This window comes from Ochotona princeps, chromosome 21 (genome assembly GCF_030435755.1).
Source record: "Ochotona princeps isolate mOchPri1 chromosome 21, mOchPri1.hap1, whole genome shotgun sequence".
In the NCBI taxonomy this organism is placed as follows: domain Eukaryota; kingdom Metazoa; phylum Chordata; class Mammalia; order Lagomorpha; family Ochotonidae; genus Ochotona; species Ochotona princeps.
In genome coordinates, this window is record NC_080852.1 from 30,431,707 (window position 1) to 30,573,671 (window position 141,965).

Sequence of the window (141,965 nt, forward strand, 5' to 3'; positions counted from 1 at the left end):
GAGAAGGGAGGGAAGGTGCGGGCCAGAGCTTCTGTGATGGTGCTGGAGGGAATTGAAGAGGGAAGGGTCCACAGGCCGAGGAGTGACCAGTCCCTAGGACATATACCTTGTTCCTGGGCTTGGGGCGGTTAGGGTGAGTGAGTAGTGACCTCAGGCAGAGGAGGTGGCTGAGGGAGTGGACTCTGGTTTGGCTAGCTTTGGGAGGGCAGTCTGCAACACCAGCAAGACCACCCCCCCCCACCCTGCCCAATGTCAAAGTATCAGAAATATGGAGGAGAAGGACCTGACTGTATCATTTCTCCCCATGCAAAGGCCTGGGGTTGACAGGTGTCTCTCTCAGGCAAGGCAGGGTGTCTTCTGCCTTCTCCCACCCTTGTCCTTGCTGCTTGCAAACTGCTGCCTCAGACCCCACCAGGGTTAAGTGGATAGAGGAAGGATGCCAGGTATAGATAGACTTGGAGAAGCGCCCTAAGTGGGCCCTGTGATCCTGGGCTGACCCTTACCTTTCCAGCTGTCTCCTTGCATAGGGCTTAACACCACCCGCATCTGGCCTGCAGGACACACACACCCTTGCTTCCCTGGGTGAGTGTGGAACTCTGGGCCATTGTATTTCCCAACTCAGAGAACCCAAGAAGTTCCCTGCTCACTCCCCTTGAAACTCCTCTCTTTAAGTCTGAAGCATTGGATGGAACACACCATCCTTCCTCTTCAGGCCCCAGCACAGCGTTCTTCATAGCACACCGTCTTTTTCTGCACTGGGAACCCAGTTTACATCCTTAATCCAGCAGAGGGTCCTCATTTCCTTGCTAACTCTGAGCAAGGAGGCTCTGCGACTCCAGCTGACTTGATTATCCAATAGTAACCATGGTGAAGTATCATCATTTAGCACCCTGCTAACTAGGCATCAGGAGCTGGCAGCTGCTCAGGGGTTTCTGTTTTTCTACTGCCCAGCCTTGTTGGGGGGCTGCATTCTGAGAGCATGTCAGAGTTCCAAGCTTGTCAGATGCTGTTTGAGTGATGTTACTCTCAGGTCCTGAGGACACTGCTGCTTTCTTCAGTGCTGTCCAGAAGGGGTGGGGTCACAGTTGCTCCCCTGACCTCTCCCCCATCCCAGCGTGTTCACCAAAAGTACTTTGTAAGTTTAGGGAAAGTCCCAGAGGACTGGATTCAGTCAGCGTGACGGGAGGTGAACAGGTTGAAGAGTTGTCTGGGATCCCACATCTGGGTTAGGACTGAAGATTTGATCTGTTTATTCCTCAAGAGTCACAAGATGCTTTCAGTCCAGGTTGGAAGCCTCTATGTAAATGCACAAAAGCAGATCTTCCTCTGCCTTTGTCGCATACCCAGGGGTACGGAGGGAAAATGAGCTAAAATAGATGTTTCAGTAACTTGTAGGCACCGATGAGATGTATTCCCAGATCAGTCTCCACACTTTCAAAGGTTCCATGAGTTTTCTTAAACAAACACACACGTGCACACGCTCATATACACTCCCTGGCATTTGATGTTTCTGAAACTCAGCTCCAGGCAGAACCTTAAATGCATCTCAAATTGTGATTAGAGAGGCAATCAACTCCCACTGGGCTGAGGTTCATAATAAATTTATCAAAGCCATACCAGCCAACTCCTGATAAATAATTCTGGCATCCTGCATTACTCATTATTTGCCAACAGCCCACAGGGGCAATTAGTTTGCACAGGGAAAAAAAATGCTCCTTATTTACACAGTTGCATTCCCAGCACTTATTTCAATAAACACTAGTTTTCTTCATCTCCAGGTTAAGTGTTGCAATGCTGGAGACTTCTTATTTACAAAAACCTGTTTAACAACTGTACTGCAATGGAGTCTAAGGATTTGCCATCTTTTTTTTTTCTCCCCACAGGGGGATCTTCTCTTACTAAATTGGGCCCCCACTGTTTCCTGGGATAGAATTAGGATAAGGATGTGAGGCCCCTGCAGACAGGTCTCCAAGCTGAAGAAATTCACAGAGGCAAAAGAAAAAAAAAAAGGCTGTCACAGAGGCTGTGAAAAGCAGGCAAAGATTAATGGGAGTGTTTGGGCCTTTTTTTTTTCTTTCCATAATTGAATTCCTGAGACGCAGTGACTTATTAAGAATAGAGATTGCTTAAGTCAGCAAAGTCCCGTGGGTGACTGTATATAGCTAAGTGTCACCCAATATTTCCCATATATTTCCTATGTGATTTCTTTTTTTTTTTAAAGATTTATTTTATTTTTATTACAAAGTCAGATATACTGAGAGGAGGAGAGACAGAGAGGAAGTGGAGCTGCTGGGATTAGAACCAGCAGCCATGTGGGATCAAGGCAAGGACCTTAGCCACTAGGCCACGCTGCTGAGCCCTCCTATGTGGTTTCTAACCTCAACCCCAATGTGGTCAACAAGGTCCCACACTATTCATTCCCCCAGTTAAGGGATAGACAACACAAAGCAGATGAGATAGACTCTTAGTTTTGGTGTATTCCAGAAGCCAAACTGATGGCAGGAAATAGGAAGAATTTGGATGTGAGTCAGTTGAAGGATTATGTAACGAGGAAAAGTAAAAATTCCAGTGTTCTGCTCCGTACTACCTTGCCCCTGCACCAGGAATGGGTCACTGAGTAGAATATGAACAGAGATGGAGAGGGAGAGTGGGCCAGGGAGGATGTTGCTGGGGAAGGACAACAGTAGCCTAAAACAGTAATCATTTTATTCTGTCTTACCAGCTTGTGATCTGGGAACCCAGACCGGGCTCTGCCCGACAGCTCTTCTGTTCCAGCTGCTGATAACTGGGGTTTGCTCAGTAGAAGCTAGCAGGTGGGTGGCTGACCCAGGAAATTCAAGGTAGTTTCCCTCACTACACAGTGTGGCTGGCAAGGGTGGGCTCAGCCGGGGCTGATGACATGCCACTACGCTTGGCTCCTACATTAGGGCTCCTCAGGCTGGTTGGCTTCGTATGTGGTGGTTTAGGGCTTCCAGAGAGACTGTCACAGGAGTCAGGAAACTGCTAGATTCTCAAGACTTAGCTATACGCAGTAGGGCCACAGTATTACTTCTGCTCTATTACATTGTCCAGAGCAGTTAGAAAACCAACCACGTTCAAGAGGAGGGGACATAACTGTTAACCTGTTAAGAAAAAGCCTGTGAGGTTTTAGTTGCTATAATCTGCTGGAAGGGGATGCTGGGTCTCACCCTCTCCTCAGAGCCAAGCTCAGTAGGACCTAGAAATCTCTAAAAAGGTTTGTATCATCTCATTTTAGATCAGTGTTCCTTCTGGGGTTGAGCCCATGAAGAGACAGCTATGTATTAAACACAGAAAGACAGGGCTTTGGTGGCTGAGGTGGACCTTCGAGGTTGACTGGAATTAAGGAGAAGGGACTGAATGTCCTTGCCATGATGGCCTTGGTTGTAGCTGTCAGTATGGGAACAGTACCTTGGATGAGGAGATCCCCTTCTGCCAGGCCCAGGGAGTTACCTACCAGAAGGACTCCCAGCAGCCAAGAAAACAGCTCCTTTATCCCTGGGGAGAAATCCAGAGGGTGTATTCCAGCGTCTACCAGAGAACTCGAAACGAAGGACGTTGTGTGACTTGCCACCTGAATGTGTGCATGGTGATTCCTGCTGGCAACACGTGCATTCTTTGATTTAAAGAGCCAAGACCATATGAGCAGTTGCTCTGACATGAAAAGTCTGTCTTTTAGAAAGAGGGGAGTCTCTCATCTCTGCTCCCCCAAGACAGGAACATGGAAGTAGGACCGCCAGTCTAGGTCTAGGACCATCAATGTAGGAAGTAGGAACTCAGTCCAGGTCTCCCATGTGACAGAAGGGACCCAATGACTGGAGTCATCATGCTGCCTTCCAGGGTCTGCACTAACAGCTGGAATTAGGAACCAGAGTCTACTCTAACGGGGGATGTTGGTGTCTTGGCTGGCATCTTAACTGCTAGGCTAAACACACGCTAATAGAGACCCTTTTATAAAGCACTAGCCCCATTCACAAGGACTCAGCTCTCATGATCTCATTACCCCTAAAGCCCCACATCCTGGTACTATATCACCCTGGAGCTTAGGATTCAGGGCATGATTGAGTATAAATCGGGGGACAAAACCACTGAGTCTGCAGCAAGGTGTCATTGTCTTTTCAGTGGGGCTTGTGAGAGCTCTCTGTGTTGATAAAAATGCGCTGTTCTACTTCGCCCATTGTGTGGGTCATCAGGCACTTGACACGTGGCTGTGTTTAACTTGGCTGGTCCGCTGCCTGAGTCAGCTAGGTCTGCAGTCTCACCCTGTAGGGATAGCTGTGGGGAGCAGCAAGACTGGTTTTTACCTTGGAGCCTGAGAAAAATGAAACTATGTGGCCTAAAGGTCACAGGTAATTGCAGTATAGTGGGCAAGAGTTTGGTTAAGGCTTGGCAGTGGTTACATTGCTGCTTACAATTTCTGTATCCCAGATCTGAGTCCCTGGGTTCAAGTCTCAGGTCTCCTTCCATACTCCTGGCTGAGAATCTGTCATTTTTGGCAAGATTTCCCAGAGATTTTTATCTCTAATGGAAAGATGATGTGTTAGGACCACCCCCTGCCCACCAGAGCATTCCCCTCTCGCACCTCAAGGTTCAGCATGGAGGAAGGTGAACAGAGGGGTGGAGTAAAAGGGCAAGGTCAGTCCTAGGTTCAGAATGAATGAGCCAGGCTAGACACAGATGGCATTTCTCCAGCAGGTGTGGGGAGGAGGGATGAGAGCAGCCGCCCGAGCAGGGTTTGCTGGCCAGCCCCGAGCATCGCCAGGAATCCACTGTGAGCACCAACCTGCTTGCTTTGTGGGGTGTTGTGGGTTCCCGTAAGAACCTTCCTGGAGGATCCCCTTTCTCCTCCCCCTCCACCAGACCTTTTCAGTGGCTGGGGACAGGCTGGAGATCTACCCCAACCTTGCCCTTGATTTTGCCGAATTCAAAATCCTCTCAACTGAAGGGTAGATATGTTTTTGTGCTTTTCTTTCGGATCAAACATTTCATTTTTCTCTCATGTCTCAGATGGCTTTTTCCCCCCTTTCGTCTCTTCCCCTACCCTGCCTTCTTCCTGCTTCAGTTCCAGCTGTCAAGGATGGTAGCTGGGCTGCTTTCTGCTCGCTTTAATTGCTGCATCAACTTCCCAGACAGCTGGGGTTTACTGTGGTTTCAGTCCTCCCTCCCCGACTCCCCGACTTGGGTTTGAGGTCTGTCTTTTGAAATGAGCTTCTCTCGCTTCTGTTTTCTTCCCCTGGAGCTTTGTGGTGGGTTCTGTCTCCATGCGGTGGTTGTTTCTGCTCTCCCTACGCTCTTGTTGTTTGTCTGTGAGAGCTAGTCAGTCCCAGGGAATAGCATTTGCTCGCTGCAGAGGAAATGCTCCCTGTCGCACACGCCTGGTGTTCTAAGGTTGCCATCTGTGTTTTGCAGAGAAGCACACGAATGTATCTTGTTCCTCCAGGATCTCTCGATCAGCAGTATGCTAGACTTTTTGCTGCCCATGCTGGGAAGGAGGTTTGGGAGAAGTTTCTGGTGGCACCAGCTGAGTGTCGCAAAGCTGCAGGTGAAATGTTAAACTCCATCCCATCTGTTTAATGCTTGTCAGTATGAACTCCACATTTATTCCACATGCAACTTGTGGGCTCCTCCAGGGCTGAACTATGTAGCTGTTCCCGCCCACCCCACTCCCGAGCTCACAGGTAATTACAGTAAAGGGAACAAGAGTTTGGTTAAGGTTTGGCTGCTTAGAATGTCTGCCTCCCAGATCAGAGTCCCTGGGTTCGAGTCACTGTGTTCAAGTCATGGTTCTTTTTCTAATCCAACCTGGAAGGCACAACCTGGAAGGCTCAAGTACAGGGTCACACATGTGGGAAACTCAAATTGAGTTTCTGACTCTTAGCTCCTGGCTTTGGCCTCATCCAGCCCTGGGTGTTAAGGGTGTTTGGGGAGCGAATCAGTACATGAGAATACTCTCTCTGTCTCTCTCTCTGACTCCTCGTCAATTGAAGACTTTCTGTGACTTCGTCTGTTTCACCCTCCGGAGCAGCGATCACACCACATCACCGCTGAGTTCCCCTGGCTGGTGTGGATGCACGTGTCAGAGGCAGGAAAGAAGGGAGAGAAGGAAAGAGCAGCAGCCGACCCTGCAGCCCAACCTGTTCAGCTCGCTGAGTCCTCGGCGACTTTGCTTCTGTTACACCCAGCCTGTTCTGAGTTACCAAGGGTCGATCGGGTGTCCTCTCTCCTTCCCCATACCTGTTACTAGCTTGTGTGGATCCCGTCAGTGGTTTCCAAACGCTGAATCTAGGATGACTGAGTCAGAATCATCAGTGAGGACGGGTTGTTGAAATAATACAGATGACCCTGCCTACTTCAGGGGTTCTGCATCAGCAGCAGGGGACAGGGTGTGCGTGTCCATTTATGTATATACTTATTTTTTTAAATTTAAATTAGTGGTTTGATAGAGGTTTGAGCTAATTCCAGCTCAGTGGCCTCCTGGCCTTTCTTTTGGGCCTGTACCGTGTTCTTCCATCAGAAGACACACGCTGTCTGGTGCCCTCGGTGTCTGGAACAGTCGCTACACTCAATGCCAACATCCGCCAGTTCATTGGGGTTTCATTCCAATCATGACTCTTCACTTCTTATCCAAAATCCTTCTAGAAAGGGAAACTCCCCCTCAAACTTGAGTTGCCCTGAGATACAGCCATGTGTACAGGGACAGCACAATACATGTTTAATTCTTTATTTGTTTCCAAAGCAGTAAGTTCATACCCTCTTGCCTTGGGCGTAATGTTTATGGACGAAAAAGAGCAAAGTCTGGCTTCTTCAGGGGTGGCGGAGTTCCTAAGGGGAAGACCTGGGGTTTTCATTCAGCCCTCCTGGCCACAGAGACGCAGTGCTGCTGCCTGGCACAGCCCCTTCTCTAGGACTAACAGCAATTCACCTCCTCCTGGGATGTGGCTTGCTAGCAATCAAAACCTGTATATTCCAGAGACTGGGCATGTGTAGTCTTGAGAACCAAGAATATCCTGAAGGAGAGCTACATTTTCATTACATGTGATCGTTTGAGTTCAGAATCTTTGTGTGCTGTTAAGTGGTTTTAGGCCAAGGTTGCTTTAATCAAATTTACATGCTTCACTTACTGCAATGTGGTATGGTGGGCTGTCATGGTTTGCAGTTCTGTGGTATGAGATAAACATTACTGGCACATGCAAGTAAAGGGACTAGGTAGTGAAAGGGATGTGTCTGTAGAGGGGTGTGGGAGAGGCTGAGGATTAGCCATAGAAACGAAGAGATTAAGTAAAGCAGGCAGGACGGCATGAGGTCATAAAGAACTTTGTAGAGTGACATCATTTGTTTAATTGGCAGTTGCAGGAAGAACCATCAGAACTTCCCAAGGATAAATGAAGATTATTTACCAAGGTGCTCATTCAAACCTGGGTGTCGCTCAAACTGGTTTGAACAAGGAGCTCACAGGGTTTTATTTGCTAAACTGTTGAGGGTTGTATCTGCTTGGCTGCAAAGATCAAATGTGGAATTTGGGACCTGGCTCCTGTCTTGTTTTCTGGGTTCTGTTTACTAAATACTGAATCTGTTAGACTCACCTCTGTGGTCCTAAGATGGCAGCTGCCATGGCCTGCCTAGTTGATGTCAACAAGTAAGAGTCAAGGTCCTTGCTTTAACTTATACCGAGTTTCACGGGTTGCGAGTGGTGGGTCATGCGCCTGTCCTGAATCCAGCACGGTAGAGGAAGGGGAAGGAGATACACTGATTGGATCAGCCCAAGTCTCATGTTCCAGGCTTGAGCATGGGGCTGAAAGTGGGTAGATGCTAAAGGGAAAAAAAGGTGGTATCAAGAAGAATCTGAATGAATGCTAGCAAGCAAACGGAACAGAATTCCATTTAATTTTATTTTTTTTAAAGATTTATTTATTTTTATTGCAAAGTCAGATTTACAGAGTAAAGGAGAAGCAGAGAGGAAGATCTTCGTCCACTGGTTCACTCCCCAAGTAGTCGCAACAGTCTGTGCTGAGCCAATCTGAAACCAGGAGCAAGGAGCCTCTTTTGGGTCTCCCTGCACGTGGGTGCAGGGTCCCAAGGTTTTGGACCATCCTCGACTGCTTTCGTAGGCCACAAGCAGGGAGCTATATGGGAAGAAGTGGGGCTACTGGGATTAGAACCGGTGATCCTGGTGCATGCAAGGCTACGACTTTAACTGCTAGGCTACTGCACCGGGCCTGTGATTAGATTTTCAAAGGGGTCCATTTCCTCAGTCAGCTTTTCTGAGATAATGTTGATATTGAACCAAACTGAATTCGGTTTTTCAACAACTGAGACTTTGTAATTGTGCTTTGTTTTTAAAAAATTTTTTTTTTTAATTTTAGTTTTGTTTGAAAGTCTCACACACACACACACACATACCCCTCCCATCTACTGATTCAGTCCCTAAATACTTGTAATAGCCAGGGCGGGGCCAGTCTGAAACCAGCAGCTGGGCATTCAATCCAGGTCTCGTTCATAGATAGCAAGGATCCAGCTAACTTGAACCATCACCTGCTGCCTCCCAGAATCTGCATTAGCAGGAAGCCAGAGTGGGGAGCAGAGCTGGGATTCAGACCTGGGCCTCTGACAGTCAAGGTGAGGATTTTAACCACTAGGCTACTGTACAGGGCTCCCTTCCAGTATCATTTGCTTTTTCTACCCACAGAGGGCAGACTTGTGCCCTGAGCTGGCTGCCACCTGCTCCCCTCAGAGCCTGTTGCAGCAGCCCCTGTCCATCTGGGAATAGAGATCTATTCCATTTGGGTGAGGAGAGGCTCTCTTTGGGAATGATTGCCTTGTAACGATTCCAGAGCCTCACACATGTTGATATTTTTCTGCTGCTAATCTAAGGCGTGCACCTTATTGATAGCAGATAATGTTAGTCTTTGCACTGATATGGTGTCTGGTTGAGCAAACATTGGACGGCTGGCAGAACCCCTGACTTCCTGACCCTCCACAATCATAGCCACATTTTAAGTTTTAAAGTTTAAACACACAGAGCCCTGCCACTCCTGCCCTCTGTGTTTGCCAGGAGATGAGGCTGTCTAGGAGTGAGTGTTGTAAAAGCCACACCTCAATTCCCCCTCCAACCTGCACTTCAGCTTCCAAGCCTGCCTGGCATTTTGCTCATTTTCTTTGTCTGAATTATTCAAACACTAAGTTTAGGGATGCTTAGACTTTGAGTATGCCTGCACAGCACCGGGGGGTCATGTTAAAATGCAGATTCCAATCCAGAAGATTCAGGGTGGAGCCTAAGATTCTGCATGTGTAACGTATCCCAGGTGGCGTTGATGCTGGGCAGAGGGCTAGGCCAACAGCGTTCCATTCTGCGTGCACACCAGAGCTGCCGGAGAAGTTGTAAACACACCGATGGCAGGGGCCGCTCCTCCTGGATGTTCAGATTTACCTGATTGGCAGGTGATTCTGATGAGTGGCCAGGTAGGAAGCCAGAGCGGCTGGGCTGTCCCTCCTGACCTCCCCACCTGGCCTGATCATGTCACCTCTGAGCTGTACTCTTGGATTTCATCTCCCCAGTCCTTGGCTGCCCCCTCAGGTCAGCTTTCCTCCTTGCCCCATTCTGCACATAGGTACACTGAGGCTTGGGGAGTGAATGTTCTCGTCCTATTAAGAAGCAGTCAGGATTCACAAAGCTCTTCTGTCCCTGCCAGCACCCTTCCAGCAAAGCGTAAGTGTAAGAGCATGAACTCAGGAGTCAGACAGATGTAGGCCCCTCCACTTATTAGCTGTGGGGCCTTGGGCAGGTTATCTTTGCCCTGCAAACATCAGATTTCTCCTGTGAAATGGGGGTGGGGCTGGTGAGAAGGCCAGCTTCTTACAGCTGTTGGGAGAATGAAGTGGAGTGACGCACACAAGCCATGCCCTGGAGCCTGGACCACAGGGAAGCTTACCGCCATTTCAATGCCATGTGGCACTATCTTGACACTTCCCACTGACTCTTTGCTGGCGCTAAGCTCGAACTTCTGCATTGAGACTTGTTTTTTTTTATGAGCACATCAGCACTTTAAATGGAAACCTACTGCTTCAGAGAAGAGACGTACAAGAGGAATAGTTTGTGTGTGATTTTTTTAAAAAAAGAAAATTCTGTATATTTGGAAGGCAGAGACAGAGAAGGAGAGGCAGAGGGAAAGGGAGAGAAAGAAAGAGGAAGAAGGTGAGGGGAGGAGAGTGGATGGCAGAGATCCAACTGTCCGTGCCGTCACCCGCTGCCTCCCAGGGTGTACATCAGTAGGGAGTCGGACCTGGGAGTTTTCAATCCAGCCACTCTTATATTGGGAAGCAGGTGTCCCAAATGGAATCTCTGGTCTGTCTTTCTGCCCTTCATATAAACAAACCAAAACCAAAACCAAAACCAAACATCCAGATAAGCAGGAACACAGGTGGCAGGCGATGTCTTTTGTTTCAGCAAACCTGTTCCCTCCCTGCCTTTCAGCCTTCCCAGCTCGTGGAGGGTTTCTTTGGGAGTGGGGTGTTTCCTCCTGGCTTTCTCATCCACTTTGTGATTGACTCTCAAAAGCCTCCTGGGCCTGTGAATGGCATTTCTCCCACCTTCGCAGACTCGCAGGTCGTAATGGTCGTTCCCTGATTCCCCTCCGCGCCCTACCCCACCTGCTCTCCATATCCCCTTGCCTCCCCAGGCACAGCCTGAAGTCTTTCTCCATCCATTGTGGTGCGTGGTGGGCAGCCAAGGGAGGTTTTGTGTGGCCTGGGTAGCGAGTGGAGTGTTCAGAAAAGACAACACCTCCACCTACCTCCCCCATAACTGGCTTTCCCCAGGCTGCCAGCATTTGGCCTCTTATAGACACTTAATGAGCACACACAAGCAGGGCTGTTTGCTTTCTGATGCCAGTGGAGTATTTTTAAACGAGGCAAGCAACACCACAGCTATAAATGCTCAGATTTGATGAGAAATGTGTGGCAGATTTGCACAATCCCTTCAGATCAGCTGGGGGTGCTTTCAGAGACAGGGAGCAGTATGTGAGCCAAGGAGGCTCAGCAACAGGACCTCTTCTTTCTCACACACAAGACCCGGAGCTACGTGACTGTTGACATTGATGTAGGGGTCACCGATGTCAGGTGCCAGTGTCATCTGCCCAGCCCCCTCACGTTGAAAATGGCAGCAGCAACTACAGACATCACACCTCTGCAGCTGAAGTCAAGGAGGAAACATGGTGGCCTAGGATGGGGACCCTCCCCCCACTCTCCTGTCTCTGACAAAGGTGGGACACATTATCAGAGTCCTCTCTTCCTAGCTAGCCCCGCCCCCCCATGCCCCAGCCCATCCCGTTTTGTCCTGCTGGCTAGAACTGGGTTAGAGTTCTACATCAGGGGCAGGTTCCACTTTCTTAGACAATGCTGGGGTTTGGGTTCTTGAAGAGAGGGATGACTTTGACTGCAGGACCCAAATGTCAAGATTCCCATCTCTTTCTGTGGGACTGAGAATCCCTGAGTGTTGATCCTGAGCCCATTACCATCTCGCTGTTAGGTAAATAGCATGCTGTTCTGGATACCTCAACTCGAGCTCCTCTTCTCACCTCCTTGGGACACATGGAAGGGATGCACAGGAGGTGAGCAAGTGAGAGTTCCACGTGGGGATTCTTAGTACCAGTGGCTTTACAGCATAAGGCAGCTTTGCCAACAGGGGATCTTCCAGCTTGGGTGTGCTGAGTGTCCACAGGATTGGCTAGCCAGCATCTTCTCTGATATCAGGCATGTGTCACAGATATAGATGCAGATATTGACAGAATATAAATGCAGTTATGGGCTACATATCCAGGGAAGTCTGCAGAGCAGATGGGGACTCCTCTGTTGAGGAGGGCTCCTGAGACATTCGCCCCAGACCATGGGGGACCTGAGCCTTGAGTGAGCAAATGAGACTTAGAGGTGTCTAGGCAGTTCCATCTCAATCAGAAGTGGTTGAGCTGGGGGCCAGTGTTGTGATACAGGTGGCATCCTACATCAGAGCACTCATTGGAGTCCTTGATGTTTCACTTCTGATTAGACTGTCTGCTAATGCACCTGGGAAAGCAACAGAAGGTGGCCGAAGGTCTTGAGCTCCTGCTACCCACGTGGGAGGCCTGGGTGGAGTTTTGAGCTTTTGGCTTTGGACTGAATCAGCCCCAGTTGTTGCAGCCAATGGATGGGAGATTTTTCTCTGTGTCTCTACCTTTCTCTGTCTGTCACTTTGCCTTTCCTATCAATCAGTCCATCAATCCAAAAGGTTCAGAGGTCCTGGCTTCTGTCAGGGATTTAGGACTTGAACCAGTCAATTTTACCCCACTGCTGAGTGATGACTGTCAAAGGAACCTCAGAAAACTGAAGTTGTAGTGGAATAGCAGGCAGGATCCCACATTAGCCCTGCATGTACGTCTGCTTTTTGGTGCCAAAGACAACTCTCTCATGTATTCATGCGCTCTCCACTGGTGGGAGCAGGAGTCTCCCAAGCTTTGCAGGTGCCCTTGAGGACAAGGAGGTTGATATTTGAGGGCTCTGTCTGGCGAATGAATAACAGGCTCTGGTATTTCCCAGGGGAGCTTAGAGTTAGGATGTCTCCCTGGCGAAAATGGAGCGGCATTTGCTTAGGACATTGTCAAATGCTCTATCTATTAGTCAACTTAACAGAAGGGCTCTGAGACAAAATTTTGACTCTCCTGCCTTAGGGAATCAGTACATCTGTGCTGGTGATGGCCTCCCCCTCTTTTCTCTTCCCAGTCAAATTGTGCCAGATTAATTGCTGCAACGGAAAACCACTGGGAAAAGGGGAGAGAGAAGCAACTCTTCCTCTTCTCCTTGCCCCCCCTGTTCTTTTTCTCTTTTTTCTCCTCCTCCTTCTGTCCTTCCCCATCTTCTCCTTCTTATTTTAAAATTTGTGATTTATTGGGCACCTGTTATATGCCAGGTATAGTGTTCAGCATTTAGCTTATACACTTACCCAACTTCTCCAACAAGCCTATGAGGTCGATTCCACTGGTGTTCTCATTCTTTGAAATGTTGACTCAGAAGACAAATCACAGGCACACAGTTAGAAAGTGGCAGAACAAGGATCATCTGCCTTAGGGGACACAGGTTGTTTTCAGTGTCTTAAAAATTCACGAGGTGGGCTTGGCCTGTCCCCCAACACCAGGGCAGAGCCTTCACACTCTGCCAATGACATCGCCACAGGCTATTTTAGCCTGCAAAATGGCTTTCACTGGCTGGCTAGCGTGGACATTCTCAATAGACAATCCTAGGCAGCAACTTGAACACCTGAATTTCAAAATTAAGGGTGTTTTAATTGCCTAGACTTCAGGAAAACAGGTTGGAGAAAAGAACAGTGCAACCAAAATTTCTGTTTTTGGAAACGATAGCTCTCTGTTGAAGGGAAGTAGTGATCTGAACTTGGTGGGGACAGCAGAGTATCTCAGAAGGGGAACAATAGATTAATTTGTTTTGCAAAGGTAAATTGGGACACAATAGGGTCAATATTCACAATTACCTAAGGAAAGCAACCTGTTTGCAGGAATTTAAGACCATGGAGGATAGAGCGAAGTTGGGTAGTACCTGATGACTTCTCAGAAATACTCAGATACTTCAAACCATATTGTGATGAACAAAAGCTAACTGTTGGGTTTGCGATCACCTGTAGTGTCTGTTCAATTCAGCAGATAAATAATATTTGTTTGTGAGTCCCAGAAACTAGCCTTGGGAAAGCCAGCTACAATTGCCAAGTGACCTGTCCCTCCCTAGTCAGATGACCGGAGGTTCAAATTTAAGAGAACGTAAAGGAGTATGGCTAGCTGAGGATACTGTACACATAGGCTGTAGGCTGAATGGGCTTCATCCTGATTAAGGAAACATTGACATCGCTTAACACAACACTTCACCTCTTTCACATCATAGCGGAAGAAGCTGCTTGGTTTAGCAGAACACCCTGCTGTACCCTGCTCCTAATAAAGTCTGGCCATCAAACAAGTCTCTCCGGGAACATATGTTGATTGAGCAGATACCCTGTTATCAGGCCCACAGCTAGCGTCAGCAGCTGGCTCTCTACTCCTGACTTACCATTGGTTACTTAGTGGTCTTGAGACCTCTGGTCTGCTACCATCCTTGTGCTTTGGTAGATTAGCTGTTTTCTTTATCCTCAAACCTTGGCTTTGTTGTTTTGATTTAGAGCACCATGGACAGGGCCAGGCTTCCACTAACAATATTACAAAAAAACTGCCTTGAATTTCAATTTTTTTTTCACCAAAGCAAAGCTGTTTTAAAATTCTGCTCTGTGAGAACTTGTAGAAGTACCCTGGCAATGTCTAATGCCTGTTTCTGGTGGCAGTAGCACAGCCACATGGCTGAAACAGAGACAAAAACTCAGGAGCCTTGAGAAAAGAGATGATCCTGGGCCATCCATGTGAGCCCATATTGTCACAGGAGACCTGAAAAATGGAAGAGAAGGTGGGAAAGGGATCCAGTGTGGGAAGAAGAGGTGGGCAGGTTCCCACTGTTGACCTGCCTTGGCTGACTTTGAAGATGGCAGAAGGGAGACACTAGCTAAGAAGAGCAGGCAGCCCTCCTCTCAGAGCCAGCAGAAAAACAAGGGCTGGCAGGGTCAAGCAGCTTTGCTTCCTGAGCAAAGGGAATGGATGTTCCTTCAGAGTCCCCAGAAAGGAGCAACGCCCTGCTGACCCCCTCCCTCACTTTAGGCTGGGAGACCCATATTTGACTTCTGGTGGGTAGTAGACCTGTGAGATGAGCAATCTGTACTCTTTTAAGCTTCCATGTTTTTAATAACATGTTAACGCGGTATAAGAAAACTAGTAACGAACGGGATGGTAACACATTCCTCCTTTTTCCAGAGAATTCTGCTGCCTAGCAACTGATGTCATAAAAAAAGAAAAAAGATTCTAGAAGAGTAGGTCGTGGAGAAGGCCTTACAGCTTAGAAGCTCTTAGGTGAAAGCAAACGGTTGATGAAGGAAGTGGTTTCTGGAAAGCCCCGGAAACTGTGTTCTGTAGAGCAACAACCTTCCTGCCCCAGAGAAGCTTCATCTGAGCTACTGTTCCTCTCCCTGCAGGAGAACCCCAAGGGCCTCCAGAAGGACAAGTGTGCGAGTATGTGGGTGTAGGGTGGGCAGAACTTGGAACAGATGTAACCATACGTAACTGTGGGGGCACTCAGCCCCCACAACCTGTGTGGCAGGTTGTGTTCCAAGGTCCTGGGAATAAAACAGAGAACAAAGCAGACTAGGTTTCTGCTCCCACTGGTGTGGGAGAGAGACAGTAAGCAAGTGAGCAGCTGAATGAACAAGGTCATGGTGGATGCTGACCTATGAAGAAAATAACCGTTTCCTGTGATGGGGGCAGTAATCGAGGGGTCCTCCTTGAGTCCAGTTGAGCTGAGAGTATGACAAGAAAGAGCCTGCTTTTTTGGGGTGATTGGTAACTCCAGTTCCAGATAGGAGGGAGAGATTCACAAGGACCTTCTGGGGGAGGGAGAATCGTAGATGTGTTCAAGTGAGAGTGCCCTGGGACAGGTGAAGGTGCACAAGGAGCGAGTGGTGCGGAATCAGACTGGAGCAGTACTCTGGGGCTGGATCAGGAAAGATGTTGTCGACCAAGTTGAGGAGGTGGGATCCCATTTGTAGCAGACAGTCCACCGTGAATGACATGAGGAGACACATGCTTTTTTTTTTTTCTTTGAAGGTTTTTCTAGCTACTATGTGGAGAATGGGTTTAGGACACAAGCAGGGATAGGTAGTGAGGGGAACATGGTTAGGAAACTTCTGTATTGTTCGAGGATGGTGCTGTGGCCTTGGATGGTAGCAGGAGAGCATGCCAGCATGAAGTGGGCTTGCGAAGAAGAGCAGACAGGGCTGCCTGATGGATGGGCTGCTGGAGGCCCCAGTGTGTGTTTTGTTTGATGGAGCCCAGGAAGAAGACATGACTTGAGAGGCGTATTGGCTTTTTTGGAGATGTAAACATGGAGTTTTCTCGCACGATTGAAATGTAGCAATTAAGGGCACGGGTACAGACAGAGCTCAGAAAAACTGCCCATGGGAGAATCTTGTGCTTTATGTACTCAATTCATTTTGTTCTTCAAATAAAATTAGGCAAGTTCTATTTATATGCTCCATCTTCTAGTTCGTTCCCTCAGCTGTTGCTAACAGCTGAGATTGGGCTAGGCTGAAGTCAGCACTCAACCCAGGTCTCCCAGGTGGGTGGCAGGGCTCAAGTCATAATCTGCTGCTTCCTGGGGTGTATATTAACAGGCAGATGGGTTGGAAGCTGCGCTGGGACTCAAACCCAGAGACTCAGAGTTGGGACACAGGCATCCCAAACAGGGGCTTCGCTGTGGTACCTACCAAGTGTCTGCCCTGACATGTGTTTTAAGAAAGAGAAAGCAGAAGGACCGTGAGGCCAAGGGACTCATTTGCTGTGGCTCAAGGGGAAGACCAGGGCTGGATCTGATCTTGGCTGCTGACGTGGACAGCAAGGAAGAATTCATTGGGGGTCAGTTTGCAGAAAATCAGGGGACATGACTGTGTTAAGAGTAAAGAGCCCAGTTAGGGATATATTCCAGGGTCAGCAGCAGTGGCAAGGGGACTCATTCAGTCTGACCACTGTAACTGGGCTCCCCTGGAGGGACCTAGATGAATATCTTCCTCCTCCTCATTGTTTTCTCCAATGTATTTACACTGAGTACATTCTACTTTCCACAATAAAGGGGGAAGAAAGGGCTTATGTCTCTGTATCTATTGTCTGTGAGAAAGGAGGGAGATACAGATCAAGAAGACAGTGGATTTTGCTAGAAGGAAAAGCAGTTGGCTGAGGGCACCTTCAAGTGAGCAGTTCCCTTAGAAAGTGGCAAGTGGGGATGGGGAGGAAAGGAGGGGTCTCAGGTACTGCTCGGACGTTGTTGTGACTTGAAGCCGAGCTATGGGATGGGAAGAAGAATCAGGGTTAAGCCAGGTGACATTGCCATTGCTTGTGACACACTGAGTTGCTCACCTCCAGTCATACCAGGTGCTTTCCTTCCCACAGAGCCCCTAGTCGCTGTGATTTTGGAAGGAGTCCTCAGTGGTTCTGCCCACTCACTGGCCACTCTTGCCCTGAGTCAGCACAAACCTGTGGACCATGAAGATGTCTCTGGTGCTCTATTTTCTTGGCTTCCTGGTGGCGCCAAGTGCCGCTTACGTTTTGGGCCGTTGCACGGTGGCAAAGAAGCTCCGGGAGGGAGGCCTGAATTATTTTGAGGGCTACAGCCTTGAAAACTGTGAGTAGCAGCCCACCTCTCCTGCAGCTCCCCCTCCCCCTGCCACCCTCTCCTCCCCTCCTCTCCCAGTCAGCTCCAACTCCAGCTCTCCTCGGAGTCACACAACTTCCCACTTCATCTTAGGGGTGTGCCTGGCTTACTTTGAGAGCAAATTCAATCCCACGGCTGTCTATGAGAATTCACCTGGTGGCTACACAGGCTTTGGCCTCTTTCAGATTCGCAACGATGCCTGGTGTGACCACGGCAAGAACCTCTGTCACATGTCATGCTCTGGTAGGTCCCTTCCTTCTGAGCCATGTTGGGGCACTGGCACCTGGTGGCCACAGGTATACATGTTTGGAGGGAGAGGAGGAGGGCCTGGCAGGGGCTGGGCTGAGCTGTATTTAACGTGTGGTTCTGGGGAGCGGGCACTGGTCGTGAGGACTGGCACATCTTCCCCATGGCAGGAAGGGTGGGGAACAGAACAGCACATGCTCTGAGGGCACACAGAGTCTTGGTTCTACCTCCTTGCAAGTTGTTTGATTTGAACCTCAACTTTTTTTCTTTAAGTATTTTATTTATTTGAAAGGCAGAGAGAGAGAAAGGAGAGAAAGAAAGAGAGATTTTCCATCTGCTGGTTCATTCTCCGGATGGATGCAGTGGCCAGGGCTGTTCCAGGCCAAAGCCAGCAGCCAGGAATTTCTTCCAGGTCTTCCATGTGGATGCAGGGCCCAAGTCCTTGGGCCATCCTCCACTACCTTTCCACCAGGCATATTAGTAGGGAACTAGATCTGAAATGAAGCAACCAGAACCCAAACTGGTGACCATATGGGATGCTGGCATTTTGGCCAGCAGCTTTATCCACAATGCCACAATGCCAACCCCTTGAGCCTCAGTTTTCTTATTTGCAAAATGGAGATAATTATAGTGCCCACATGTCCCAGGCTTCATTACAGGGTATGTAATGTGCTGAGCAGTGTCTGGTGTTCTGCTTGGTGCTTGAGAAATAACACTAGCCTTGGTTTAAAGCATTCTCAGAAGAGATAGGGTGTGTGTTTGGATCCATTTGTATATAACTCTGTTAGCTTTCCACCACTATAATGAAATACCAGAGGAAACTATGTGTAAACAGGAAAAATATCTTTGAATCATATTTTGAAAGCTGAAAGCCCAAGATTTCATGGCCCTACAGAATGGCCTCTGATGAGGGCAGATGATAATGGCAGGAGCTTCGGTGGGCACAATGGGTTACATTGGCAGTGGGTAGCACAGAGAGACAGGCAGAGGCTGGGGACCCACAGTTCCCTTCAAGGGCCTGGCCCCAGAGACCCAAGGCTCCAGCTCTGAGTGGCTGTGTCATATCTCAATACCACCATCTTGCAGAAAGACCTCTATCACACATGACATCCACAGCAGTAACAAATAAGTAGTGGATCACTTTATTCAGAGTAGGGGAGCTAGTGTCTTGGATGAAGTGGTCAGTGGAAGATTCAGGTTGAGAGAGGGGCAAGGGCAAGGTTCAGAAAGAGGAGCTGCTTGTGCTCCCTCAGCAGCGGGTTTCACAAGTGGGGCAGACATCAGCTCTGTCCCCTACATGGTAGAGTCCTGCCAAAAGGCAGTGGGAAGTAAGGTTACAGGAGTGGGAAGACATATTGGGACATGACTGGCTTTTAGCCAAAGTTGTGGAATTCTGTTTTGCAGGAACTCTAAAGGTCCTTGAAAATAGTGATTTAAGGAAAAACAATGTGACTAGATGAGGGGAAGGGGAGATCCTTGTGTGGGCAGGAAGGGGTGGAGGATGCCATAGGAAACCCACCTGGGAGGTCTTGGTTTCCACATTTCAGGGAAGGAATGGAAAGTCACATGTGTAGTGTAGATGTTTTGGTTCCTCATTTGTACTGCTGTGCTGTTCCCCATGCTGCTCCCCTCCCTGTGTCTGGCTCAGTTTTCCTCAGTTGCCTGCTTCCTCACATCTCACTTGGTCCAGTACCCTTTCAAGTCTGGAGTAGGTGCTCCCATCAAGTGCTCCCTCGCAGAGTTGCATTCCCCCATCCTTGCAGGTGTCCATTGTTGCGAGTGCCCACACAGCAGTGCTGCCTTCCAGACTGCAGGGTCTCAACTCTGCCATTAGATCCTCTGCTGCATCTTAACATTGCCCAGCACAGAATAGTCAACACACACACACACACACACACACACACACACACAATTAATGGGATGATTTTGATAAGAATTCTACACACAAAAAGAGATAACTACACCTTGTTGCTAGTTAGTGTTGTCTGAGAAAAATCTAGGCACAGATCCTTATGGAATCCTGCTAGTCATGAAGACTCAGACCCCCCACCCCCATCCCTACCCTGCCACCAGCATCTCTCTGACTCAGCCCAGTGGTGTGGTTGATGATTTTGTTTTATTTTCTCCACAGAGGCCCTGAATCCGAATTTAAAGAAGACAATTGAATGTGTCAAGATAATTGTCAAAGGAAAGGAAGGGATGGGAGCATGGTAAGTGATCATCTTCACATTGCTTGTGTTCATGACCCTTTGGCTTCGGCCTTAATCTTGGTCTCTGTGTCTACAGTCGCTGACTCACAGGCTCCGACTGCCAAGGTCAGGATGCACAGCGCCACTGAGTTCTGCATTCTCTAGGCTGCAAAGCAAAGGAGGCTGCTTGAGCGTGATACCTTTTTTCATTTCACGGTCTTATAACCTGTTAGGATGAACATCCTTGCGACAAATCTCTGTATATATCTCTGAATATTTGAAGTATTTTGAATACTTCTTAGGTTATTGATGCATATTGTGGAATGATTCTCTTGCAAGTTGGTGCTGATATCTATTTCTGTAAAGTCAGCAAAATGCCTGTTCACTAACCCGTCACCAATCACAAAACCATTACCATTTGGAAAGGAGTTCTGGTCTTCTTTTGCCTTTTATGATCAATCCCATGTTTGGCATATATTGATATTCTTTTCTGATTTTTTTCTCCTGTGTCTCTGTCCTTTGCCTATTTTTCTGTTTAAGTCATCACACTGGTTTGAAAGAACCCATTGGTAAATATTGATTGTTACCTGTTTGTTGCAAAAAATAACTGCAACTCTGATACCCTCTTTAACCAGATCTCTGCTTAAAAAGCCCTCGGTTTGCAAGTTACTGGGCTTGTTTGTGTTGATGTGTATAACAGTGATCCAGTCTTTCTCACTCTTGGACGTATCCCACATTATCCCATTTTATGTATTCATTCCTCTGTTGGTGGGCATCTGGGTAATTTCTGTGTTTTTGGTACTGTCATAGCCTCTGCTTACCTTTGGTGATTATATAAACAGATTTCCTTTGGTAATGCCAAGAAATAACACTGATGGACAGCAAATGTTTATTTCAGATAATTGTTACAGTGTGCTAAACGGCTCCTAAGGAGATGTTCCAAGCCAGTTTCTCTTTCCACTAGAAGTTACTGGTTTCAGTTAATTCCCTGTTCTTACCAGTGCATTCTGGGTTCTAGTTTACAACTGTGTAGTGGTATTATGGTTTTACCTGGCACTTCTCTGATAAATAATGAGACTGAACACTTTTTCAAATACTCGTAGGCCATTTGGACAGCTTCTTCCATGAAGCGATGTGAAATTTTGGAGGTCTTCCTCTTGTGTTATTGGGTTGTTGCGTTTTTAGTTTCTTTGCAATTTGTTAGCGTATCCACCTTCATTTGAAAGTTCAAACTTGGATCATCTGTTTCCAGCCGTTCTGGCTGGTGGCTGAGGGTGTCAGTTTTATGACATAATTTCTGAGTCTGCAATATGCTACTTTCAGAAGACTCCGTGCCTTATTCTTGGAAGATTTCTTCCTGGTTACCACGTTAGCGTCATCCTCTTTTCCCTCCCTTCCCCAGGTTCTGTAATTTCCAAATAGATTTTTTTTATGTGTTCTCTGTTACTTAGGTGATGGACTTCTTTTCTTCAAATGTTAATCTGGAGTTAGATTGGTGTGAACATCTCTTGTCTCGATTTCCAATCTAGAGATTCTGCTGGTCCCAGCATCTGAGCCAACAGAACACGTGATAACCCAACCTTTCTTAGCTTGTGCGATTGCCACCCCCTTGAACACATCCATCATGGCAGTATATGATATGCAGTGGGCACTGTGCCACCACCAACTGCCACCTTCCCCTGACTTTTTCTTCCTATTCCATATCTCATCATCACCAGCCTGGTAGCTTCTGGATAGTGTCACCTCCTGTTGCCTCTAGAAACACTGTATTTCCTCCCTTTCTCATGTTTTCATATCCCTAAAAACAGAGTTTATCTTGCAATTCATGTATCCTCATCCTGAAGTTAATACATCATGGATGCATCTAACAACAAATTATCTTGTAGAGGGAATCTTCTAATAGTAGCTGCAGTGCCTTGGCTGTCTTAGTGTGTAGTGTTTGTATGTTTCCATCTTTAGTGTCTAATCCTCAGAAATCCCTCTGCAGTCCTTTACGGAATGTCCTTATAAAACGAGGAAGCTGAAACAGAAAGATTGACTGGCCTGTGGACACAGTGGTAGGCTCACTCCCTGAGCTATGCTTTTCTAAGCCTCGGCTTTCCTTGGGGTCCTCAAGAAAATTAACGTCAGTGGGTACTGGAGGCCAGTCCTGTGGTCAGGTAGAGGACAGCCAGAGGACAGCTGCTCAGACACCCTTGGGTCTAGACTTAGTGTTTCTAAGAAGGGTCAGACATGCGCATGGACTCATTTCCGTAGGGGAAGCTGCCACACTGTCCCTCACCCTGAGGCCTGGGTGCTGTAGGCAGGGACGACTTTTGCCAGACTCTGGCCCTGGAGGGTGTTTGTCTCAGAAGACAGGCCTCATCATTGCTACTTTTGAAAGGTGTTTCGTCCCCCTGTATTGTCAAGGTATTTTGGAAGTAATTTCAGTCGAAAGATTTGATTTGTTCTCCTTGCTTTTGTAGTTCTGGGCTTGGTGCCTGCGAAGTATTGAAAACCTTAGGCTTCATTTGGGGGGGGGCACTGCCCGGAGGCTACTTACCACATTTTGTTTGTGAAAGTATTGATTGTTGTTATTAAAATGAAAATTAACTTTGAATGTCTTACACATTTGTTCTCTAACCCTAACCCTAATCCTTCTTCTGCGTGTCTTCATAAATATCATAAAGAACCCTGACATGCCCCTTACTTTTTCATGTGTGCTAACAGAATGGGAGGGTCTTGGCTTGGCACCACCTGAGGGTCACTGCCACGGCTGGTGTGTCTGGACAGCTCCTCAGTGCCTGCTGGATGCAGGTGACCTGCTGACAAGCATTTGGGCTGTTCCCATTAATTTCGCCTTTGCCGCTCTGTTTCAGAAAATTGTACCCTAAGCATCTTTGGAGCATTTGCATTCTTTCAAGTGTATCTTTCTGTTTGTCACATTTTAAAGTTGAAGTCACTGCTGAGTTACCACTCAGATAAAGGCCCTTAGCTCATTTTTCTCTTGGGATGATAATGCTTTATTCTCATTGATTTTCTATGTTCTTGGTTTGTCAGGCCTTTGTCCACCCCATCTGTGCTGCTGATATTTTGACTTTGCCTAAGTGTCTCTATCCTGCAAAAGTTTTTCAGTTTCACAAATCAAATCCTCTCAATCTTTTGTTCTGTGGCTTCTGGATTTATATGGAATATTCTTTGTAGAGCATTTTTCGATACTCCAAGATTGTAAATAATTGGGCCATGTTTTCCTCTGTATTAAAACAGTGCTGGTACAAAATAAACCTTGCACTTCATCTCTGTTAAATACATTTAAAACTGGGTATTTATGAAATCATGTTTTTATGCTTAATGTTGGTTTTTGCTTGCGATTTGTTCCAATATAAAAAGTAAGGTAGGAGACTGAGTTTTAGATTTCCCAGACGACCAGTTGTGGATCTCAACTGCCACTTCACTGACCTGTTCGTAATGATCCATTTTCTGATCTAATAGACTTCATGCAAGAGTACAAGCCCTTTTATTAATGTGAACTGTCTTCTGAGTGCTTGAAATACCTTTCACACATGACTTCAGCTTTCCAATTAATTTGGAACCTTGCCTGACCCTCCAAGATAAATGCTAATGAGTCAGAATCATCTCCATTGGACACCACTCCATGGAGGTGCTGGGATGGGCTGGTCAACGCCCTCTTCATTGCTCAGGTTCTCAGAGTCTGAGAAGTGACCTTTCATTCAGCAAATAGGCAGCCCTATCAAATCCATGCTCAGACCAGGGGCTCTGAAGGCCTGGGACAGTCAGAAAGGGAGTAAGCCAAGACCCTATCTGCACCCAGGAACCTTTCTGCACCTAGGAGCCTTTCTGCCAAGTGTGTCCAAGGGCTACAGAGGGCTTTGGGCTTTCTGTGTGGGCTGCTGGAAACAACCCCTTCTATTGCTTTGGGTTCTCTGTGTGGGAGACCCAGCGAGGCCTGCTCAGCTGATGGATCAAACCAGTTTAGAAAGATTTCCAATGGCCTGCAGCTGGGTTCCTGACACCTGGACCCCCCGGGCTGTAGATGGAGCCAGAAGGGCTGGGGGAGCGGGTTCCTGCACAGGCCCCAGGGACTGTGCTGTCACTTCTAGGGGCACCAGGAGAAAAAGCAGAGAAGCTTAGTCTACCCCGGACCTCTGTGGGTGCTCAAGGGGTCTCCAGGAATCTGGGGAGGGAAGGAGTGTCACAGATGCATGCCAAGGTGAAAGGGCCCAGGGCGCTGGTTTCAGGTTGAGAGCCCGCCAAGGGCTCTCTGTGTGGCTCTGGACAATGTCACAGAACTTCTAGGAGCCCCTCACCCCCTTTCACAGAAGCTAATGGTATTGTCCTTCTCGTGTTGAGGGAGATGTTCATGGTTCATGATCCTCTGAGCAGGACACGGTAGTATGTGAGGCAAGGGGTAATGTGGGCACAAAGCAGAGGGTGTAGTGGAGATAGTTGCACCAAAGTGTGCAAGAGCTTTGAGGAGTGTGGGTTCCCTGAGCTCTGACTTCCAGCAGTCCTCTCTCATCCATCCTCTCTCCTCGGCCTTCCTCCCGGCAGGCCTAACTGGTCCCGGAACTGCCAGCTCTCTGACACTCTGGGACGCTGGCTGGACGGTTGCAAGATGTAGCCCCCAGTGGTCCCACAACGCTCACCAGTAGCTTCCTGGGCATGGAGATGCTGTTCCGTTTGCTGCCTCACCAATTCCTGTTGATGATCTTACCTCCTGACAACTCCAGATGGGGAAGGACCAAAGTTTGCTTCATCCAGGGATACAGGACGCAGAATAAACCAAGCTGTTATGCAACCTGGGCCAAAGGTCCCCACCTGTGTCATTGTTATGAGTGTCACTATGACCACAGTTACTTACCATTATCTGGCTTTATTATGGCTTAATCTCCAATGGAGGATTTGAAGAAAGGAGATGATCTGGAAAATGAGATGTGTCTGTGAATGTTAAATAAGGGAGACGAAGAAAAGATAGAGTGGAGGCTGGGAGCAGTCAAGAAGAGGGAGGGAGGGAGGAGAAGATCCCAGCACCCACAGATTCTCCTGGGCTCAGGTGTGCCTGGGCTGGGAAGGTCAGGTGGAAGTAAGGATACTGCGGAATCTCTTTGCATTCCCCAAATTACTCTTGATCTTTTTACCAAAAGTTAAGTTTCTAAAGATTAAAATAACACACAGGAAGGGACTTCAAATGTCCATGGAAAATGGAATTACAAGAGAAGTTCTTGTCACTACAAAGCATTGAAATCCATACATTATTATTTCATAGTACAAATTTTCTATGCCTGCTTTGAAGATCCCTTATACCCCTCCTAGAGAAAAATGTTAAAGCTTTTTGAATTTTAAGATTTGATAGTTTTTAATATTTCCATCTTCACTTCATATGTGCATGCTGAATACATACATATATACTGGGTTTTCTTGAATAAAGGGTTATTAAAATCACAGAATGTGTGGTACATGACAATCATGTAGTGAGGGAAGAAAAATATGCTGTCAGGTGTATTGTAAAATTCAGTTAAGATTTTAACTATATATAAGAATTGTTTGACATCCATATAATTTTTATACTGCATATATATGTACACACATATACATATGTTTGTATTTCCATATGTAAGGGAAAACATGAATATTTGTTTTTCTGGGTCTGCTTTATTTCATTTAGCATAATATCTAATTTTGCTGAAAATTTCAGCAGTTTGTTCTTTATTATGGTTAAATAATCTTGTATCAGATATATATGTTTATGACTTGCATATGATATATGTCCGTGTGTGTGTATATATATATTTTTCAAGCCGAAACAAATTTATTTTAGCTTAGTGGCTTTCAGTTTTCTTGCATGGAATGGAATGGCAGGTGTCAGATGAGTTTCTTGGACATACCTGAGAGCTCATAGCAGCCTCTGAGCAGTCTGTCTGAAGCCAGGCCACCTGTGGGACCCAGGCCATGATGGGGTTTGGAAAATGTGTCTCCTTAAGCTGTCAGCCCTTGTACAAGAAGGAACAACCTGAAGTGACATCCAGAGAGCCTCATCATGGTGTTACACATTCCTAAAATGAAAGTGTGGTTCTGGTTAATACTGCAGTATGTGGATCTACCATATTTTATTCAACTCTCCTCTTACAGTTAGACTGTGTGTATTTTTTCACTTTGTAAACCATTCCAAAGTGAGCTATAGTGTCTTTTTTTGCTCCCTTTCATTTTTACATTTTAAAAATTCATAATGTATATTTAATGAAGAAAATATAGATAATAATAAAGAGAGAATTAAAATTTTCCATCATCTTTCCCCTGGGAACAGATGTCTTTATCCTTATTAGGCAGCTGAAGTTGAGAAACTTTGGCTTTGAGATAAGTAGTAAACTTTCTGTGTGTAATCCCTACTACGTTAGCGTGTGTGTGTATTGGAGGGGGGAAGGCACACACATGTTTCCCTGCCTTTACAAACACCAAGTACTGCTAAATATACAGTTTGGTAGTCCAACATTTCCAGATTTATAGGAATTCCATTTTTACCAGTTGCCCGGTATCCCCTTAGACAGGCTATAATGTCTATAGCCTTTTGTTGTTACACTTATTCATCCAGAGAAAAAATCTACAGGTGAACTGTGGTCACCTTAAAGGCAAGCAGACCTAAAACAAGTCAGCCCCTGCTTTTGGTCGGAAGCCTGGCCTTGTGTAGAAAGAGGAAGTAAGAAGTCAGAATTTCTTGGGCAACACTTCAAGATTAGGAACGATGGATGAGCTTGAGCAAATGATTTTGTATCGCTTTCTCTCCCTCTCTCTTGGAGACAAGGACCTTTCACTCTTTCCCAACCACGTGGCATGAATCATACAATAAAATTGCTGCTGTCAGTGGCATTTGCTGTCGGGATCCATGAGAAGCATCAGAGATTTTGAGCGCTCCTTCTTGATTGAGCAGGGGCCCTCCCCACCTGTTTCCCAGGGTGGACCCAAGGGTGATAATGCGTGAGACCTCTACCCACCCTTAACCCAGACATTAGCGACAACCTGTAATTGATTAAAACACTATCTCTTCAAGCGCCCAGCCCAGTGGGCTGCCGCCTCCTTCCAGCCCATTACTTCTCCTGGGGCTCATCGTCCTCTAATGGCCACTTATGTCAACATGGGCTGGAGGCTGGAGGACAAAGCAGATGTTAGGGTATTGATTGGAATGGCCTCTCTAGGGCTTCCCAGCATCAGCTCTTGGCTTGATGCCCTCAAACCCAATGGACACTCATTCTGGGTCTTTTTTTAAAAAGATTTATTTTTATTGGAAAGGAAGATTTTACAGAGAGAAGGAGATATATAGAGAAACAATTTCCATCCTCTGCTTTACTCCCCAACTGGCTGCAATGGCCAGAACTGAACCAATCTGAAGCCAGGATCAGGAGCCTTTTTTGGGTCTTCCATGCAGATACAGAGTCCAAAGGGCTTGGGCCATCTTCCTCTTCTTTCCCAGGTCACGAGCAGGGAGCTGAAAGGGAAGTGGAGCATCCTGGACAAGAACTGGTGCCCATATAGGATCCTGGCGCTTGAAGAGGGAGAATTAGCCAATTGAGTCAATTGTACCCATCCGCCTGATTTACATAACGATCAAAGCTAGATTAGGAAATCTCAATAACAACAAATCCTGTTATTACTTCTATGAACAGCAGTTACCCTATTAATTCAGTTTTATAAATATTACAAATAGATATTTATAAATGATATATAACCTTGCAAAATGTTACAAATTAAGTAAGAATTATGATTATACAAGGGCATATCAACAAACTCCTGGAAAATGAAATTAAAGGATACTTTGTCTTTTCCACCAATTTTTCAAGATTCCTTTATAGTATAGTGTTTGATAAGACATTGGTAGTAACTTTTCTGTCCCATCCATTAGCTGTACAATGGAGTCTATAGCTTATTTTAAGAATAAAAATGTGTTTACTCACTTTACAGGAAGAGTGACTGAAAGAGAGAAAGGAAGAGGCGGAGAAATAGAGAGAGGGATCCTCTGTCTGCTGTTTTACTCCTGAAATGGCTGCAACAGCTGGGGATGGTCCAGGCTGAAGCAGGAAACTGGAAGTTGACTTGCATCTCCCACATGGGTTTCAGGGGCCTAGGTACTTGGCCCATCCTCCATGGCCTTCTCAGGGACTTTTAGCAGGAAGCTGGATTAGAAGTGGAGTGTTGAAGGACAGCCCACCAAAAACCAGATCACGATGCCTGAGGACTCTCAGCAGACTGAGGATGCCCCAGAAAGCACACTTCCTGCTGGGATTGAGGATAAGTCTTGCTGGCTACCATGCTTGGAGAGGTGTGAGGCATCTTCATCATCTCCCTCTTCCTTTAGTGATTGTGGCTTGAACATATCTGAGTACAAACAAAATTCTGTTAGATCCCGTTTTTAGTTAGATCTATTTGCTGGTGTTGATTCCTGTGACCCATGTTTACTTATCTGGCAGCTCAGAGACTGGTGATTGTTCCCCTAATCCCTTGTAGAAGCAGTTTGTGTGGGCTATTGTTAACTTGTAACTTTTCCCAACCTGCTTCCTTTGCAAAAAAACTGGCATAAATCCCCCAGAAAAAATTCAGTAGGGTGTGCATTGGTTCATCTTACCTTTGCATCCCCCATATCCCAAAGTTCTCAGTGTGGACGTCACACCTGGAGTCCCAGTCCCCGCTAGAGGGACCCCCAAGAGTGAAGCAGTTGTTACTCGACCTGGCACTCTAATATGGGATGCAGATTTTTTTTATTAAGATGTTGCCCTGAAAAAGTGTTAGGCAATAGCTGCTGGACAGTGGGTCATTGTCATGGTGCCCAGTCTAAAGGCTGGGAAACTGAGGGAACTTTCTTAACTGTGTAGAAGAAGTCAACAGAGACAGGTATTCATCTAGCAATCACGATGCTCGTTAATACGGGTGTGAACTAGGGAATGGGAGCTCTCTTTGCTTTCCTCAGTCTCTTTGCCTTTCAGATAAAAATAATTGCATGGAGGTGTCTGTGGTGATCTTCTGCAGATGGCTGCCATGGTAGAAATCACCTGGGGCTCCCAGACCATGCCCAAGATCTACAAAATCTAACCCCTCTAGGAAATCTGGGTTTTTAAAATGACTCCAGATAAGTCTGATCTCTGGCAGCCTGGAGAGAAACTGGTTGGGAAAAATAGGCCAGGATTGGGAAGACTCAGACTGGCTCTGCCAATAAGTATTGACCTACTTTAACTCTTTGAACCTCATTGTTACTATCTGTGGACTGAAAAGAATAGCTTGATCTGGGCCAGCCACACAGTGGTGGTGTTGACAGGTGGCAGTGAAGGAGGCCTTCCTGATTCCAAATCCCTCTACCTGCTGCCCTGCACTAGGAAACTTTATGATTCAGAAAAACTAGGAGGCTCCAGGAAAGTGTGTGTGTGTGTGTGTGTGTGTGTTGGAGGGTGGCATGCATGTCTTACAGCATAGTCTGGAAAAATAGTTACTGGAGCAAAAAGACTGTTTCTCACTCCCAGGGCACTTTTTTTTTTTAACCCCAGAATTGCCCTTAAGAAGTGGCTGGGTTTCTGTTTGAATCTCAAGTGCTATATACTTAGAGAGCAAGCAGTGAGCCAGGCAGTCCCTGCTTTCCTTTGCTGCTTCCTCCTAACCCCCTGAAGCCCCCTAGCTCCTTGGAAGCAAGACAGCCTCCCTCGTTTTCCTCCTGTGCCTGTCCCTCATCCACTGAAGACTTTGGCTCCTGATTCATTGTTCTCCCATCACTACTGGGGTTGTCATTCTTGGTGGCTCCAAACCACCAGCACTCAGACACCTTGAAGCCATGTCCTGCTATAGTCTTATCCTGCACTTCATTTCAGCCATCATTCCAATGGCCACACCTTAGCCTTGTCATCGCCAATATCTCCACCATCTTCAAATTCTGAATTACTTTTTAAAAAATTGTTTATTTAAAATCAGAGTTAGAGAGGGAGAGACAGAGATCTTCCCTCACTGGTTCACTCCCCAGATGACTGCAACAGACATGGCTGAACTAGGCAGAAGCTGGGAGCCAGGAGCTTCATCCGGGTTTCCGTGTGGATGGTAGGGCCCCAGGCACTTGAGCCATTTTCTGACGCTTTTCCCAGGTAATGACTTGATCAGAAGTAGAGAAGCTGGGGCATGAACTAGTGCCCATATGGGATGCTAGCATGACAGGTGCTGACCTTACCAGCCCCACGTTCTTAATTGTATCCTTTGATTCCCACCTTGAGTCTTTAATCTGTGTCCCTTGACTAGCTCTGTAACTCGAATTCTTCGATCCTTCTGGGATCTTTGTAAGGTTTGACCGTCACCCTTGCACTTGCTTTCTCCTTCCTCATGACCTCATGTCTCTCCTGCCCTGTGATAGATTCACCAACTTCCATTATAGTGGTGTCAGGCGTGTGCCCTCCTTGCTCTGCTCTGCCTCTCCTCTCCTCTGACACAGTCTCCAGGCCACCCAGGCCACTGTGTTCCTCCTTGAAACACAGTCTCTATCTGTGTTACAGTTGCACCGACTAGCTGTGAAGATTTGGAGGAGAAAATAAATCCACCAAACCATGCTGATTGGTGTCAGTAAGTTCTCAACAGCCGTTATCAAATGGTCCTTTATGTTGCTGACATCTTAGAGAACTGCTTCATGGCTACATCCCCAACACCACCTCTCTCCGCCTCCCTCCCTGCTCAGGCCACTGCTGCCTGTGTCCCTGAGGGAATAGACGGCATCCAAAAAGAGCATCCACAGACTGCTGTCACCATTTCTGTACCCACACATCCTACCTCCTCCTCCTGTTAGCAATGAAGGAATTTTCTAAACACACATTCAGCAAATGGCAGGGGACGGGGAGTTTCTAGTTTTCTACCCACTGCTTCATTACTGAAGTGCCTGCAACAGCCAGGACTTAGCCATTCACAAGCCAGTAGCCCAGAACTCCAATTCTTCTGTGTAATGGCCAGGGACTCAAGAATTTTAGCCATTGCTTGATGCCTCCCAGGGGTCTGGTTCCTAAGTAGAGATCTAGGATTTAAACCAGGCATTCCGATAGGAGATGCAGGCGTCTCAAGCAGTGACTGAACTGCTTTGCCAGACACCTGCCCCCAGGATGAACTGTTGTTTCTCACTGGGTCACGCTGAACCCGCCTTGTGTCCGAGTGTTTCTGTCGGTGGGGACACATCTCTGAACCAGAGAGCTCAGTCATAACGTGGGCTTGTTCCAATGAGCTGATTGTGTAGGCATGCCCTAGCTGTGTGACCAACCTGAATCATAGAAATCCCCTCTCCCAGGCCCCACCAGAGACAGGTGCAAACTGTGAAATCCTTTTACTAAAGAGTACGCAGGGGCTGATTCATCCTGCTACAAAAGCAGCTCACTGACTCACTGTTCTTTTAGTGAATACTTTCCAGTGGGTCTCCGGGGCCCCATGCTATGATTCTAGATCTTTCTAGAAGTCCCATGGAATTCAGTGCTAGAAAAAAATGGGTGAAAGATCTCAAGGAGCAAAAGTTGGTCCTTTCTAGGGTCTATCATGAAAGCCGTGGTGCAAGGAGCCAGGAGGTTGCTTCTGCATCTGGGATGCCTGGAACTTGCAGATAACTGCTGGCAGCTTCCAGAACTGGGCAGCCTTGAGTGGAATGATGTGCATGGGGAAGCTGCAGTCTGCAGCAGAGACCCTGGCTGCGAGGTCTAGGCCTGCACTTTTTTGAAGAAGTACGCCGGTGATCACCCTTCTGCTGCCTCAGTCTTTCCCACCGATCTCACTGGTGACGTTTAGACTTCTGGACTCCCTTTGGTATGGTACCCAGTCCTCACAACCCACAGTAATACTCCCTTAGTGAGGTATTTGTTTACTTACAAAGACTCAGAAAAGACTGTGCAAACTCTAAGGGAGGTCTGACTTCATTAGATTGATTTGTTAAGTTCTGAGTATAGTGGAAAACACTTAAGTTAAAGCAGTCTAATTATTTCTTTTAATTATTAATTTTCCATTAAGTTATGTAAGTCCATACCATCAAGAGCAAAAATAGGTTTTGCTATGAAGATCAACACTCCTCCACCTTCCCCTCTCTCACCTCATTCGCCAGAAAGACACATGTTCAATTCTTCCAAAAGCTGATGCTTTCGGCATTTATTTCTAATTCTCTGAAGAATGTGCTCTGATTCATCTAGATTTGTGTGCAATTGGGGGTTGTCTTACAGCAGGAAGATGGAGATTTAATTGTCTTTTGTCCTTAGCCACTTCACACAGGTGTACCCCATCCTTTCAATATGGTCCAGTTGTAGGTTGAGTTCTGTCAGTGTTTGGCCATGAAGATGGTTTCATTTTTAAAGATTTATTTTATTTATTTGGAATTCAGAGTGACACAGAGAGAAAGAGAAGCAGAGCAAGAGAGAGAGAGAGAAGGAGAGAGAGAAAGATCTAGCATCCATTAGTTACTCCACAGATAGTTACAATAGCTGGGGTCAGGCCAGACCAAGTGAAGCCAACAGCAAGAGGCTGTTGGGGCTACATCCAGCTCTTCCACATGGGTGGCAGAGACCCAGGAACATGGGCCATCTCCTGCTGCTTTCCCTGATACATTAGCCAGAGCTGGTCAGAGGTGGAGCAGCTGGGATTTGAACTGTTATCTTGTGTGGAATGTGAGTGTCACAGCTGGTGGGTTAACCCTGTGTGCCACAACACCGGACCCTGTAAGGATATTCTGCGCAGCTGCACCACAGAGGATTAATCTGTTGCTTTCCTCAACAGTGGGTTTGTCTCTTGCATGAATCATAGTCTGTTTTTGCTTGTTTGCTTGACCAGTTTCCTGCACGTTCATTACTCATTCAACCCTAGACTTCCTTGCAGTTGTCCAGGTCTCCCGTCAAGATGGCCTCATTCATTCAGTTCTCTTTCAGTTCATCTTGGGGGGAAAAGCTCCTCCCTGGTGCCCTGTTGACCGTTTCAGTCCTTACGGGTGACTTCACTGTGTGCACACACTACCTGTCATTCTGGACTCTTGCTTTACCACCACCATCACTTTGCCTCCTCCCTGAGTTAACACAGCCCACACCTACCTCGTCCTTTGGTTCCTTGTATGATTGGAGCAAATTTTCCACAAGCTTTCTTGCATAAGGCTGTTCTCAAACTTCTTGAGAATTTTTATGTTTCACATGTCTTTATCCTGCACTCGATTGATACTCAGAATGTGAATTTCTAGATAAAAATATAGTTTTCTTTTAGAACACTGATTGTATTGCTTTTGATGAGTCTGAAGCTATCCTGATTCTGGTTCTTTGTATGAGAAGTATTTTCTTTCTGGCTTTAATATGGGGTCTGTTTGCTCTGATATAACGAGATTTTTCAGCCTGGAAAACTATTTAGTTCTGTTCTGGTGAATTGTCTTAGATTATTTTGTAGATCACTTCTTTAGTTCTGATTTCTCTATTGTGTCTTTCTGGCATTCCAGATTTCTTGGGTGCTGTGCATCTTCTGTTTGGCATTGATTTATTTAACAGTTTCCATATTCTGTCTCCTAGGTTTTCCTCTCTACTTTCTGGAGCATTCCACCCATTTCTTTCAAACCTTTCATAGATTCCCCCCCCCCCCCACACACACACACTTCTAGTTTTGTGTGTGTGTTTTAAAATCTCCTGAGGGCTTTGTTCTCAGAATGTTTCTTTCCTTTGTGTCCCAGCACTTGGTGCTTGTTTTGATGTACTTTTTTTTTTTTTTTGGTGATAGCTTTTTGCTGTTTCTTCCTGCAGCAGAGTCCTTTTCAAGTTTGTTTCTTTCAAGTTATTTCTTTTATTTATGGTCTTTTCCTAGGTGTCTGTTGATCCCTGCTTGTTGGTTTGTATTTAAGAGTGAATTTCTAAGAAGCTGCTTGCAAGCTCCAAGGCCACTAGTGGATTGTTCTTGGAGATGGTGGGTTGACTGCAAGGCCATCCGTCCAGTTTCCTTGTGGGCAACACTGGCGTCATTAGGTATGTTCTCTAAAGCTGGTCATGTCTGCTAGGAAAGTCTTCTGCAGCCTCCTGTCTAGAGTCTGTACAGCTGGCAGCCCCATTCTTGGTGCCAGCTTGGCAAGATAGTTGAGAAGTGGGCCTAGCCCACTTGGCTTTAAAATTTATAGTTTTTATTTAAACCCTTGTCCTAAGCTATGCCACACATCCCCACTTCAGAGACCCCTGCCACTGACATATTCAACAAATACTAAGACAGTTTTCTGGAAGAACAGTGAGAGACAGGTGCCTGGCTACACAGGCTGGGGGAGGAACTGGTTCTTACCCACATGCTCAGACAGTTTGCTCCTGAGCCTATGTGAGCTCCAAGGGTTAATTAAGGCTGCACTTGACCTGCTGGTGGCCAGAGAATCAGCTTTCTGGGGATGGGGGGTCATCTGAGTTGGCTTATGGATTTTCAGAAACTCTTCCCAGCTATAATAGAGGCAATTGAGAAAAGTGGTTTAGAAGAGGAACCCAAAGCTTCAGAGCATCGAGGTTCTAATTTGAGGCACGCGCTCCACTCTTGGTGGATAGGGGTTTGTTCACTTGGGGTGAAACCAAATAATTGGCTTCAAGCAAGAATTGTTTTATTTGCCTGTGACATGTGACAGAGGCAGAGGGCTAGGTCCCTGGGGAAACTGCTTTGCTAAGAAGCAATCGGCAAGGGTTTTTTACAGCAGTAGTAGGGGGATTCTGCTATGTAGAAAAGGAGGAGAAGGAGCTCCAGCAACCTATGTCTTCACAACGCAGCTTCGCTGGAATGGTGTGGAAGGCATCACGGCCCCTGTTCCTGGGTCCTCCCTCCCACTTGCCTGACAACTGCTGGTGGTGGGAATCCATGGAAAGCTGATTATTTCGGTTTTTTTTGAGCTGCAAAAACTGGACAGATGATTAATAAGAATATTGGGAAATGAATAGAATGGTTGGAATTATAGAAGGGTTAAATGAGATGCACCCAATGTGTAGTAGACATTAAATGATCAAATGTTACCTAGAGGATCTCAGTAGGAATATTAATTTTTCTTGATGGTTAAATATCAGTATGACATATAATCACAAAGGGAATGAGAGCCTGGCAAATGACAGCCTTTCCAAGATACTGTCTTCACTGGAATGATGACTGTTTAGCAAGGCTACACCCATGCTTCCACCCCCGTGGTTTTGGACTGTCTGGTTGTGGGCTAATTTAGTACATCCTGTGATTAAGGAACCCGTTTCTAAGACATTGTTGAGCAGAGGAAGAGGGAAGTGGATCAGCTGTGGGGACACAGCACAGCCTGATCCACAGAGATATGCTTTCCACAGTGACTTCTCTCAGTGAAAAACTTCCTGCACGTGATGTGGAGCAGAGTCTCATGGTGCAGTGGGGACTCCACATGTGTCCTCTGAGCTTACATCTATTTTCTTACTCTGCTTCACAAATTGGCCTGTTGTGCTTTGCCACAGTTGATGCTTTAAAAGTTTGAAGTGCTTGTAGGAATACACTGTGACCCCCCAAGGATGTTCCTTGTCAGTCACGGAACACTGTGGCTTTTGGCTGTGGGTAGTTGGAACAAAGACAAGCAAAGTGGAACCCGCTTGGATTCTAATCAAAGTCAGGGACCAGGTCTCACTCTTTAGGAGGTTTCTCCTGCTGAGTGTTTCAAAGAATGAATGTAAATAAGAGTCCCTGTGATGGCTTCTTTGGGCAAAGGCATATTTACCTCTGTAGATTTTTTTTTGTTTTCAAGATTTAAGGCCAGAAAGAGGGAGGGAAGGAGAGACAGGAAATTATCTCCCATGTACTGGTTCACTCCGTAGATGGCTACAATGGCCAGCACTGGGCCAGGCCGAAAAGAGGAGCCAGGAGTTTCATCCAGGACTGTCACAAGCATTTAGGGGGGCCCATCTGTAGCCATGTTGGATAATTCCAGCTAGAACTGACTGGTTTCTGCTACTCAGAAAAGGATGGTGCTTGTTGGTACATGGGGTATGGGCCTGCATGGTGCACAGAAAAGGAGGCCTGGCTATGCACAGGACGTGTGGGGAGCCTGCATGGAGCACTGAATGGACCAATCATGCCTCAGGGCCGGTCTCTCATATGGGCTGATGGCAACTTTCTCATCACTGGTCTATTGAGGCTGTCAAAATGTGAATTGCCTGGAGCTGTCAATCAGGGACCACAGTAATTTGGGTTGATGATGCCAACTCCGGTCCTGTGCCTTGGTACAGTTAGGCCAGGAGTTGCCCAGCAGCAGTTCTGCTGGAGCCGTTCGTTGTTCACCCATGCTGTCTTTATGGGTCAGCAAGGAACTGTGAAACCTAAGTTCCTCCCTTAGCTGCCCACATTCCCATAAGACTATCAGAATGACTGCTGGCCCCTAAGTCCTGTGCCTCTGTAAACAGCTCATAAATTTGCTGTGGATGAACCAGGTTGAGGTTCGTCTACACCACATATTCCCCCATCCTTGAGAGACCCGAAGGAGAAGCCCATCTTGGCCATGTTCACCACATTTTCTATTCTTGAACCAAGAGATGTGGTCTTTGGGGAGCTGGGGCACAGTCTTGCCAGCACACCACAAAGGCAGCCAAGAACCTCTGCTGCTCCATTTGCAACCCTGCCATCAGTTTCCGTGTTTGTCTCCAGTTTTAGGTTTCACTCTGTGGGGTGCAACAGTATGCACCTAATAGATGTCGTCTTTGGCTTCAGCTGGTAGAATGAGCCACCCAAATAAACCCAGGACAACAGAGATTTTTTAGAAATCTAGCAAATGATCAAGCCCATGGGCAAACAGTGAGGGTTCATGTGGGTGACTGGCCAAAGTTAGAAAGGCCTGGATAGGACACATGTCCTCCGAAGGCTCTCAACTTCTTTCCATGCATTCAGGAGATACACTTATCACTGCAGGAGTCCTGAATGCTTTGGAACATCGTCCTGCTGATTCCAGATCCTGCAGCTCTCTGCCCATCTCATTTCCATGACTGATGCAGTTTGGGGGTGCGTTAGCGAGGCTGAAATTCTGAAAGATTTATTTGACTCCCTAGTCCTAGATATTGGGGATCATTTTTTTTATGAGTCCTCACTGATGCTCTGAGCAATTTAATATGCCATTGTCTAGGCAACTGGATTTTCCTCAATTAGATTTTAAGACTCATGCAAGAAGGGATGTTTCCAGCTGCCGTTCCAACAGTGTCACTTCAGGCCATAAGTCCTGATTAAGAACAAAATAAGTGGTGTCTCATAAGGGACTTCAAACTGGATTCTGTTTTGCATTCACTTTCTGCCTCAGGCCTGGCATCTTGTTGGGGCAGTTGAGACTGCGTGTGGCAAGAGCTCATGGCCAAAGTGGTATCCAGACAGTGTTGTACAGAGAATGCCAGGCTCTGCCCCTTAGCCACTTAAGATAGAAAAATTCCATCTTTCAAGTCCCCAAAGGCATGGAGTACTTGAAAAAACAACCAGCAAAAGATCTGAAAACAAGCCAGGAAGAAATGTTTGTAATTTCAAGCAGGTTGGAGCTTTGCATCAGCCAGCTGAGCACACTGGCTCCCTGGAGGTGTTGCTGCTCTGCAGCCTTGGCATCCCACGGCGGCTTGGTGGAGGTGAACCAGGCAGGCAGGGCTCTTGCTGCCTAATGCTGTGTTGCTGGCTCCCGGATTCCCCTGGGGTGAAGTGGAGCTGGGCTGGCTTCAGCCACGTACAGCCCTTGCCTCTGCATCTTGAGGCTTCCCTGGCTGGCCCACTTGCACAGATCATTCCACCTGTATGGGGATTGCTTCTGCAGCAGACCCAGGGTTGGTGCTGGGATACCAGCACCACTGTGAAGCTGAGCTGCCTCTGGTGGCCCGCCTGTCAGGGCACTCTTCCCTCTTTCCTTCCTTGTCACAAATTCTTGGGGGACCTCTTTGAGTCACTTTGTGTGGATAAAGTCCTGATTCTGAGGAGTGCTTGAGGAGTGGAGGGAGGAGGGAGACGTGTTAGGTAACACAGATGGGAGACTCAGGTGACAGGATGGGAGCCATTTTCGTGAATACCGTCATCATCATCATCACTGCGTATGGAGAGCCATGCTACAATACACCTCACAGTCATTAGCTGTTTTTATCTTTCCTGATGTCCCATGAGGAAGTCCTGGTCTGTTTCCCAGTTGGCCAGGCAGCAAATGCAACTTCCTATTTTGTTTTTAATTGATCGTTTTTCATTTGGTCTTTGTAAAGACCCATGTTCTTTGTAAAGGCTTTTAAAAAACCCAATATTCAAGGTCCTTCATTCCGTTTGCTGATGCTTCATCTCTCTGGAGATGAGGAGGAAGAAGACAGACAGACAGAAGGAAGTAAATGTATTGTTTAATAAGGAGGGATTCGGGCCCGGCGTCATGGCTCAATAGCTAAATCCTTACCTTGCAAATGCCAAGATTCTATGTGGACACTGGTTCATGTTCCAGCTGCTTCTTGCTTGTGGCCTGGGAAAACAGCAGAGGATGACCCAAAGCCTTGGGACCCTGCACCCACATGGCAGACCCAGAAAAAGCTGCTGGCTTCTGGCTTTGGATCGGCACAGCTCTAGCCGTTACAGCCATTTGGGGAGTGGTGCAGCAGATGGAAGATCATTCTCTCTGTCTCTCCTTCTCTCTTGCTTTCCAATAAAGACATGTGTGTCTTTTTTTTAAAATAAGATTCTATGAGCACATTCTTAGCCCATGTTCTTGTGCTCATGAGGATAACATATGAGTAAGAATGTTCCTATTAAAGAATGTACTTTCATGCATGTGTTGTTCCTGTGCCCTGCCCTGCTCTCTGCCTACCTCTCTGTGTAGTCTTCTATGACTTCCCTGTCTTGTCTCTCCTTTCAGCTTCACCCCCCCCCACACCAGTTCTCCAGCTGCAGCAGCAGGAATCAAGGGCAGACACAGGCAGAATCATCCCTGTACCTAGGGAGGCAGCATGAAAGCTGGCCAAGCAAAGCACAACACTTGACAGACTGGCTCTCCAGGCTGGGGGCAGATCAGCTGTTTGGTCAAGTGACCTGGACTCATTTTGCAGATGGGAAAGCTGAGGCTGGGAAAACCACGGTCTCCATAACAAGTGTCCACGGCACAGTGGTTGGAACTTTCTGTCTGAAGTCTTGCTGCTGTCTTTGTGCTATCCACAGGAGGTGAGCACAGCCAAGAGGACAAGCTGAAACTCCAAAGGGCTCCTGGTGTTTCTCAGGCAGAATTCCTAGGAGCACAGTCTTCAGCCATGGAGGGTGGATATTGGGGTGGGAGGATTAGGGAGGGAGGAGGAATTGATTCCCAAGTACCTAAATCCCAAATAGCTACAGAGGGCAAGAAGGAAAGGAGATAACCCAAGAGTAAAGGAATTAGCAAAGTACAGTTTACTCTAGAAAAACACACAGTGCCAGGTGTTGCTGTGTAACTCCTGTCCCTCCAGGGGCACAATAGGAACAGGTGGGGACTGTAGTGAACGCAAAGGGAAGGTGTTACCAGTGGCGCTCATCCTGCAGTTTTTGAAAAACAGCTGGCAACCCTGATGCTGATATCTGACCTCCCAAGCTGTAAGCATAACTTCAAAATAATTGTATCCTGAATCTGGTCTATACTTTTGCAGCTCATGGTTGGCATGGAGTTGAGTGTTAGGGGCTCTGTTGACAGTGAAAAAGTAAATGAAAAAGTAGAAGAAATAGCCTCCATGCCTGCGGGAGCCATTTTAACGTAAAAAGGAAATCATTTTCAAATATATCACCTGGCACCTGGGTTGACTAAAGAGCAGTGTTTGAAAGGTGAGCAATGTGGGGCTGTGTCCAACCTTTACAACTTGTCTGCTATGAAACCCTGAGCAAAGCAAAGAGCTTCTCACATGTGAATTTTTGAGTAGTTTCAATGCAATATGGTTTAAAAAAATGCAAGCTCTCCAGCAGATGGGAAGCTCTCAAGAACCGGTGCTCTCTAAAAGGGCGATAATGAGAATGTTCATTAAATCATAACGATAATGATTATTATCAGTTCACACATTTATAAATTCCAGGCAGGCACTAATGGGAGCACAGCTTCTAAAAGTTATTTTCCTGGGTGATTTTTTCCCCCCTCCGGAGGATGTTGAAACACTTTAGTGTGAATTCCTTAATTTTATTAGACCCACGTTTTGGAAATCACAAAGCCTAGCTTTTCTCTTTTCTTTTTTCTTCCTCCTTTGGTTGTTCAATTGACAACACAGAGAACTCAAGTAAACCACTCACATCCAAACCTGGGGGAATTTCCAGCGCTTGATTTATGCAGCTGACGTCATCTCTAGTGTTTCTGTGCTCTGGCCCTTGCAGGGGGCTAAGTCTCTGAGGCTTCCTCGGGGAATTCAGCTTCTTTCTCACACACAGGGCCCCTTCATTTCTGTCCTCCACCCCCTGCAGGTTGCCCATATTTTACTGTGTTAGCGTGGATATCAAGAAAAACCTTTGCCCTGACTCCTGTCCCAAGACCTGCACACAGACAGGCACACCCTCCCCAACACCCATGCCAAGTAAATCTGAAGAGCTTATTCCAAATGCTAGATAAAGCTTTCTGTGTGCTATGAGTACCTTTGTGTTTTTAAAAGAGTGAGAACAGCTCGTCAGTTGTCCCAAGTTGTCTAACAGAGAGGAAGCTAACTTGCCAGCACTCAGAAACACAGGGTGACTGCTGGTTAGTGTTCAGGACCCACACCTCTTTCCAGACCCACTCTCCACCCCTCAGTCCCCCACAGGGCTGCCTCGTGATTTTGAGGGTGGTTTTGTGACCTAATTCTAGCACTCCCTCAGACCTAGAAAGACAAATATGATTTCCGCTGATGAGCTGGGGGACCTTTGTACCAGATGCTGTGGATGGTCCACGCTAACCATTACCATGCACGAGAACCCCATGACACCCATCTTCCAGGAGCTGTGACTTGCCACCCTAAGAAGGCTTTCTCTGGGCTGCTGCCACCCAGCATGCTGGTGCAAGGAGAAAACCATTCCTGCATGCAGCGTCCTTCCTGGATCATGAATGTGAGTTGGACATGAGCAAATAACCCAGCGTACTCGCTTTTCACTTGGGGATAACTCTGTGATTGACTGTACCCTGTCTCGCAGAGGTGCCCAGTGGGACTGAATCCCAGCCACTCTCAGAGGTAACCCACACATTTGAGCACCCTCTGTCGCTGCCTTCATTCCCTGGCTCATCTCACTCTCACACTAGTGTTCTTCAGAGTCACCTCCCAAATCAATTTGTCTCAGCGTCTGCTGCGGGGCAGGGGGAGAGCCCACCTAAGAAAGACATAGCTCTCACCAACCACCTGTATGTGTTAGACACAGTGTGAGCCTCACACCAACACTCAAAGTTGAGTGCTGTTCTCACTCCCATTTTAGAGATGAAAAAATAGAGGCCAGCGAATGGTTGAACCATGATTTGAACTCCAATCTTTCAGGCCCCAAAAGTCTTGTGTATCCTGTCCCATGATACTTGCCTGGTTTCTTCTACTCTGAGGTCCCTCTCCCCTGCCTAATCAAGCCTTAGGTACCAGGTAGAAGAGGATTCAGGTGACCAGTGAGTGTGACACCAATTGTCTCCATAAGCAAAGATCAGGGAATTATAATTCAGGCACTGACAGCACTGAAACAGCTGGCTCCAGTCCTCAGAGGCAGGTAGTGCTGTTATTTTAAGAATCCTCCTGGGCATCACCTCGCAGCCTTTGTGGCTATGGAGGTTGGCACAAAAAATGGTGATGCCCTTTCCACTAACGAGCTGTGGAGAACAACCCAGGGGGAAAAATCCAGTTTGCAGGGTCTCTAATCTACTTTGTCTTTGTAAGGGATAGAAAATTAACAATCTGGAGGTCTGACTTTTCTTTTTTTTTTTGTTTCTTTTGAGAGAAAAATTTTCATCTGATAATACACTCCCTTAAATGCCTGCAACATTCAGGGCTAGGTGAGTCCAATGGTAAAAACCCGATTTCCCACATGGGTGGTTGGGATCCAGATGCTTAAGCCTCTCGGGGTGTATATTAGCAGGAAGTTAGATCAGAAGCAGAGGCAGCAGGACTCAAACCAAGCATTCTGATCCGGGATGCAGGCATCCCAAGCAGTGTCTTCATCAGGCACCAAATGCCTCTCTGACTTGTAGTTCTCACCTTTCTCTTTGTGATGTACTTGGGCCTCACGTTCATGGGTTATGTGGACTGAATCTGTGAGGGAAGCCAACAGGTCCCATCAACCATAGCAGGCAGCACTGAGTGAATTTTCAAAGTGTTGGTTGCTTCTTTTGGTTATTTGCCAATAAAGTTTGGTTGATGATTAATCCTAAATCTAACTTCAGCCTTGTTCCCCGTTTCAGCTGGGAGGGAACGCAGGATTGGCTCATCATATATTTCTATTATGTATTTTGGCCCAAAGTTCTAGAAGGTCATTTGTTTATTCATATAAGCAACACTGCAGATCACACTTCTGTTCCAGGCCCTGAGTTTGGTACTGTAGATACCAAAGTAGGCAACACGAGGCCCTTGAGCCCAAGTGACAGGAAATGCCCTTTGTAAGCAAACAGGGATGAGTCTAATCCAGAAAGACTTGAGTCTTATCTGCTTCCTGTGAGGGATGGATTCTAATTCCCCTCTCATAAGGGAATTAAGCACAACAGTTCTGGAGAGGAGGATGAGCACTTGGAATATTCCATTTGCAAGGCGAATTCTCTAAGAGAAAGAGAAGGAAAAACCAAGAGGGCCACAAGGACTCTGTGTGTGTGTGTGTGTGTGTGTGTGTGTGTGTGTGTGTGTGTGTGTGTGTGTGTTGAGATGGGCATGGTTTCTAGGCAAGAGGCTGTCACTTCACGGCAGGAGCAGCTCTGCCAGTGGGACACTGAGGTTTGGGGGCAGCCAGCCACAGCCCAGCCCTCTCAGATGCTCGGGGACTCCAGCTTCTCCCCACTTGTGCTCGCTGGTCTGCTCCTGATGGGTGGATATACAGCCCCTGCAGGCATTCATGACCTACCCAGCCCCTGGGGTTGACCTACCCAGCCCCATGGTTTCCCACGCTTCATCTTGGTTCCAGGTGAGCAAGCTGGACACCTAGGGAGCGAGCTATCTGAGTAAAGCCTTGAATCTCGTGTCTTCCCAGTCAGAAACACTAGGGACACAAGAGACCTAAGAATTCAAGAGTTGATGAATAGGAGAGTTAGAACAGCCCTTTTGGATCCAAGTTGAAAGCGTGTAGCTTCCCTGTCAAGGCTGTGCTTAAAGCTGTTTCCTTACTTGGTTCTGCATCTGAGCCTCTGGGAGCCTGGAATCCCTCTGGGAGGAGGGCCTTAGCCACCACAGCTCATTAGGTGCTGTATGCTCGGCTGCTCTCTAGTTCAAAGATATAACTTTGGATTCCCACTGGTGATTTTCTTCTCTTGGCTGGGCCAGGGGCTGAGGTTTCCATAAGCACAGCCCTGGTTGCTAGGTGACATCCTCACTTCTGATTTTCGGAGGCAGCTGAGGGAGAAAAGAACCACTGAGATCTGAAGCTTCCACTTTATAGAGACGAAACAGGAAACCTAAAAGAGGAAGTAAGCCCCCGGATTAATCGGGGAGTTATATAACGGGCTGACAGCATTCTAACACCCCACCGAGACCAGTGAAATACATGGAAATGCATTTTTCAAAATAGGATAAAAGTAGGAACTTGAAATGGCAAATATAGTTGGCTCTTTTGATTGGGAGAGGAAATTTCTAATTACATAGCTTTTCTGAGCTCCATCAATCAGATGGGTACTTTCATTAGCCTCTGCGTCATTAGTGGAACTTATTAAAACAATTAGATCTGAAGAGAACTGCAACCATCAGCGCATTTGACAGCTGCTTCGGGGATTTAAACTTTTCATTAAAATTTGGAAGGAGGCTGTGCAAATCAATAAGAAATAGATGAACATTGCAAGGATAAGCGAGCTAAGATTGTGAAGAAGTAATTCACAGAAGAACCACTAATGAAATAATCTCCAGACTCATTAGCAAGCGAACAAATACATTAAAATGATAGAACATGTTTTTTTAAAATCTATTTAATAGCATGGATTTTTAAAAAATCATACCCAGAATGGGTAGAGATGTGTAGTGAATTTACTGTTTGAAATGCAGTTAGGAAAGCCCTTTACAGAAAGCATCGTGGCAACAGGTGCAAGGTTGTAAATGTGTGCCTCTTCTGCTGTAAATGCAGTGCTTTTCTTGAATCAAGGTCTTCAGGCAGCATCATCATAAGGAGAGAAAACTGAAAGATTAGCAAAGGAAAAAGCATGCAATGCCATGTACAAGTTGTCTCAAGACTTTGTGAAAGGAAACTGCAGGTTAGACCTGTGGACATCCACTGTGAGTCCAAGTTTTGTAAAACGATGAAGAATGTGGTACGGACCTGCATAAAACAGTACAAGCCAGACCCTCCCAGGTGTGCTCAGTCTCTGCCGTTCTTTCACAGGGCCCCTTGGCATTCCCTGGTCATGAACACTCAACATTAAGGCTTATTGAATAACTGGGCCCAAACAACTTTGTGCTGCATCTGATAGATGTTGTATCTACAGGAAACTTAAAATTCCATGTGAGTTTACTGCAGCACCCAAGCCATTCTTAGCACCTGCTTGGGAACCACAGCTATGCACAAAAATGTACTAGGGCTAAAAAAAAAAAAAAAAAAAAAGGTTCTGGAACCCCTGCTGCCTGTGTTGTGGTGTGGTGTGGGCACTTTCATTGGAGAGTAAGCAACTCTGGGCAAAGTGTTTATCTTTTGTGTCTGTTTCCTCCATCAAGGAAATGGCAAGAATACTGACCTCTGAGGGGCCTGTAACCTCTTAGGGGGCCCGTGACCTCTGAGGGTTCTGTGTGCCTGACCCTTAGCAAGAGTCAGTACCAGCTAGGCACTGCTTCCAGGAGGTTTGCATTTTCTATGCTTTTTTTTTTTTTTTTTTTTTGCATTTCCCAAATGTTATGCAATCAATGTGTTTTATTTTTGTAATAAAAATGGTTTTATTTTTTATTAAAAAATTTTTATTTGTTGATTTAAAAGGCAGAAAGACAGAGATAAATAGAGGGAGGGAGGGAGGGAGGGAGGGAGAGAGAGAGAGAGAGAGAGAGAGAGAGATCAGCCATCCATTGGTCCACTCTTTAAATGCCTCATGCAGCCAGGCCAGCTGAAGCCAGGAGTTGGTTACTCAGTCTTACTCTCTGACATGGGTGGCAGGTATTGCTTGAGCCAGCCTCTGCTGTCTTCCTAGGGTGCACAGGAGCAGGAAGCTGGAGTCAGGATCTGTGTATGGAACCCAGTGGTGCAGCATCCTAACTACGGTGTCAGATGCTGTCCTTGGGTTTGCATTGTGAAATCAGACAAAAGTACTGTCATCACTGACCTTCCCCGCACCACCCTCCCCTGCTCCCCATTGAGCTCAGTGCCTTGCAGGACAGAACAGCTGCACATCCCAGAAGGCATTCAGCCACAGCCCGGTGCTGCGATCCTGCCTGGGGAAGCAGGCTTTCCTCATTCATGCAGATAGTGCTGATCACACCTGGTTCCTCCCTAGCCACAGCCTCTCACTCATCTTTGATCTCATGCCTGACCACGACTCTTCCTCCACCTGCCACCCTTGCCACCCCTATCTTGATTGAGCGGGGAGACTGTCCTCTAATGACCTCAGCTTCACTATATCGAAACTGACCACATCCGTGTCTACTTACTGCCTCCCACCACCCCTCCCCATGCTTCCCCTGGGGCAGAATGTGTAGAAGTTACATTTGCCTGGTATTCAGAAGGTACTTAACAATTACTTGGTGCATTGAACATTGGCTTTCTAGGGACCCATGTGCCAATTGGGAGATCTCTGTTAGCTTCTATTAAAATCTTTAGGGACAAGATTTCCCATGGTGCCATCAACAGATGTCAAAAAGTTAAGCAATAGGGGATCAGATGGGCAGTCAGTTGTCCCCTAGGGTATGTGTTGTGGGAGCATCTGTTAGGGTCATTGAGGCAACCAGGGCTTCAGCTCCAGGCTTAGAGAGTGAGAGTGAAGAGCCCAGCAGGAAAGTTGCTGACTAACAAGAGTCTAAAGTCACCAGCTCATCAGGACTGCATGTGATCTGTCCACAATCTTTGCATACACAAACCAATTTGAAATTGAGGTTGTGACATTACAAATGGTTGTATTCTTATATCTGTTGTTGTCTAGTAATTTGTTTATTTTAAAGATGAATTTATTTATTTGAAAGGCAGAATTACAGAGAGAGGGAAGGAGACAGATGTTCTATCCACTGGTTCTCTCCCCAGATGACTACAATGGGTGGGACTGGGCTAGTTCAAAGCCAGAAGCCAGGAGCTTCCTTCAGGTCTCCCACATGGGTGTGGGATCCCAAGGACTTGGGTCATCCTGTAATGCATTCCCAGGTGCATTAGCAGGGAATTGGATTGCATGTGGAACAGTGGGAACACAAACTGGTACCATATGGGATGCTGGCACCTCAGGCAGAAGCTTAAGCCCCTGCACCATAGTGCGCACCCCTTGTGTAATTTTTGTGTAACACTGACTTGTTGGTTTTTTGTTGGAGTGGGGAGAGGATTAGACTGTTCTGTGTGCTTCATGGTACATCATTTTTGGAGGTTAGGATGGCTGGCCCTGCTACCTGGCTGTCACACATGTCAAGTCAAGGATAAAGCTTAATCCACACGACTTACAAATGTGCCGCAAGCCAACTGTAAAGCAGCTTATTACACAGACATGAACGGGGTGGTCTGAGGGTGACAGTTCCCTTTCAGGACTGGCATTGTGGTGCTGTGGATTAAGCAGCTGCCTGCAATGCAGGCATCCTATATGGGAACACCAGTTTGTGTCATGGCTGCTCCACTTCCAATCTGGTTTCCTGATAGCGAGCCTGAAAAAATGGTGGAACATGATGCAAGTTTGGAGACCTGGATAAAGCTCCTGATTTTACAGCTACAGCCCCAGCTGTTGTAGCTATTTGGGGAATAACCAGCAAATGCAAGATCTGTGTGTGTGTGTGTGTGTGTGTGTGTGTGTGTGTGTGTGTGTGTGTGTCTTCCTATCTCTGTGCAATTGTGACTTTCAAATAAACAAATCTTCAGAAAAAAAATTTGGATTTTGATAGACCTACTCACTCAGGGTTTATGAAAGGCTAATTAGATACTGAAATAAAGAAATTGTCCCTGTAGGCAGCCTGCATGGAGGCATCTTGCCCACAGTCAGAAGGTTCTAGGCCCAGCCTGAGCCCTGATGAGACAGGCTGCATTTGTATGATTCCCCAAGCCTCTGGCAGTAACTCCGCCTGCTTTTCCTTTCCCTCAGGAGAGCCTGGTGTTGATATGCATGAGCTGGACTGGGAGCATTCACAGGAAGGATTGTCAGAGTAGGATGCTGGGTAAAAGCACAGGTTTGCCAAAGACAGTAGAGGGTGACGTCATTTGTCGAAGACCCACCAAGCAGCCCATCGTTCATGGAAGGGCACTTGGCACGGGAGAATATCCAGGGAAACCTCTTGGGGAGGCAGGGGTGTTTGTGGCCAGGTATCTTTTGAAGTGGTACCATGCACCATACTGGTTGTTAGATATCTTGATCTTTTATTCTGAACCTGTTGCGCCCCACCAATGATGGCATTTATGGAAATGAGAAGGGATAAGTACATGAAATATTGGAATGGTACTTACTTCAGAATTTCAGGGTGGAAGAAAATGATTTGAGGGAGAGAGCCTGGTTTCACCTGTAACTTATTTTTTCCTGTGCCTTCTGCTTTTAAGGATCTGAATCAATATTTCATAATATTTGTATTTATTAAATATGCACAGAGATGTTTATAACATGTTCTGTATGGTTTTTTTCTAAAAATTGTTTTATTGGTTTATTTATCTGAAAGACAAAGTGACAGAAAAAGAGGGAGAGAGAATCTTCCAGCTGCTGGTTTATTCTCCAAGGGCCTGCAGCAGCCTGCTCTAGGCCACACCGAAGCCAGGGATCAGCAATTCCACTGGGTCTCCCACATGGGTGTCAGGAACCCAGTGCTGGACACCCCGAGTGTCACCACACTCACCCCTATATTGCTTTTTAAATGAAAAAAAAAGTTTTTTAAATTGGCGAGGACTACACCAGAAGTGCAGAGAAAGCGCACTAAACAAAGCGGCAGAGGTTTCCTGGAGAGTGCAGGAACCCTGAGGAATAGGCAAGGGCTGCAAGGCACAAATGGGGCCAGAGAAGTGAGAAGGCCAGAGATATGGACAGGGAGAAGGAGGTAGCTTCTAGGCACAGTGGGTGGACCCTGAGCAGAAATTGGAGCCGGGTTAGGCAGGGTTTGCTTAATCAGACCAAGAAATCTGGTTTTTATTTGTTCACTACCTCCTTTCTCCCAGAAAAAATGGACTGCTGCCTTAAGGAGCCATGATGGCCCAAGCAGAGATGGCCGTTAAGACCAAAATGAGCCAGAGGCTGCAGGAAAATGGACCAAAGTCAAGGCCAGCCCCAAGGGCCATGAACCTGCACATGGAGGTGGGTGGGGAAGAAGTTGGCAAGGCCAGAGAATCCTTATCCAGCTATGATCAACTACTGGGCACATAACTTGGAGTCCAGAATGAAAATGTGCTCTACTAATTAAGCTAATTGTCTGAAAGGCATTTTTTGTATGATCATCAAAAGAGGCATAATGAACATTAAAACAAAGGAATTATTTATTTTCTTTTCACTCATGCTGTAATCATTTCTCAGATACCCCCGCCTGGAGTAATTACAGGCTCTTGGCTCAGAGCTGAAGCTAACTTCCCAAAGGACACTGAGGTCCCATCCCTACTCAGCCAGGAAACTGGCGCAGTGGTGGTGGTGGATAGGAGGTTCTGAAATTAGAAACTCTCTGCTTCTCTATGTGTCCAGACTTACCGGAATGCCTACCGTTCACATGGAAATGGTCAGCGCAGAAGAACAAGAGATGGATATTCAGGAAAGACTTTCTGCACCCCAGAATCACTCAGTTTCTATATATGAAAAGCAGAGATAAAGAAAATTTGCATCTATGGGTTTACTCTCTGGTGCCCACAATAGCCAGGACTGGGCCATGCCAAAGCTAGGAGCTTGGAATGCCATCCAGGTCTCCCATATAGGTGGCAGGAACCCAACTACTTAAGCCACTGCTGCTGCCTCCTAAGGTGAGCGTTGGGAGTGGAGCCAAGACTCGGATCCATGCACTCTGATGTAGGATACGGACATCCCAAGCAACAACTTAACCCCTGTACCAAAACCCACTCCCAGACTGACATGTTACAGAATTTTACTAAAAAACCAAAGGCAAAAGAAAAATGGATGACATTTGAAAATAGTTTCAGGAGTAACAACAAAATGTCAATTTGATATCGTGAACTTTCTTCCTTGGGGCAACCCTGAGGTGCTGCCCTGGCATCCGATCCTCCTCCAAACTGTCCTGCTGTGACCACCATGCCCAGAGGGTATCTTGACCATCTTAAGGTCACTGATTCCCATGAGGCCTGATCCACCTCGGATCCCAGTGGCTCATTCAGTTCCAATAATCTGTTCTCTCCAGCTGGCAGCCTCTGGAAGGCTTCCCTGATACTCACCATGGCAAGAAGGCTGTAAATTTTATTTATTAGCCAAATGGGGATGCTACTAAGAGTAAAAGGAGTTACTAAGAATTGTGGTTAGGAAGCAGGTGTAGGTCCACTTGTCCTTATAAACTAGGAAGTATGGTCCTGACTTGAGTTGAAAATCCCCGCCTCCAGAAGCATCACAGAAGTAACCCTTAGTCACTCATCCATCTACTAAAACCAGCAGAGGGAAGTACCCTCTGTCTTCATGGTGACTACTCAGACACTGGAGACCAACAGCCAGAGACTAGTACCAGGACCAAATCAATGAGGATTAATAAGTATTCAATGAAAAAAAATTGAGTCCCACACTCAGGTAGGTCTGGGAAATTGATTCACATGAAGGTGAACCAGTTGTGATCTTTGAGTACAGGTCTTCTTGGGACCTCTAGTATCCTAACATGACTCTTGTGGCTCCACAAAGATAACACAGTATGTCATGTTTCCCAAATTAATTTCCTGGTGGTGCATGTCACACTTAGAATTCCCATGGCTGCCTCCCAGGAGTCACAGATGGCTCCTTGAGGGAGCGGTGGAGGCAGAGCTAGTCCTAGAGTGGCTCAGCATCTCTGATTTGGGAAATCCCAGCTGCCCTTCACTCAGGATGGCCCCAGTGACAAGTGGCTGAGCCCTGAAGATCACTGGGATCTTGGATGGACAAGCATGCAGAGGGGAAGAGTTCTGGGAGGGTAAAGATGTTGTTAGGCACAGACTGCCTGCACACCTGTACCAGGTAAAGCTGGGCTGGGACCCTTACCTTCCTGAGTGATAGCTGTTTTCACAGTTGCTTTATTTATTGCCAAGAAATTGAGCGGGGTTGTAGAAGGTGGAGCAATAGTGCAGCCTAGGGTTTCTGTCTTCAGCCACACCCTTGGACCAAAGGCCGTGGAATCAAGCCCACTTTTTGTTTTCACTGTCATCCAATCCCTGGACAACAGCTGTCTGTAGGTAGGAGCTGATGTGAACATTGAAAGTCAAAGCCAGAGTCCCTGTGGTCTACACAAGGACAGGCTTCTCTCACAATGCATAAGGCTGGAGACCCATCACAAAATGTCTGTTCATTCAGTGGCTTGCGGGAGTTGGTCTGACACCTGGGCAAGACAGGGAGCCTCGTCTCCTGCTGCACTGGCTATCATCATCACGCCATTGTTGTCAGCCTAGGCTGATGTGTGATGAACCTTAAAAACCTGCAGTGAAAGAAGTCAGTAACAACATATGTTTCATTTTCTTCTTATACAACGTTTACAGTAGGTCAACCAGTAGAGACAAAAGTTAATTTAATAGTTGTCTGGAACTGGAAGGATTGGAGTTGAGGAAATAGGAGGCCTGACTGCTAAAGGGTATGGAGTTTTGTTTAGAGTGAAGAAATGTTCTAAATGCATAGTTACATAATTCTGGGAGCATACTAAAACTATTGAGTTAAGTACTTCAAGTGAACCATTTAATATACGAATTCAGTAAGAAACACTTACTGAAAAAAAATCGCCTTTCCTCTGGTGTTAAGTTGGTAGCATAAAAACTGCTAGTAGCCATATGGTTTCTGGATGAAGCAACACGAAAGAAAGCAAAGACAAGTAAAGAAAATTCCTATAGCGTTACATGAGCTCCTGGCAGCTGTGCTTGAAGCCAGAGGCTCCCTAGATGTTTGGATTATGTGAATCAGTTAATCCCTTTGGTTTGTGTAAGAAATCTTTCATTTACTTTCTGCTAATTATGATCGAAAAATGTCCTGATTTGCTAAGTATAATTAGATGCTGTGGTCTGGATATGAACTTGAATGTTGACTATCCTGCAAAGACCCATGTAATAATGACTTATTCACTAGAGAGGCGTTCCTGGGAGATGATGAAACTTTCAAGAGATGGGACTTTGTGGGAGATCTCCAGGGCACTGAGCAAATGCCCTCAGAAGGTAGTTCTAATGGGATACCATGGTCATTCTCAAGAAATGGATTGTTACAAAAGCCCGAGTTTGCTCCCATCTTTTTCCTTTGCTCCAGCTGGAGATGAGACGACTCTGATGCCTACTGCAGTCTCACCCATCACCCACCACTCACCATGCAGTCCTTAGCACAGCTAAGCTGGTGTAGGTGCTATGCCAAGTGTGTTTTTGATAATAAAATAACTCTACATTGGCTGCTTGGTTGTGACAACGAAAAGCTGACTGATCCAATTGATTACTCGACTTTGTAGAGTGTGCCTTGGTGTTGCAAGCAACTTTTTGGAATAAGACTTTCAAATTTTTTTCAGCTACACAAACCCCACTTTTAACAAAGAGATGCCCAGCTCTGCATCTATAAGTACCGGGTCCCAAACCTGAGCTTTCCGCTTCTCTAAAGCTGAGCAGGGCCAGGACTCAAGGTCATACATAGTTGCCTATTACCTCACAGTCACCTATCAGATACTCTCTGATCAAATAGAAAAGAGGAACTTAAAAGCTCCTGTCTTCAGATAATGGCAAGGAAAGCGACTTCACTGTCCTGAATTGAGCTACATCCAGTGTAGTCATTTACTGAAATATCATATTGTACCCCACAAATACAATAGTTGGTCATACAAAAATAACTGCTAAATTTGAAGACATGCAAATATTGACTAGCCTGATTAGATCTTTACATTTTGAATATGTGTATAACTTACTACACTGTATTCCATGAACATGAATTAAAATAAAAAATCAAAGATGGGACTGGCTCTTTGGCAGGCAGGTTAAGTCTACCACCCACAATGCTGGCATCCAAAATGATCACTGGTTCAAGTCCCTGCTGCTCCATTTCTGATCCAGCTTCCTGTTCATGTGCCTGGGAAAGCATGGAAGATGGTCCAAGTGCTTTGGCCCCTGTCACCCCTGTGGGAAACCCAGAGGAAGCGCCTGTCTTCAGCCTGTCCTAGTCCCAGCCATTGCAGTCTTTGGGGGAAGTAAACCCATGACTAGAAACTCACTCTTTCTTTTCCCTCTTTGTGACTCTGCTTTTCTTTTCTTTTTTTTTTTTAAAGATTTATTCATTTTATTACAGCCAGATATACACAGAGGAGGAGAGACAGAGAGGAAGATCTTCCGTCCGATGATTCACTCCCCAAGTGAGCCGCAACGGGCCGATGCGCGCCGATCCGATGCCGGGAACCTGGAACCTCCTCCGGGTCTCCCACGCGGGTGCAGTGTCCCAAAGCATTGGGCCGTCCTCAACTGCTTTCCCAGGCCACAAGCAGGGAGCTGGATGGGAAGTGGAGCTGCCAGGATTAGAACCGGCGCCCATATGGGATCCCGGGGCTTTCAAGGCGAGGACTTTAGCCGCTAGACCACGCCGCCGGGCCCGTGACTCTGCTTTTCAAACAAATAATTTTTTAAAAAAAAACAAGGTTGGTTTTGCAGCAGGACAGCCTGTTCCAGTTTTCATCACTTCTCACTAGAAAATGTCTTAGACACTCAGAGAAAAACTGCAGAGCAAGTGAACTCATTAAAAGTCCTGAGTCATTTGATCTGGGGATCAAAAGTTACACAGAATCCACTTAGTTTCCCCAAAAGCTATGTGATATGTAGTCAAGTGATTCAATTTAGTGAAAGCAGGACCACGACTCTGAAATTTAAAACAGGAATAGATCTAAAGCTTGATCTGGCTCAAGAGCTTCTAGTTTACATACTGAGTTAATTAAAAAAGAAAAATCTTTCTCTTCCTATTTGTTTGAAATAATGATGTTAAGCTGTCACTTTGTTCTGTGTAAGCCGATGGTGGTACAGGGAGCCAGAGTGATGAGGTGGGCTGCCACAGATGCCATGAGTTAGTCATGCGGTGACCACTCACAAGTCCCATTCTTTTATCAAAGCAAATGCCATCCTCTCACTAACATTCACTTCTGAGTAGATTCCAAGCCACATTTTTAAATTTGATCATACAGTTTTGGGTCATCGGGACATGAAGTGTCTCAAGGCAGAAACAGGCGTTGATCAAGTTCAGAGAAGAGGGTGAAATGCGGAGAAACAGGAGCTTGAAGTCCAGAGGCGAGAAGTTCTTAGTAGCAGATGGGTGGGACAAGAGGAATGCACCAAGTCACTACAGGGTTGCAGATTAGCATGGGTAGTGAGCCCTGGCTAAGGGACTAGAACAAAACTGGTGATGTGGACAGAAGTCCACCCCAGCAAATATCCAGAAGGTGCCACTAATTGGAGGATTTGTAAGGGTAACAGGAAGGGTTGGGTAAACCTTGCCCTTGAACTCAGAGTGCCTGTCACAGACCAAGTGGATGGTGAAGGACAGTTCCCTCATGTATAATCAGGATGCCCTGAGGTTTCTCTTCCCACGCTGATTCAGCCCCAGATCAGCCCTTAAAACTCCCCTCACCCCACTCCTTTCCTGGCCTCTACGTGCCATGGCCTTGGACTTAAACCAAGAATTCAGAAAATGACCTTGGACCCCTCAGAATAGTTGCTCTCTGAGCAGCTCTGTCCTTCACTTAAAACTTGCCCCACTGCTAGGAACCTGAGACCTTCACTTGGTTCAGTCTCCTTGGCCACTGTGCCCCATGCTGCCTCTACTCCCCCAACAAATGGGCTTGCCCATCTCTTGAGTCCTCCTTGCTCTTGCAGTAGCCTGCCCCTCTCTCTCTGCCCAAGTTGGTGGCAGCCTTGCAGACATGGTTCCCACTGCACCTGAGGGTGTGCTCAGCGCCCTGCAGCTGGAGGGAAGGTTCTGATCACGCTCTGAGCGGCACCGTTAGTTCCTAGTTGGCCCACAAGTGTCAGTCTTCTGATCAGTGCATTCTTTCATAGCCGCTGTGTTCTGCTGGGTACCCATGTTGTTAATGCCCAATAAATGTTTCAATTGAGTGAATGAGACCACTGGGTAGAGTTTTCTTTTCAGCTGGCTCCTGGGCTTAAGAGTTAGCAAGCTGTTGGTTCTCTATTTCAGGATCTGGAATTGCTTTGGGAGCTATTAGTACAAACAAAACCCAAGGGTGCCTTTTTAAATAAAGGACTCAATGGTTAACGTCCACAGCAAAAATAAACTAATGAATACCCTGGAGGGATCTCAAAGTCAGGGCTGGGATTTCAAACTTGTAATTAATTTCCATCCAGCTTGAGAGCTGGCGAAAGCAGCTCAGAATTTCTTTTAAATGGGATAAACAGTCTCAAGTGAGAAACTCAAGACTGTCCCTGGGCCAGAGGCTGCTGGTGAGGGCTTTAAATGAGCTCATCGCTAGCTGTCAGTATATGTGCTTTGCGTTGGAAACAAAGGACTGTTTCTGGGCCAGGAACAGGGAGAGGAAGATGTCAGGTGCACTGCTCATCTTGTTAGAAAAAGCACCAGTCATTAAAATGACATAAACAGTATTCCTTGATTCTCTTCTGCTACTGAAACTAAGTGTGATGGCAGTATTGCAGTTACCGTTATAATAAGAGCGTTCTTACAGATACTGAACGATTTGTTTAATAAGGTGGCGAGTATTCTGGAATTTTCTTACTCAGAATTTTTGCTGAGCATATCACAACTGCTTCTGCTATGTGAGTTGGGGAAATTGTGCAACTCCATAGAAGATGGGTTTGTTCGTGTGTTTTGTTGTAGTGACCATAACATTAACATGTTGTATGTGTCTCATAACATCATGTCACAGACTTTGAATATACAAGAGTACTTCCAAAATTCATGGAAAAATGAAATTAAAACATATGTTTACTTTAATATAAAAACTTTAAAATACCATGCAGTTTTTCTATAATGCATTTTCCTAAGGACTTTTTGAAGACTACTCACACACAGTAAAATTTATTTTAAAAATAATGATTTAAAAAGATAAGAAATGGGTATAGGATAAATGAAGATTTGTTATGCTATTTTTTCTTTTTCATAATAAAAATGAAAGTCAGCAGTAAAGTCACCTTGCTGGCTGCTGCCCTTCACCCCTTCATGGTTGTGGCATCAGACTTTCATGTGTGTAGAGTGTGTTTGCCAACGTTTTTACCCGGATGGCTCACGGAAAATCCTGGTGGGTGGGGAGTGGGGGTACTAGAGCAGTTACATGGCAGAGAATGACAAAGTCCCCAAGGACAGTGTGACTCAGGGCTCAGAAACCCTGGGGAGCATTTGACCTGCTCCTGTACTTGTAGGTCCTAGAGGAACCTAGAGGAACACTTAAACCACAGATGATGTCTCCCCAGTTGTGGTGGGATTTGGTTTACTCTAGTGTCCACACTGATCTTGCTTCCTATGGTTAAGCACTTAACTGAGAGTTCAATGAGCATTTGTTGGCTCAAGGATGAACTGCTTGACTAATAGATGGATGTTCCCCAAAGAGCCGGGGTATTGGAGGACTTACTTGAGAGCACACACATATAACCCATATCCCCACCCTCTGACTACACAGGGTGTTACCCCTTAAGTATATCAAAACTGCATGGAACAATGCCAGCAACTACAGAATTTTTCTCATTTCCATTTCTTTGCTCTTTTCAGGTTCTTTACTTACTTGACAGCTTAACTTCTGAAAGAGTGGCTTTTGGAGACATCCTCCCACTTAGAAACTGCCTAAATTCTGCAACCATGTGTTCCTTTCTAACAACAACAACAACAACAAAAATCCTGTGTAGTTAATCACTAGCTCAGCTCAGAGTCCTGATGCAAATTGGGTAACATTTACTTCCCCGAAAATGAAATGTGCATCACCCAAAAGCTTGCCGGGGTCCTTCACTAATAAGGGGCCTTGTGATTTCAACTTACATATGCTATATATGAGTTTCTGAAAAGGTAAAAACTACATTTCCCAGACTTCTTTGTAGCTAGGACTCTATTATAGGGCTGAAAGTCAGATGACCCATTTACTTAGTGGAAGTAATGATACTGAGGCACTCTGGTTTCTAGTGACCCTTCCTGATCAGATAAGTGAGCATGTCCATACCCATCCCTGTCTTAGTCACTTACTGTAACTTGACATCATCCTGCACTGCTTTTCTGTCCAGAGTCAGTCTGGAGTCCTCTCGTGCTGTTACGGTACAATTCCTCTGTTTGTTCTCCCAGCTCCCCAGACCATTCTCTCATGTTTCTATTCCACTCAGCACTTTGCACGTGCCTCTCTTGCGGATGCTTTTATATTTGGATATTGTTCTTGGTAATTTTCTTTGATTTTTATATGCAATTCTCTTTGTATGTGCTTGATTGCACTTCCTTGAAAGTTCTTACCTTGACTTTTTTTTTCAGGCGCGTGGTAAATTTTCACTGTGTGGTCACTGGGGTTTTAAGTTTTCCTGAAAGCCTAAGTACACACTTGGCTTTGTTGACCAGGTCTACCTACATGGCTGTGGCAAGGGTGGAGGCTGCAAGGGGGTAATGTCCAGTTTTACAAGTGTGGAGGCTGCTGGTCTCTTATGGGCTCCTCAACCACTGAAGGATACTGAGGCTTTTGGTTCTCAGCATCTACACTCAATGCGTCTTCCTGAATACTGATACCTCTGTCCCCCTTTAGTTGGCATGAGGATACTTGCCTACCATGCCCCAACCAGAATCCCTTCAGATATCTGTTATCTGCCTCTTCAAACTTGCCATTCACCCTAAAATACCTTCCTTCTTTCTAAGAATCCTCTTCTTTGCATGGTAGAAGACTTGCCCCTCCCCCTTCAATCTAATCCCATTTCTGCGTTCTGATTGTCATATATATATATATATTTGCTAAGGGCACACTTTCCAAAAGAGTTATAAACATTTTAAGGATATATTTTATTAATTTTCTAGGAATTTGTATGAGGAGACTGCAGTAGATACACATGACTCTCTTGATCTAAGTCACTTATCGAAAAATATAACCAGGTAGTTGGGCAAACATTGACAAGTTTATCTTGGTTCACAGAGCAGACAAATGGAAATAGCGAAGTTAAGATAAGGACTATTTTTCCATTAATGATCTTAAGATTGGAAAGTTCTTGAATCCCATTTCTGTCAAGGGTTCATACATTATCCCTCATTATAATTTCAATGTCCAGTGCTCAGAAGCAAATCAATCTCATTGATTATACTATGATAAATGATCCTAAGGCACAATTCCTGTATCTGATAATTGCCACTTTATCAAAAGAAGACATCTTTAAAAAAGCTTTAACAAGACTGCTATATGCTTGGCAAGTAGGAGCTTGAGAATTGCAAATTGGAAGCAGTCCCCATTGTGGAATGGGACTGAATTAATTTGCAAAACTATTTGGAATCCATATAATGCAGCAGAAATTGCAAACCAAAAGGAGGAGAGGTCACCTTTTCTGAGAGATTCACCAGGAAGGTTTGGGAAGCCACATTTGTAGCAGCAGATGGTGGAACCAGATTCATCTACCACGCTCTTGTCCTTCAACTTTCCTTCCTGTATGAGTTTCAAGTCCCAAGACCAAATATCTTCCTTAAGTTCTGGGTCTATATTTCCTTGTTCCCCCAAGATACCTCTACACTGAACTTTTCTTTACAAAATTCAATCCAGTATTTTCAAGGTCAAGTGCATAATTTTCCTCCAAACTTGTTTTCCTGTATCATCTGACCTGGAAATTAGCTAGACCAGAAACCCTGGCGTCATCACTCTGTTCCTTACCCTTTGGGTCTCATTCTCAGTTAATTTTGTCTCCTGGACATCTCTGGGATGTATCAACTGTGTTTTTTAATGATTTATATATTTTTATTGGAAAGGCAGATCTACAAAGAGAAGAAGAGGCAAAGAGAAAGATTTTCCATCTGCTGATTCACTCCCCGACTGGCTGCAACAACCTGAGCTGAGCCAATCCAAAGTCAAGAGCCAGGAGCCCCTTTTGGGTCTTCCATACTGGTGCAGGATCCCAAGGCTTTAGGTCATCTTCTGCTGTTTTTTCCAGTCCATAAGCAGAGAGGTGGATGGGAAGTCCAGCAGCTGGGACATGAACCCCCTGCCTCCCAGCTCCTGGGAAGTGGCACTGGGCACCTTTAGAGAAAGCCCTAGAACTGCTTTCGGGTGGTGAGAACTTGCCTCTCTCCTCTTGTCTCCCGTTCCTCTGAGAGGAGTGCCAGAAACAGTTGAGCACAAAGCAGAACGTAGTAGACAAAGAAAAGAATGTTTATGTTCATGAAAAATTCAACCCCAATTATACCTCTGGGAGCCAGTGGGAGTTATGAAATAGTGTGCCCAGGATGTTCATCTTGTTAATAGATGTCGGCCATGGGGTGCTGGTTTTCCATGCCATTTTAAAGCCTTTGATGGATAGAAGCTGCTTGCGTCAGTCCATAAAGCAAGCTACCAGACTTAAAGACATTATGATAACTCTTTCGGGTGTTTTTTCATTTAGTGTTTGGTTGTCAGACTTACCTTTCCTCCCGTCATTGCAACATCCCAGCAAATGCAGTAGTTAGTTTGGTGCAAATCCTCAGCTCACTGCCACTCTCAAAAGTACACACGCTGGCTTGGGTTCACACAGCAAGGACTATCTATCCTTGCCATTTAAATATAATTATTTGTAACATGTTTGCTAGGGAAATGATTTTCAAATATTATTTCCAATTCTCAGTTTAGGAACCACAGCTCCCAGATTCTAATCATGGGGACTTTCACAGGATAATGATTTTTGTCTTATGTGAGATCTGGAAAACTCAGTGTAAGTTTTCCAGTGATGGAGACTGTGCCAGAGCCCTGAGATCCATCATGACAGTCAGGCGCAGAGAGCCAATGAGCAGTCAAAGGAGGTGAACATGAAAATGTGTGATGAGAAAATGAGCTAGTCTTTCTGTTATGGGGACAGAATAAACAAGATTCTTTGTCCTAAAACCAAGTTCAGAAACTCAGTTGTAAATGACTGACACCTGCATTTATTTAGGTTGAACCATGTGAAATTATTGATGTTGTACTAGTTTTGATCCTCCAAATCGATTGCTTTGTGTGATGATCTGAAATGAATGTTTCAGGAACAACAGCATGGTTAGAGCTTGTCGTAACCAAGCACAAGCCACAGAGTGGGAGAAAATATTTTCAACATATGCATTAGATGAAGAACTTTGATTTAAAAGAAAAAACTCTACAGTCAGTCAATGTAAAAGATTCAGGTACTTTACCAAAAAAATATGTGTGACCAAGAAGCCCATGAAAAGATGTTCAGTGGCTTTGATCATTAGGACAATGAGCATTAAAACCACAATAAAATACCACTGATGCACTTACCAAGGTGATTACGGTTGATAAGACTGACCACACGTAGGGTTGGTGAGGGTGGGGAGCACCTAGAAATTGATACTGCTGCTGGTGGTTATGGAAAATAACATGAGCGTTTTGGAAAAATAGCATCATAATTCCTCAAAATCCAAGAAATGCGCCTGCAATCTGACCTAGCTATTTTCCTATTAGATATTTACCCAAGAGAAACGAGTAGTACATACTTGTACAAGCACTTAACTCATACCAGATCTTTGCTGAAAAACAAAGAAGTGCAAACCAACCATCAGATCCTGGCAGCAACCCAGGTACCCATTTGTTACCAGGCATAAGCAATCGGTGATTCATACACATGATGCAATAGTGCCTTATGCTAGAAGAGAGTGCAGCATTGATGTCGCAGCAACATGGATGGATCTTAAAGTCCTGATGCTAAATGGAAGAAGCTGAACCAGAACTGTTCACTCTGTGTGATTACATCTGCATGCAGCTTACACCGTACAGTTATACACACACTAGAAAATGCAGCCTCACATAACTCATCATAAAACATATCAGTGGTTGTCTGGGAACAGGAAGAGAAGGAGGGCTGGGTTGCAGATGGGCACAGGAGGCTTGAAGCACTGACGGAAGCATTTGTTATCTTGATTGGGGTGGTGTATTCATGCGTCAAACCAATGAGGTTGTATACTCTACATGCAGTTTAGTGTATTTCAGCAACAGCTCAGTGGAGTTGGGGAAGAGGTTGTGGTTGTGCAGCTTCCCTTGGAGAAACACAAAACAGTCTCGGTCATCGTAGTGAAGATCCTGGGTGAAAGAACAATCCTTTGGCACAGTAGTAAAGATGCTGCAAAGATCACAGAAAAATTTGTGCAAATGCTGGAGGTAATTTTAAAAAAAAATCATGACCTAACCCGTCAATGTCACACTAACAGCGTTGTCCAACAAACCTTCTCATAATCATGGATTTGTCTGGGGGATGTCTAGAGGATGTCTAAGTATATAGACTTTAGCATAAGCACTTCAGCATTTGCTACTTTGACTAAATGGGGATGTTTGCCTCATTATACACTGGGTTCTGAAACTGACACTCCTTGAGACAGAACACTCCTGTATTTGTTTCACGCTAATAAAATTCTTCTCCCTGCTGTGTACCAGCAGGGTTATTTCAGTATAGAGATAAATTTGAATATTTTTAAGGGCAAGTTAGCCCAGAAGAGGAGAAAGATGATTAATCCCAGCAAAGGAAGAAACTTCTGTGAAAGGGGGTGAGAATTGCAGGTGTTCGCAGCTCTTCCCAGGACCTGTGGTTGGCCAACATAATTAAAGTGGGAAGGAAGGGTCTGAGCAGGGAGCATTGGCAAGGGTCGACCAGGAGTTGACTTATGCACAATCTAGGTTACACCACAATTAAATTTTACTTATAAAATGTTTTTAACTAGCAGGGTAAGGGTTGGGGGAAGGTTGGAAGGGAGCCCTCATTTGTTGAAGAAGGTTGGTGTGAGACAGAGTTAGGACTAACATGACCAATTTCTTCTGCCTTACAGAATTCACTGAAAATCATAACCAAAGACATTTTGAAGTAGTAAAAGTTGACTTACTGTAAAATAACATGGCTTATCAACATAACTTATCTCAAAATATGCTCATAAGGTTGCAACTAGAATCAGTTTGTCAGCTCCCACCCAAAAAGACTGGAAGAGGTAAGATAGGGGTTACCTCAATGGGCTGACAGTCACGGGTGGATCACAGGGATTTGTAAATCAGATCCACATTTTATCCAAACCACTAAGAGCTTCAGCACACATTTGAAACTGCTTGGGGTGGGTATTTGGCACAGCACTGAAGATACCAGTCAGGATGCCCCCATGTTATATTAGAGGGCCTGGGTTCAAGTCCTGCCTCTGCTCCCAGTTCTGATTTCCCACTAATGTGTACCTTGGGAGGCAGAAGATGATGGCTCAACTATGGGGGTCTCTGTCACCCATGTCGGAGACTCAGCTTGAGCTCTGGGCTCCTGGTCTCCATCTGATTTAGCCCTGGTTGTTGTGGGTATCTGGGGGGTGAGCCAGCAAATGGAAGATCTGTCTGGTCTGTTTGTCTTTCCTTTTCCTTCTGTCTGTCTTTCAAATTAAATAAAAATAGACCACATTTTTTATGCTTAAAAAATAAATGATTTGAATTTCTCAAGTGACAGCAGCACAAAACTGACGCAGCACTAATTAGACAAAATAGCAGTATTTTTTAAATAGACAGTGGCTAGAATGAGAGAGTAATGAACACATCTGCTGAATTAATTGCCACCTTTCTCATTACCTGAGCTAGCAGAGTGTTAGACTAATGGAAGGTACGTTGTTGGTCAAACCAAAGATATCAGAACCAGCCTCAAAGTGTAGGCGATCATTAAATCATTTATGGAAGAATGGGCATGCGGTATGGCAAGTACGACACTGCGTGGAGCTCCCTAAGAAAATTCTTTAGACCAATTTTAAACTAAACTATTTTAATATGTCACCCGAGGCAAAAGTTCTTACACCCTGGGTTTCATACATCGTGCCATAGATAAGAGATTATAGGCACCTTTCACTTTGCAAAGTTAACTTGTGTATGTTCTGTTTGCATTTATTCATTCTTCAGATGAAAGCTCAGATGAATTTAAAGGGAATATGGTCTAGCTGCTTTTGTTTCAGCTGCAGGCAGGGGAGCAAAAGAATGCCATATGAACATTAAGAAAAAAATGTCATTATGTTGAATGTTATTAGCAGTTTTAGTACAAAGAATGAGTCATCTTGGATAAAGACTTAAAGTTTTAAGAAAAAAGTTCAGCACTCAAATGTGCCTATTTTTAAGAGAAAATAAAATTACTTGTTGTTTAAATAAATGGTTCTTTTGTTTTCTTTGAAAAAATTTTTCAGGAAAAAAAATAATAAGAGGACACAGCTGAGATCCCTACATTCTGTGCTGGAGTGGCTGGGTTTGAGTACTACCTCTGCTGCCCATTCTAGTGTCTTACTAATGTGTACCCCATGAGGCAGCAGGTGGTGGTCCAGTAACTTGGTTCCCTGCTGCCCACCCAGAAAATGTGCACTGCGTTCCCAATTCCCACATTCATGCTGACACAGCACGGAAAGTGAACCAGTAGAATGGACGGTTGATACAACAGGTCTTCTTCCTTGCTGGTAATCTTGAAAATTAATATGTATTAATTTGAGACCAGTTAGATAATTGAGTTCATTTTTTTGGACATTCATTAAGGTTTATAATTATGATACATGCAGATATCATAGGTTACACCACAATTAAATTTTACTTATAAAATGTTTTTAACTAGCAAATGAAAAGCTTCAATATGCATTCTCTGATTTTATAAGTATGTTTGTAGTTGACTGCCCTGGACTGGTCGTTCTCTGTTCTTAAGTCAAGTTTTGTCATAAATAGCCAGGCTTTTACAAATTCATTCTGATTAACATATTTTCATTAGCAATTAAGTCAGGCTACTGTCCAGTCTCTCAGGATATTGCCTTATATATAGAGTCCTTTGGAAACCAGAGTCTTGAGGCAGGGATTAAGATGTTAATACTCATTTGGGACCTCCAAGCTCCCTAAGGAGAGAAGTGAAACAGAGGCAAGCGTTTGTGAGCTGTGGGATGATAGCAACAGGGAGTGGACAAGTTAGGGGACAGGAGAGGGAGCTCTCTCCCACAACAGAGGATGTCCTATTTGTCCTCACTCACTGCACCCCACGAGTCTGGGAGAAACGGACCAGCCTGAAAGAGAAACACATGGTGGCTCTAGGGAGACTCCAGTTCAAGGTCATAGAACTGAGTCTGTGCCCAGATAGCCTGACTCTGACTGGTTTGCTCCATCCTACACTGGAGGGTGAAACAAAGATCTGGGCAGAGCCCTTCCACCTGGAGGGAGCGTGCAGGCAGAGGGGAGACCAGAGGCAAAGAAATCCTGGATGACAGGGGTGGAGACAGAACCGGAAGTGGAAGGGATGGCAAGCAAGCAATAGTATCACTGAGTTCAGGGGCAGTTTAAAACGTAGAAGCAGGGCCATTGTCTTCTTTCTGTCTTGGGCTTCCTTTTTTTTCGAATAGGTATCCATCTATTCTTTTTCTGCCTGTGGGCTTTCTAAGTGAACAGATAGCCCTCAGAGTTCTTTGCCCCCAGATTAGGTCATGTTGCCCACTAAAATAGCACTGGGGCTGGAAGGCAAGCAGGTGAGTCCAGGAAGCTTCTTAGTCACCGGGCCTGAACTATTTCTCTCTAGGGATGAAAGCGATGCTAGATAATGAACAAGAAATACCAGGCCTGCTGTGGAAATGGCAAACAATAGACTGTAAAGGAAAGGATATCTGTTCCTTATCTATAATTTTATCTTTTTATTTTGAAATAATTTTACGGATTCTGCTTCTCCCCCTTGTACCGTTCTATTATCACCGGGATCTTGGTCGGGTGTTCAAATTGTATGAAAGGCCCTTTCTTTGATGATGATGGTCATGGTTTTTATTTGCCAATTTGTTATGATAATATTTTTGTTGATTAGATAGGTATTAGAAGATGAACTAACCTTCCATTTAAGGGATGTATAAAATATAAAAACAAAATCTTATTCTCTCTCTCTCACAGTTAGAAAAACCACCAGTTTGGAAATGAGGTGTGGTCAGGGAGTGCTTGTCTGAAGAAGATCTGGTTTATAACTCTCTCTCTTAGCTCTTGGTAATCCTTGTCTTGTAGCCGGATCACACTGGCTCTGCCTCAGTCCTCACACGTATCCTACTGAAGCATCTTCTCATCATTTTCCCTTGATGTCTGTCCAGCCCATCTCCTCTTCTGTAAAAATGCCAATCATGTGAGTTTAGAGTCCATCCTGTGACCTTAACCAGAAACCATGTGAACATCCAACAGTAGTGACCCTGGCTCATTCATTCCTTTATTTAGCTCTAAGTCTGGGTTGGAGGTTGAGCCAGGTATTAGGAACATAAAGCCAAAAGGGTGACCCTGCCGCAGGAGGCTCACTGGGGAAACGAGCACAAACACACTTCTGTTCACAAAATAAGCAAAAACCATATGAGGTGATTGACCACCTTGAATGATTGCTCCACTATCTCCTCAGGTAATCAAGAATTGATTTCCAGTTTATCTGGCATTAATTTCTAATGCAACATGGCTTTGTAAAAGATAAACAAAATAACTTTTCAGGTGGTGTGTATTGATCGCTTGTAGTCCTGAAACATTGAAGGGACACAAGATATGGGAGATGGTGTTTGTTTAACAAGAGAATTGTACCCATCAAATTTTATTGCCTGGGAGAGGATGCATGGGGGAAAATGGAGCATGATTTGTTTGTACATGTAAATAATAGCGTTAATAATGCCTCCTTACTATCTCAATGCCTTAAACTACATCCCAGAGGTCATTTACTCGATGACAATGGTGAGTGGTGTTTGCTCTGTCACTAACACCAGCATAGCAATAGAGGAAGTGCACTGAAACAGCTGTGTGAAACAGACTGTGTCCTGCTGATGTGTCCCATGACGCTTCTCAGTGCAGCAGCTTGCCTCCGGAAGTCTCCAAATGGGACTTGTCAAGTTAGGTTCAAGCACATTTGAGTATTTCGCTATGTTTACATAAAAGGTATGTTTACATAAAACACTTCAAAGTCTCTCTTCACATTTCAGACCTAGATGAGAATCTAATAAACCTTTAGCCTATTTCCTTTCTTTTACATTGGACTATAGCTGCTTGAATCTAGACATGGCTCTAGTCACAGACCTTACAACCTTTCACAAAAATGTACTCAAAATGCACCATCAATCTGATGTAAAATGCACAACTCTAAAACTCCTAGATGATGACAACATCTAGGTGAGCTGGGGCCTAGCAATGACTTTTTAGAAGCGACTGTTCATGAAAGAAATCATTGATGAAATGGGCATCATAAAAAATTTAAAATTTCTGTGAAAGACAATGTCAAGAAGATATAAAAGACCAGGAGAATTATTAGGAAATATTAGGAACTATTTTTTAATATTAGAAATGTTAGGAGGAGTTTTTCTTGCCTCGGAGTCCTCCATGTTCTGCCTGCTTTTCTCATCCCTCTGCTCACTGATCTTTTTACTGTCACCACAGGTTTGCCTTTTCCAGAATGTTACAAAGTTGGAATAGTCCTTGTTATAGACATGTCAGGTTGACTCATTTCATTTGGTAACATGTGTTTCAGGTTCCCCTTTGTCTTTGCAAGGTTTGATGGTGGTGGATTTCTTTTTAGTGGTGGATTTTACTGATTAGATGCACCGGGGATTATTTATCCATTCTTATATTTACTGTTTCCAAGATTTGGAGTTGGCAAATAAAATTGCTAGACACGTCCACATTCAGGTTTTTGTGTGGACATAAGCTTCTCAACTCACTATTGTTGGATCACATGGTAAGAATTGTTTAGTTTTATATGAAGTGGCCACATTATTTTACAAAAAGAAAAACCCCACATACCATTTTAGATTCTCATCAACAATAAATGAGACTTCCTGTTACTCCATATGCTCATCAGCGGTGAATACATATCGTTACACAGTTGTCCAAACCCATAGAATGCTCACCACCAAAACTTGAACCGCAGTGTACTGTGGGCTTTGAGGAGTATGACGTGTCAGTATTGGTTCATCAGCTGTAACAAAAGTCTCATTTTGGTGAGTTATACTGAGGCACATATTTAAAAAAAGAGCAATGTTCCAAAGAACAAATTCACCTTTGCTGCTACTCATTCCTTTCCTGTAAGAGAGACTAGGAATTACAGGCAATGCTCCTGCATTCCTTGGCTTTTGCTTCAGCTTAGTTTCTTTGATTCTCACCGTGGTAAAGATGGGGTGTCCAGGAACAGCCTCTGTGCATTGCTGCGTTCCCATTGCATGCTGTTCTTACTTGGCCTCCTATTCCTCTCCATTCTCCTAATGTCCCTGGTCCTGCTAACCTCCCTTTGCAAAGTTCCCAAATTCCCTGCCACCACCAGGCTGACAGTACCTCCTGCCTCAAGCAAACAGCAAAAACAGAAACTTCCAGCAACTTGGAGCAGGGCACAGAACTCGATGTGTTCAAGGGGTTCCCGCCACTTGCTTCCAGAAGGCAGCATCATCTTATCTAGACACTGTTTGAAATTCACTTAAAATTTTTTACTTGCAATTCTGGAAAATGGAAATTAATCTGCAGTAGTCTGTGGTGATAAGCAAGAGACCTGTGATTATCTGGGGATGAAATTGGAGACTTCAGGTTGGCTACTTTCACTGCGGTGAGGAGTGTGAAGGGCTGTGGAGGAGCTGTGAAGGGCTCTGCTTGGGTGACGTGCTGACCTGTAAACCGATCACTGCAGCCCCAGAAGGCCACACTTCCATGACCTCTGGAACTAGGATGGAAGGGGTGGTCAAGGCAGAATGTCCATACTCCTGTGTCAACACTTATGAAGCTGGGCACTGTGAGTGTATGTGGTTTATTGCACTTTACTTATATCTCAATGAAGTTGTTCAAAATTGTCTTATTATCCCTTAATGAGACTTCTCTCAGACCTGGCCTGATTCCAGAGGGCTTGTCTTGCTGAGTTGCAAAGTGAAGAGCTTGTCTCCCTAGTCCTCAGTGCTACAGACTGCAGCAGGACCATTTTCATACAAGCCTGCTTTTGAATATCACACCCGATCCCCTGCAGTCATGGTACCACTTCACCATCAATGAGAAATTAACTAGATGGCAGTTTGTTCCTGGCAGACAGCACGGTGCTCCCAGTTCAGGTGCATGTGGGCTACTCTGTGACATGGGAGAGGCAGAGCTCGCCCAGAACAATGGACATTTCATAGCTGAAGAGGACAACTAGCTTCCTACACAGGGAGACCATCACCCCCACAAAGCCCTTCTGAAGGCCATGACTAAACCTTACTCATTCTTCAGGTTAAGGTGACTCAGGCTTTGCCCAGTATGTTCTTCCCAGAAGCATCCCTGCTGTGTTTTAACAGGAAGTGAGATCCAAACTCTCTCCTCCACATCAGCCTCCATCAGCCCTTGCCTTTTTTTTTTTAATGAAAGGTTTTTTTTTTTTTGATTTATTTTATTTTTATTACAAAGTCAGATATACTAAGAGGAGGAGAGATAGAGAGGAAGTGGAGCTGCCGGGATTAGAACCAGCGGCCATATGGGATCAAGGCGAGGACCTTAGCCACTAGGCCACGCTGCCAAGCCCAGCCCTTGCCTTTTATCCTCTTCCCACGGGGTTAGGGACGGTCAGTGGGGAGAAAGCTTGAGAGAACTTGAGCATCTTAGAATTCCAGGAAAGTCCAATGCAAAGGCTCCTGGGCATCGCAGAAGACAGTGGTCACTCATCACAACATCAGAGCTGCCTCTGCCAGGGAGGTGTGGGGCTTGGATTCTAACCCCCCTTTGATCACAATTATCCTTCCACCCCAAGAGGAGAGAAATTGTTTCTTCTTCTACTTGGTTACACAGGGCAACACAGAGCACAGAGGTGGCTCTGTGATTTAAAATTAGATAGCCTAAATCTACCTTACCACCAGATTGGAATTAATTGATTGCTGTGCATGAACAAATCCTGCTGTGAGTCTCTTTCAAGCACAGATGAATCTGGGTGCTAAAAAAAAAAAAAATAATGCTGATCTCTGTCTCTTTCCTTCTCTCTCCCCTCTGTGCCAACTGCTTTCTCAGGCAGGTTCTTGTCTTTCCGTGGAAAATTATGACAAAGGCGCTGCTGAGCCTGCTTTATCCAACCACACAAGAACAAAGACTGCTCCATCAAGTGTCAGTCTGTCAAATGCTGTGGAGGAGCTGTGAAGGGCTCTGCTTGGGTGACGTGCTGACCTGTAAACCGATCACTGCAGCCCCAGAAGGCCACACTTCCATGACCTCTGGAACTAGGATGGAAGGGGTGGTCAAGGCAGAAAGTTACAGGGCATGTGGACTTGAACAAGAAGGACAGAATGCATGCTAAGATAACATGGTGTCACATTCCACTCAAAAGAGGAGAAAGGCCTGGCACCCCCTGTAAACCCTCTTCCACCTGCTGCCACCTGAACAGTCACTTAGTTTGTCTTCTCCCTCATGGGGCTGGAGGTTCTGGCACCTCTGGGAGAAAGCAAAACCTTCAGCTCTGGTGGAGAGGTCAGCGCCCTGCCTGTGCCTCTGCCATCTGGTCGTGGGATTGCCCGCTTGGCTCCCTGGGAAGGCACAGCGCCAGCTTCTCATTCAGATCAGAGAGACTTAACTCAACCTCTGGAAAGGGGAAACTTGCTCCTGTTTGGGGGGAAGCATCGTCATTCTCGCCTGAACCTGTGAAGTGGAGGCCTTGGAGCAGCAAACCGTGCTGGTGACGGGAAACACGTGCGCCCTGGACTCTGTGCTGTGGACCTGAGGTCTGCATCCTCCAGATGTCCGTTATTGAACACGTTTCCTCCTCCTCCCTAGTGCAGTGCAGGTCCACGTGGGAATCCAAGCCGCCCTTCCCTTGGATCAGAAGCAGGAGTCTTGGCTGTCTCAGGACCCAACCAAGAACTCCCCCGCTCCTGAAGCTACCATTTGTCAACTGTGTGGCCTTGGCACATAGTTGAATCTCTCCAAGTCTCTTTTCTCAAGGGCAAGTGCAAATCGTCTGACCTTGTTTTGTAGGAAGACACATCAGAAGAAAAAAAAAAAAGATTTCTTCACATTTCTTTCTTTTCCCAAAAACCCTAGGTGGCATTTTGAAGCCTCACTTTTAACAGACCTGCTTAGTAGTCTGAAACGTAGACTCGAGAGTCATCAGAGTAAATATCTGAGCCTCCCAGATTGTGGATGTATACGTACTTCCCTGTGAAAAGCTAGGAATTGTTGATTTTGTCAAATGCTCTTCTCAAATCCCTGTGCCACTGTAAGCCATTTCTCTTGACTCAGAAGCATGGCTGAGCTTATTGCTTCTTTTTCACCATTGGGGCAATGGGAGAAAAAAAAAAAAGAGGATTCTGTGTGCACCTGTACACATCTGCCTGCCCATCTCGATAAATGCAGGTGGGCACCCTGGTTATTTAAACTATGTGTTTGGGTGCAAAAGGAAGTAATCTAAGTTTTTGCTCTGGGAGGGCACCCACAACAGGGTGAGGCCTCTCAGTGGGAGTCCAGAGATCCCTGCTGTGCAAGATCAGTGAGCCCTCACCTCCAACCTGGAATGGGGAGGGTGTCCCGCCTGCTAAAGTTGTCCCACAGTCCTTCCTGCCACCATCTTCTGCATTCTGATCACCACGTTGGTCAGGTTGTGAGAACCCATCAGTCACAGTCTTCCTGTCTGACGCATGTAGCAGTCGACATACCAGTCACTTGGCATTCTAAATTACCTCTCCAAGTATCCGTCAGGTGGTGATCTATTCCACACACATTGACTAAATGACAGCAATTGCACTCATTGAGATCTTCTAGAGTGCGTACATGGCACCAAATATTTGTATGTCAAGCCATCATTGTATGTACTAGACAGTGAGCCAGAAAAAAAGATGTAAAACATGGCGCCCACTCTCAGGAGCAGGGCAAGGTGTTATCTAGCTCAAAAAAAAGTGCATCCAGGCCATGAAAGGAGAACTCAAAGGAAACCTGGAGGTAGGCATCATGACCTGCACTGATGATGAAGGCTTCACTGATTGATGAAAGCTAAACCAATTCTTATAATGAAATGGGCACATCCACACCTACCTGGATGGTTTACTTCATTTATTCTGAAGATTTCTGTTTCAACTGAGAAATACTGATGCATCCCTCTTTTTCCTTTAAACTAATGTGTCTGCCTGGCTCAGCAGTCAGCAACTTCATTAAGGTTTGACAAAGCAGCCTAATATTATTTTATTAACCCTCACAGCTACAATGGAGTCTCACTTATCATTTTCAGATCATGAGTGGCATGATCTGAACTTTAATTTGAAGAAGCAGATGGATCACTCAAGGTCAGGAAATAAGGAAATGGATAAAAATGGACCTAGGAAAAATGAACTTTAATTTAAAAACAATAGGGGGGTTGGGACCACATTTTGATGATAGGTTTTCTGTCTTTTTCCCTCTTGTACATCTTCCTTTTCCTTACCATCACTCTGCAAAGCCATACTCAACTAATTTCAATCTCACATTTCTCCCCCAATGGAGGAAAATGAGACGTTGGACAGGTTTTAAGATTGTAGGCAGTTTTCATGGGTGGTTAGCCATTGCTTTTTTCTTTCCCTAACTCAGTTCCTGAAACCTTTAAGGTATCTAAATCAGCTGTTTGATGAGACAGGAAGGTCTAGGTGACAAAGAAGGGAAGGTGCTGTATTAGTTCTGGGATGAACTCAACGAAATTATGTTTTGGAGAATAGTACTTCATCTGGGACAGGTGCTCTGATTCTCAAGCAGCCCTCAAAGGCAAGCACTGTCATTGTTTTCACTCTGACTTTACTAATGAGACAAGGCTGTGAAAGCAGAGGCACTTGGACCCAGAGTTTGTGCTCCAGCCGCTCACATCCCTGTCCCAGGAACTGAAGAAACTCAGAGTTACTGTGATTTTGTATTTCTATTGTTTCCATTTCCAGATTACTCAGGTGTATGCTCACTCTACCCAACTTAAAAAAAATATATTCTTTTTTTTTTAAAGATTTATTCATTTTATTACAGCCAGATATACACAGAGGAGGAGAGACAGAGAGGAAGATCTTCTGTCCGATGTTTCACTCCCCAAGTGAGCCGCAACGGGCCAGTGCGCGCCGATCTGATGCCGGGAACCTGGAACCTCTTCCAGGTCTCCCACGCGGGTGCAGGGTCCCAATGCATTGGGCCGTCCTCAACTGCTTTCCCAGGCCATAAGAAGGGAGCTGGATGGGAAGTGGAGCTGCCGGGATTAGAACCGGCGCCCATATGGGATCCCGGGGCTTTCAAGGCCAGGACTTTAGCCGCTAGGCCATGCTGCCGGGCCCAAAAAAATATATTCTTAAACATACTAATTTCCCTGCCCATCTATTCACCCATGCTGTCGATCTTTTCTTTTAAAACCTTGAACATACTTGTACTACGCATTACTGTTGTAAAGTCCTTGCTGCTAACTTCAATGCCTGGGTTACTTCAGCGAACATTTCTGCTTAATGCTTCTTCTATTGATCATAGATCTCATCTTCCTGCCTTATTTGCTGGACATTGAGGAAATCTGGGCTTTACTGTGTTTCCTCTACAGACTATTTCTGATCTGTGGTTAAATTACTAGTAGAACATTTTTATCTTCTCATGCTGTGTTTAGGCTTTGTGAGGCCACATCTATTTATCTTCTGTGTGTAGTACTGGAGGTGTGACCTGTTAGAGTGGGCCCTTCTTCCTGATGTGTGGCTTCTTAAAATCCTCAACTGAACAAATGCCCATGGTGCCCAGCGAATCTCTGAACTCTAGCTTTGCAGGATGTGAAAACAGTCAATGTGCCCCAGCACTTTCCAACTTCTAGAATCTTGACTTAGGTCTTTGCATGGCGACTGAGTTTTCCTTGCACACCATCTGGCTGCTCCCTCTTGTGCACTGTCTCCCCATTGTTCTAGCCATCCCAGTAACTGCAAACACCATCATTTTTGCCCCTCCACCAAGGAGGGGTTTCGCTTGAACTCCACTTCTCTGCTCTAGTCTAGCGTGTTCCCAGGCACAGAGGACATCTCTTTTCTAATGAATCAGAATCTTGCATCGCCTGCTGTCTTGTGCTGAAAACATTTGCTTTATGTGTTCTGTCTAGATTTTATGGTTGGTTACAAAAGGTATCAAAGAACAAGTGAGGTATAGTGTTTTGTTTGGGTTTGGCTTGGTTGGAGGAAAGCTGCCTATGATGTACTAGGAACCATATGGAACACACTTTACAGTAATACTAGCACTCCCTGCTAATGAGCTAGTTCCATGCCATTTTCAATAAGCCATGTTTTATAGACTCTAAAATATTGATCCTAAGATGCACTGTTGTTTTAGGAACCTTGAAGGAAAAAGGTTGCTAACTAAACAATTTCTTAGTAAGCATTGTACATGATGCATAAATCCATCACACCCACCTGTTGTTGACTCTTGGCATTTCTTTCACCTGAAGAATCTGACAGTGCCTCCTGCCTTCATTTTCATGGCTTAGTGGGAGCCGGGTAATTGTTTCCCAAGGATCTCAAGACAAAAAAACTCAGTTCTCTCTGCTTGTGGATGTCTTACTTGTAGTTTGATTGTTGTTTGCCAAGAAAATATGGAATTGAAATCATATTCTCCAATAATGAGTATTTACTTATTGATAGCATTCCTAGGTTTCACTGGTGTTTCTAGATCCTTCTCTGTGAAAAACAATGTCTCATTTCAGTTCTAAATTGTAGTGCAATCTTTCTAAAGGCATTGTAAAAAGCATTTAAAGTTAATACACTTCATATAGATGTAGCATATTATTGAAATGCTATCAATATGAACAAATAAAATAGCATTCAATTGAAGTAAGAGCAAGAAAGGCCAAGTTGCCAGCAGTGACGGACATGGGCCACCCAGGCCCCACCATACTATAAAAGAGCACATAACATTTGTTTCAGAGATATTAAAGTGTAAAACATTAATACATCTTAGAGTTGACAGACTATGCTAGATATAAATTGTATAGCTATATCTTTAGCTAGCCAGCTAACTATTATCTTTGTGTACACACATACACACATACATAATTAGAGGACAGAAAGCATATCTAAAGGAAATTATTTGCTTGTAATTGCTGTTCTCATTTTGACAACTTCAAGAGCACTTGAAAGTTGCCTCACTCTTGATCTGCTTGTTGGCCTCGTTTTGTAATGTGGACCACAATTCAAACACACCATAGAATCAAACTAATTACTAAGCACACACTCAGCTGGCAGAGTATAAACTCTCCTACACAGACGCCCTTGTCTGCGGGGGCTGACATCAGCTGAAGGTCAACTTTCTCCAATTCAGTGATTGTTGCCCCAAAAACCAGGGGGGAAAGAGACTGCTCTTGGACTTTCTTGGAGGCCAGAAAAGACAGTCCCCAGGGAGAAACTGTAGATGACCAGCAAGCCATGTGTTCTGCCCAACCCTCAAGCTTGAAAAAACAAAACACATGAGGGAGCCAGGCTCCCCAAAACCAGCTTTCTGCACATTTAACTTCTTTAAAGTTGGAACGATGTAGGCACAGGGAGAGTTTATTTCTCTGAGCCAGCCCTAAAAGCACAGCTTTTGATGTGGGTTTCTTTTCCAATTTCTAGGGAATTTGCTTAAAAGACTCAGAAAACCCCAACAATCCAAAAACATGCTTTACTCTTCAGCAGTGACACCAATAGTTGGTGTCTGTGAGATATGATTAGATGTTAGGACCTCACAGCACAGGTGTGGAAACTGTCGGGTCAGGAGAATATAGAGGCCACTGCCAGAGGGGTTGCTCCTGTACAGGCTAGTTCTGGGATGATTTGATGTACAAAAATAGCATCTTCACCACAACATGCATCCGAATAAAAGAAGGCTTCCCTCCTTCCCCTTTCAGGCCCACTTTTTTTCTCTTTCATAATGGTTCAGTGAGTCACTTATTTTGCATAGGAACATTTCCTCTCCCACTCAAAAGAAATAAGAGTAAATCTGGCTTTCCCAGGAACACCCTAGTGTTGGACACCAAGACAGCTGCATAGACATAACAGCCTGGGAAGTCTCCCTCTCTCATGGTTGAAATCAACACGACTGGCCTCTCCACTTGGAGACGTGTAGGGCTTTGGGATGCCTTTGGTAGCATCTGAGCAGGGGAGAGGAACTTGGCCATAAGCCCTGGGTTCCTCCTTCCCTTCAGGCAGAGAAAGGACACTTTGAGAATTTAGGCCAGTTATGCTCATTCTAACACTGCCAGGCATGTATGTAAGCACGAAGGTTACGTGCCACACAACTGGAAAGAAGGATGACACATACTTACACATCTCAGTGACTGGAAGATCTCCAGAGAAGCTGGTTTTAGTGCCAAACCCATCTGGGAGTGTCCAATTGGAGTCTCTCTCCTTTCAGCATCCCACCCTACACTGTGAGCTCCAGTCCAGTATCCTGCTCTTGCATAAGAACCTGTGTCCCTTGTGTTTCTCTGTCCTCCCCCTCAGACCCAACTGGCTTCCTGTAAGTACTGCCCTGGCCTTCCCTCTGGAGGGCTGTGGCTCAAGCTACCAGAGTCCCTTGGCTTGCTCTTACTGAGACTCAAGAGAGCCAAGGAATTGACCTACCTGACCTGCCCTGGTGCAGCCCTTGGCTAATAACTGGGAGGTGCAGCAGTAGGAAAGCTCAGGCTCCCTCGGAGTGCCACCTTCTGTGGGTCTCTGGGACCATACCTTCCTTGGCCGTCCTTGTTCCTGTCCTGCCTTGTCACTTCTCTTACCTGGGATCAATCACTTCCTAATGCAGTACTCAGGCTCTTGGGAAGCCTGGCCCAAGACATTCCAGCAGCTTGTTAGGAAGCTTCCCTGAACCCACCTCCAGAGGCTGTGGTGTAATAGGCGTAAGCTGCGGCTCCCAACTCAATTTTCTAAAAGCTTCCCTTGCTAATGCTAAAGTTAGGAATTGGTGGACTCTAAGGATTAATAGGTCTAAACTCAGCGATTCATTGTTGGAGAAAATGTACACGGGGGTTGTCCTGTGATTTGGTATCTCCCAAGAAGGATGAAAGTGTGGAATGCAGGGCAGAGGGCAGTCTTGTGGGAACATTGGGAACCATGAAACACTCCGTGGATGCTTTTCCAACTTCTACAGTCTGCCAAGAAGAGCCCTGATATTGCCACCAATGTAATAGCACTTGGCTTCTGGGAGCAGTAGATCCTTCAAAGCCAAACACCCCCTCTTTCACTGCCATTACCATAGCACCCTAGGACTGTGTGGGTCTGTTAGTTACCAGGCCTGCAAGAAACTTATTGCCTATGGAAAGGACTAATAGGCATGAGGAATATTTTTAACTCCAGTATGTGACACACATGGAGGGAAACTGCAAGCCCAACTATGACCGTTTGGGTTTACCCAAAAGCTGATCCTCAGCAAAGACTAAGGAGAGCCCAGGAAACCTGGGAATGGAAATGAAGAAGTGAGACAGAGCAGGCAAGATCAACAGAGGGCTCATGGCTAAGTCTGTCACCATTGAGGGCTGCTGGCATTGAGTCCCAGTGGGAAGCACAGCCTCAACGTGACTGGCCCCAAGAATCAGAGAGATGGGTAACTGTCCAGTTCCCCCTAGTCGTTGATTGAGGGTTTTTCATGAAATCTACTTCTACTTGGCCAATCAGGCTCCTCCACCAGAGAGAAGACTTGAGCCAAGAGTCGCAGGGGCCAATATGTTGGGTCAACCTGCGGAGAGAGTGTGTTCCACAGACCCTCTGCATTAATTGTTGCCTGCCTGTTCCCTGTGCAGGCTTGCTCACACCGCCTATAATGGCTCAGTCCTTTTTAAGCAAGAAAGCAAATATCCATGGGTGAAAAGAAAAGAAGTACTTTTATATCTGAGGAACCGGTAACAGCTTTTCTGGATGACTCCCTTAGGCCCATCTGTACCCTCCCAAGAAAGCAGATTGCCTTGTAAGTGCCAGGGCTTTGGGTGGGAGAACAAACCCAACTCCTGGTTTCTGATTTTCTCACTGTGTGTACAGCACATGCGTATGCCTTTAGCAGCCTGGCACCTCTTGCAGCAGTTAGGGTTGCCAAGAAATGGCTACATTTTCCCTCCTGCTCTCTTTAAAATTAGCATTTTGTTATACAAGGGGGTTATCTGCAACAAACCCAAAAAAACCTTCTACAATGTGACAGCTTAGTGGACTTGATCTTTTAGCATTGTTTTTCCCCTATGTATATATTTTTTATCCCCAATGAAGCCACTGCTCTCTGCAAAGGAAGTGAGAGATGGAACAGCTCAGGGGCCTTACGATGGGCTTGTAAGACTGGACACCCCAACAGGCTTTCTGACCTCTGCCCCATTATCTTTTTTTTCCCCCTGCTGTAGTGAGTCACCTGACCTGGGAACTCACCAAAAAAAAGGATCTATTTAGCTTGCAGTTTTGGAGGCTGAAAGTCCAAACAGCACGGCGCTGGCTCAGATGAGAGTCCCCTGGACAACACCACCCCTCAGAGATCACTGGCTGAAATGGGAAGCCAGAGAGCAATCCTGGGGTCCAGTTCAGGCTGTCATAACAAACTCTTTCTCTTGAAAACAATCTCAGGGGTCCCACAAGAATGACCTTAGTCTCTTTGGAGGGCAGGACCTCCAGTTACCACCCTCCAGGTCCCACCTCTCCAAGGCCCACCATCTAACATCACCTCGCTGAGGACTTGTTTTCAAGCCTTAAGCCCTTGGGTTTACTCTCCAAATGGCTGCAACAGCCAGAGCTGAGCCAATCCAAAGCCAGGAACCATGAGCTTCTGGGTCTGTCATGCAGGTGCAGGGTCCTGAGGTTTTGGACCATCCTCCACTGCTTTTCCAGGTTATAAGCAGGGAGCTGAATTGGAAGTGCAGCAGCCAGGACAAGGACTGACATCTGTATGAGGTACTTGTGCTGATAGGTAGAGGATTAGCTAATTGAGCCATTGAACTGGCCTCCAAGAATATGTTTCTTGAACGTTTCTCTAGGGAAAATTATTTGTACTCCATGGTCTAAGTATCGCCAAAACCAAGGGAGATGCTCATGGGTTTTGTAGGCTATGAACCTAAGAGGGTCTTGGAAGGAGACAGCCTTCCATCCCGTGTTCCATGACCCGCCTGGATTCATGTGCAGTGTTATGGAATTATCTAAGCATAAGTTGATGGCTTTCATATTAGCATCAGCCTCTTTCTCCTCTGTCTTCATTAGCATTTGGTCCCCATCACCATTCGCACCTACTACAATAACTATTAAGCAGTAAAAGATACTGTCTATAAGAGATAATGCATTGGGACAGTTCCTATCTTGCTTCTCAAAGAGGCCTTGCAAGAATGAGCCCCAGTGTTTTCCAGCAGGAACCCGTTCATCAACCTACACCTTACTGATTGTCCCCTCTTCTTTGACTAACTTCCTATGGCCTCAGCTCTCCCAAATATACCACCTGCATCAAGGTCTTGGTCTCAGGTGTGGTTTCTGGAGGGTACAAAACCCAAGTCAGAAATCCAAAATGCAAGCCACAGTTCTCATTTGAGGATCAAAAGGGGGACACTCAAGTCCCATCAAGGCATTGCAGCACTGGATTTGGACAGCAGGAACTTTACCACAAAAGCAAAAGTTAGTTTAGGACTAGCAAGTACCTGAAGCATGTGTGATGGGTTGCTAAACATTGACAGCTTGGAGAGGAAGGATGTGTGCATATATTTTCCCAGCTTCTGGGATGATGACTGAAGGGAAGGGATTGCTTTCCTACTTCTGTGACTCACCTCAAAGACGTCTGGCAACATACAGTGTGCAGATGAGTGGAGAAACTTCTGGGTGCTGTGCCCAGGGAGTACCCAGCACTTGCAGAGGAGTGAGAAGATGGTTTTATCTGCCAGGTTGTGTATCTTATGTAAGTTTCTGGAGCTTAGAATTGGGAGGAGAAAGAGACTCTGATCCTTAAATGAGAATCGTGGCTTGCATTTTGGGTTTCTTCCTTGGGATTTCCAGTTTCACCGAAAAGCACTGCTCAGCCTTTGCTCCCCCATGCACTGACTACAGAAATCCCAACAGCACTGCAACTCAAAGAGTCAGTCAGCCAGCTCTGCATTAGTTAAGCTACTGCCCAGGCACCAGACTTGGTTTGGGATGCTCCTGGGCAGCTGAAGTGTTGCCATATACAAGATCAATGTGATATTTTGGAATCATTTCCACAGAGGGTAACTTGGTGATATTGATCAAAATTTTCTGTGTATCTAGTTCTACTTCCAGGAATTCACCCCATAGGTAAATTTGCACATGTGGGAAATGGTGTGTATTCAAGGAGCACAGGTTCTTGATTGGAAAATATTGGGAAACAACTTATACTTCTCTGGACAGAGTACCGGCTAGAGGAATTAAAGCATTACCCATGAACTATTCCACAGATAATGAGGCAGAATTATGCTAACAATATAAACAATATAAACTGATCTTGGCTACATTTAAGAACAATTTTTAAAAGATTTACTTACTTTTATTTGAAGGGAGATTTACAGAGAAGAGAGAAAGAGAAGTCATCCAGCCATTGATTCACTCCCCAAAAAGCTGAAATGGTAGGAGCTGAGCAGATCCAAAGCCAGGAGCCAGGAACTTCTTTCTGGTCTCCTATGTGGGTGCCGGGGCCAAGGACTTGAACCATCCTCCACTGACTTCCCAGGTATAAGGCAGGAGCTGGAGCAGAAGTGAAACAGCCTGGACTCAAACCAGCACCCATATGGGATGCTGGTACCCTGGATGGAAGATTAGTTTACTGCACCACCACACTGGCACCTCATATGATGGTCATTTTAAAAGATCATGGGAAAGATAAGCTTGTTTTGGTGCAAAAAAATTATTAAAACCCATACATACTTTTACATAATATTTTTCACGAACATTTTAAAGACCCCCTCATAATTATGGATTTTATTTTATTGCAAGGAAATAAATGTATCTTTTATTTCTGCTTCACACAACATTTTTGAAGCACCCTCTCATTTTAAGTGAAAAGGTAGAGGATATTGTGTATCATGTGCTTCTAGTTGGAGCCCCTGGGTGTCTCCAGCTGTGTTTGACTCTTGTTTGATGACCTTGAATGTCCCTGGGCTGTCTTTCAAAGACTTACTTAAGTAGTCCTTACCTGTGGGTGGTGAAGAAGCAGGGATGAGGGGGCAGATTGATTCTCACTGCACACCCGCTTGTACCTTTTAGAGTTGGAATTGTGTACACTTGGTGCCCATCAGCCATCTCCAATGCAGTTGTCCTGGCACAGCATCGCTCCAAAGCAAGCGCTCAGAGGAGGAAGTGGGCACTGTGAGTGGTGCTTCTGCTGGAAGTTGGGGCCATTTCTGGGGACAAGGACTTGCCCTCCACTGCCAGGCAACCTGAGCTCCATGGGCAGCTTGATTTGCAGGACCACAAGGACTCCGAGACTGTTCCCCAGCTGCAGCTACTGCCCCTCTGCCTGGGAAAAGGAGCTACAGGATAACACAGGCCTGAGGACACCACTGGTTTCCCCAGCAACAGTTGCTCCTGGTGTTTCAGTATTTGAAGATCCTAAGGCAGGCTCATTCTGTATGGAGATGACTCAGCTGCACGCTTACCTCTCCTCATTCCTGCGTTCCATTCATGAGGAGACGGTCGTAGCCTGGGCTAAGTGATACGGTGCTAAAAATCACACTTGTCTGTACCATCATGGTGGCACAGCACATTAAGCCACCACCTATGATTCAGGAAATCCAACTGCTCCGTTTCCAATCCACCCTCCCCGTCGCCAAAATGCCTAGAAAAGCAGCAGAAGAGGGCTTCAGTGCTTGGGTCTTTGCATCCACGTGGGAGACCCATCTGCGGGCTCCTGGCTTCAGAACAGGAGCTGTTTCAGCCATTTGGGAAAACTTGCCATTCTGAGACTTCTTTTCCAGTGCCACATACATCTGATGCCATGACACTGGTCAGATTTCCAACAAAGCAGCACAGAGATGGGCGGTCTTCAAACCCTGCCGCAAACCTCACCTCCTCTGAACAATCACAGCCAGCCAGCCCCGGGGAGCACACTGTCCTATAAAACAAAAACCTCAAACTTGGCACCTGGCATCACTTTTCCTCAGTGTTGCCCCCCCATGTGTGTCCTGGTCCTTTGCCTTTGCATAAACCTTCTTCTCTGCTCACTCTTGTGTGTCTCTTCAGAATGCCTTCTTCTTTGGAGACAAAACCTGGACCGAGCCCAGCTGGGAAGCAGTGTGTTCCCCTCCACTGTGGACTGGCTGTTGGTTTCCTCACCTCTCTATCTCAGTGCCCTGTGGGGATGCAACCAGAAGGAACACTTCAGAGCAGGATTCCCACCCTTGCCAGCAGCTGAGCTCTGGCCTCCTCAGTCTCTTTCTCTGTAAGAAATCATTGTGTTGAAGCCACCCTGTTTGTGGCCTGAACTAAGACATGGTCACCGTCACTGTTCCATCCACAGCTCCCCACCATAGTGATTCACACCTCCACCCCTTGCTTCTCCTCTGCCCAAGGCTGGTCAGGAAGAAAAGGGGGCAGTAATAGCCCCTGGAGAAGCCCTCAACCAGGCATGGGAGGGTTGGTGGGCAAAATGCCCCGGCTCACCTCCCGGTCTCTCATAGGCCAGTGTGCAGGACACATGCCTGGGAGGAGTGTAGTGGAGACCCAAGGGACCAAGTCCATGCCAGAGCCTGCTCACGGCTCTCACCTCATCATCTTCTCCCCGTCCTGTTTCCTCCCTCTCTGAGAAATCCCTGACATCCAGGAAGGAGGTTCTGATATCCTGGGAACTTCATGATGAGGAAAAGGAACAGCGCTGTTCAGAGTGATGACAGCTCCTTGCTTCCTTTCAATCACATCGTCCCTGATAATGGCTGGTGACACTGTCTGTGTGGGGGCCTATAAAATGTTCCAGGGCAAATAATGGCCTTTCTAAACCTGTTCTGGGGAAAAAAAAAAAAGCCCTTCAGACCCAAAATAGAATCTTTCATGCCAGCACATTTCTAATCACAGCAATCAGCCTATTGACCACCACTAAATGGAGATTATTGTAACATGTTTATATCCCATGAATAACAAATTAGGAGACTCTGGCATGAGCCTCCCACCCACTCACATCCTACTAAGTCTTATTTTTCTTTTTAGAATTATTCATCTCCATTTGTTGAAAGGCAGAAAGAGACATGAAGAGATCTCCCATTGCCCGGTTCACTTTGCAACTGTGTGTAACAACCAGGCTGGGCCAACCCAAAGACAGGTGCTGGGGACTCAGTCTGGGTCTCCTGTGTGGGTGGCAGGGACCCAAGGATTTGAGTCATCACCCACTGCCTGTCAGGGTCCACATGAGCAGAAGACTGTATCAGAAGTGGAGCAACCAAGACCCGAACTCAGGCCCTCTGCTGTTCAGTGCAGGTGCACCAGCTGCTACCCTGGACCTGAATCAGATTGTCTACATAGAAACTAAGATCCTGCTTATAACTGAAGAAGCATCCTGCTTTTGAAACTATCCCATCTGTTTTGGGGACTTAGAAAAGCTTCTCCCCAACTCTGAACAGTTCTCTTTACATCCCTTCCATCACAAACAGAAACGGCGACCAGTGGGCGTCCTCTTGATGTTCCTGCCACCATGACTTCCTGTCCATTGAATGTCTGGACAAGATTCCCTGTGCGACCAAGCCCTCCATACGAAGGCGGGGACCTGCCCCATGCCTCAGGGGAGATCAGGGCGCCAAGTGGGGACTCTCAGTAAAGGGGGATTGCCTCTCTACCTGGGTGAGAACAGGAGAGGCGGTCCCCTGCGTGGCTGGGGTTCTTCTTGCTTCTACTTTTCCCTGATGAACACCTGGTTGGTAGGGGAGCTGTGTGAACGGCCCCATGGTAATGAACAGGTTTCATAATGGTGTGTTAGTCTTAATATGGGAAGACCCTGAGACCTGCTGCCCTCCCACCCCCACTTCTCTCTACTTTTGGCACATCTCACAACACCACCAGACAACCCTCACCGCCTTCCTTTGCTCTTGAAGAGCCTGTCTCAAGCACGCCTGGCAGTATTTGTGGACTTGGTTTTCGGCTTGTTTTTCAACAGCTCTGCTGTATCCCCAGAGCTTGGGTAAAGGAAGCATCCCGAAGATGCCCATCGAAGGAGTCACAAGGTTCAGAGTGGCCCCCGCTAATGGCACAGAGAAAAGCCAGTTTCTCCAACTGAACTACCCTGTGGGAAAATCACCATTGAATCTGCATTGAATTTTACAAATTGCTGCCTTAAAGAAACCCAGCTGCCTGGCACAGAATTGGAACGGTGGCCAATCTCCACCCCCCCCACCTCAATGGTCCTCACCAGACCCCTACTGAAGCGACCCCAGAATCCCTGCTGCACCCCAGAAATTTCTGAGCTAATCACAGAGGCCAGTGTTAAAAAGAAACCCTTCCAGCTATTTCTGTTCGCGCCCAAGTTAAAGGAGGAAAAGAAAGTGGGTGGTACAGGGAGACAGGGTCCCCCCGCCTGGAGGTGCCCGCCGTGGGACCCCTGCCCCGCACTGCCCTTCCTTGGGCCTCCGTCTGCCAGCCGCGAGAGGGGGCTGCTGCAAAAAGAGGCACCAATCCCGTCTCACTTGTCTGGGTTGGCGAGAGATGGAGGCAGGGACTGGGCGAGGGGAGCCAGTGAATGAGCACCCGGGGAGGTGAGGTGGGATCCCCATGCGGCTGCCTAGAGAGAGGGTTTTGAGGGGTAACCCGGTGGGAGCCAGGTAATAAAACAAGTTCCTAGGAAACTTGCTGGCGCCGCTGGTCGATGAAGAGGAGCGGCTGACGACTGGTCCCCTCTTTCGCAACTTGGAATCCTCAGAGAAAAGCCAGACCCATTTTACAGCCGCGTAAAGAGAGACCCCCGAGACAGGGTGTAGCTGTGGTCGGAGCCCTTCCATCGGCCGGGGATCTTTGGGTGTTTGTGGTGGGGGAGTTGGGGGGAAGTGGGGAGAAGTGGCGTTCCAAGGCTTTGTTTCGCTCTGAGAATGAAGTAGAGACCCTGATTCTACTCCCAGTTCGCCCAGGTTGGTGCCCACCCAGCAGAGCCTTGAACCCTCCCCCATTCAGAATGACTCCGTGCTAACCTCCAGTTCTGTCTAGAGACCCCTATCCCCCACCCCAGTTGTCTCAGGCCAGCACACGCAGTCCCCAAAGCCGACTAAACGCCACCCGCTTCCCCACCCTGGAAGAAAGCTGGCAATCCAAGGCTTTCCCGGTAGGACAGCACCACGCGAAAAAGCGCAAAGCAAGAAAGGGCTGGACCCGGCACAGGGAGGAAGGTCCCAAAGACAGAGCCGTCTAGGACGACTGGGAGGAGGGCTTACGGGGGCGGGCTGGAGGATGGTCCTTTCTCCCCCAGGGCCACTTCAGTCGCTTGTCACCGCAGGCTGTCCCCTAGGCACGTGCAGCTGGAGGCGTGCGTCAGCACTGGGCAAACAAATGACTGGCCCACCGCGCCGGGCGGGGGCTATTTAAGAAACAGCATCGCCCGCCTACCCTGAACTTGGCTGGGGCGCTGGGCTGCTCCGCTGGACGCGCTGACCGTGTGTGCTGCGTGCTCAACCCCAGGTAAGCACCTACCTCGCCCGCGGACCTGCAGGTGTCTGGGTTCTTGGTTTTGCACCTCTTTCCGGTTTTTGTTTGTTTTCTGTTTTGCGCGTCTTTCCTCCGACGGGAGCACAAGATCTCAGTCCCCGGGTTGGGAGGGCTGAGCTGCCTTGGGGACCCGGGCGCGAGGCTTCCGCGCCCTTCCCTTCTGCAGACGACGCTGTGAGAGCCGGGTGCCAGGAGTTGGGCGCACGCTGGGATTCCCGGGCCCGTTATCTGGTGCCCGGCGCACTTTGCGATCTTGCCCGATAGAACACCAAGCAATTTTACTGTTTAAATGTGTGTTCCTAAATACAAGGGACTGATGGGGAGAAATGCAGTTTCCGGGGTAAAGAAACGCTAGGGGATTTTGTTCTACTAGGGAATCTAAATGCAGTGAGAGCTGAACGTTTGGATGTTTCAGACCTTGCCTAGGTTTAGTGACAGTTCCCACAGTTTGGGGATGCTTGGTGCATATGGCCTTTGCCGGGCCAGCGTTTTAGAGGGCACCTTTCTTTTCCGCGTATTGAAAGCTTCATAGCCATCGGGAAAGGAAATCTTCCTCTGTGGGTATTTGGACGCTCTTTTCCTTGGTGCTTTCTCGGTTGGAAGAGAGTGGCTCTACAAACACTCCCTCCAACTTTAGGGAAAGAGAGAAGTCATCTGGGTGTCATCCCCGAGTTGGAGCTCCGCTCCTGGCCAGCCTTGGTGTGGGGCAGTGTCCACTCTTGGATGGGCAGCTCTCCGCAGGAGTTACGGATGCCCAGCCTTCTGGTGGACGTCTCCTCACGCCCCTTCACGCCTCCCCACCCCTGCCTCACCGCCCTTTGCTCTTCACAGCCATGAACGGCAGCGCGAGCCTGTGCGTGCTGATGGCGGTGCTGGCAGCCAGCATGCTGACGCAGGCTGTGCCCCCTGATGATCCCGCCAGTTCCGGGGTGCAGCGGGCAGAGGAGGCACCCCGGAGGCACGTGAGGGCTGTGCAGAAGACCGATGGAGAGTCCCGAGCGCACCTGGGTGCGCTGCTGGCCAGGTACATCCAGCAGGCCAGGAGAGGTAAGGATGCTGTCTCTGCACCCCACCTTCTGCACCTGCTCCTGGTTCCCAGTGTAGTCAGGAGGAAGCACAAGATGATGAGTTCAACTGACAGGTCCCCTCCCTCTCCCACCGTTTCACTTCCCAAGTCACACCACAGAGCACCCTGTGGCTTTCCGGACAGCCTTGGCAGCAAATGGAACGTGGAGGCTTTCGTAGCAAGGAAAGCTCACAGGTTTTAACATCTCTCTTTGAGCTAACCTTTGCACAGTGCAATCATTTAAGTTTAGTGCTGCCTTGGGAAGACATTCAGGTATAATAACAGAACACCTCCCCCTGCCATGCACACACACATACACACACACGCGCGCGCGCGCACACACACACACACACACACGAAGGGCTCCCAGATACGCTAAATCCCTGTGCTGTACATAGTAGGCCTGGAAAGCCACCTGCTCCTGACACTCGAGACCTTCTAGCAGGAAATGACCAATGCTGGGAGAGGCTGAGAGTGGGCAGCAGTCCGTGTCCCTTGACTGTCCCTTTCCACTCGCATGCCCCAGGGGAGCAGGGTGGTTGCAGGCTTGAGTTGCCTTTGGCAGTGACTGCCAGTGTTGCCCCAGGAGGAGTTGTTTGCGGCTGGAAAGGTGGTCCCCACAGAAGCAGGAGAGGAAGGAGTCCCGGTTTTCTGAGCTTCAGTCTTGTCTCCGGGAGCAGCGTGAGTCAGCAACTGCCCTGCTGAGCTGCTCCTGTCCCCTCCAGGGACCTGACTGTCCCATCTGCAAAGAGAAGATACGGCTGGACCCTGGCAGCATCCACAAATGCTTGTGGGGGCGTGGAAAGAGTGGCCCTTGAGCTGCTCTGCTACCCAGCCTGTGATGGGTCTGAACCTTAATTCACAGCTTGACCAGAGAGGAAGACAGTGAGGGGCTCGGTTCTGCAGAAACTCCCCCAGACCCCTCTGCAGGTGAAGCTGGTATGACCCTTGGGTGTGTACGTGTTTAGGGGGTACAGTACAATAACCCATTACACGCATAGTCTGCAATGCTAAGATCAAGCTAGTTTGTGTTTCTATTGTCTTAAGGACTTTAACACTATTTTAATGAACAGATACTAAGCATCTACATTTTGGAGGTACAACATAGTATTTCAGTATGTGAGACTATAAGCTTTCTGACCGTTTGCTATATTTTTTCATCTCTTTGAGACTCCCCCCCCCCCCCAGTTACTACGTTCTCTGCCCTCCTAAGGAAATCCTTAGATAACAGGGAAAATCTGAAGGTTTTTTGGGTTCCTGTGGATTGTCAAGTAATTCAGTGGCTGCCCCCAGATGGGAGTTGCAACTACTAGCAGTCTGAAATAGCCTAGGGTTGTCACAGAGCCACGAGCCTCCAGGATCCAGGACCCTTCTCCCCAGCCTCAAGCAGGAGCCACAAGGCAGTAGAGCCAGCGGCCACAGCACAGATCCTGCAAAGTGATACTCGGTCCCTCTTCCCAACAGCCCTTCCCTCTATGCCTTCAGTCCAAGCTGCCAAACCAACCCAGATGGGCATGGCAGGCCCTGGGCAATGGAGCTGCCCATATCTGAAGTGTGTGCTAGCCAAAAAACCATCACACACTTTGGTTTAGCACCTGTGAATCACGAGTGACCATTTTCGCACTTCGTTATTGTGTGGTCTCTTTGACGATTCTGCGCATTTGCAAATGGCCTTTGGTCTGGGCTGTGTTACGCTTGAAGGTCCTAAACAAGACGACGCACTCTTTAGCAGTGCTTGGGGTGGGGGGTCTCTCCCTGGGAAGTGTCTGCACACGTCTCAGTGCTTAGAGGAGTAGCTGCAGGTTCTAGCAGGGGACACTGGGAAGGTGTGTAGGGGCCTCAATGCTAGACCTGTGTTGTTTCAGCCCTCACAGCAGCCTTGCTCTGTATTAGTATGCCCATAGTGTGTGTGTGTGTGTGTGTGTGTGTGTGTGTGTGAGAGATGTTGCCCAGTTTCCCAGAGTCCCCCTCACACACGGAGCTGGTGCCGTTCTCAGCTCTCACGGCCCTATTTCTTCCTCCCCACCCCTCGTAGCTCCTGCTGGCCGCATCTCTGCCATCAAGAACCTGCAGAGCCTGGATCCCAGCCACAGGATAAGTGACCGGGACTACATGGGCTGGATGGATTTTGGCCGGCGCAGTGCCGAGGAGTATGAGTACCCCTCGTAGGAGCAGGTGGCCACCTGCAGCCCAACAGGAAACAGCCGCCTGACCTGGAAGGTGCTGGATGAGAAAACAGCCACTCTTAATTTCGGTGTCTTGGCATTTTGCGACCCTAGGCATTAAGTTCTCCATGTGGGAAAGTCTGTAAATTGTCCAGTGAGTGCCCTCTCTCCTGCCCGCTCCCACCCCCAACCGCCCCTGCCAACCTCAAAATTGTGCAAATGGAAGACTAATGTTTCCTTCTCCTGTGACTTCCTACCCCAAGGTGTCATGATGCTATTAAAGTGATTGCTTCCTCAATCTGTGTGTGCTGATGTGGGCTTCAGAACACAGCAGGAGGGAAGCTGGGTATCTGGTGCCTAGGGACAGGTCCCCACGATGGACGGTTCCAGAACATTCTTAAGAAATGTGGGTTCTGTGTTCATGCTGCAGATAACACAGCCAAAGGGCCCAGGTCCCAGTATGGCCACCTTTGCCTTCAATGTCACCTTCCCCATATGGGGGGTTTCTTTGGGGGTTCTCTTGGCCTTTCAGTGAGCAGGCCCGAGTGAGGGTCTGGCACGCATATGGTTGTTCCATGCCCCATAGCACAGAAGTTCTGGTCCTTCCATTGCATGTGGAGAAGCAATCAGCCCGCATGCCCCCAGCTAGCAAGAGTCACACACTGGAGGACTTGAGGGTCCTGGACCAGTGGGACCTCTACCAATTCAGTCCTGGTTCCGGAGCACCCAGAACCTGGCCGCGGAGGCATGTTGAACTGCATATTCTGGTTCAGCCAGTCTGGGTTGGGAGCCCCACTGTGTCTCAGAGTGGGTCCATGCTGGGCACAGCCCAAGGCCAGTCCACCTGTTGGCCCTGGGTTTGGGTTCGTAAGGGCACCGGTCCAAGAGCACACCTCGTACCTACTACCTTTTCCCTGCCTTCTGGTGGAAACTTCCAGGAACCTGGCTCCGCATCTAGCAGGGAGCACAGGCGGAGTAGAGCAAAACCCGGCAGCCCAGGGGCAAGACATGCCGAAGATGACACAGTTTTATGGCTGGTCTCGGAGGGGCCCTGCCCAGCCCAGGGTTGCAGTGCAGAGCCTAGACTCCACATAGACAACGCACTGTCTCCCACCTGAGGCTGTTGGTTTCCGAGGCTGCTTCCAGTGTTAGGTATCCCACCCCCATTCAGTCCCAAATATGCAGAGGCCTGTTCCCTTCTAGGGGCTGTTGGGTGTTACAAGAAAGTGCCTCTGTGTGTGTGTGGGGTGGGGCAGGTGGACCATAAAGAACTCAGACTTTCATATAAAATCAACAACGACAAATGGACAGTGGGACCTGTTCTGAATTAGCAATGCATGAACCACAGGAGAAGTGGGCGTTACAGTATCGTTTTCAAAGCTAAAGCCATGACGCATCAAAATTTAAAACACCCGTCAAGGATGTCATGAACTCCTCATTAATACAGGAGCTGGTTACAAGGCGACAATCATTTTAAAGGCAGACTTGAAGGTAGACTGTCAGGAATGTGGAAATGAGTTTGCCAACAGAAACAAAATGTGGTTACAACTATAGGTGAATAAAATGTCATATTTGGAGTGATCTGTCAGCCAAAAATGCACGTGTCTTTCAGGGAACAATATTTTCTTAGGTTTCTGCAAACAATAGTTAATTCACACCAATTTTCTAGGGTTGCAGCCCAACCAAAGACACGGATGCCAACAGCAGTAGAGAAAAGCCCAAATTCCATTAAAGGGACACTCAGGAATCATATCTGCTGGAACTTTCCCCAGTGGGGGCCACTTCCTGGCCTCTTTGGGGGTGCAGGGTGTGGGGGGGCAGGACACTGCACAAAGAGCCCAGGTGTGTGGGCTTAGGAAACTGCCCCCAAGTCTGTAATCCCATCCTGACTGCTCCCCCAGAGCAAACCCCAGCTCAGGGCACAGGCCAGCCATGCACACACAGCTCATGATGGCTCCAATGTTTTCGGCACTTCCAGAGGCGGGGACATAGTGCATGTGTCTGGCAGAGAAGGAGCTGGGAGACTCGGCCTGGATGCCGTGGCTGCAGAGCAGGGCACTGAATGGCAGGGGGTGTTGGCAGAACCTGCTGGAGCTTCCTGCGTGGGAGAGGGAGGTGGGGAGCCTGAAAGCCCTGTTTTCCCGTAGTACTATCAGCACCACCACTGGATCCAGGCCGGCCACCCTCACACGGCAGCGTCCCTGCCACACACCATCAGGACCTGGATCTTCTCAGCCCCTCTGCGTGGACCATGTCACACTCCTGCAGCTGAGCCACACGGCTTCCAGGTGGCCTTAGAACTCCCATGCTGTCATAAAGCCATGGCCTGCTCCACCTCATCCCTCCCCACACTCACCCTTCTCTCCCTTCAAGAACCTTTCTAGTGTAGGACCTCCACCCCAACCATGGTCCCCTAGAGTGCTTCCTGCCCCCAGCCCCATCAGTGCTGCCCATGAAAGCAGCTCAAAACATTTCCACTAGAATTCAGAAGCCGGAAAGGGGGATAGCTCCCACTCTCGGCCAACACACAGCCCTCCCCAAGCCCCACTCCCACACTGTGGGCCACACACATGCCCAAGATCATGCAGTGACTTGGTGGCGGAGCCCGTAGCACTCTAGGGCGAATTCCCTGCCAGGCAGATACACCCACCATTGTCTGCCAGCCCTGCGATGGCTCTCGATGGTTTGATGGCTCAGACCCCTGGATGGGGGACTGAGGACACATGGCCTGCCCTGACCGGAGATAGCCCAGGGCTCCACCTGGCTGGCAGCCTGATAGCACACACGATCGACTTTCCCCAAACCTGGAGGTGACGCCTGTGTCCACTATTGAGAGGAGACTGTTACCCAGCCTGCCAAGTGCAGATGGCACCTTTGCGCACCAGCTCTGCCAGTCTCAGATGAGAGGGAAGGTGGGAGAAAGATGTCCCTTCTAGGTTAACAACTGCACCCTGTGCGTTGAGGCCGGCACCATGGCTCAATGGACTAATCCTCCACCTGCAAGCGCCAGCATCCCATATGGGCACTGGTTGCTTCACTTCCCACCCAGCTTCCTGCTTGTGGCCTGAGAGTATGGAGTATGGCCCTAAGCCTTGGGACCCTGCACCCATGTGGAAGACCCAGAGGAGGCTCCTGGCTTTGGATCAGCTCAGTTCAGCTCTGGCTGTTGCAGCCATTTGGGGAGTGAACTAATAGAAGATCTTTCCATCTCTCCTTCTCTCCGTAAACCTATCTTTTCCAATAAAAACAAAAAGCAAACAAAACCTACCACTCCTTTTTCCTTGCTTCTTGACTATTATTTTCCTCCAGTATCTTCAAATTATTGCTAGTCCTAAAGACCTTAAAAAGTCAAGCACCAAGAATTGTGACCTTGTTAATTTCCCCTGGGCTCTGAAAGCATCAATTACCAAGCATCAGAGTGCTGTGTTTGGGTCTGTTTTCTGCTCTGAACTATCTGCCGTAGTCAGGGAGCGAGGATTCAGAGTCACCTCTCACCAGCAGCCAGCTAGGCAGCTCTCGGGACCCTCCTGGGGGCCATCCTGCTCCTGGAGGTCCCCAGCCCTCTCTTGCCTCCCCTTCCTGTGAGGAGCAACTCTCCCCGATCCTCTCCCACCTCCCCACCCCAAGGTGGTCGATCGTGGCTAAAGGCACAGACACCCTCACTTCAGGCCACGAAGGCAGATCAGCCTGAACCTCGGGCGTCTGGCCTTCACATGGCACATGGTCCGGCTTTGCAGACTCAGCGCTGTGCGTTGGCGTCTCAGGGCGCAGGCTGCAACACGCGGGAGAGACTGAACATGCTGGCAGTGGCTTTCTGCTGTTTCCAGAAAATAGGCAAGAACAACACTGTAAGAACATAATAATAATTAAAAGGTGGGGCGCATGCAACAAAGATATAGAAAATGTTTTGCTAACTACGTTTAAAATACTTCCCTGTGTTTCTTGGGTGTGGTCACAGGGTCTGTATGCTGGTCTCCTCTTCCTCCAGACCCCAAGTCCCGTGCAGGTCCCTGGAGAACTAGGACCTGCCTCCACGACTTCCCCCAAGGGGCCACCCCTGACCTCCACCCTCCCACCCCAACACTTGGCCCCGAGGAGGGAGCTCCGGAGTGGTGGAGCCTGGCCTTCCTACTCAGCCTGGCCTCCCGTTTTGAACCCCACACAAACTCATTGCACACCAGGAGACCACTGTTGTGGTGGTGGGTGGGGTTGAGGGGTAGGGGCGGCAACTGGAGGATCTGGGCTAAGGCGCACACCCACCTGAGCGCGCCTCCTGGGCCATACCTTCAGGTCTTCTGCAGTCTCCAGGCGCCCCCTAGTGGCCATGGAAAGTCCTTGCCCCAGGTTACGCTGAGCTTCAGCACACAAAAATATTGGTTTCATTTTTAACTGTCTCAACGGGAACTCTTTTGTAAAGCGTCCAGCTGAGGTGTGAATTCAGCATGACTCTTCCTCCCCACAAACTTCATGCCTCAGCTCTCCAGGACAGCATGAGGACCCCACAGTCTATTGGGTGAGCTCCGTGGTGGCACTCCATTCCTCCAGCAAGTAGCCCCAGGAACCTTCTTCTCTTTGCCCCTCCAGCACACCAAAGGCTCTGCTCCCTCTGCTCAAACGCCCTCCCACCCCTCTCCCCGGGCCGCCTTGAGTTCTCTGCAAAGCCCTTATCGTCCCGCGTGAGGCCATCAGCATTCTTCCCACCGGGCATAGTTCTGGCTTACTCTTGCGCAGGACTACCCCCCTTCACCCCGATTACACTTGGGGGGCACAGCTTGGGTGGAATTAGCTACATGACCATTTACTGTTCCTATTTCAGAGGTTAAAAAAAACACGGAGTCCCCTAAAGAGAACCAAATGGGTGCCTGTCACTCCATTCCCAAGCTGTGGCACAGCCTACTATTGTGTTGGCTTTGCATCACTTCATGTTGTTAGGAGTGCCCATCTGGTCGGCCTCCGCCTCTGTGTTATGGGAGACAGCTGGACAACATCTGTCTGGGAGGGAGTCCCCAGATGTGCACAGATGGAGAGTTGTCCGTCTATGGGGTTCTTTGGTAACAGCCTGGGGCTGCTGACTTTCTGTCGGGGACTGGTTCAGAGTGGACTTCTCAAAGTTCATGGAAAAAAAGGGTTTTTGATCTAAGTTCATTTGGGTTCACAGGGTTGGTTTTTTTTTTTTTTTTTTTTTTTGCTTTTGCTTTAATTCATGCTCAGTGTTCTTGTGACATGCACTGGCCATGGACTTCTTAAAGACCCCTGGTGTGTTCTCCCAGTGGGTTTGCACATACGGTGGAGGACCAGCGGTGCAAAGCAGATGCGGTTCCGACAACACAGCTCTTTGATAAGGTGTGGCATGAAAGCGGGGAGGGGACAGTGCACTCTTACATTGCTTTTCCCTCCAGGAGCTCCAAGCTTTCTTCTTGAAGGAAAGATAGCAAACCACCAATCACAACACCAACGTGGTTTCCGTCTTTTATTTTATTGGTTCTCATCAGTGAATAAACTTTTGTTGTGGATGTCTGATGCATCAGCACACTCTTCCTGGGAGTGGTCGCACAACACACTCTCTTGCTGTGCTTGTTTCCTACGCTAAACACCACGGCCTCTGGGTCGCCGGGTGTGCATTGACGCTGGCTGCTAGTTCTGGCCGCGGCCACGCTATGTGGAGTGGGACACTCAGTGCCAGGTTTTCACATTCTTTTGTCATCCCACCTGCTGCTCTGAAATACATTCAAATAGAGGGAGTCGAGTTCCTTGCAGTGAGCGTATGTGTACAACAGTGGGGACAGCTGAGTACATAATCTTTAAAAAACAAAGAAAAACCCTACTCTTGTGTTTGGAGAATAAATAAGTTTGAAATCGTGGCCTGAAGCTGGCTTCCTGGGGACTTCTCTCACGGTATCCTTAGCGGACACACAAGGTCCCCACTCAACGGCAGGACACATCTTTTGCCCGGGGTTGGGGACGCAAAGTGACAATCTCCAGTCACGGGACCCCATGGTGCACGATGCCGTGCTGTCTTGGATTGCAAGGCCACAGGCCCACAGTGACTGGAGCTGGAAGGCAAGAGGGTGTTTAAAAAAAATCATGAAATAAAACAACAACAGAAAAACAGCACACGCGAATAATAAATAAAAGTTCAAGACAACATCAGTGACAACGACAGGAGGCCCGGGCTGCCTGGCTGGCCCACGGTTTGTGGTCCACCTGCACCTCCATCTCTCCCTAAGGGCAGGAAGTGGCACAGGGGGCAATAGGGCTGCTGGGGGGGGGGGAACGTTGGCAGAACACACCTGATTGTGACCCCCCCCATCCAAAGCCAGAGGAAACACGTGTACAGTGGAGGCAAAAACCATGCCAGGCCAGCCACACTGGCCTGGGGAGCAGAGCAAGGAGGCCAGGGCTTCCTGTCTCCTCCTCACCTTGCGCGGGTTTGGTGTTAACCATCCGTGTGGTCCTTCCCTCTGTTGGTCCCCTACTGCTACTCCTTCCCTTCTTACCACAAAAGCTGTCTTGGGCTCTGCTCTTGAATCAGTTGAGTTGTAATACCAGGGCCCTGGAGCGGGGCGGTGGGATTTAGGATACGTTCCCTTGATATCACAGAACCACGGAGAGAACGCATGCTGGCCAGTACCGTGACCTCCCTGCGATCACGCAGACTGCACAGTGGGCTGCTGCAGGCGCTCCCCCATCACACGCCTGAGCTGACGGCTCAGCAGGGACATGCTTGTCCACCGGAGCAGAGCGGGGCAGCTCTGGGAGAAGCCGGGCTGCCCTTCCTCCTCGCCACGGAAGAACATCTCTCCCACGGTGCAAGGTGACGTCAGCGGCAGGTGGTCGAGCATGGTGTGGCCAAGGCCCGGGAAAATGGGGCGGCGATGCACTACGACCTTGAGTGTACCAAGGGAACAGTCGGCCCCAGAACTCCCTGGCTTCCTATCCATGGGATAAGAACACATGGGGAGTTTCTGCGCTTCTCAAGAGGAAAGTAGACTGAAGAAAGGCGCCTCCTTCAGGCGAGGTTCTGGATGGACAGGGCAAGGATGCCTCGCGGACCCGAGGGGGTGGGGCAGGGGCGAGGTGCCCCGAGTCCTATGTACATGTTGCATTTTTTTTTTACAGAGTAGTCCCCACTCACCACCCCCTTAGGCACGAGGCTGATTTGTCGAGCTCAGGAGGGAACGGACAGTTATGGGGACGGAGGGACAGAGTGCAACAGCGCTGGGGGGACGGGTTGGAGAGGGAAGAGTGGGGAGGTGGGGCCACGCTCCCCTCCCCCTCTCCTCACCGTAAGCTAGTCTGTTTGGGGAGCTTAGCACCCATCAGGATGCCCGAGGTGAGAGTTACCGGGGCTTTCATCTGCATGCTGGAGCCCACCATGGTGGGGAAGCTACGATTCCGTCGGATGCCGCTGCTGAGCTGCAGCCCACCGATGGCACTGGTGACCGTGGGGCACCCTAGAGGCAGGCCCTCGGGGACCACGGCGTGGGTGGGGCCCGGGCCCCCACAGAGGAGAGGTCCCTGGTCCTCGGTCAGCGTGGGGACGTGGGCCCGCCCCGAGGTCACTGCTCTGGCCACGCCGAACCTCCTGACTTTGTCCACGAGGTTGAGGTTGGAGACCGACACGTCCGTCTGGCTCTCGCTGCTGCGGAAGCTCTTCTTCTCCCGCACCTCCCGCAGGATGGAGCTGGCCGGCTTGGAGGCCAGGAAGTTGTCGTAGGGGGGGCTCGTGCACTTGAACTCGAAGGAGGGTGGGGAGGTGGTGGGCGTCTGCATGGGCGAGTTGGGTGGGGTGGAGGGGATTACGGCCATCCTGGGCGCGTAGGAGTGCAGCATGGAGCCCCGGGCCGCCCTGTCCCAGCTCTGGGGGTCGTACACAGCCGCCGAAATGCCCCTCTCCTTCAGCAGCCACACCAACCCTAGTGATGTGCTCATGGTGGTGGTGGACTCCCGGACGTTTGTGAACGATTCAGCCAGGCTCAGCCTCCGGGGGGTGCACGGCGTAGCCACTGGTGTGGACTTCAAGTGGCCCGCGCTGCCGCAAGCTGGAGTCGGGGCTGAGTTAAGGCTGCAAGGAAAGGAAGTGTCATTACCTACCGGAAGTGTCCATGAGGGCGAGCCACAGGGCTGGGGGGCCCAGTCTCCTGCAGGAGATTTGGCTGGGAGTCGGGGATTTGAGGGGCTTGAGTGAAGCCTTTGATTTCCTTTTGTGGGGGGCTTTGGGTGAAGGGACCAGAAAGCCGTCCCAGATTTCCTCTGCTGCTCCCACTAGACTGTAGACCCAAACCCGAGGCTGTCGGGAGGGAGAAGAGGGGGGTCCCCTTGCTAAGATGCTCTTTCTGACTCAAACCCCAGCACTCTGGTCTCACCCCGCCCCAGCTCTGAGATGCCTGAGGCTATTGTGGAACTGGCATCCACAGCCAAGGCTAGGCAGGCAGTGCCCGTTAAGTCCACGGCAGCTTAGCCCAGTGCCCTCTGCCCTGCCTCGTGCTGTCTTAACCCATCCTGAGGAGCGAAGGAGGCGCGGGACCAGAGGGAGCCTCCGGGAGCCGCCTGCCAGATCTGTCAGATGCCACAGAGCTACCCAGTGAAGCTGAGTGTGTAAGGCTAAGCTACGGATGGAAAGTGGAACAGACACTGTGGGGATGGGGTGAGGCTGGACCTGCCTGCACAGCCTCCACCCATCAACCTTTCCATGGGGCCTGGCTGGGATGCTGTGGCTGCCAGCAGCCCTCGAAGCAAGTCAGCAGGGGCCCCAGGAGCTTGGAGAGACGCCTCAGTGAAGGGGAGGCCCAGAGGTGCAGCCTTAACCACAGGGAGGGAAAAAGACCCGGGACACGCCCTCTTTGGCTGGTGAGATCCCTCCGTAGCCAAGCTGGAGGCCCCGTGTTGCTGCCCACTCGAGTGACCATGACGCCAGCACAGGGCGCGGACGACAGCCAGAACAGGTGCATGGCATACAAGCTCAGGCACGGGACTGCTGGTGGGTTGGGATGACTCAAAGAAACCTGAGATTGGCAACCACAGTGGATTCCTAAGGCTAAAAACTGTGGATTTCTCGAAAAATTCTCTAAATTCTCTTTACACGGCCATTGTTAGTAACAATTTTGTTTCAGGATGATTTTCCTCTGGAGTGGGGGCAGGCAGGCCCTCTCTTGCCTCTGCTTATCCAGGCATTTTGTCCAGCAGGGCTGACTGTGCACCTGCAGCTACGTGGCCGCATCCATTCTCCACGGCACCAGCTCCTCCCCAGGAAGTCACGTCCCCGCGGCTGGAGTAAGCATCTTTTCCAAATATAAACCCATAAGGACAGGGGTAGCCAGTTCTCCCTTCGGAGGGAGGGGGCAGGAGGGGAGACAGAAAAGACAAAGCTAAAAACGCCTGGTGACAACTGCAGGTTAGGCCTCGATTAGTGCTGGCACTCGGCTGGACCGGGGTGTTTAGACGGGTTAGATGTCTCAACCATCAAGGCCGCGTTAGCCAGGCACCACTGCAGAGACACATCCAAGCCTACGTCCGCGGGTTAGTGGCGGCTGCGCGTGCACACACAGCCCCTTCCACGACACCCTGCGACGGCAGGCACCTGCTGGCGGCGTGCTTGCTCACCCCCTGCCTCGCCTGTGGGCTCAGACTCTCTGCCCTACACCTCCTCTCAGTTCAACAGGGCATATGGCCGCTTCGTCGTCCTCCTCACATGACCTGTGGAGAATTATTTATAGTTTAAGGTGCTCCAGGGGGCCACCTCCCTCCCTGTCTGCTTCACCTGCCACAACACGCCAGTGCCCGACTCGACTGCCCTGGAGGGCAAGCACTGGAGGGGGGTCCTTCTCCTGCGTAGAGGGAGGGAGGGAGGGAAGTCTTTGCCCCAGTTGCTGGGAACTGTAGCTGAAGGCGAGCTGGCCAGACGAAGCCCTATCATGTAAGGCTTGCCGCCACACGAGCGATCTTGCCAGCAGCGGGCCCTGCTGCGCGTGTGGTGGGGCCTTGGAGGTTTTTTTTTTTTTTTTGGTTGTCAGGGTTTCCCCTGAGCTCAGTCACCGTCTGCAGAAGAATGTCATGTTCTACTAGAGCAGACTGAGCTGTAGGGCCAGCGGGCTAACGACGGGCCCAAGGATCCGTTCTATGGCCAACGGAAAAGGCAACCAATGCAGGGTCCAGGTCTCCCTCTCAGAGCTCGTTGTGAGTCTGCAAGAGCTTCAGCTCGAAAGGAAAAGCACGTTGAGGCGCTTTGGAGCCCAGCTGGGCAGACTTCAGAAAGGAGCTTCTTCTACCTTGCACAGAATGGGGTTCCTTGCCCTCCACCCACCTGCGGGCTGGGGGTCCCTTACCTTGGTGTGACCCGCGTGAGCTCGTCCGAAGGATGCAGGATACGGCAGGTGGTGAAGGTGAAGGTGGAGTTGGTCTGTGACATGCACTTCCCAGGGTGGTGTGCTACATCGGAGGCGGGGCGGGGGGAAGGGAAGAACAAAACATATTCCTTGCATCCAAGTGGAACAAGGACAGGGGGACACAGTCCAGCGAAGCCCTCGACAGATGCAAGAAGCGATGAGCTACCTTGTGAGCTGGACCTGGGCGAGGAAGGTGAAACGCGTATGTTCTGTGTGGAACACAGCCACGGTTTTGAGCATCGGTCCGCAGAGCATCGAGTTCCAGCTTCCGGCCCATTCCAGACAGGGTTCCTCATCAGAATTCTGAGGCCAGTAGTGGATCCAGTTGCAGGGGGCTGGTGGTGGGAGGGGATGGAGTGGGGTAGAGCTGGGGTGCTCAAGGGCCCTCATAGGTGAATTTGGTTTTGCCCCTCAGAGGTCCAAATGTGCTCTCTGCTCAGGTTGTGTTGGGCTCGGTGCGTTGGCAAGCAGGTGCCAAACCTCTATTCGGGGTAGGGGCGGCGGGGAGGGCGCTTGGCACCTGGGCAACAGGGCAGAGGTTCAGTGCTGCTCCCTTTTCTGTGCACACAAAAAAGGGGCCTGGGGAAGCTGGCTCCACTACTGTCCCTTGGTGATGCTCACGGGAGCCGCAGGGAAGCTCAGCTGCCCGGACAGCAACGTGGCAGAGTCCCAGGATCAAGCCTGGCGTGTGTGGCCCTGCTTCCCACCCTCCACCCTGCTGCTTTCCTGCCAGCTCTGGGATGCCTGATTTCCAAGAGCAAACACCCCCCACCCCATTTAGCGAGACAGCAGCCGCATGCCCTCTGTTGGCTCCCTTGCCCATCTGTGCTCTTGCAAGTTGCTGTTAGGGCAGCTGAAACAAGGTGTTAGGACCATAGCGCCTCTAAGGGCTGGCAGAGAAGCAAGCCGGAGAGTGCCAGGGAGACATCATGATTGTAGAGGCCGTCCTCATTCATAACTCAAGCATAACTCAAGCATCGGGAGGGGCGACCAAAAGGGGAAAAAATAAACAGAAGATGTTGCATAAAGTAGTATGCCCCAGGAAGAGCTGAGTGAGTCCCCTGGCTAACCCCAGGTCCCACCCCACCCACCCCTGCAGCAGCTCAGCCTCCAGAGACCTCCTGGGAGAAAACCACTTTGGGGAGTATCGGAGACCACGAGGAGTCAGAGGCTGTGAAGCTATAATCTTCCAGCTCCTTATGGTTAAGTTTTCTCCGGGGGCGTTGGAGTCAAAAAGGAAAACGCAACAGGATGACTTAGTGGTTTACATTTATGAAGCTTACACACAGCAGACTGTGTCTTTAAAAAAAAAAAAAACAGAAAGCAGAGGGAACAAAACAATAAAAAATGTTGGAGACACACAAATTGAAGGCAGGCAGGACAATGCCAGGGCACACACATAAAATAAATAAATAAATAAATGAATAAATGAAGCAAATGAACCAAGGTGGTGTTGGTGGCCAGAGGGGCTGGACAAGGGAGCTCTGAGCCAAGGGGAAGCAAGGGAAACAAACAGAAAGCAAACCCCTAACACAGGAAAAAAAAAAATAGCTTTTAGGAATCTTGTTCCTCAACCAATCAATGTCATCGAAAACTCCGATAACTCTGAAAATGTTGTAAGTGAAATAAAAATGGGCGGAGCTATGAAGGGAAGGCAACCGGACAATCACGACTCCCTCACGGCGATCAAGTGCAGAAATAGAAGCAACAGGAAGCCTGAGGGAAGCATCCCAGTGAACAGGTGTGCATGGAGGGAAGCGGAGAAGTGACATGGGACGGGGGGACGTGGAGGAGACGGTAAACGCAGGGAATGAGGACAGACAGAGAGAACATTTACTGAGAGAATCCAATGAAGTCAGGGACTGAATTCCAAAGCAGAAGCTCACCACCGCCCCCCGCCCCAGCCCCACTGAAACACACGGCCAGGACAGCAGATCAGAAGGGTCCCAGATGCTCTCTACCCCCACCCCGAACCCAGTCCATATTCGATGGTCAATTGCAATAGGTAGGAAAGATGGACATTGGCAGAAGCAAAACCCATCTTGTACAAATGGGTTTGGGGGAAGACAGGAAAAGGCTGCTAAAAACCAAGAAGTCACCATTTCCCAGGGGCGATGGATAGACCAAGAAAACCCAGCAAGATCAGGGAGGAGGATCAAAAGTGCCAGAGAGATCCGGCCCCTCCAAAATACCACTGAGACGCCTGGATGCGCCGGCTCTCCCGTGTCACCACAGACTGCCAGGCCGCTGCTGTGCCTCCCTTCCTTGAGATACAAGACAAAGAGTGAGTGGCGTAGTGCTGGGCCAGCCCGAGGCTCCCGTCTCCCGCCTCCAGTGCTGGCCACGAAAGGCAAGGGGCTGGGTGTAGGAAGTCAGCAGGTTCTAGGACCCAAGGAAGCGCAGGTGATGGTACGGAGCAAGGGGCTTGGAGTCCGTCACCAGCCCTCTGCCGCTGGCTGGCCTGTGTGCCCACTGCGGGGGCACAGAGCACAGGGTTCCTTGCACTGAATGCTCCACCTTCCTGCTTAAATCCTTGTGCTGTTTCTCAACTGACTGCAGAGCACGGCGCCACACAGACTCAGAACAGGCTGGAGTCTGCACATGGACACATTCTTCCACCATTTTATTTAGGAACAATTTTGCATTTCCATCCAGCCAAACCCTGTTCTCCAGGTTCTGAGGCCGGCAGCCAACTCAATCAGCTGTCCGTTCAGCGACTCTTCGAGCCCGAGGCTGATGAACAGTGGCTGGCACGTGTTTGCTTTTTTTGTTTTGTTGCGGAAACACACAGCGGCCAAGCACACACCCTTTCCTTCTGTGAGCTGCAAGTACAAGCACTGGGAGGCTGGGGTGCAGCGGGGTACGGAGGTGGAGCGCGGCCTGAAGGGTAAGAGACGCCCTACTTTCATTCTCTCTACTGGGACCGCGACATACCTTCTGCACAGACCCACGGCAAGTACACTTGAGAAATGGTGCTTACTGCCTGTGTTCTCTGGGGACCACAACGCCTGGGGTGGAATTGGCAAGTGGGTGCTTAGGGTTCTACTGCAGCCTCCAGGGAATGGGGCGCAGTGTCCCAACAGGACCCTGGTCTCCATGATGTCCGAGCAGCCTCCCAAGATACTCCTCTGGGCCAAAGTTGGAAAAACGTCAAGGCTGTTCTATGGACCTGCACAGCGGCTGCTGCTTTGCGCCTCGCCACATTCAGGTCTCCCAGGGGAATCCAGGAGAGAACGCCTGCTGTTTGAAAAAGAGGGAGGGGCATGGCCAAAGCTGGGGATCTCTGGGGCGCCCAGAGTTTCTATGGAGACTTGAGGCGGGATCAGGGGGGTCTCTGTCCACCTGGCCACCCACAGGGTCAAGCCTGGCCACATCTGCTTGCTCAGACACTGTGGATCCTCACAGTGCTCTTCCTCTCCCATCTGCATGGTGGCAGGCTGGAAAGGCCAAAGTCACCATGAAACCCAGTCCTTAGAAGCCCTATGGGAAACCACACAACATCAGAGCGCAAGAACGTCTCGTGTGTTTCTGTGGGGAGATGGGACACACGCGCACGCGCGCACACACACACACACACGTCAGGAAAAACTTCCACAACGGAAACACTGGCCCTGCCACACACCTGAGCATTTGCTTACATATTTATCTTTCCCCACACGAGTAACTTATAAAAATTCACAAATTCACAAATGCATTTTGAACGGCTTGGGGAATGGGACCCAGTCTCTGACACGCATCAAGGGCCATCCCTCCCGCTCGCCCCGACTCTTCCCAGGCAGCAGCCAGCTGGTGCGCAAGAAATGAAACTCCCCCAGAGCTTCCCCAAGCTTTGCTCCTTCTGCGCTTCGAGATGGATGCGAGGCTGCTGTCACGTGACTTGGATTTGCTTTGCCGATTTCTGTAAACTCATGAATGCAACACACATGGGCACACACACACACCTTCACAGTCACAGCGCAGGCCAGCTTCAGCCCAGCGAAAACCAACCGATGGGAGTGAAAGCCCACGGAAGGCAGGGCTTCCCTTGGCAAGCCCCATGGCATCAGCAAGGCAAATGGCAATGCTTTCAAATCCTCCCTCCAAGACTAAAACACCGGGGCACAGAAAAAAACGTTTTCAATACTTTTTTCCCTACCACTTCCTTATCAAACGGTGCCCCTTACCTTTCGTTTTTTTTCTGGGGATGACAATAATTGCTAGTCACCAAGTGTGGCATGGATGACCATTTTCCTTTGAGGGATGGGGCATAGGAATTCAAATGCAGTTTTGGGGTGCAGCCAAGCAGTAGCTAGCTGGCTCTTTCTCTCCTATTCAAGCTGACCTGCGACTAGAAAGTATTGCACAGACGCAAGAGGACACGTTTAAAGCCTTTGCTTTCAGACTTCCCACGGGTCCTGTAACTATTTTTACTTTTTCAAGTGTTTCTGGGACACAGGCCTTGTCTGGTCCTGCAGGTCTCTGGACACTCCCCAGTGATCAGATGCACCTGGCCAGCAGGCCCTCGGGGGTCCTGGTCACTGTCAACCGCCTCACAGGAGTTCCTGGTTTCTGCAGAACTGATTTGCGGTTACCGCAGGCTTTCCAAGTCGACTCTCCCCGCTGTGGCACTGAGCTGTCTGTCTCTCTGTCTCCTAGGAGTGTTGTTTACAAGATGAATGGTTTCTCAGAGCCTGGAAGTCTCTCCAGTGGCCATGGACGCATCTTGGCACAGACACAAGGAGACGCTGGGAATGCCAGTAAGATAGAGAGTAAATGGAAAGAGTGGATGCCTACGAAGCAGGACCTCAGGCACTCTCTCCTCCTGGAGCACACCTTGCCAGGCCCCGAGCAGCTAGCGTGGCTCAGAGCTGGGTTTCAGGCCTTCCCAGCAGTTTTCCCCAGCCACACAGTGGTCCAACTCCTCCAAGCCACACCTGTGGACTCCAGAGCTCCAGGGCTCCTCTGCCCCACTAGCTAAGAGCCCAGAGCAGACTCTAAAGCCTCAGCAACTCACGCGGACACCCCTGGGAGCCCCTGGAGGTTTTCAGAGGGGGGTGAGGATGGTACAGACACTGTTCCCAACAGGAGGGCTTTGTTCTGGAAGCCCTGCGCTGTTTGCTTTGGAGGAGTCAGTCCTCTGGTTCTTGGTTTATTTTTCCACTTCTGGGTTGCAGCTGGCCTGTTTTGCGCATATGCTAATGACTAATGCTTCCTTAGTTAGCATTCCTGGCAACAGGTGGGTGTGTGCCCTGCCCATTCTGTCCACAAGGACCCAAGCCCTCCACCATGACTACACAAGCTCAGGGGTTGGAAGCAAAGCGCTCCGGTGAGTGGGAACACGGCTCTCTTGGTGGAGAGGACTGGAAGGAATATCCCTACACCCCAGGGATTATGAACCAGTGTATACGGCTTCCTTGTAGCCTTTTGGGGCCCTCGGGGTAGCTTCCCCTCTCAAGCCTCTCTGAGCACCGTGCTTCTGTGCTGTGCAGTGGCCCTGGAAGGGAGCCAGGCTACAGGCCACCGTGGCTTTGCTCTGCTTGTCTCTGCCTCAAGATGAAGGAAGCTGCTGGAATAGTGGCTTCCAGAACCTTCCATTTGGCTCCCTCCCAGCACCAGCTCCTCTTCTCTTTCATCATCTGGGAACTAACTGCTCCTGGACCTACAGACAAGTGGACTGAAGGAGGGAAGGCTTGGCCTTTGCCTCTGGGTGGCTGCAGACTACGTGGTTTATCTTGGGTATTTTTGAACCAAGTACCATGTTCGGTCTCCAAGCTGACTTTAGAACCTCAACCCCGTCCCAGGGTCACTGTTGGATAAGACTCTGTCCTTGGCAGGAGCCTGTTTTAGGGTTTATCTACAACGTGACATGGTCTCCCCGTGAGAATGAACACTAAACAAACTGATGCCTTCTATTGGGGTTGCTTTAACCCCACCTTCTTCTCATCCTTAAGGATCAACGCACCCCTAACAAGTCAACCATTCCCTCTGTCGGACTGGCCAACTACTGGTCTAACGTGGGCTTCGTCCTTCCCCGCATGGGCCCGCATTTCTCCACCACAAACAGAAACAACAGAGCACTCCCGGGACACACTCATGACTGCTCTGTCTATGAACCAAAGCGTAAAACATGGCACTGAAATAAAGTAAAATTATAATCTAAAACATTGTTTCAAAATCCATTTTAATCGTCTAAATGCATCACAGTACAATAACAGCAAAGCATCCATTTCAAAGACACGGGATCGTGAAAATTCAGTGAATGATGCTTCAGATAATACATTGAAATCAGGCAGAGTGTGTCAGTGCTCAGGGCTGCTCCTCCAGGGAGCGGGAATCTAGACAAGGGCGCTGAATACACGTCTTAGCCATTTCTTCCCGCCCCCACCAGTCACGAACTAACTGTCTTCTGAGACTTCCAAGGTCCTCCCTACAATCTTCCCTGGCATATGGTAGCTCCTGGGACTGTGCTATTTGGCAACAGAAAGGTCCAAGCATGGAGGACCAGTCTTCCCAGTCCAGATCCAAGTCTCAGGAGGTTGGGAGTGGCGGGGAGAAGCGTGCCCCAGGCCTCTCCCTGAGGCTCAACCTGTGTGCCTGTGACACCAGAATTGCATACCAATTTAGAGAGTGACCTATTTCTTTTATCCTGAGAATCAAACTGGTTCTGCCATTCCCGAGAGATGGAAAGGAAACAAAAGTGCTCAATCACTGTGCACACTGCCCTCCTTTGCACCAACTCTTTGGAGGTGAATCACACCTCACAGCCACACGTTAAGGCAAGCCCCTTCCCATCCGACCCTCAGCAGCCTGGGGTGGTCCATCGTCATCACGCACCCCCAACCTGACCCTTCCACACCCACACTCTGTCTCGCTTGAGTCACTGGCATGATCCTGCTGCAGGTGTGATGAGGGTGGGAGCAGGTGAGAACCACATCTCGTTTATGGGCAGGAAGAGTGACCATGACCCCAGGCCTTCTCAGCGGTCCCCTCTCTCCCTCTGCTGACCCAACAAGCTCTGTCCCTTCAGCGGAACTCCCCACAAGCTGCACCTCATGATGCCCCTTTGATCTTTTGGCATTCATTTCTTGTTCTACCCATAACGCTGCAGGGCAGGCACCACACTCAACTCGACGCCCATCCTGAACCCTCACCAGACCCTGAGCTTCCAGGTGCTGACAACCAAGGGAGCCATACAGCTGCCAGCTGCCTTCCCTCTCTGGAATGCGCAGGTCTGCGATGGATCAACAGTTTAACAAGTATAACCCGGCAAACTTACTACCGTAAAAAAACATCTCTTATCATAAATTGGTGTGCTGAACAAACTCTTCCTAAAGTTTATGTCGAAGAAAAAAAAAAAAAGACAAGTTGGTCCCTCGTACAAGTTCCTGGACCACGGCTGTCAGGAACCTGCCGGGGCACTGGAGACACACCCCTGCAAGCTTTGGGTCCTGCCCTCCCGGCATTTCATGGGGGCCCCTTTATGGGTCTCTCCCTCTATTCCCCAGGAGCTCTTGCCTTCCCCCACACACCAACCACTGAAAGGTCCTGGGAGACCAGAGCAAGGAGCACAGTTTAGAGCCAACATTGGCCATGGTGCTCGATGCCCGATGATGCCATGAGCCTGAAAGTTGTCATGCCCTGGGCTGGTGGATGGGTAGTTGCAGACTTTGGCTCACCCTGCCAGTGCCTAGAGGGCACAGGGCAGGCCTCACGGGGTTGGGGAATCTCTGTTAACACACGTCTCATCAGCCTACTTGTAGGAAGAAAGCAGCGTGCACACTGCACTGAAGTGGGATAGAGTGACAAGGCTGGCCCAAGGAAATGTTGTCCTACGCCTCTTGCTATGTTCAGACCGTGAGTCCGCAGGTCACCCCCTGGCAGACCCACACCTGTCCCTGCCCAGCTCAGCTCAGCGCACTGTGGAAGTCACCAGCAGACCCAAGGTGTGCCCCTCGGACAGGGGCAGGTACACGTGCTGGCAACAAGGGTGCCGGCGTGGTGTTCTCGGGGGACCCTAACGGGCCTCTCCTTTTTAGCAGCCTTTCCTGTCTGCCCTGCCTCCCCAAGAGCCCTGCTGGGCCATGCACCTCCAAGATGCCCGGCAGGGGAGGGGCGGGGCTCCCCCACCGTGTTAGCAGCAGGACGCATCTGACTCCATGTTAAAAAAAAAAAAAGGAGAAAAAAAAATTTTTAAAAAAACCAAAACCAAAAATGAACAGAACCACACAATGGAAATGCCCTTCCCCGTCACCCACACAGACGGGCAGAAGCTACAGACAGAGAGCTGCTACGGATGGTGTTGGAAACAGATGTGAGAATGGCCCAGAACTGTGCCTCCGGGAAAGGTGCCAGGTTTATAGGACCGACGGCAGAGCCCTCACCAGACCCCTCCTCCTCCTCCTCGGCCGCTGGCGGCGCCTGCATCTCCTCTGGGGAAGCCTGAAGCCGGCTCGGGGAACTTCTGCTGCCTGGGACAGTGCCGTGTATTCGGGACCTCTCACCTGAGGTCTCTGGGTGCTGCACTGGCGTGGAGGTAGCTAGGCCCGGGGGAGAAATGCGGTCACCTGTGTCGTCTTCCTCAAAGTCATTAAGGCAGTACACTTCATCTAAGTCAACATCCAGCGTCCGGAAGCCCTTGGTGACGACCCCGGGCCGCGGGTCCAGGATGCCCCCCAGGTGGGGCTGTGCCAGCTGCTGCCAGTGATGGAGGGTGGCGGAACCTTGCAGGAGGAAAGGAAGAGAGAGGGTGGGGGACAGGGAGAAGACAGGGTTAGGTTGGAAGTCGAGGACTGCGACGGTTACCACCCTCATGGTGCTGGCATTGAACCCCACCCAGCAGGTGGACCACAGGGGAAGGGGGAGCCATCGGGGCAGCACTGCCCCACCCTGCTGCCCTACCATGCCCGGCTGGGGCATTGATGTAAGGAATCAGCAGTGAATTTCTTTACAAAATAAAACGAATGCCATATTGTATAATGGGGATGTTTGGCAATAACAATCTTTAATCAACTCATGTCACTCCCCACCCCCGACCCCGATTCAACACATCATTATCATTTTACAAATAGCACAGGCAGACCACACAGCAACCGGAGGCTGAGCAGCCTATCTGGCTAGCAACACGGGACCCGAAGGACTAAAATGACATGGGAGGATGCCGGCAGGCAATACTGTTCTGACACCCCCAAAGCTTTCATGACCCTGGGCAGCCAGCGGGTGGATGTTGGGGGCCAGGGGTCAGGGCATGGCTGCTTTGCAAGGCTGCTGGTCCATGTCGAGGCACACTTGTCTGGCCACAAACTCTCTCTTCCCACAAGGCCCCTGTGAAGCATCACTACCCATGCTTTCCAGGAGGCTCCCCAGAGGTTGGCAACTCTCGCCAGGGTTCAGAGACAGACACCAAAATTCAGTGAACCTGACTTGGTTGGTTCCCTCCCTGATCCAGAATCCACAGGTCTGAGGGCAAGCAGGGACACCTGCCTTCCGGCCAGGAGCCCTATGCCTGGCAGCACAGCTCCCCCTGGAGGACACTGTGGGACATAACTACACACACTCCTGGTGAGGAATCACACACTCAAGCCACACACTGAGCCCCGATGCAGGCTTATGGTCGCTGTGCGTGCTCCACTAGCAACCAACCAGCACTCAGGAACAGTCTTAAACAAGAACCTGGACTGCACATGGCAGAGGGATAGGGGCAGAAGAGGGGAGCCCAGAGATGCAGGAAGGTGAGGAACGGCAGCGAGGGAGTGCCGAGTCCCCCGTCCACCTGAAGCAGGTGCGCGATGTCTACTCCCCACAGCCCTGAAAGCCTGACGATGACTGGGGTGAAGGAAGCGGCAGAGAGGCTCCCTCAAGCTGCACAAGGCTGTGACCCCTGCAGGACACGGTCCTGCTGGGACTTGTACCCACAGCCCAGGGGCCAGAAGAGGTTGTTGGACGGCTGGTTTCCCTTTCATGGTGACTACGCTGCATCCGTGCTGCAGCTGTGGAAATTAAGCCCCAGAATTTGCCAGAGGAGGCTGGGTCGGCCAGCAGGCGATCTGGGAGCAACACCAAGTCTGGCTGTGGCATCCACTCTCTCACACGCACTGCCCTCAACACAAAGACGATGTGTCCAGTGATGGGTCCACGTGAACCACGTCTATCCCCAGCCTTCCCAGCCTCTATCTGTCGGGGACAAAGTAAGACCATCTCTTCCCTTGCAGCTGCCTTCTTGCCCACCAGCCAAGACCCCACCCACCTCCTCCTGGCTTTGCGGTCACACCCTCACGAGGGAGGAGCCTGGGGCTTGGGAGCTGCTGCATGGTTGACAAGTGGAAGTGGTTGCCTAACTGCGCTGCAGCCTGCCTCCTTGGAAAATGCCACCTGGGTTCCACCCAAACACAAAGGAGGAGCAAGATTCAGAACAAGAAATACCACCCGCCCCGTCTCTTTGGTGCGGGAGGTGCCTTTCTAGTTCAGAGGTTCTCTTTGTCTGACTCTTTGTCCTAAGGTCAGACGCAGAGACAAGGCTGCGATGCTGCTTCAACACCCAGGTCAGATGTTCTGGCTGACATGATGAGCACGTAGCCAGAGCCAGGAGATGGGAGACAACGCCGGGCTCCCTGCGGCGGTGCCAGCCAGCTTTCCCCAGGGCATCCACCTGAGCTGTGGCGGAATGGGGAAAGGCGCTGTCTTATCAGCTTCCTGGCAGGCTGATGGGAGAGCAGCTAAGGACACAACCCCAGCACCAAGCTTGTCCCCCTGTCGCCAACCCTTCTCCCGTACACCTGCATGGCTGGCATGCTACCGAGTGTGGAAGGCCGAAAGGTTTTCATAAGAACCTGTCTGTTAGGCATGGATGGGCACGATACCAAAGCACATCACGCTTCCTCTTCCCCACGATCCTATCTGACGGCTGGGAGCCTGTTGCATGGCTAAGGGGCACCCGCCTCCAATAGGGCGGTGAGGACTTTGAGGTGGGCAGGTGTCCAGGCAGACACGGCCACCCACATAGAAAACATGCGTGGAGGGGAGGAAAGCACGTAAGAGGTCAGGAAACTGCCACATGGAGCCCATAGGACCGTTGTCATGCGGCCGTGCTGCAGGTCACCGTGACGTGACATGATTGGTGCACGTAGTGGTTTAGCCTCCCGGGTCACCAGGCACCACGGACGAAACCTGCCTTGCTCATCAAACAGCATTTCTTCTCCTTAACCTCTCACAAAGACACCCCCGCCGTAAGTCACACGGACAACAGAAAGGTAAGCGGGTCACAACAGAATTTTTTTAAGAAAGTCCTTCCTGTACCATGCTTCCCCCAGCCCCTGTCCCCTCAAAACACAATCCAACACACATTCCTGGGTGGGCTGATGGGATACAGGGTCAGGTGTGGGGAGCCGACAAGATGGAGGTGAGCAGGTGCCAGGGTCTTTGAGAAAAGAGAAAGAAAAAGGAAAGCAGAAAGCGGAATCGGGGAAATGGAAGATTTTATTGAAAGGAAAACAAAACAAAAAAAAGCAAAGCAAAACAAAACCAGACACAATCAAGCATGGATCAGAAGATAATCATGGGTTTACAAATGGGGACAACAGTTTGGAAGGAGTGAATCGTCCCTTTTCTGAGAACTAGCGAGACCCTAACAGACACATGAAAAAAGAATATTCAGGACAATGACCCAACCTCCTCTGCCCTTGAGGAACAGCGGACCCACTCAAGTCTTCAGAGACTGGGAAGTACAACCCCAGGTCCCAGCAGGAGGAAACCCTGGCAGGCCAGGATGATCAAAACGGCTTCACCGCCCCTCCTCCAGGCAAGGTGCACAGGTACCCATGAGGCGCAAAAATAATACACCTGCAGTTTTACAACTTCATGGTGTGGGAGGGGGTGCTGTATCAGGAAAATACTGTCTGAAAAGGACCCTGAGAGGAAAAAGCTAAAAAAAAAAAATGGCACCCCTCTCGCGCCTGGGTAAATGTCACAAGAGATACAGAATCCTAAACGCCACTTTCAACTCACAAGGGCTTCCAAGCCAAGGCAGGAAGAAACAAACTGTGACCACTTGGCGGGGTGATGGGTGTGTGGGTATTGGTGAATGGGGGGAGGGCTTGGCAGGGCAGTCCTAAGCCAGGGAGCTCTACTTAATGCTACAATGAAAGAAAACAAAAAAACAAAGGGGGAGGGGAAGGTGAGTTTTCCCATAAGTCTGAGTCCCCTGACACTCAAAGGGGGGGGACCCACCCTGGAAAAAGGGTGCAGGGAACTTCAGGGAGCACCACGGGGCCCACCCTTGGCACCTGGCTCAGCTCCACTGTGCAATGTACCACACCCCCTTTAAGTGACCATCCAATCAGAACACGGGAGCCCACCGATCAGGTGGCTACCAAAAGATGTGTAGTGCTCACGGAGCTCTACTCCCCTCGCTGACACCCTGATTTCTGAGAGGCCACGGCGTTAACCTCACACCCGCCCTGCTCACGGATCTAGGTGCAATGGGGTCTCCAGACCCCACCCTTCTGCACCACCACCAGCACTCCCCACCCTATGCCAGGGACCAGCCTGCCCTCACAGGAACTCGAACCAGCAGCGCGGGTGGCTGTCACGGAAGAAAAAGGAATAGGTGCAACAGAGAGGCCCCGCGGTGCGGTGGTGCAGCAGCGACCACACCGAGTCGCCCAGGAGGGCGGAGAGGGGCCGAGGCCCACTGCGGTCACCTTCCAGCGGCTTCACGATCTGCAGCTTCTCCGGCAGGTACGAGCGGCTGCTGAAGGACATGCCGGAGAAGCCCGTGAGCTCCGAGAGGCGCGAGTGCGTGCCCAGGGACATGATGCTGTCGGTGGGCGTCAGCGACCCGCTGCGCAGCTCGCCCTTCTCCGCCAGCTCCCGGAGCTTGCGCTCCTGCTCCTCCTCGAAGAATCTCCTCTCGGACAGGTAGTTCTCTCGGCGGAGCGACAGCCGCCTTAGCGCCGTCTCCAGGTCGTGGGAGCCCGGGGTGCCCGGCGTGCCTGGCTTCTTACTGCGCTCCTCTCTGCGGGAACACGAGACAGGACAGGGGCGGCAGTGAGCACACAGCATTCTGCAGCGGGGACCAGAGACCACAGAGGTTCATCGCTCATCTGTCCGTCCGACCCGACTGGTGCAGAGGTACCAAGTTCATTAAAGTCAGATGAAGAGGGACGGGAGCCACGACATGGACCATGTAAGGCAGGCAGAGGCACCCCATCAGGGTAGCCACACTCCTCTCTGCAGGACGGGGTGATTCGCACAGGGCCCCCCCGCACCCCTCCGCCCGCTTACCCCAACTCGGCTGCCTCGGTTTCCAAGATGATGCTATTGGTCTTGTTGTCGAGGGTGATGTTGCCAACGTCACTGCCGTAGAAGCTGGACCGGGGGGTGCTGACGCAGCTGGACAGGAGGGAGTTGATGGCCGAGGACTGGTTGGAGCCGGGGATGTTCATGGGCGAGGGGGTCAGGGACCTCTGCTTGACCACCTGATTGATGCTTCTCACGGTTTCGAAGACTCTCTTCTGGTGTCTGAAGGGGCAGGTGCAACAACATTCCAGGCTGAGCAAGTGCCAGGTGAGTTCAGAAGCTACCGACCAAGGGGCCAGAAGAGCACCCTGCCTAGGACACCCTACACCCCGCCCTGCGCCCCCCCGCTTTCTCCTTGGGAGACACCACTCACGGGCTTGGAGTTCTAAAACATGAGCTACTCCCACACTCACTGAATGCAGGACTGCTGTGTGTGGCCACGGCCCAGGGGGGCTGCTGGCAGGCGCCACTGCTTTTTCCACTTCCCTAAAGTTTTCCCCTACACATGCTTGGACACTGCACAAGCCCCGGGAGCTGTGGCACTCACTGCCAAGCACGTAGTGGGGCCCCACACCACACTGGGCAACAAGTAGGCACTAACTGTCCACACAATCATGAACACAAGACTTAAACTGCATGTCTGCTCTACTTGGATGTTAATTTATTTTTTAGAGTAGAGTGGTGTTTGCATACGGCCGATGTCCCCTGGCTCTGTGTATGACACAGCTCCTTTGGGCCTGGATACAGAGAAAACAAGATGCGGCCTGGCCCAGAAGTTCCCTATCAACTGCCTTGGAGTGGGCTGAGTATCAGATCTGAACTTGAGACGAGCGATGGAGACGTTGGCAAGCCTAGGTGTTACTCAGGAAGGCATCTGAAGCCTTGGTCCTCAGCCACTGAAGAGCCTTCTGTAGCTCATGCTGCGTTCTTTTTTTCTTCCCTTAACAAATATCAAATATAAAAATGAGCAGGGCCAGCACTGTGGCACAGCATGATATGTTGCTGGTTGCAATGCTGGCATCTGATACCGGAGCGCCAGTTCAAGCCCTGGCTGGTCTGCTTACAGTCCCACTTGCTGCTGATGCAACAGGGAAGGCTCTGAGAGGTGACCCACGTGCTGGGCTCCAGCCATCAGTATGGGAAACTCAGATGGAGTTCCTGGCTCTTGGCTCTGTCCCAGCCTAATCCTGGCTGTGGTAGGCATTTGGGGGAATAAAGCGGCAAGTAGTAGGTCTCTCTCCTTCCTTCCGTCCATCACCCTTCCTACAGAGGAGATCCAAGTGCACAGCTGGGTGAACACGGAGCCTGGGTCCAGAGCCGGGAGACACGGCTCTCCTTGCTGAACCTGCTGGCCCATCTGTAGCAGGTCTTTAAGATCACACCCAAGGAGCTGGGGCCAGCCATGCCCCTTTTCCCCTCAAACCAGACCGACCGGGAGGGACTGCACTGTGCTCAGGGCTGCGGGCATCCGAGGCCCAGACGCGGCTAGCAGGGTGACCACAGGTGAGGGGAGCGCAGCACCAGGGAAGCCGTCGGGCCTTACGTGATGTCCGGAGACTCGGGCTCCTCCAGCTGCAGTTCCTTGCGCATGGTGCCCTCGATCTCGGCCGCCAGCGAGTCCTGCGAAAGACCAGAAGACACAAGCCGCCTGAGTGGCCACATGACAGCTCGGTCTTTGAAACAGGCGTGCAACCCAGGCAGCCACGGGATGCCTCTGTGTATACATCACAAGGAAGGGTCCTCACCATCCCCTGGCTTCCTGCAGGGCAAGGCCCACTCCCTACCAGCCACCTGGGGCCCGCGCACCTTCTATCAACCTGCCCGGTTCCCACCGAGCACTGCATCTCCTCCCAGGCAGACACACGGGACACCTGTGACCCCATGAGTTCTGAACGGCTCACCCGTTCTCTCTCGGAAGCCCAGGCACCGGCAGGACTGCTCTCTGCCCTGGTGGGCCATCCCCCGGTGGCCTCCTTGCTCTAGGAGGTTTCCTGGGGGGTGGGAGACAGAGTCATCCTCCTATCCCCAGCCCCTACTCCCTAACAGGCCCTTGTATTTATTCGGTAATTAGTAATTTTTGTCATTAAGCATTGAGCCCATGCAGAAGGGCCCTCTGGGGTGTGTGTGGCACCATTTTAAGCTGGCTTGTTTTTTTTTTCTGAATATTCATATTCACAGTTCTACAGAACAGAGAGCTCTGGGTGTGTGAACTGCACATACACCCAGAAGACACACATCAGATTATCAAGTTCAAAGGCACGCTGTGTGTAAGACTGGCACTTCGTGTCCTTTCACAGCTGCACTTGGCACCCATGGTGTTTTGATGCATCGACACTCACTGAGTTACTCTAAGACAGTACCTGTGACCTCCCAGTCAGAGCTCATCACAGGTGGGCTGCCCGCCTGCGTAAGGGGTGGGAATGGTCAGTCCCATTAGGGATGGGAGTGAGAGCTCGCGTTTCCCAGCCTGCACGTGCCCCCTGCATGCTGACTGTGACCTGGGGCAGAAGCCCCTGCCACGAGGCCTGAGAACTGGGAATGCAGTTGAGTTGCACTGTGCTAGTCAGGGGTTTCCGGGGATAGGGAGTGGAAGAGGCAGAGGTGGGGGATCTGACTTGGAGACACAGGTGCAGTGTTTAGGGGGCTCTGAGAGTCCACATCGATAACCACCCCCCAGCTTCAGAAACCGGGCCATGCTGACAGCTACCCAGCAAGGCCAAAGAAAGCTTTATCTCAAAGGCAGAAAAGCTGAGAACCTTCCAGAAGAAACCGAAATGTGTATTTTCAATTAACTCTTCTTGGGTGAGGGTGCAGTTGGCAGTGGGGTCGCCCCTCTCTGGCCTCTGGAGAGCTATTCATGCAATCCTTCTCTGTGGCATCCCTTATTTGTCAGTCAATTTTCTTAGAGACAGAGAAGAAGGGGATGGGGGGGGGGAGGAAGAGAGAGAGAGAGAGAGAGAGAGAGAGAGAGAGAGAGAGAGAGATTCTGCCTGACTTGAAGGTGTGGAAGCAAAGGAGAGAAGAGACGAGGGTCTGGGACAGGTGGGACCAGGCATGGCAGAGTCGGGGCTGGGAGGACGGTGGCTGCCAGGGCTCACAGACAGGAGGTGAAGAGCTCGGAGGACAGGCCCAGTTCCAGGTGGTCAGGGATGTCAGCCACATTCACGCAGTCACGCACTCCTACCTCACTTGAGGGAGTTTCTTGCAAAAGCGTTTCTCAGAGGCCACCTGGCGTTCATGAAACCATAGAAACAAAGCCTGAGTGTCGAGGAGTTCTCGGGAGTTTGTCCTTCTGGCCAGGCTGTCCATCACGATCCATCTCTCTCTCCATCACCTGTCCTTCTCCTACCCAGGATCCCTCCCGTCCTCCCGCCTCCATCCATCCAAACGTCAACTCTATTACCTGCAGTATCTGCTGTGTGTGTACTTCTCTACATGTGCTGGTACCCAACGTCAAGGAGAGATAGGGAAGACAGGGACCGCGCTTTTGAAGGGTCTTATCCCAACAGGAGATGTAATGCACTAGCTCATTCGCCTCCAACTACATGTCACAGGGTGGCAGTGGGCCAAGGGGTCTGCCTCGTGCTGCCCCCTCTCCCACGGGCAGGTTAACCTCCCAGCAAATCCCCTTCACAACCACATTCCCTTAAAGCCTAGATGCGCAGCCACGGGCCAGGCCTGACCAAGCAAGACTGTGAGGAAGTGATATGAGAACTATAAACGCACTAGGCCAGGCACAGAAACAACAACAAAATTTTAACCCATCCCAGAGCCTGAAAGTAGCCAAGATAAAGATGAATAAGAACACGAGGAAGGTACCAGTGGAACTGTATGGGCACTGTAGGAGTTCTAGAACATATTGGGGAGGCCCAAATCACCTGGTTGTTTAATAAGGTCAGAAAAAAACCCAGATATAAGGCCCATCTTCTCTTTGTCCCAGGTCCTTATTCAATCACGTTCCAAGTGAGTTTATCTTCGAAAGGCCAGGCGTAGGAGAGACAATAAGCCCGATGGTGTGCAGCACTGGCCCGGGGGCCTTAGGGGTTTGGGCCTGCCAGGGTAACTTTTGCAGGTGGTACTCAAACTTCAGTAGCTGGATCGCAAGGCTAAGACTGGAGCTGTGCTAAGCATCCACAGGGCAGAACAGGCGAGGGGGAGGAGAAGCAGGGAACGGGACTCTCGCTGGGCTCACACACCCGGGACTGGGATCCCGATCCGAGCCAGTTGGAAGGATCCAAGCACAGAGATCAGAGTGCTGGATGCAGACACATCACCACCCTTCCCCCCCGCTGCGAGCAGCCGGCCCAGCTCACCATGGGGAAGAGGCCCAGCGAGTGATAGCGGCGGGACGTTGTGTTGGGCATGGTCTTGTTGCGCAGGTTCTTCAGCTCCTCCTGGGCCTCGTGCAGCATCTCCATACACTCGGCGTACTTGTCCTCCAGCTCACGCAGCTGCAGGGGTGGCGGGGAGGGGTAAGATACGGGGTGAGGACACCGAGCATCACCCTGTCGGGGTGGGGGTGGTAGGGAGCAGGCACGCCTTCTGGCTCAGAGACAGAGCAGCCTTTTCACCCGAGTCGCACCCTGGGGCAACGGGCTACCCTGTGAATGCCCAGGGCTGGCTTATATTTTTCCCTTGGGGTGAGCTGACAGACTGAGAAATCCCCCCAAACACTTGAATCACGTGCACACCATGGAGCCCAAAAGAGCCTCCAGTGGGGAAGAACAGCCAAGCCACCACAATGGTAGCTGAGCCTGTGACTTGGAGCCTGGCAGCATGTATACACGTGTGTTGTGTGTGTGTGTGAGCACGCAGTGTGGCCAACTGGGAACAGTTCTTAGGGGCAGGAGGGAAGCCTGTGCATGCCACACACAATAGTAACAGGTGGCTGCAGACTCAATCAAGCCTGGAAGGACACGGTTCCGAGTCCAGCGACATTTGAGTCGGTGTTGGCACGGTCAGGATGGACCCAATGACGGCCCATCCCGGGGGGCTCTGATGCACTGGGGGGCCCCAGAGAGAGGAAGGCAAGCTCCTCACCTCCGCCGTGAGCTGCCGCTGGGCGTCCTTCGCGGCCCCCAGGTGCTGCACGAGCTCCTCATTTTCCACTGCACACTGCGAGAGGATGGAGAGACAGCACTTGCTCTCTTAACGGAAGAAACGCAGGCAGGCCCGCCCAACCCGTGAAGGTCTCGTCGTGTGTCTCCGGGCTATGTGACCGCACAGGCCATAGCTTTCCTACCCTGCCATTCCTTCCTGGCCACTGGCCCCACAGCCGTCAGTTTCTGCTCACTGCAAAGGCTCAGTGGTGGAAACTGAACTGGTTTCATCACTTCCATGAAAACCCACCAGGGACCTCGCACAGCCGTAGGACGTATCAAGAGCACAGAGTGGAAGGCAAAACACGAGGCCTAAGGGCCCCTAAGCTAGAGTCCCAAACGCCAATTGCTGCACCTTTTCTGAAAGAATCTACTCTCTGTAGGTGATGCACAGCAGACAGTGGCCCTAAGGAAGGCCCTGTGAGCCTTTAGGTCAAAGCCAAGCCTTTCCTCCAAGCGACTAGGCGATGACACGGCCCTCCAGCCCAGCCATCTTGCCACTGACCAAGCACGGCCAGGGCAGCAGGGCAGCCTCACCGCTTTTGCTTTCTTCTGCAGATCCACGATCTGGGACAGCAGGTGTGTGATCTCCTCCTGCTGCCGGGCCGCGTCCTCTGTCTTCTTGGCCAACTCCTCCGAGATGCTTGCGATCTGGACATTGGCATCCCCTTGGACAGAGAGATGAGAGTCACGCGTGGGAGTGAGAAAATGACACAGTATGTCGGACACGCCAGCATCCCCAAAAGGGGACAGCTTCGTGTCCCAGCTGCTGCACTTCTGATCTAGCAACCTGCTGAGGCGCCTGGGAGAGCAACAGAGGATGGCCCAGGTGCTCAGGGCCACTGCTACCCATGTGGGAGACTTGGAGGAAGCTCCTGGCCCAGCCCTGTCCATGAAAACCATCTGGGGAATGACACAGTGGATGGAACATTAATCTCTCTCTCTCCTTCTCTTTGTAACTTACATTCAGAGCCATAACTCATGTCACAGGACCTGAATGGGAGGGCTGTGTTTCACATACTTACTGCAGCAAAAACAGTCCGTTGGTCCTTTTATTGTAACTTGAGCCAGCAGCCCAGGGCCCAGCATGGTAGCCTAGTGGCTAAAATCCTTCCCTTGCATGTACTGGGATCCCATGTGGGCACCGATTCTAATCCTAGTTGCTCTACTTCCCATCCAGCTCCCTGCCTGTGGCAGTCAAGGACGGCTCAAAGCCTTGGGACCCTGTACCTGCATGGGAGACCCGGAAGAAGCTCCTGGCTCCTGGCTTTGGATTGGCTCAGCCCTGGCCGTTGCAGCCACTTAGGGAGTGAACCAGCAGACAGAAAATCTTTCTCTCTGTATATCTGCCTTTCCAATAAAAATTATAAATAAATCTTAAAAAAAAAAAAAAAAGAGAGAGAGCGAGCAGCCAGAGAGGACTTAAATTACAAAGCCCAGATCTTGCCTCCAACTTTTGCCTCCAAATTATGAGCAAGCACTTTTTTTCCCTACCTCTTCCGCATGTTAAGTAAATCTAGTATTCCAGCAGAAACCCCAAATTAAAATTAAAGACCCATCTCAGCAACAAATTAAGATCTTGTATGGCGACACCCGGGCCCTGATTCCTAAGCAGATGGGGTGTGCCACACCAGGCCAGTGGAGGGGGCTTCTCGTCTCAAAAAAATGTGCGGCTGGGCTGTGGGCTGGCAAGGAGAGTGCCCTTTTGCAAAGGTGACTTTGGGCCACAGCAGTGGCAGGAGTCGGGAGCGTGGAGCAGGCAGCAGGCAGCACACTCGGGAGGCGGGGCCCAGCACATACTCAGCTCCTTCACACAGTCGCTGATCAACTGCTGCTCCTTCTCTTCGTAGGTGATGGTCTCCGTCTTCAGCTGGCAGGCCTGTGGACACGACCTAGGTCAGAGCGCTGGCACTCACACCTGGACAGGTGCGGCAGGCACGGGCTGGCTGAAGCACCAGGCATGGGTTCTCCTGGGAGACCGCCCTTCAGCACCTGCCCACCTGTCCACCATCACACCTTCAAACACACCATGTCCATCTGAAGGCTCCAGGGGACTCTGTTTCAGAGCGGGGATTCTGAATACCGAGGAGCCGTACCACGCTGTGGTGCCACGAGAGGGCGCCAGAGGGCCTGCTCTAAAAGCACTGGGTTCACCTGCTACTTTGAGACCTCTGCCTGCCTAAGATTTGGCAGGTCACCTCAAAACAGTGGCACCTGCACCTGGCATGTGGCAGGCCCTGGACAGGGAGGCGTGAGGGTGGAGTGACAAACTGTAGTTTTCAGCTTTAGTAAGAACAAGGTCTGATAAGGAAGCATTGGAATTCAGAGACCCAGGGGCTCCCTTGGGACCTCGGAGAGCTTGCCCAAACGGTAGGAGGAGAGGGACAGAGAGGTCCCGAGGAAACGCACAGTGTTTCTGAGCTCTCAAGCTCCAGTCTCAGAGACAGACTACACTCCAGCAAACAGAGGCCGGGCAGGCAGCAGGGATCTGTAGCTGGGACCAAGATTCCCTCGGCCACCTTTGGCTGATGCTCTCGACAAGGGGTCAAACTGCCAGGGCCTCAGGGAGATGCAGGGAGGGGCAGTGTCGGACCCAGCATGGGCTGCAGCCCTGGCTGTGCCCCCAGCTGGCAGAGGATCCCCTCTCCCGCCCCAGCATCCTCTCCAGTTGCTCTGGGCTTGTATCTCTCATCAGTACATGAGCAGCAAGAATCAGCCGTGCAGGAGGCCACCTTGCTGCATCTGTACAGGAGGCTCCGCCCAGCGGGTGACAAGTTCAAGGTGACAGGGCATCCGGCCTACTGGAGAGACCCTGGGCCCAGCTAGCCTCAGGCCCAGCCTGACACTGAGGGCCCGATCAAAGGGTCACCAAACCTTCCAGCTAGAGGGCATCCAGTCACCACTGGCAAAGACAAACTTGGCTCAGAGGGCAGTGGGTGCAGGGAGGCCTGTTGGGCTGAGCTAGCCCCTGGCTTTGACATTCACCAACACATGACCTTGGGGACCGGAAACCGCCCAGCAGGCCAGGGCTGGGTTTCTTTATTGTTCATGAGAATCCAAATAATCGACTTGAGCCTTGTGAAGGTGTTTAAAAATAGAAAGGAAAAAAAAAAGAGTAGGCAAAGTGCCTGGCACAGTGCCTTGCTAAGAGAAACTACTGAAAAGTACAACCCCCAACCTTCACAACTGTCCCCAAGTGCTCCCGGGTCCCACCCTGGGGGCAAACCAGAATGGCAGAAATAGAAGGTTCTCCGGATCACTTCCCTGGGGGCTCTCCCCAGTCTGGCTGTGGCCCTGGCTGTGCACGAGGTGGGTTTGTGGCTCTGCCCAGGGTTGGGGAGTGGGCAGGATGCACACAGACTTCTTTGCGAACTGCGTGGGAACTGGGGCCAGGGCCCAGCAGGGATGGCGTGGTGAGGGCCGGGGCTGGGCGTCACCTCGGACCGCAGCACCACATTCTCCTCTTCCAGGTCCTTGAGCTTCTTCTGCAGGGAGTCCAGGTGGAAGTAATTTTGCACCGAGGAGGAGGACTCGTTTCTCTTCAGCCTGGGGAGGGGTAGCAAGCTCATCGCATGCCTCGGGGTCCCCTGGCCGGCCTCGGGGAGGCACAGACGGGATGCTTGCTGCCGGGCAGCAGGAACAGCAGAGACCCAGAAAGACTGCATCCCACCCTTGGGAAACCATGGCAGCCACAACCCCCAACACAAGGGCCGAATTGGCTCCATCTTTAGGCCACACGTCTCAGGGACGGCTGTGGGGTTCCCTAACACGTGCAGGGTGCCTCCCTGTGGCAAGCCCTCCGCCTGTGCCTCTCATATGGGAAAGCCTATGGCCTGGTCTGCAGGAGGCGATCAGCATGCCCTGTCTAGGGGGGGCTCCCAGCACCCTTCCCTTCCCCCGAGAGGCCCCTCTGGGGACTTACGGCGTGGAGCACACCGACTCGGGTTCGCTCTCCTCCGCAGCGCTCGTGTAGAATTGCAGTAGCTCATCCTTCATGCACAGCTCGTGCCGGAGCTGGGACACCTGCAAAAGCGAGCCCATGGCCTGCTTCCTGCAAGGCCGGTGACAAGCTCCTCATGCTGGGACAATGGGCGGCTGATGAGGGCTGAGCACAGGAGGGAGGCGCAGAGAGCTTCGAGGCTCTAAGGGGTCATGGCCGAGCAGGCAGCTCTGGGCTCAGGCCAGGGGTGTCCTGGGTAGGGGGAGAGGGGGAATGGAGAAGACACAGGCTTCTGCTCACCCCTCCCCAGCTCCAGAGCCCACGCACACTCCATCCCTCACCTCTTCCCTGATGTGTTCCACCTGTTCCTCCAGCAGCTCGTTCCTCTCCGTCAGGGTCTTGTTCTTCTTCAACAACGACTGGCCGATGCGAGCAGCCAATTCTAGATCCCGCTCTTTCTAAGAAAGGGCAGAGGGAGACCGGGCAGTCAGCAGGAGCCTGGCACGTCCAATGCGGACCTCAAGGGTATCGGGCAGCGACACGGCAGTGTCCAAAAAAAGTAAAACCTGCCAGCAGACAGTGGTTTGCAGTGATGTTTAGAATTTGTGCAATGTTCTATCCTGCAGGTGCCAGGGCAAATGCCCAAAGTAATGTTAAAATGGTCTTGCCTTAAAGCCAAGAGCTGTCAGAGAGAGCTGACATTGGTGGGGAAGGGCAGGGAGTTACTAAGTTCTTTACCTTTGCTTGCTAGGAAGCAAACAAGTTTAAAGTTACTACAAAAAAAACCAAGTCACTTTTTGTTTCTATTTTGCTATCAGAGGGGGATACTCAGGCTTTAAAAAAATTAGTGAGTTTCAGGCCCAGTGTGATAGCCTAGTAGATAACATCCTCGCCTTGCATGCACCAGGATCCCATATAGAAGCCAGTTCTAATCCCAGCAGCCCCACTTCCCATCCAGCTCCCTGCTTGTGGCCTGGGAAAGCAGTCAAGGACGGCCCAAAGCCTTGGGACCCTGCACCCGTGTGAGGGACCCAGAAGAAACTCCTGGTTCCTGGCTTTGGACTAGTTCAGTTCCAGCCATTGCGGGCCACTTGGGCAGTGAACTAGCAAACGGGAGACCTTTCTTTCTGTATCTCCTTCTCTGTAAATCTGACTTTCCAATAAAGAAGAATCTTAACAAACAAAGGACTTTCGTTGTGCAGTTTAGGGCAGAGAAAAAGCTGGGAAGGGGTCTTGGGTCTCTCTCTCCCCTGACCCTGGCATTTCACCTCCCTGGCCCCAAGCTCTGGCGAGGCCTGGCCACTCTGCAGTGAGGGATGTTCTGGTCACCCTCCCTCCAGTGCTATCATGCTTGTCACTGTAACTGACATTTGCTTTCCATGAAGCACAACAGCGTGGGACTGAAAATGCCAACACATTTTCATACAGAAACTCGCTGACCTCGTGGGTACCCGTGTAAGAGCAGTGGGTCACACTGAGGTGAGCTTCTTACAGCAGGTGTTGCTCACATTGTGATGGATGACCCCACACTCAGAGCTGGGGCTCTGTTGGACAGAAGGGCAGGACAGCTGAGCTGGCCTTGGAAGAATCTAGCGTTAGCCATTCATCGAGTTGCAAGATGAGCCAGTGTCCGCGGCGTTTACTTCTAACTTCTTGAACATGCAACCCCTGCTCTTCCAACACGACGGCAGCGCATATCCTACTGCTAATTACAGGAAGGTCATCGACTCAGGAGCACAGCGGTGGGGTCAAGGACAACTGGGGAGTGGGCGGGATTCTGGACTTCTCTAGCTCCCTCATGCAGAACATGGTCTCTCTTCCCTTCCGTTGGGCTGTTACTAACTCAGTCCATGGCACATGTGGACAGGGCCTTTCCAAGGGGCCGGGGCGTGGGACAATGCCAGACCAAATAAGACCCTCATTTCTGGGCGTCTACTCATGCTGGCCATTGCCTACTGAGAGGGATCCTTGACTCACAACCCCTTGTCACGTCCCACTCAACAGTGGAGTTTACTTAGTAGCTAAGAGGAAAGAATCCCAACAGTTGTATGAGGGAACTTAGAGAATTCTCATCTCAAGGCCAGACCCCAAACTCTGCATGCGGTCCAACTGCTTCCGGCTGGCTCGCATGCAGCTGGGGCTGCAGTGCCAACAGCCACTTCTCTGCTCAGGTCTGGCCTCCATAAACCTGACTCAAGTCAATCCAATTCCTCCACTGGAGCAGGCGCTCGTGCTGAACCTGCTTGGTGCCCATCGGCTCGCTGCCCGACTGCCCGTCCTGCACTGTCTTCCTACATCTACGCTGCAGGGTACAGCCACCATCACGCATGCCCTGGCCACAGCCTGTTTGCGCATCTCACTGTAAACCAATCAAGCAGAAAGCTACAACCCCTCCCAGAGCACCCAAGAGCTGCACAAGGCTTCCCAGGGCACAGAGGGTGAGTGTAGAAGAGGCAGGGTGGGGGTGAAGTGAGCGGTCAGGGGAGAAGCTTAGTCATGAAGCCCATCCCCCACTGATACCTCAAACCGCAGCCCTGAGTTTGGCTTGGCTCCCCTGCAGGCTCTTGCTCTTTCTACACAGGATGCTGTGGTCTTTTCCTTCTTTATTATTAACATCTAGAATGTTCTAGTATGTTCTCACCTCCAGGAGTGGTGTGCAGGACCTTGCCAGATGCACCCAGTACAGTGCAAGTGGATCCAGCCATGCCACTGGCGTCCCCATGTGACCTTCTCTTCCTCTGAGTCAACAGCTTCCCAGCTCCCTCCTTAACCCCCAGCTCTGAATAGGACAGAGGACATCCTGACACCTGCCCGGCCATACACACTGTCCCCATTTTTGCAACATCCAAGACATGGGATCACCCCCCGTGTCCACAGATGGGCAAGGGGATTAAGAACATGTGGGAATATTACTCAGTGCTTAAAATGAATGGAACTCTAGTCATTATAAAGAACACTCGTTGCTGGGTGGGCGAAAGTGAGAGGTCACAATCAAAATCTCAATGAAGTGAAAAATTTAAACCATGGATTGTAGCAGCGTGTGTCTCTCATTTTGCCGAGGCAACAGCTTGGCTGGGTTCTTCTTTGAGAAGTACAGGAGGGTAGAAGCTAGCCAACAGGCAATGGATGTTCGAAAGCCGACACAACAAGTAGGAAATGTCCACTGGGCTGAGTGACAATGAGAATAACATACTCTTGATCAATTCCTTCCGGCCCTAGGATACAAGCTCCTGAAATGAGGCAGGAGGGGCTCACTGTAACTGTACATTCCCTCTTTTTGGTGATGCTTTGCTTAAAATGACTGTAGCTTTAGTCTTGCTTCTTTTTTTTTTTTTTAAACCAATGAACTTGCACTGTGACACCCACCCGCAACAGGAACAGCCAGCCTCGTGCCCTCAGCAGGTGAGTCATCCCATTCACTGATTTCAGGATAAACAGCGTGACTAAGGAGCAGGGCAGCCTCCCCATTCCTGAGGAGGAGCTGAGCCCGGCTCAGAGGTGCATCCTGGCCAGTGGCCAGCCAGGGCTTGCCTCAGAAACCTTGTTCTTTAAAACCAGTAGCGTGCTCACCACACGGGCCAAGCGGCTCCCTCCCTACCTGTCCCGTGGCAGGTGCACAAACCAGCACCATTGACAGAGGAGGCAGAGCTGGAGTGCAGAAAGGTATGGGCCTGGAGCAACCATCTCAAGACGAGGCTGGTTAGGCGGTCACCAGCAAACCCGCCCAGTTCCATGGAAAGGCAGGGAACTCTGATTCTTATCAGGGCAAGGAACATAATGGCACCTGCTTCATGCAAAACCCTGAGATACAGACACACCCACACAATAACCTTCTGGAAGATAAGGCCATGCAAAGAACCAAAGAGACTGCCCAGGGCCCGGCACCATGGCTTAGTGGATAAATCCTCGCCTTACATGCGCTGGGATCCCATATGGGCACCAGTTCATAACCTGACTGCTCCACTTCCATCCAGCTCCCTGCTTGTGGCCTGGAAAAGCAGCAGAGGATGGCCCAAAGCCTTGGGTCCTGCACCCACATGGGAGACCCTGAAGAAACTCCTGGCTCCAGGCTTGGGACCAGCTTAGTTCTAGCCATTGCAGTCCCTTGGGGAGTGAACCAGGGGATAGAACATTTTTCTGTCTGTCTCTCCTTCTCTCTGTAAATCTGCTTTTCCAATACAAATATATAAGTATTAAAAAAAAGAAAGAGACTGCCCATCCAAGCTCCCCAGTTCGTTCTTTAAGATGAGGCCACGTTGGGCCCGGCGGCATGGCCTAGCGGCTAAAGTCCTCGCCTTGAATGCCCCAGGATCCCATATGGGCGCCGGTTCTAATCCCGGCAGCTCCACTTCCCATCCAGCTCCCTGCTTGTGGCCTGGGAAAGCAGTCGAGGATGGCCCAAAGCTTTGGGACCCTGCGCCCATGTGGGAGACCCGGAAGAGGTTCCTGGTTCCTGGCTTTGGATCGGCGCGCATCAGCCCGTTGCGGCTCACTTGGGGAGTGAAACATCGGATGGAAGATCTTCCTCTCTGTCTCTCCTCTCTGTATATCTGGCTTTCCAATAATAATAAAATCTTTAAAAAAAAAAAAAAAGATGAGGCTGCGCTCCTTCCATGGCTGTGGTCACTCAGCGGGGGCGGGCAAGGCAGGAATAGATTCCTGACATGGGCATCAGTGTGAAGGGCTCAAACTGTCCTGGGAGGACATGGTCAGGTGCAGCGAGCCGGGACATGGTCACGGCCAAGGTTAGCAGGCCAAGGACTATGACAGGCACACTTCCTCCTGGGGAGCACACCCTGCAGGGGAGAGCCTGTGTTTTGAGTTCCAGCTCTGCTCAGGACTGCATCCCTCAGGAGTGTGTGTCTCCGGGAGATGCTGAAGGTATCACTGAAGCTGAGCCAAGTGCAGTTCAGGTTCCCGGACCACAGGGATGGCCTTGGCATTAACTAAAGGTAGGGCTGGAGGACCTGGCTCACTAAAGACGATGACCTCCCCACCCCCGACAGTGGTATTCGACACGGCTTTCCCTCCTCTCTTCCTGGGACCATGCAAAGGAACAGCTGTGATCTGAGTTCATTCTCAGATTCGAGAGCAGACCCAATGGCCTACAGGTTAGCACCTGCCTGCAAGAGCTGATTCGGAGTTGGGACCAGTGTTGGAGGATGGGTGCTTTTACTCAACAAGCCTTTTCTAAGATCCCGGCTTTGCTGGTCCTGTTCTAAGAGCACCAAAACATCAACGGGATAAAATCGGAATGGCATGACACATTCAGCCTATTTGGGCACTACTGTACTTTGTATCATTAATATCTGTGTCTAGTATCATTTATATTGAAAAAAATCTCAAAAAGCTGCACCAAATTACCGCTGCAAAGGCCTCCTCAACTCCTGGTTCGAAAAACACAGTTACGAACATGAGGAGACCCTGCGAGGCCCTGCTCTCCAAGTCTCCTCGCTGACGCCGACAGCCACGTGTGCCTTCACCAGCAACTCCTTCCACCTTCTCGCCAGGTGCTTACCTCCTCCAGAAGCCGAGTGACAGCATCAATGTCATTGTACGTCTTAGTCATCTGGCCAACTCTTTCAGCGCATAAAACTGCAAGACATGGAAGGGACAGTGTGAGACTCCCGGGTTGTACCCTTGAGCACCCTAAAGTTGTGTGTGTGTGAGGACGAGGGGCCACAGGTTTTCCTGGGTTCAACTCATGCTGTAGTCAACATTATTGGCTTTTGTTTCCCATTTCCAGGTATGAGGTTGAAGCTCGGAGGGGGTGAGCGTTATCTCTGGGAAATCTTACATTGGCAGGGGAGGAAGGGCGTGCGGGCACACGCATGTGCATATGTAAAGGGGATGTGAGGGCCAGGCAGTGCGTGGAAAGGGCTCTGGCCTCCTCTAAACCCAGCACGGGTGCAGGCATACTCAGGTGGCAGCACAGTCCCTGTATGGAAATTACCAGAAGGGTGCAAAGGGTCTGGCCCCTGGTAGCCACATGAGCCCCACCTGCGTGGACAGAGGCGGTTCCTTCTGGAAACACCAACAGGAGTGCAGTGAGTGGCACGGCACCCTCTGCCTGTCTTATCATGACACTGAGGCTAAGGAACAATTTCAGCAGCATGGAAAGCAGGGCGATCTATTTCAAAAATATAAACCAAAATGACTCTCCCTCCAAGCCTCCCTCCCCGGCTCATGGCACTACCATGTTACAGATACAATTTACTGCCATCACAGGAGGCAGTGCAAAGGCCACTGCACCACTGTTGCCTTTTTTCTCCTTCCATTGGAAAAATAAAAGAAGGGTTGTAACATAAAAGAAGGTTCCGGTCGATTATATATAATCTTGGGGTTGTCTTACTTTAAACAGATAGCAAAGACTAGACTTGCAGGTCAACAAGGTGGGAGGGAGGAGTGAAGGCTGACTTAGGGTCAAAGTGACAAAGTACATCTGGTCTTTGGAACCTGTCGCTCTAGGGTGGAACAGTAATTTCAGCGATGCTTTGTGAGGGAGACTTACCCTCCACTGGGGCGGGTAACACTTTGGCAATGACTCACACACTCGGTTAATAGCCCAGGGGAGGTAGCTTGGCAATGCCATGCTGTACGGAGTCCAAGGCCAGAGCATTACAACTAGCCAGGGGCAGCTGGAATTCAATAGGTCTCTAAATATTTCATTAAATGCAAGCAGACATCACCCTGGTGGGTGAGCTCAGAGAAATCTGACCTGCTGGAATGATTTCCTAGCTGAAGGAAGAGGAAAGGACCCAAAATCTGGGTCTAAATCAGAAACTTTAGCCTCAAGGAACCTCAGAGGTGGGAATTTGGGCTCCCCTCCCCTAACCGCCTGGGGCTGCTATCCACCCAGGCCTTTCACCCAGAGGCCCTCCTTTCTCCTGAAGGCAAAAGTGTATTCCCTCGGGACACTTTCTTCCACGCTTTCCCTCCCACCCCCACCCTGCCCAGAGCGGTCAGGGAGTGAGTGGCATTGGGGATCGATAAGCCTGGAATTAAGTATCTGCTCCGGCTTGAGCTGGCTCATGGGTTGGAGGTCAGGTACAACCCTGAAGTGTAGATTTCCATGCCATCAGCAGGCATGCACAGTTCCCGTGAGAACACAGGGACATCCTGCCAGGGAGTAAGAGTTGGAACTGCCACTTCTCTGTTGCTGTGCCAGTCCGAGACAACAATCACCCCTCCAGCTGAGTTTCTGAAGGAAGGTCATTCTGAGGATGTCTGTCATTCGTCATGTAAGGCTACACTATGTGGTCCTAAGAGATAATGCAGAGATCCCACAGGCCCTGTAGCAGGTGCCTGCCTAAGTCACATCACATCACAAAAGGGATGCTGACACCAAGATGAGCCGCAACCTCACGCTGATTTCCTGAGTTTTAACTGCACTTGCATGTGAGTGTGTCTGTGTGGCACTACACAGTTTTAATCCTCTATGCAGGTTTGTGGATCCACAACCACAAAGATCCCTTCGTGCTGTCCTTTGATAGAGCAAATTTTAAAAATCTTGATAATTATTTTTAATAACTGAACTCAACACAATGCCCACGTGGGCCAACACTCTCTACGGCACTGCTTTCCTGGGAGCAGGCAGTCACACAGTGCCAGGAGGCCAGGTAGGTATGCCTTGTCACATGTCCCCGACATGGTACCTGCAGCTGGGCGTCTAGCCACACAATGTCAGAGGCATCAGTGAATAAAACCATGACAAATGACCCCCAGCCATGCAAGTCTGATCATTCCAGTTGTGTTTTTAAAGATATATACAATCCCAGTGAGAGGAGGGAATGGGGAAGAAAAATGCATAAATTTATAATGCATGAGAAACAATAAGGCTAGCATCACACATACTAAATTTGGATAAGATTACAAGTTTTCATTTTCTTGTGTGTATGTGTGTGTGTTTAGGGGTCTTGTTAGTAACTCTACACTGACAGCAAAAAAAAAAAAAAAAAAAAAATAAGTACTTCAACATTTTCCAGAAAGTACACAGTTAACAACTGCTAGGCATGGACACTGTGCTTTGATCAGCTTAGGGTGACTAGATGACCTGGTTCCAGCTGACCTCCACTGTGCCCACTGACCTTGACCGGATGCTATTCACAGCCCTCAGTAAGGCAACCTCATGTGAGCCTTTGAGCCTCTCTAAGGGGTAGGCACGGACATCACCACATCTACAAACTGGAAGCCAAGGCTCGGAGAACTGCAGCAACTTGCCCAGTGACCCAAGGCCAACAAGCAGCCAAGTTTAAGCTTCAGATCAGAACCCCCTTCCTCCTGCCTAGCAGAGGCAACAGCTGATGTTTATGGCACCCCTACTATGCCAAAGGACTTACTCTGCTTCCTCAATTAAGCTCCACCATCACCCCGCAAGGAAAGCACAGAGAGCAAGAAACAGAGCCACTGTGACGTGAACAATCCGACATTCAGGACCCAGCCAAGGTCATGGAGCGGGAAGAGAGGCTGCACTGCAGGGCTGGTGAGGGGAGGGGAGCAGCCTGGCTCCCGCACCCACAGACAGCAAGGGCAGGGCAGGGCCAGCACAGCTCAACAAGGTTAAGGACATGGGCAAACAGGGTGAGACGCACGTGCAGGAGACAGAGGGAAAGAAAGAATTCCTGATCTTGGAGGCCTGTGTTTTCCTAGGAGACTCTCCCAAGGCCCCTGGAAGGCCAAGTTTCCTGGTCCTTGCAAGGAGGGGTGGGGGGCAGGGCGAGGGTAAGGAGGGTAGGAAAATTACAAGCCTGGCCTTGACAGGACTGGGCACCGGCTACACTTGGCAGGCCCAGGCTTTTCAGGCCTCCACCAACGGTGCTACTGTCACCCGGCTTCTCTCGGCGGGAACAACAGCCAAGGTTGAGTTCTGTTTCTCACCCAGGGAGTGTGTCCATGCACATTCAGGCCCCCTCAAAAAATGTGCCCTTGCCCCCTGCCCCAGAAATCAAGAAGCAGCCATACGTTCATACAACAACTTAGTATTCCAAAAACAATGGAGTCTTACATTAAGGCTTATTCCTGAACTCCACTTTTGAGATGCTCTTGTAAATTTAACATTTTCTTCTTTGTCTGCTCCTGCCCACAAGGGCAAGAGGCATGGGTTTAGAACTCGACAGCCATAGCTAAAAAGCTTCCCATGAAATGAGCATGTTTCCCTTCATGTCAAGTTTCCAGGCCATGACAAAATACACATCCTGTGAAGCTCTGTGCACTTGTTTGCAATCTAATACACCCTTGCTCTGCTTAAAAACCTTCACCAAGACAGCCACTGCCTTCCAGGAAGAGGCCTCAACCTATGGGACACGCAGGGACCAGCCTCACCTGGTCCTACCCCCCCACCGCCCCCACAGTGCCTCCTCACCTACCACCCGGGCGCATCCAGAGCATCTGCAGCCAGTGATGCCCTTGCAAGTGTCTGGCCTGGCACACACGCACCCGCGTCTTCCTTCTGCAAGGGCTGTCTTCCTCCCACGTCTCCATCCGGGAATTCCCTGCCCCTCCTGTGGCCAGCCAAGATGCTCCAGCTGGCGCCCAATTGGAGCCTCAGCCTTTCTGTCCGCTTTTTGTAAAAGCTGCAGTTTTTCCAGTCTGCTGCAGACATCAAGACCAGGCTGATTGGGCAAAGCGCTTCTGACAAGGGGCCACCTTTATAAATGCCTGCTGCGACTCAGCTCACAGCAGCGGCTCTTGCTGATCTCAGCCAGACGCAGAGGGGGATGCCGAGTTAGACCCATCTGTACCCCCAGCCCCTTACTGCTTTCTCACGGGGAAATATGGGTTCTCATGAACTGTGCGAGGTCACCGAAGACAGATTCTTGCAGTCTCCTTGGGAGTTGTCAGCGGGAAACGAATGCAAATGATCACACAGACACAAACCTATGTGCAACTGGTGAACAGCAAATAAAACGTGTCCTCATGTCTGTGATGGGGCACTACTAGGTCAAGCAAAAGAACACAGTTCCAACGCATGCCATGGTGTGGATGAAGCTCAAAATGCTACACTAACTCAAAACCACCATCTACTATGTAAAGCTATTCCCACAGGGTACCAAGAAGCAAACCACAGAGCTTGGAAGCAGGCAAGTGATTTTCTAGAACCGAGGGTGGGAATGTGAGATTTTCTAGAACCAAAGGTGGGAGTGCGAGTTGGCTATAAAAAGCTCGAGAGACAATTCCAGGAACATGCAAAGCCCTCAAATTGGATGACGGAGATTGTCACCTGACTCAGTAAATTTACTCAAAACCACTGGCCTGTCCAGTTAAACAGAATGAATTTTTGTTTCTAACATTATTCTTGGAAGGCAGAGTTATAAAGAGAGGAGGGAGGAGAGAGACACAGAGAAAGCATCTCTCCACTGGTTCACTATTCAAATGGCTGCAACAGCCAGGGCAGGTCAAATCCAGGAGCCTGAAATTCCATTACATTCTCCCATACAGGTGCCAAGGGCCCAGAGACTTGGGTCAGCTTCGGCTGCTTTCCCGGGGCATTACCAGGACTTGCTGCGCTGTGACGCTGGTCCAATAAAATGAGTGAATGCTACTGCGTGCGAAGTAGACCTCAACATTTTATGCTGCCAAATAACATGCAAACACGCACTGCAAACATATTCCAACTACTTCCTTGTGGCACAATGAAGTGCAGACATCCTTGGTAGTATTTCAGCCCCTGCCTGAGCCTTCCCCGTGAGGCAGCAAAACTGCTTAGGGGATCGCTCATCACCCATGAGCACTTGATGAACACTGAACTGCTGCCTGGGATGCCAACATCCCACAACAGACAGCCTGGGGTCCAGTCCTTTTCTCTGCCTCCGACTTCTGCTTCCTGTGAGGGTGCACCCTGAAAGGCTTCGCGTAATGCTGTCAGTAGCTGTGAGAGACCTGGATAGGGCCCCTGGCTCCTGGCCTAGCTGGGCCCAACCCTCGTTGTTGCAAGGCATTTGGGGATTCAATCAGTGGATGGTAGCATGTATGCTCTCTCTTTTCCTTTCAGCTACATAAAATAAATAAAGAAAAACTAAAAAGAGAAGAAGAAGCCAGCACTGATGAGACACACATACATGTTCTCATTTGGCCTCAAGGAGAAGAAGTTATTTTCAACTTGCAGAACTGTCCTTAAAACCTGGTCAGAAGGGTGAAAAAATTCACAGCACACGCATAAGGACGCAGAGGGCCATCCTGTCCAATGACTGGGAGCCCCTTGTGAGCTCCCGGGCACACACAGCTCTTCCCAACACCTCTGCAGTCCCTCACCAGGTACTGTTCCTCAGTGTTTATTTAAAACAGAATTTAGACCCAACAGTACAAGTGAATTAGCTCCCAACACCTGTAAGACTCGCTACTTCTTGGTTTCCCAAAGATACAAAAGAGAACTATTCCGGTGCAGTCCCTGAAGTCAATACTGGACAGGGTGAGGAAACAAGTGTCCTCATGTCAACACACACACACACACACACACACACACACACACACACACCCCACAGTGCAGCCACAGGCAACTCTACAAACACAGGTTCACAAATGTCCCACGACCCTTTGCACCCGGGCTGCCTAGTCACATGAAGACTGCCGTGTCTTGTTTATGTTGGGTCAAATACAGAGTTGATACTCCAAAAGGAAAAAAAAAAGTAATGGAAGGGTGCGGGCTGGTGGGGGACGAGGGAGTGGGTGTTCAGCCTAGTGATGAAACCATCCTACTGCTCTCCCATGTCTGAGTACCTGGGTTTGATTCCCAGCTCTGGCTGCCAACTCTAACTTCCTGCTAATGAGCTGGAGAAGCAGATGGTGATGCCCACGTGGGAGGTCAGGGCTGCATTCCTGGCTCTTGGCTCCTGGCTCTGCTTCTTGGCTACCTGGCTATTGTGAGCATCTAGGGTGTGAGCCAGTAGACGGGAGCGCTGGCTTGCGTGCTCTATCTTTCCTTATCAAATAAACATTTTTAAAAACCAATTTGCCAAGAACAGCTCATTTCTAACACCACCCTTTCTCATTGCCTCAAGATAAGCAAATGCAAAGGAGCAGCCATCCAGAAAAGGGAAGTTCAAGTTCAATGTGATACAGAACGAGGATAAGGAAGGAAAAAGGATGCTTTCATGGAAGCAGCTATGGTTTCAGGCCAGAAGCAAACAGCAGGCACTGACCACTCTCCCACGGGAGCACTGGGCTTTCTGCTGAGACACGTCAGCAGGTCTCATGGACGGCAGTGGGGCCGGCTCAGAGCGAGATCTGCCATGAACTGCCTGGTCATTACCCATGGCTGCAGGGTGCCCAGCCTTGTCACAGATGGGCAGAAGCGAGGTGTTCCTGGACAATAGCAGACTTGCACACATTGCAGCTCCGGCTTCATTTTATTGTCCCTCAGGAGAGTGCTTGGTGCAACCATTTCCCTGGCTTCCCTTCCCTGCACCTCGCTGGTGCTGGGAGCAGGACATCAAGGTGACTTATCAACAACACAGAGAAAAAAATGAAATGACTGTTACAGGGACCACAACGCGCCGACAGTTGCCCTGGGCACTCTAATACAGACACAGTATCCTTCCACTTAAAACCCAGAACAGTCCCACTTATGACAAACCCAACAGGAGTGAGGCCAAGGCCCGCTGGGATATAACTGCAGAGTTAGGTCAGGCTTGTTGGATGCTGATCTCAGACTGGAAGACCTTGTGTCAGATTCCATGTCCATTTGTCACCAAAGCAGAGAGTGAAGGGACAGCCCTCGCCTCAGGGATGGCTGAATGCTACTGCTATACCATCTCCTGCACTGCTTCCAGCCACCCTATGTTCACTGCTGTCCCATTGGAGATGGGAAGACACAGCCCAGGTCACAGAGCTACGGTGGGAGGGCCATCTGCTGACCACACCATCCCCAAGCTGGGGACCCCCAATCACTATCTATGGGGTAAATAAATGAATCTCACCCTCAAGGCATTCTTGATTTACAGGAGAAGGGAAGACAGGTGCACAGATTAACATAAGACAGAACAGCAAGTAGCAGGTGTTATTGCTGGTGCTGGGGAATTTAATTCTGGGGTGGCAGAGAGACAGGGGACAGGTCCCCCAAAGTGAGCAGAGCAGCCAGAGGCCCCAAGATACAGAGGTCAGAAGGGAGCTTTGTCCATGGCCAGTATGGGGTGATACTGGTACCCCAGTTCCAGCAGATGAGCCACCTGTAGGGTGTAGGGGGTAGCTATGGATACCGAAAACCAAATCAGCAACAGAGAGGAAGATGCCAAGGCCATGAACCAGGAGACCTTTGTTACAGTGCTGTCTGAGGTTGGCACTGATAAGCCGGCTAGACTTCTTTGTCACCCTTGACCCTACAGAAAAGTTCGACAAGTGCTCTTGAACACCACCTCACATACGTATTAACGCAAACATGGCCGGGCTCCTGCCCTGCGGCTGGCATGCCCCCTTCGTGGCCTGCACAGGCCCCAGTGGTTTCAGCCACCTCCAGATATGGTGCACAGTGGGGGAGCCATCCTGTGTGGGCCCAGCCCAGCCCTGCACCCAGGAGGGCCCTGGCAAGCTGGAGGATGGTGCTTGGTCAGTGCATCAGGGTTTCCCCAGCGTGCTTTCCCAGCATGCTTTGGAACCCACTATGGCAACAGCCAGCAGGATCTGCCACCGGACAGAGGAGGTCAGCTCCTGGCACTCTGTCAGGTTCCCTTCCCCAGCTGGCAATGTGTTCACCTCCTTTTCTAGACTCAAGGTTCTGGTTAAGTACTCAATGCCTGGGTATTGCCCTTTGTGCAAAAAGGGCTCTTGCTGCCCACTCACCCACCATGTGCAGCCAGCCCTAGAAAGGAAGAGGCTCACTCCTACAGCCTGTGTCCTAAGGGAATCTGGAGCTGTTGATGAGGGTGCTCATCAAACACCAGATCTCTTACGATCCCGCTCCTTACTAAGCCATCCAGAATGACACAGGTTAAGTTGCTGCTGCAGACACCGCCATCCCATTATGAGGGCGCAGGTTCAAGTCCCAGTTACATCTTTTTCAAGCTGGCTCTCCGCTAATGCGCCTGGGAAGACAGCAGATGATAGTCCAAGTGCGTGGGCCCCTGCCACTCAAACGTGGGAGACTTGGCTGGAGTTCCTGGCTCCTGGCTTCAGACTGGCCCAGCCCTGGCAGCTGTTGTGGCCATCTGGGGAGTGAACCAACAGAAGGAAGATTTTTTTCTGTCTGTCTCTCCCTCTCTGTCACTCTGTCTTTCAAATCAATAAGTCAACAAAATCTTAAAAGTAAAAAAGCAAGCAAGCAAGAAAAGAAAAGGAATTTGCCTTGTACAACAAACCACAAGGAACTGGCAGTGAAATTTCACCTTTCCCCAGCTTGTTCCTCATGCCAGTGCTACAGCTCAGGCACAGACAGGGGTGTGCCAGTGACTCCCTTGGCACAGGTTAGCCTGTCTGGTCTCTGCAGAGGGTACTGGCAAATGCAAACACAGCCCTCTCCTGAGAGCACGGCCCGGCACCGCAGCTCCAGCTCGCCCTCCGCACTGGACTCGTACGACCTGCCGACACTGAGCGCGAATAAGTCCCTCACCTCGCAAAGTTACTAAATAGCACAGCCTGCCTCTCCTGGTGATTGGTCTCCATGGAGCATCCACATTGCTCAAGAGGGTTAATGGGGATAACACGAGGGAAGAGCTTACAAGCAGGGTGTGGTGGACAGGCAGACCTCTAAGCCAGGGTGAGGGATCTGCTGTGTGCTGATAGCTGGGCAACTCTGCACCAGCTTGTTCTTGGATATGCCACACGATTCCCCACCAGACTGGTTGTGAAACTACACCCTGCAGTTGCTAAGCTTACCCAGTCTCACCCTAGACTTCCTTCAGGCCAGGAGAGGAGCCATGGCTCAAAAAGTGAGTTCGTTTTCCTTTCACAAGGAGAGTGAAGCATACTGGCCGTTGCTGCCAACACACATCAACCAGACAGCTCAGAGCATTTTATTAGAAAGACATGGAACGGCGGGGGTAGGAATAGGATGGGAATAAACCAGAGGAAGAAGGAAACGCGACTGTCCAGCATCAGATGGGGAATTCAGGGCGATGTCGCCCGTCTGTGAATTCCACTGGAAGGCAGACAAGCCAGTCTTTATGAGATGCGGAGTCACCCTGTGGGTGTATGAACAACCCAGGTCCCTGAGCCCTGCCCTGCAGCTTCTGACCACCCAGCAGGTCTGGAGTGGGGCCCAGGAATGTGCATTAACTCTGAGGCTTGGGGTGGGGTGAGGTGGGGGACACTGATGCAGTGAGCTAGGGACTCTGCTCTGAAAAGTGTGGGCACTGTCGTCAAGAGTACAGCCTGGAACTACCCCTTAGTTCTGGGATGTCTCCAGATGACCTATTTTGGTTTTCTCCTGTACGCTTATAAAATGGTGAGTTAGAATAGTACGACAGCTGGCATAGTGGTTGTGTGAGGGGTTGAAGGCATGAATCCACATTCAGCAGCTACAATGGGGCCTGGCACACAGCAGGTGCAAGATCACCACCACCACCATCATCATCAACATTATCTGGCTCTCAGTTCAAAAGAAAGTTGATATATAGAGAGATATGTGAAGACAGTATGTACATTCAGACGTGTGTGTGTATATATACGGGAAATACAGGCAACAAAAAACATTTTCTTCCCCTAACTAGGAGACGTGGGCAGAGTTCCAGGCTTTTATGCAGTCTTCAGCATTGCTGGTTTGGTGTCTGATTTTACCCCTTCTTGTGCTCCGTGCGCACAAGGTCTTTCATGCCTGGATGTGCATGCCCAGCACATGCAGAGCCGCCTCAATGCAGATTCAGGGCCCCTGAGTTGCTGTGATTCTAGCAAACTGGCAGGTGGCACTGGTGCAGCTTGTACTAAGGGCTACACCAGTTAAATCAATCTGAACTGGCCCCAGTCCTAAAAGAGCAGACGCCCTGTCACCCCCTCCCTGCCACGGTTGGGCTCCAGGCCCTCAGGCTGTCTGTCACTACCTTCCCCTGCTCAGTTTCTTCACTACAGACTCTCAGGGGCACCAGCCAGGCTCCAGGTCTCAGCCCTGAATCGCCCCCACTCTCTTGTGGCCTGTCCTACTGTCCCTCCCTCGCACCACAGCCTGAGCTGTCCTGGAGGCGAAGTGCTTGCATTTTCAGGACAGTAACCTCAAAAGGAAACCGCTTTTCGGCATGCGGCTGGCTATAAATAATTTCTAAATGAACATCATCCTCAGAGTGGAAAACAGACCAGTCCAATGTCTGCAAAGGAGTTCTGATTGTTTCGATCAAGAGAGGAGAGGGTGGGAGAGAGAGGAGGAGAGAGGAGAGAGAGAGAGAGAGAGACCTAGAGAATGCTCACAGGGTCCCTGTGGAAACCAACTGCTTCACCTGCCAGCTTCCGCTCCTCTGGCCTGTGGGTGAGAGCACCAGAACCCACGCCAGGACGTTCAAGCCCACATGTGGATGCCTCCTTGTTGTACTCACCCACTCCCCACTCCACCCAGAGGTTCACTCCCTCCGATGTGCTTGGGCATGGGAGTAGGGAAGGGGTGGCCCTCCATGATTTCAAACTCTTTGAAAGAGTCTTCTTTTTTTAATCCCTATTTCAAACCAGCTATGAACATTTTTCTTAAGTAAACATGGCCAGCAGAAAAACCTGCTACACTTAACCCTGCTTGGCTCTCTTATCTATGAACTAATCAAGACAAGTGACTGGAACCCTGAAGACACAGGTGCTGGAATGCCACAAAAGAGAATAACAACAACAATAATAAACACTACCAATGTTCACAGCCCCATGGATGGATTCCAAAGTCCTCCAGGGAAGCAGCAGAGGCGGGACTTGCAGTCCCATACACTCGGACCTGGCTTGTCCGGATCAGGAAGCGGCCCGTCAAATCGGAGTGGGGGGGGGGGGGGGGAGCAAGCCGGGGCGGCGGTTTCTAGGGAGGCAGATGTTAACCAGAAAGGGCTGCTCCTCTAGAGGGGACATCAGTGAGCCCCATACTCCAAGCTGCACCTCAGTTGGCAAACACCCCACACAAGTGCTGGGAAATCCCAACAGCGACGCATGGTGTAACAACAGCCGCGAGAGGATCAGATGGGAGCAAAGGACGGCATTTACCCTCTTCCCAGAGGTCTGGGGTGTCCAGCTGCTGCTGTTCCGGGCAGGGCCTCCTCTCTTCATCCTGGCAGTCGTATTCAAAACACTCCTCTTCCGCTCCTGCGTCTCCCAGGGACATCGCTGGGGTGATCCCAAACCTGAAACATCACCCTACAGGGCCGTTCCTGGGGCTGCTCTCGGCCGCCTGTCCACAGGAGCCATTGGGGCACTTGGTGGGGGAGGAGGGGACCGGCGGGGCTCAGGCCGGGTCCCGGCTGGCCCCCAGGGCAGGTAGTGCACCTGCCCTGGCTCAGCCAGGAGTGGAGCAGCAGCACGCACAGGGCCATTGGCCCAGCATCACTTAGGGAGGCCCCAGAAGGGGGTGTTTCCCAGGGAGGGACTGGGCGGGGGAAAACCACCTGCTGGGAGGGAGAACGCGCTGACAGGTGTTGTGCAGCGGCAGACCAGGCCAGGCGGGTGAACAGGACCTGTCAGGCTGTCCCCGGGGAGCACCAATTAATGGTAGCTTCCTGGAAGTGTCGTAGCAACCATGAAGGACAAGGTGGGTACACCTGTGGAAAGGCGGGGCGCCGGTGGGAGGAGTTGCCCAGGTGAGAGATTGCCCAACAAACAGTCTCAGATGACAGATTTCCTGTGGGTGTGCCGCTGGGGGTGGGGGGGCAGCAGCAACAGGTCCGACTGCCACAGGTGCCTGAGGACAGAGGCGAGCCAAAAGGGAGAGTGTGTGTCCCCTCTTCCAGCAAAAAAACGAAATGGAAAAGGTGACAGTCACTGCTGCGTGGGCTGAGGTAGCTAAGAACCAAATGCATTTTTTCTGTATTAATCTGTATTCTTAAAAAAAAAAAAAATCCCACTCTCACCCTCAATCTTTGCTTTCCTAAATGTAAATAATCCTTTGGAACTGCCAGAAAAGGCAGTTCTCCCCCAGAAGAGAGGACTGCTAATACCTTGCTAGGTGGCCTGTAAAAGGACTACACAGCTGACCTGCCGATCTCAGCATCAATTCCTGGGCACTACTTGATTTTGCCTCTAATGGTGAGATTGGCAGCTTCCTCCATCTGACCCACTTGGAGGCGGCCCAGGCCCTGGGATCTCAGAGGACCACTGCTCACGCGGGAACCTGCAGCCTTCAGGTTAGACCTGTGCTGCGTTTCTGTGATCGGCTTCCCCTAGTTAACCAGGAGGAACCTCTTAGCAGAGGCAAGATCATCACGAAAGACTTGCGGCACCAAGTTCAGGGCCTGGGCCTCGGGTGGGCCGTGGACAAGGCTTTCCCCATAAAGGTTCAGATGAGATCACACGGCAGTGCCTACAAGGAGCAAAACAGAATAGGACCAAGATTTGAGTAGAAGATGAAACCATAGGAACGTCTACCTTCTCTGGCTACATTTTTTGCACCTGAGTGGCTGCTACATTTTCATTGGGTTAAAGATGACACGATTTGGAGTGGGTGTGTCTGATCTAGCAGCATAGACACCTGCACCACACATCGTAGTGCCGGAGCTCGGTTCCCAGGCTCAGCTCGAGTCCAGCATCCCAACGCAGACTTCAATAACTGGGCCACGTAGGAGACCTGGGTGGAGTTCCTGGCCTCAGCCCGTCTTAGCTTCAGCCTCTCTGGACACCTGGGAAATAGACCAATGCTGGCAGCCTCAATCTCCCCTTTCCTCCTCTTCTCTCTATGTCTCTCTCTCTCTCTTTCTCTCTGACTGCGCAAGATCACATTTTGAACAGCAGCCTAAGCTTCAAATACAGTGTGTATAAAAATACATACTCAGGGGGACAAAAAGAAAAAACCCATACTCTTTAATTTTTATAACCTGGACTTGTTAATCCAATTCAAGGTGAGTTGTTCAAATGATGGTGGGCATGTGAGTCAGGTCCTCCAGATGCTGCACCTCTGGTAAGGCAGACACGGAGGGCACCCAGCCCCAGCCAGGACTCATCAATGCCAGGCTGGCAGGAAGATGTGTGCTGCGTCACAGGGTCTATTGGAAAGAAAAGAAGCTGACTTCATTCTTCCAACTCCCCTCGCCAGGGATTTTACTCATCATCAAGCTGGCTGGACACATCTTTTTTTTCTTTTTTAAGATTTATTTATTTTTATTGGAAAGGCGGATATACAGAGAAGAGGAGAGACAGAGAGGAAAATCTTCTGTTTGATGGTTCACCCAAGTGACCACAACAGCCAGAGCTGAGCCAATCCGAAGCCAGGAGCCAGGAGCTCTCCCGGGTTTCCCACGTGGGTGCAGGGTCCCAAGGCTTTGGGCCGTCCTCGACTGCTTTCCCAGGCCACAAGCAGGGAGTTGGATGGGAAGCAGGGCTGCCGGGATTAGAACCAGTGCCCATATGGGGAGCGTGTCACATGCAAGTCGAGGACTTTAACCACTACGCTGTTGCTCCGGGCCCGGCTGGACTCATCTTGAAGATCAAATCTAGGATAACTTTTTCACAATGGATGCCCAAGCCAGCACGCAGTGAAGATTCGGATATGACACTTAAAACCAATTTTCCCTGCCTTTAAATTATGCTAATTATTCGATATATGAAATATATTACAGTGTGTCCCTGTTGACTGCCACCCAAATGGAGCCACGACTATTTGGCATCTTAGGATGGGGAAGATATTTGGAAAAAAAATACATATATATAAAGTTACAAGGAAAAGTAGTATCAGCTATTAAGAACAATGGAATGGGTGTCCCTCAAAAAACTGAAAATAGCCCTATTACATGATTCGGCTATCCTACTTTTGGGTATAAAAACCAAAGGAAAGGAAAGAGGCACCTGTACACCTGTGCTTACTTCTGCAGTATTCACGACGCTAAAGGCAGGGAGTCACTAGATAACTAATCCCGGATGTATGGATAAGGAGGTGGTAGAAAGAACACTGTTCTATCATCTGCAACAAAATGGATGAAACTCAAAGACCTCATGGTAAGTGAAGTAAGCCAGACACAAACACCCCCGATCTCTGCACTATGTGCAAGACCCGGCACTGAAGCAATACTGTCGCCTAATCCACACCTTCCTGAAGGTTTTCTCAGTGGCCTCAATCATACTCCTCAGGGCCACAGAAAATCCAAGACCCCAGCTGGCCTTCAGCTGAAAGGCCATTTCAGCCCTCGACCTGGAACCGTTTTGTGAGTCCTGCATTTCCAGGCCATGGTGGGTCTGCCCGATGTCCTCTCGAAGTTGGGTTTGGTTTATGCATTTTTGGAAACGTGTGGCGCTAACTGCTTTCAGCATGCCATATCTTATCAGGAGGTCGCTGCCTGGCATTAACCCCATCATGGCTGACGTTAACTGTCATCATTTGGTCCAGGCAACATCTGCCCACATCTCTCTGTGGTAAGTTAACTACTTTTTTTTTTTCCCTTTATGATTAGACAGCATGCCATGGCAATGAACTTCGAGACCACTGGTTCTGATATCTGGCTGCCACCACTGAGGGCAGACTTCTAATTCCACAATTCTTGCATTTGCTTGTTAGTTTCCTACTGATGGTTTGATTTCTTCCTCTGCTGTGCCTAGGCGTGTGTTTACTACCATCGAAGCAAGCACCCCTCCCTGCTCTCCACCCCATCCCCTCCGTCACAGTCTTCTCTCAGCATTCCTCCTAGTAAGCAGCCTACTTCTCCACGCCCACAAAGCAGAGTGGGTCCCCCAGTTCTCCCTTGGACTTCGCCTATTCCTTCAAATAAACAAACACAAGACAACCACAAGGCTCCAGACCCCTGGGCTCTGGGCAAACTGCCAACCCTGGTCTTCGGCTTCCACACCTGAGGAAGGACATCACACCTGCCAAGGCTACTGACACAGAAGCTTGACTGAAGCTACTGCATCATGAAGCTTTTGACCCTGAACTCCAACAGCCGTTCTGCAGGGCATTATGTCCAGAAGAAGCATGGGCAACCTCTATGTGCAAGGGTGTGTCGCACAATAAACTCACAATGAGAAAACACAGGTCCTGGGAGCCCTGTTGGACATGTATGAAAATCAAGTGCAATGGAGTTAGAAAATCACCTCGCAGTAAACACTTCAAACCCCTCTGACAAACCCACACTGGAGAGCCAGCCACTCCCACCGTGGTATGGGCTCTTCCAAGGCCACTGCAATGCAGTGACCAACAAACAGCTGATCTTGCTCATGGCCGTGGAATACAGAGTCACACAAGCATCTCTCATGATCATCTCCCCAGGGTTCCTCATTTACAAAATCTGTGCAAACTCGACTGCCTCCTACCCTGGCATTCGATTCTACACCACTACACAAGAGAGGACAGTGTGGCCAGGGTGGGGACAGGCTTAAGAAGAAACTGTAAGCACAAATATCAAAAACAAATGCTGCCCCAGAGTCAAAAAAATATTTATCTTTTTCCTAAGGGATTCTTTTGTTGAATGTGAAAGGCGGAGGGAAAGAGAGAAAGAGAGAGACAGAGAAAACCCATCCACTGGTTCACTCTCCAGATGCCTACAACAATTGAAACTTTGCCAGGCCAAGCAATGCCAGGAGCCAGGCACCAGCTCAGTCCACATCTGCAGTGTTGGTAGCCGGGACCCAACTCCTTGAGCCATCGGCTGCTGCTGTCTCCCAGGCTGTGCAGGAGCAGGAAACTGGATAAGGGAAAGGAGGTTGGGTGTGAACTCTGGCACGCCAATACAGGACGAAGGTGTCCCAAGGGGTGTCGTAACTGCTAGGTCAGATATACACCCTGGGGCATTTTCTTGTTGTTAAGAAACAGAACCATGAGTACTATGGCTGAGAAAAGGAAAAGGGAGCACCAGCCCAAGCCCCAGCTCTCCCTCCCAGGCTCCAATCCAGCCTGGTTTATGCCCATTTCCCACCTGGGATCTTGGGTCACTTGCCCAGAAGAGAGACCCAGGATCTTGCATGACCGCAGAGGTGATGCTACAAACACACAGGTTCAAGACAGCCTTCTGCCAAGCGTACCATACCCAGCACTGGCCACACCGAAACACAGCATCTCTGACGACTGCCTGGAAGGTATGAGCCATCCGGCTCCTCCCGGTTCTCATGATTAATTTCCTGCTTCCATGCCCCTCACTGTATACTCCGACGGTGGGAGGGCAGAGCGGGACAAAACCACCAAAACAAACTTTGCTAAAAGGGCGTGGAGGAGTAGAAACTGAAGAAAGCTCCCATACCCCTCAAAGGTAAGGCAAAATA

The 141,965-nt window shown here is 49.4% G+C and overlaps 3 protein-coding genes across 16 annotated transcripts in view; 2 read left to right on the forward strand and 1 right to left on the reverse strand.

The window, feature by feature from the left end:
- Positions 1-14,962: 14,962 nt before the first annotated feature.
- On the forward strand, positions 14,963-82,288 carry LYZL4 (lysozyme like 4). Of its 6 annotated transcripts, none has more exons than XM_058678537.1 (5): positions 14,963-14,981; positions 17,070-17,301; positions 17,425-17,574; positions 19,709-19,787; positions 24,318-24,569. In XM_058678537.1, exons 2-5 carry the CDS (start codon positions 17,163-17,165, stop codon positions 24,385-24,387), a joined length of 438 nt encoding a protein of 145 aa, XP_058534520.1. In that variant the 5' UTR covers positions 14,963-14,981; positions 17,070-17,162; the 3' UTR covers positions 24,388-24,569. The 6 variants fall into 6 exon arrangements, with proteins under 6 accessions (XP_058534520.1, XP_058534521.1, XP_058534522.1 ...); XM_058678538.1 differs by lacking the exons at positions 14,963-14,981; positions 24,318-24,569 and adding exons at positions 14,996-15,140; positions 82,223-82,288; XM_058678539.1 differs by lacking the exons at positions 14,963-14,981; positions 24,318-24,569 and adding exons at positions 14,996-15,140; positions 79,348-79,368.
- Positions 82,289-83,498: 1,210 nt separating this feature from the next.
- On the forward strand, positions 83,499-87,286 carry CCK (cholecystokinin). Its single transcript, XM_004581710.2, has 3 exons — positions 83,499-83,730; positions 84,589-84,804; positions 86,859-87,286. The coding sequence occupies exons 2-3, from the start codon at positions 84,591-84,593 to the stop codon at positions 86,990-86,992; spliced, it is 348 nt and encodes a 115-aa protein (XP_004581767.1). The 5' UTR covers positions 83,499-83,730; positions 84,589-84,590; the 3' UTR covers positions 86,993-87,286.
- A 6,936-nt stretch (positions 87,287-94,222) lies between these two features.
- Positions 94,223-141,965, reverse strand: part of TRAK1 (trafficking kinesin protein 1) — a 93,944-nt gene continuing 46,201 nt past the window's right edge. The window contains exons 1-16 of one of the 9 annotated variants that reach the window (XM_058679139.1): positions 136,776-137,102; positions 125,203-125,279; positions 120,026-120,142; positions 119,667-119,767; positions 119,182-119,290; positions 117,545-117,623; positions 116,282-116,412; positions 115,686-115,760; positions 114,959-115,096; positions 112,189-112,265; positions 110,631-110,867; positions 110,048-110,361; positions 105,854-106,072; positions 97,540-97,708; positions 97,314-97,416; positions 94,916-95,053 (exon numbers count right to left, since the gene is read on the reverse strand). In XM_058679139.1, the coding sequence (XP_058535122.1) occupies positions 95,048-95,053; positions 97,314-97,416; positions 97,540-97,708; positions 105,854-106,072; positions 110,048-110,361; positions 110,631-110,867; positions 112,189-112,265; positions 114,959-115,096; positions 115,686-115,760; positions 116,282-116,412; positions 117,545-117,623; positions 119,182-119,290; positions 119,667-119,767; positions 120,026-120,142; positions 125,203-125,279; positions 136,776-136,893 (2,070 nt within the window). In that variant the 5' untranslated portion in view covers positions 136,894-137,102 and the 3' untranslated portion in view covers positions 94,916-95,047. Of the gene's footprint in view, positions 95,054-96,591; positions 96,685-97,313; positions 97,417-97,539; positions 97,709-105,733; positions 106,073-110,047; positions 110,362-110,630; positions 110,868-112,188; positions 112,266-114,958; positions 115,097-115,685; positions 115,761-116,281; positions 116,413-117,544; positions 117,624-119,181; positions 119,291-119,666; positions 119,768-120,025; positions 120,143-125,202; positions 125,280-136,775; positions 137,110-141,965 lie in introns of those variants that run through there. The other 8 variants (XM_058679138.1, XM_004581387.2, XM_058679134.1 and 5 more) reach the window with 8 other exon arrangements.

Bases quoted from the DNA above. Each gene is read 5' to 3' on its own strand.
- LYZL4 (XM_058678537.1), top strand. From the start codon at position 17,163: ATGAAGATGTCTCTGGTGCTCTATTTTCTTGGCTTCCTGGTGGCGCCA. The intron at 17,302-17,424 runs GTGAGTAGCAGC...ACTTCATCTTAG, and splicing joins GGGCTACAGCCTTGAAAACT to GGGTGTGCCTGGCTTACTTT. The intron at 19,788-24,317 runs GTAAGTGATCAT...TCCTCCCGGCAG, and splicing joins AAGGAAGGGATGGGAGCATG to GCCTAACTGGTCCCGGAACT.
- CCK (XM_004581710.2), top strand. From the start codon at position 84,591: ATGAACGGCAGCGCGAGCCTGTGCGTGCTGATGGCGGTGCTGGCAGCC. The intron at 84,805-86,858 runs GTAAGGATGCTG...CACCCCTCGTAG, and splicing joins CATCCAGCAGGCCAGGAGAG to CTCCTGCTGGCCGCATCTCT.